This window comes from Bemisia tabaci, chromosome 2 (assembly GCF_918797505.1).
Source record: "Bemisia tabaci chromosome 2, PGI_BMITA_v3".
Lineage (NCBI taxonomy): Eukaryota > Metazoa > Arthropoda > Insecta > Hemiptera > Aleyrodidae > Bemisia > Bemisia tabaci.
In genome coordinates this window covers 63248153-63365378 of record NC_092794.1, presented here as the reverse complement: position 1 = coordinate 63365378, position 117226 = coordinate 63248153, and the positions used below count along the sequence as shown (strand labels likewise).

Here is a 117226-nt window from a genome sequence, read left to right as displayed (position 1 = left end):
CGGCCTTGCACAGCTCATTTTTTTGAATTTTTCTTCCCTTTATTCCGGCATGTCTGCTTTCGCACGTATCGAATTTGGATCTTCGGTAAGATTTTAAAAGACAACAAACTAATTGCTGATATGCTGTCCATTAAGATGAACGCATTCTATGATAATATAATCCTACGTAAGTTTTGGAGGCTGACTACATCCAGACCCCGGCTTGGAAGCTTTACGTGTTGTCAAAACGTTAGAATTTTGAGTTTTAAGTGTTATGAAAAAAAAATATCCTCTCTGGAAGCTGTAATTACGCGCCATATACACATACATTTTGTTCCGGACTTAGAGGCCGAAAGTTGCAGGTGTGGTAACCGTTCCTCCGGCGAAACTGAACCCAGAACAGTCGAAGCTACGGCTCCAGCACTCAGAACATTCGGCCTCTTAGCCAGGAACGGAGGTATCTCCATTCATTCAGCCATAACTTTTTTTTTCAGTGTATATAAGTCTTAAAAGTTTTTGAAAGTCTTATTCCATTCTTTCTCAAAACAGATTTTGCAGCATTCGAAGAAATTTCACTTCTTCGAATGAGCGTTGACACCATTGGAAGTTCGCGGTACTCATCGAGGACCCTCTTCCAGGTATATTATTAAATTCTGAAAATGATTGACGGAACCGGAATTCTCCTTCTTTCCCGTGATATTTTTGACAGTAAAAACTTAGAAAAGTGATCACAGAGGCAGTGGCGTGGCGTGCATTGCGATGTATCGATTGATCTGTCATTTAAACCTATGGAAAAGGATCGATAGATAGGGCATTCGCAACGAACTTTTCAATAATCGATCTTTTACCATAGCTTCAGATGGGGGAAAATCGATAATCGATCACTCACGCCTCACCACTGATGAGCGGGAGTGTCGAGCTCCTTCTCTCGTCTCGCGCAAACTTAGCAGGGGCACAGTGACGTTTCTCCGTACTTGCCGTGCCAGGAAAAACGCCGTATGAACATTCGAGAGTTGCCAAATTTCCCTCGGTAAAATTTGAATCATCGAGAAAAGCTATGAATATTCCTCCTTGAAATTTTCAGGAACTTCGGGTGAAATTTCGAACAAAATCATTCGAAAAATTGCACGAAAAATATTCATAAGTTTACCAGGAAATTCGTGTTTTATCGAAAGGAAATTTGGCAACGCCTGATGGCGCATACGGCGTTCTTGCTTAGCACGGCAGCGCAGTCGAGACTTAGACTGGACATAATACTGCCGTGCTAAGGAAAAACGCCGTATGAACATCCCAGAGTTGCCAAGTTTCCTTTGATATAATGTTTATATTTGAGGAAAATTATGAATATTTTTCCTTGAAATTTTCAGGAACTTTAGATCAAAATACGAACAAAATTCTCCGAAAAATTGGAAGAAAAATATTCATAAGTTTACCAGGGAATTCATGTTTTATCAAAGACGAATTTGGCAACGCCTGAAGGTTCACACGGCGTTTTTCCTCAGCACGGCAGAATAGTAAACGCTTTAAAATATGCATCGGAGGAAACGGCGGAAATCACGGGGGATGGCTGGTGAGGGATGGAGAGGGGGAGCGCGGAAAAAAGCAAACAAACTGGTAAAAATACTTATAATTTCATCAGGAAATTCGGGTTTTATCGAAGGAAATTTGGCAACGCCTGATGGCGCATACGGCGTTTTTGCTTAGCACGGCTGCGCAGCCGAGACTTAGACTGGACAAAATAGTAAACGCTTTAAAATATGCATCGGAGGAAACGACGGAAATCACGGGGGACGGGAGACGGGGGGGGCGGGGTTGGAGAGAGGGGGGGAACGGGGTTGGAGAGAGGGGGAGAGGGGGGAGCGGAAAAAAAGCAAACAAACGAGGCTCCGATGACAGGGTGTCATTGAAGACAACATAATAAAGCCCTCTCCGGAACAAATGTAAATGAAACTTTTACCAGATCCTCGATTCCATTAACAGGATGCTGGGGCGCCGCGACGCTCGGCGTCGAGGGCGTCTCCAGAGTAAACACACGGCGACGTCGTCGCCGCCGCGATCGAGATAACTCCAGTGCTAATAAGATTTACTCCTCCGGCGGCGCGGCGCACTACATAATCTTTGCATTGTTTCCGGGCGGCGGAGACGAGACGCCGGGCGGAAGACAGGAAACGAGCAGCCATCGCCTCCTTATACTTATCTATATTGATAGCTCTCATTCGGAAATGTTAATCTTTTCGGATTTATCTGCTGTTTCTGCGCTGATGAGCATCTTGTCTACCTGCCGCGGATTATTTGGAAGGGTTTCCCGCCAGCTTCCAGCAACAGCTTCCGTCGGTGTCGGCGTTCGCTCCCGTGCGTTGACGTGCTAAGGAGGAACGTCGTATGAGCCGTCAGACGTTGCCAACTTTCCTCTGATGATGAACGGTTTTCCAGAGACTTTTAAATATATTTTACTTTAAATTTTTCAGAAATTTTAGTTCGCAATTTAATCGAAAATATCTGAAATTTTGCGAAAAAGTAGGCAAAACTTCGCTCCAAGATTTATAAGTCAATTATTTCCAATGATACGAACGCCGTATGAGCCATTAAGCGTTGCCAACTTTCCTCTGATGATAAACGATTTTCCAGACACTTTTAAATGAGGGGCTTTGAGGAAAAGGCGCATAAGTGCAGTTTTTGCTATTTCAAGAAAAACGGGTTTAAAGTTTCATAATTAAACGAAACCTTATCGCAGAAAGGAAGTTCAAACTAGCTTGTTGATGCTTTAAAGTTGAATTTTAGTCCTGAATTTTTCACAGAATATACTCTCAAACTATAGTTTTAGTTGAGCTCATGAATAACTCGATTTTTTAAATAAAAAAACTGCACCTATGCGCCTTGTCCTCCGAGCCCCTCAAATATATTTTAGTTTGAATTTGTCAGAAATTTTTGTGCGCAATTCATTCTGAAGTATCTGAAAATTTTGAGGAATATACAGCGCTGCCATTTTCTGTTACCAAACATTCCGGGGTTCCCAAAATTGATTCCGATTTCCAAAAGTTCCGAGAAAAATTCCGAAATTGCCCGGATTTAGTCCCTAAGATTTTCAAATTTGATCAAATATCGGTCAAATTGACTAAAAACCCCGGAATTCTAAAAATAGCTGGAAATACCGGGAATTCTGCAGATCCTGAGAAATTGCAAAAGTTCCGAAATTCGGAATTAATACCGAGAAATGGCAGCACTGGAAAAATAGGCAAAACTTCGCTCGAAAATTAATATTCCATCGTAGGAAATGTGACTACATGTGAAGACTCTTATGCCGTTCCTTGCGTAGCAGGGCGGTGCTGGGGTGGCATCCAGCGGGGCGGATTATACTACCGTCGTTCATTGTGTCTCGCCCTGATATTCCTCTTGTGCATTTCAGTTCATGCAATTGCCAGTCGCTCTATTTATGAGCATGGCTTTACACTTTACAGCCTCCTCGCCGATGACTCCGGTGAGACTTGAACAGAGACAAATAGAGAACAACAACGCCACAAACGTGTTAACGATAGGTGGCATCATCCACCAGCACCAGCACGAGGCAGGGCTGGATTTACCTACTTGCCGCCCTTGGGCCGCCTTATTTTGCCGCCCCCTTGTAATTCATTTTGAGACATCAATAAAAACCACCAAGTGAACGTGCCGGAGGAGAAGGGGTGCATAAGACGCGTTTACTCGTGTTGAACACATTTTTTGCGAAAGCCCTGTCAACACTACTAGCAAAAGTTCACGGAACTTGGCGCAAAAATTAAGCTCTTAGAGTAGAATCAAATAAGTTTTGCTCTTGGAGCCATCGTTTTGTAAAAAAGTGACTTTAGTTATTTCAAGACTTCAGGATGTTTTCTGAAGTCCTCATACTCTTGGAAAGTCGATTTTAATAGTGGTCAATCTTCTTTTTCAACAGAAAAAATTTTTTGGCCTCTTTTATCGCTGGAAGTTAAGTTTTTTTGTCCGTACCGTAGACCAATTAAACAGGCTTGTTTTTCTATCAATACGTGCGATAATAATACCGTTTTAAGTTTTTTTGCACTCAATGAGATATATTCTTGTAGGAGAATAAAAAAAAATTTCCTTCAAAGTTTTTACTTCCAAAATTTAGCACCCAAATTGCTCTAAAGTCCGATTTATAGAATTTTGCGCCATCATTTTTCTCCCATAAAAACCGGGAAATGTAATTATACGATTAATTTTAATTAATTTCTTTAGAACTAACGTAGAAGATGTGGTAGACAACTTTTTTAAAGAATTTCTACAGGTTTGCTCTTTTTAAAGCTACAAATTGTACAATTTTTTACTGGTCTACGGTACAGGACAATAACGTTACGGTACGGACAAACGGGCTGCGGTAAGGACGAAGAGGCATTCGTAAATATTACTGTATGCAAGGGCCGAATTATGAAGAACTGAAATTCATTGGGGAATAAACTGCTAAGTTATAGCATAGCTTATAAGTGCCACTTTTATAAATAATTACAGGCAATAAAGGTAAAAAGAGTAAGTAAATCAGTTTTTCAAAAATAATGAACTGCTTTTATTTTAAATTAAACGCATTAAATAATTAGGGACAAATCGTAGAACCTGAGTTCTTAAAACAAGCTTGACAACGTTAGAACGTTTCAGGTGCACTTTTACAAAATAAGAAAGAAAACAAAAAGGTAAATTTATCGAAAATGTGGTCACAAACCACCTTAAATAAATATTTAAAGGACAATAAGAAAAAAATAAGTTAGATATTAACGAATAGCTCTGTAAACCTATCTCTGTGTGGACAATGCCTCCCATTTATGAGTAATGGACGAAAAAATTATGAAAAGAACAAACATAAATGCGGGTTAATAATTTTAATTTCCGCCGCCACGCCGCGCCGCACTGACCGCACTGTGGCGATTGGCGCAATGCGTGAAGTATTCATGCAGTCTTGTAGGCGCTAATATTATGTGTTTCATGCCGACCGCCGCGCCGATGCGATGGATTCTCCTTTTCATCTTTTCTGTAGAGCGGTAGGTATATCAAAAAATAAAAATTAATTGCGTAAAAAAACCTACACTCACTCACACAGCCACTGTATACAGTTAAAAACAACCACTAATAAAGAGGATTGATGTACTGTGATATAATTGGATGTATTTCTGCCAAACGGCATTATGTGCATTGAGACATGAGCCTTGAGACCGATAAGAATATATGAACAACAGGGCTCACGTCACAGGGGGCACATAGTTTCGTGAGGCAGAAATACGTCCAATTGTCGTATACTTATTGTCTTATTTATAATTGGGATTATTCACGTTGAAATCTTAAAAAATAAATTAATAAATAATTATTTCATTCTCTTTTTTTTGCACCCGAAAATAATATCTTCTGTCGCAAGGCAATCGCAATGTTATCTATGCTCCACAATGGTAAATAGTGGGTGACAAATCTTCTTACACTTTATTTCCTTGATTCTTTTTTTTTTTTTTTTTTTAATTTTTTTATTCTCTCGATGTTTGGTGATCAGCCAATCAAAAATCATTTTCAATCATAACCAATATTTCAGCCACTACACTGTCCTCCATTTTTACACTTGTTCGTTAACGGACCTCCAACAGGGACTCTACAACACAGAACAGCACACCTCTCTCGACCCCCCCCCCCCCCCTCCTTCCTCCGGCGCACAACGAAATAAAGTATCAATTTGGCGCGTGAGCTCATAAAGTATAAGGTCCGGTTGAGAAATTATAGCTCTGACTGTGCCCAGACCTCTGACTGTAATTTATCAGAGCATACTGCACAGCGGTCAGCGTTTCAATGACGGATTCCGTGCCACCGAGCCATTAGCTCATATGAGCATGACCGCTGTTGAAATTATTTGATACCGAATTGTAAATGAATAGAAATGTTGAATGCAGATAAAATGAAATAAGCAAGACTTACCTTCTTCTCCTTGTCTTCTTGTTTTAGGGTTTGTTTCAGGTTATTCTGAGCTGCCAGGCGGGATTGTTTCCAGGTTTAAAACAAGCGAGTATCGTCACCTTCCGGCCAAAGTATCACAAGCGCCACGTTTAAAAATTTCGGCCGCCACTTCATTTTTTACAGATACATTTTTCAACGAAGCTGTCTGAAAATTTCACTGAATTTTCTTTGTGCTGCCGATAAAATTCAAAAAAATTTTTGGACAGCTTCGTTGAACAATTTCTCTGTAAAAAATAAAATGACGGCGGAAATTTTTAAACGTGGCGCTTGTGATACTTTGGCCGGAAGGTAACGCTTTACTTTTCAGACTCCACACTAGCAATATTAAAATTGAAAGTAAAATTCATAGGTCCACGCTACTTTGGCCTATTGATGAACAGTTCGTTTAGAAAAAAATAAAATTAAATTCGCCACATGACGACTGATGATTGTCGGAGTGAGAACTTTGCTATACGAGTTTTTGAAAACTAGATTAGGATTGCTAAATCAGTAGCTTATCTCTTTGGTCATCAGTCATCATTCAGCGAATCCGAGTAATGTTTTTTGAGAGTAATTTTTACATTATAAAAGCAAGCAATGCGGGGTCTTAAAAATATATTCTCTCTGGGTACACCATGTGATGAAGCGAGTGTACTCATTTTCCACACCTGAGCATCTGTAAGAAAAAAACCATGATGTCGAAAAACTTAAAATCGACCTGTTGGTTGGTCTGCTTAGAGAGATATTTTACAAAAATATTGGCCATAAAATTAGCCAGGAAATGTTACGTTGAGTAAAAGTTATGAAGACTCGAGGCTTGCCGTTTAAACAGTATAGCTTCTAGGAAAAGACAATTCACAGTTAAAATCTGTTATGTTTTGGGCTGGAATGGTCGGATTTAAGTAGAAAATTGTGCTATTTATCAGTCGAGGTGTTTGCAATTCAATTTTTGAAATACTAGAAGATGTTCCCTGTCAAGCGTATTACGTTGAAATTTCGATTGACTGAATTTTTGCTAGTATTCTTTAAAAACCCTTTCCACCTAAATATGAAAATGAAGATATCACAGTATACTACCACGAGTTGATTTGCCACAAAGTTGACCCCATGACCCTCATAAAAACGATGCGGCCTTTAAGCGGTTACGACGTGAAAAGACGAATTAATCTGACAATGTCTTTGAAAGGTGGTGGGGTCAAGTTACCGTCAACGAGAGAATTCCACGGGGGCGCGTTATAGATTTCACAGGGGACACAAGCCCTAAGCTGCGCCCTCGGCAAGGGATGGGCAGGGGTCGTCGGCGGTCGCTGATGAAGGGGAGGAGGAGGCCACTCTAATGGAGGCAAAATGTTTAAGTATTCCGGGCAAGCAACGCTGGCCCCGAGGAGCAAAATCAAGCGAGTGTGCCCGGCGGGCGGTAGCACGTTGGGTTTGAAGGGGCCGCTGGAGGAACAGCGGTGGAGGGGCAGGAAAGGATGGCATCTCGTCTAACGCAACAGGAAATGACCAGCTTAACTCTAGTTTATGACACAGTAATACAACATTTGATGCCCCGTGCAAGACTGAGACTTCCTTGCTCAATATTCATCGTGCATACGGCTTCGAATTGAATATGATGCGTCTTAACACCGTGCCCCCTCCCCCTCCTCCCTCTTGTTCCCCTTCCAGCCCCTCCCTCTGAGGGAGGGCATGATCGTTGACCGTGTCTTACAGAATGGTGTCCCGTTTCTTGTAACTTGCCCAAAATTCGGCGCTGTCGACCAGTGTGCCGTAACGTCGGGATAAACTTCGTTTTTCAGCCTCTATAGAAGCAGCGGCCCTATCTTTTCGAGAAAGGCATGAAAGAAAATCAGGGCCGTATTCCTAGTCGTTTCTTCACCTCTAGGAGCACTAGACTTTAAAGTCTCAAGTCGGGTCAAATTATCCCGTACCTAAATACATTGATTTTAAGAGTTTTTAAAGTTTTATCTATGATTTTGAAAGTAAAAAATACTCAAGTATACTTGAAGTTTTCAATTGTTTGGTAACATACTAGCGCTTTCTCCTCATTCGTCGGATGTAACTCCTCCAGAAGAGATAGTCAGGTCAATTTGACCCAGTATGGGATTTTTGCGAGTAGTCGTCAAGAAAATTTTCCCTGATACGACACAACTTTGGCTAAAATACCAAATTTTCGATGTTGGTGTGTTGGTGGATTAACCGGCGCACTGACTTGCAATCAGCTACTTTGGTTGTTTACAGTTTTTAAAGGTGCAACGATCTTATCAAGTATGACGTTCTTTTAATTTCGACACTATAACAAGCATATCTGTGTTACAAAATATCGTTAAAAACTTCAAAATGTGATTATGTTCATGTTTCAAGATTTATAAAAGCTCTGAAGATGGCGTGAGCCGAAAAATATCTAAGTTACAACATTTTTTAACCACAACACCTTGGATCGTTTTTCACCTTCATTGTTCGTTCTTGGTGGATGGCCATGTTGCGTCCTCAAAATTGAAGGCGCGATGGCGCGAGGCGTGAGCTCTCACTGCTCCGCGTGTCGCTTCGATTTGGGAGGGAAGTTGAACAAACGAGACCGTTGAAAAACGTCTCCTACTTCTTCGGTTGAGCTGAAACTCTCTGTTTTTTCCTCCAGTTTGACGTTTGATTCTTTTATAAGAATGAATTTATGGATCTATATATCTAAAACTCGTATGAACCGGTCTCATACATCCCGAGGAGCACGTGTTTTCAGCAAGCCTTCGGTTAATTTGACCCTGGTTTGGCATCTAACAGTTAAACAGTTCCTTTCATCGGGAGGCTCAATATGATTTGCACTGTGATGAGGGGAGGAATATGGAAATCTTGTACATCGCGTTATTAGAGAGACAAATGCAAACCTCGAGTAAAATGACTATTATAACTCTAAAAATAGATCCTTACATGGTTTTACAGTTATTTACCATCACAAAAAGCACAAAATACAAAAAAGTTATGATTTTGAAAAACATTAAGGTAGGTGCGAAACTACCTTAAATTTTACAAAATTCGCAAAACATTTTCTCTCGTATTGTTTCTTTGTCGGGGCAAATAATTGTAAATCCCGGAATTTAAAAAATATCAATTTGAGAAGATAACAGGAGGAGGGGGAGGAGAGTGGAGAAAGCTGGAAAGGTTGTATTGCACTGGAAAAAAAAAAAAAAAAACACATTGGATCTAGAGTCCAACTCTTAAAAACATCGACAAGAAAAAGTACTTTTGATTCAATCAGAATCTAGCTTAAATCAAGAACCAAGCCTCTTAATTTAAGCGGATTTCGTTTTGATTCAAGCAAAAATCCGATTGAATCAAGAGTATTTTTTCTTGTCAATGTTTTCAAGAGTCTGGACTCTAGATCCAATGTGTTTTTTTTTTTCAGTGCGTGTACGAGTGGGCTGAATGTTGGGGGAGAAAGTATGCAGGTTAAAAATTAGGGATTCCCGTCGTAAAACATGTTAATTAGCGACGCGCGACGGCCGATGAGGAAGGCGCGACGATGGGCGGCGGTGTTGGTGGGCCAGGGATGGCGACCAGCCACGAGAGACCGGGGGAAGGAGGAGGGGGAGGGGGCGGATTTGTTGATAATGCAAATAGACTAATTAGAACGCATGGTTTCCAATCCGGGTAATCATATTTTATGAAGATTTGTGCCTGTATCGGAGACTTGAATATATGTCCCACCGGGAAGCTATGTTTCTATTAAGTCATCCCTCAGCCGGATCCAGCCCTTGTTCGCTCCCGTCTATCTGGTCTTTAATGAAACTCCTCGCATTATCCGCTATTTTTGACTCCATTCCGATGACCCCCAAGCCTATGCTCTCTTGGCCTCAACGCTGAATTTCGCAGAAAAGAACCAATTTCTTTTGTTTATTTCATGAATGACTCAACTGCCATTGATTTATCGTTATTCGCACACTCGAAAAAAAAAACATTGGATCTAGAGTCTAGACTCTTAAAAACATCGACAAGAAAAAATACTCTTGATTCAATCGGATTTTTGCTTAAATCAAGAACCAAGCCTCTTAATTTGAGCGGATTTCCTTTTGATTTAAGCAAAAATTTGATTGAATCAAGAGTATTTTTTCTTGTCGATGTTTTTAAGAGTCTAGACTTTAGATCCAATGTGTTTTTTTTTTTCAGTGCAGGTGTTTTTTTAAAACATGCCAATGCCATCTCTTTGGTTCCTTTCTGCAGGGTCCGGTCCGATCGGGAGAAAGTACATTTGGATGAAATTTTGCCACAAGGAACTACCATCTCTGGCTCTTTCATAAAAGCTCCTTTCTGCATAGGGAAACCAGCAGCATATATGTTGTCTCTACAATGAACCACAAATAGTGGTTCCTTATTGCAAAATGTGGTCACTTTAACTTCTCTCAAGACCCCGAAGTAGAATTGGATTGCAGGCGCTAGAAAATAATTAACTGATGTTCCATATTGAACCGATGCTCATGATAAACGCTCCGTATACTTGATCCTTTCCTTCTGAGGTCGCGATCTGTTCAGCGAGGGATTTTTCTGAAAGGATCCGGTTTCGTTGAGAAATTTATGCCCTCCGCGAATAAATAGCAGCATTCTTGCGATTCTGAAAGACACGAGTTTTTAATTTGAAGTTTTTATTGAGTTTTATGACTGAAAAATACATAAACCAATGTTGCGGGCTGAAAATACTGTTTTTATGGTCAATTGTGCTATCAAGTACCTTGGAATGAGCTTTGATTAAAATCACTAATATCCCAAGTAGCATTTTGCGACAGAAAAATCATGATATTTTGAAATTGAGTTGTGATTTTTTACGACTTTTTGGCGATGCGATTGCTAGGATCATCAACATTTAAGCGATTAGCCTCAATCTTATCGCAATTTTATCTCTTTAAAATTGCGTTGGATGAAACCGAAATTTCATCTTAAATTATCACAATTTTTTGTTCGATATTATCGCGATGTATCACCGTCGATAAAATCGCGATTTTATTGCTTTGTGCGATGAAATTGCAAATTTTTATCCGATAATTTTGCGATAAATTGACGTCGATAAAATTACGATGCATTCTCCGATCAAATCGAAATTTATCGCGATCGTTCTTACCTAGGATCGCATCAACGGCCCGATTATTGAAACCATGTCAGCCCGACGCAACAAGACACACTGGGAAAAAAAAAAAACACATTGGATCTAGTGTCCAGACTCTTGAAAACATTGACAAGAAAAAATACTCTTGAGTCAATCAGATTTAAGCTTAAATCAAAAGGAAATCCGCTCAAATTAAGGGGCTGCGTTCTTGATTTAAGCTTAAATCTGATTGAGCCAAGAGTATTTTTTCTTGTCGATGTTTTTAAGAGTCTGGACTCTAGATCCAATGAGTTTTTTTTCCAGTGCATAACCCTATCTTAACCATGCAATATATCGCAAATTCGATGTCCTATCAGACTTAAAACTTTCAATAATCGGCCCGCAGGAATTCTTTTTCATTGAGGAGGGGACAGTTTGACGATGACTCGACGTTTGAGTCGGACAACAAAAATGCCGTGCCCCACCTGAGGGATCCACTTTAAGTTGGCGGGCCGGGCTAAGGACGGCTCAGCGGATTTCTCCGAAGAGGGATTTCTCAACCGTGCGTAACAGAGCCGCCGCCGAGTGGGACGACGCGGCAGAAGATTGAAAATGAGAGAGGAATCAAGCATCGGGCTGAGCGAAAAAGGTGAGATTAAGGAGAGGAGCTTCTTTTGTGCTCTGGAGATGGCCCATTTAGCGGAATCCAACAATAATACCTGATAACACACCTCAACAGCACCAGATTGAGCCGAACCTCCATTCCGTATGATCCCCTGCACCTGCTCCACCGCCCCCTCCCCCCGTCTTCACACCATCCGCCCGCCACTTCAAGCTCAAAGTTTTCATCAACTTTATGAGCTGGAATAACATCATTTTATTTCCCGCACTTCTTTGCGATGCACGGGCATGCGTTATTGTGTACCCACAACTTTCCGATCCGTTTAAAACTTCCTGTGGTCGGGTTCGATCATACGTTAACGGAAGATGATCTTTTCTCATCGTTTTGTGACAGAAAAAAAGCGTGCATTCGAAATGTTCAGTGTAAAAGTTTCAAGTAACAAACGGACCTACTCATTACAACAAATTGTTGGTATTTTTTAATTTATAAGTTAATTTGAAATAATGCAGACACATCTTTTCCTTGTGAGTTACTTCCATTCAAAAATAGAAAAAATCTAATCACTCGGTATAAATTCTGTGATTCATGATTCACCTCTCTTTTTAACCAAAGGAAAAAACATTCGCAAGTGCAGTCAATGAACAGCGATTTTTGTATCGAGATTTTCTTCATTGGAAATGCATATAATAAATAAATAAAACTCTACCTCCTAGAAATTAAAATATTCCGAATAAACATTCATATTCACACACAGAAATACCAGAAAAAACACAAAGAATTAAAAAAATGCGTCGTCGCACCGACTAGAATCATCCCAGAGAGTGAAAAATTCGTCTAACCTAACACGCGCAACTATTTTAACACTCAGGAGCGCGAATTGCATATACAACGAGTTGAAGGCGACATGAGTTTTGCGTATAATCAACGCTGTGCTCTAGTAGAAAAGATCTATCCATGGATCTCTGTGAGGATGAGGTTCTATGTGATTTACGGTTCTCACTTTTTGGATATATTTTCGTTTGCCTTACATACCTCTTATCCTTCTCCCAAAAATATTTTTAGAGAGCTAAATTGTGACACTGTCATCTAAAGTTGCCTCATTTCTTAAAATCAAAACACTAATTCACAAGCACGGAAAGTAAGTTCGTGTCAAGAACTTTTTGACTTGAAATAAAGATAATCCGAGATACTTTGAGAGCAACGTCGAATATTTCAAGCAGGTTTTTTGCAGCTCCGTATAAAATGGACGCATTCACCCAGAACCGACACCACTGCATTTTTACGCTGCATTTCTCGTTTTAGCTAATCCTTCTTTCAAGTTTTATTTTTTTGACAGAAAATTAAAAAATTACCTCACAAAACTTTCAGCAAACCTCCAGATCACAAGGAATATATACACTCTAAACGTTTCAAGTTAGAAAATTGCTTAGTTTTATGATTTAAAACAATAAAACATGACGGAATATTTGGCAACGTCTATTGTAGTTAGGTTGATCCTGGTTGAAATTGTCCAAATATTTAAATCTTGAATTTTTCTTCGCGGCTCCATCCTGTCAAGATACCTCAAAGTTACAATCTGCATGCCTTCAAGCAGTCACAAGAACAGTGATTGGCAATGTATGATAAGCCGAAACGGAAATCGTCAGGCTTGAGTATGAGTGACTTCCTGCGGCGGATATTGAAAACGAGAGAAGCACCCGCACAGTAGAACGACTCTTTGGAAGAAGTCGGACAAAGCATTTTTGACAAAAACGGTAAATTTTTACGTTATTTTAAATTTAAAGGGGTGCTCTTCAAAGAAAATGTTTCGAGGAACCCAATGAACTACTTTTAAATCATCAACATTTTATATTGATGAAGATGTACGCTTTTAAAGTTTTTAAATCATGTCCGCAGGGCCAGATTTATCTACTTGCCGCCCATGGGCCGCTTGTATTTTGCCGCCCCCTTCTCGTTCGTATTGAAACATCAATAAAAACCATCAAGTGAACGTGCCAGCGGGGGAGGGGTGCATAAGACGCGTTTACTTGTGTTGAACACATTTTTTGGGGATGCCCTGTCAACACTACTAGTAAAAGTTAAGTTTTGTAAACCTATCTCTGTGCGGACAAGGCCTTCTATTCGTAAGAAATGAACGAAAAAATTATGAAAGAACAAACATTAATGTGGTTTAATGATTTTAACTTTCGCCGCCGCGCCACGCAGACCGCACCGTGTTTGGCGCAATGCGTAAAGTATTCACGCATTCTTCTAGGGCGCTATCCATTTCACGCTGACCGCAATGACCGCACTGTGTTTGATGCAATGCGTGAGGTATTCGTGCAGTCTTGTAGGCGCTGATATGTGTTACAGGCCGATCGCCGCGCCGATGGCTTCACCTTTTCATCTCAAGTCCTCGTCATCATTGCTCTCTGTGCCGCGCCGTTCCAGGCCAAATTGCGTGTTGTGTTTCTCTCTTAACTCGACTAATTAAAGGTGCTGTCTCTTGTATCACTAAAAGACGACAAAATTAAAAATTACTACACTCTCAGGAAATGAGAGATTCTGTCGCCTTTTCTCGTTTGCAATTTTTTATAAATTTTTTTAAAGCGATACAATTAAATGGAGCGAGTGCAGTTCATCCGTCTAAAATAGACTGTTTTAGTGACTATACGTCATTCGATACAATATCAAGATATTGGTTCAAACCAAAACAAACTAACATAATCTTATGTACGAATTCTTCATGAGTTAATTGTGTTAATTTATTACAATGCAGTCAGTGACCGGTCCTCAATAAATCAAAGACTCATTAAACACGAGAATTCTCGGTTGTAAGAAACACTTGGACGCGTTTTACCGCCATGGCCTTAAAGGTCGCGAATCAGAAACAAGGTTCCATGTTTGTTTATATTTGAACCAAGAGTTCGATCCCATATCGAATGTCGACGTAACCACTGAATCAGTCTATTGAAGTCCAGGAAGGTGAACTTACATAAACTGTCTCATAAGAGGCGACGATTCATCGAACAAGCATAGAGGTGGATCCAGCAATTTGGCAACACCGGATTCCCCTCCATTTAAAACCTATGTTAAATAATCGATTCTCGTCGGAGCACCTGGCCCCTCCAAGAATCGATACATTTTCATAGGTTTAAATGGAGAAAAACAATGTTGCCAATTTGCCGGATCCGCCAATGCAGCGGAGTCAGTTATCGCTCTTGCGTTTGCGATCGTGCGGGAGTATGTGCGAAGGAAGGGTGTGTGCGAAGGGAGGGTCGGTGAAATAATATTTCAAGCACCTATTCAAGCAAGTGCATGTTTTTCGAGGCGTGAATAAAGACGTTAATCGGAATCCAAGCTCCCCGGCCTTTTTCTTCCGCAGCAACCCTACGAGTAAGGCTGAGCTTTGACATGCAAGCTTAGGTTATTCGAAAGTTCTCAACGTTACTTCACAGTTTATTTCATCACTATGTACTATTTTAAAACTAAGAATTGATATTGAATACATTTTTTTCCTTTTTCTTTCTTGTGGATTTTTGTACAAGCATATGGATTGTGATGGAAAATTTGCATTCATTGCTTCACCTGAGATTGCTAAATGCACTATCCATGTTCGATTAAGAATCGAAAAAATTAACTTTTAATATCATATTAACTTCTTGGATGACAAATAAAAATGCACAACATTCCATTAAATTGACTTTCAATTCTGAAGCGATTGAAATACCGGTCAAAACAGCTGAATTTTTTTCGTCATTTTTTTAAAACTTTTTTCAAGGAGTTGCTTCACGTTTATCGAGTTTTCAGAGGCGCGCGTTTCCGGTTTAAGATTCGAAAGTTTTAGTTAGAAATTCGAAGACAGAAGAGGGAGATCCAGATGCTGGACTGAGTTGCAGCCATGAACAGGAAATTACTGAAGATGAGGATGGTCCAAGGCACTGAACCAAAACTGCAGCTGACGTTTGCGGTTCCCCTAAATTCGAACTTTGCGAATCGTTCAATTGTAATAATTGGAATCCGAGACATAAGATTGGGGGCAGCCCCACACTTAGTCTCTTATAAAGGGTTTATTATACGGACATGGTCTGAAGAAGTTCCCTCCGATAGGCCTTGAGTAAGAACATTCCTGCCGTGATAGCGGAGAGAGCAGTAAGTGCATGCTGGAATGAACCCCGAGACACATAAGCATGTTCTAACCATGACTTATACAGAAAGATTCACGTAAGATTTCCATAAGGTAACATTTATCATGGTTCTCAATCTCGCACCCTGCCTACACTGTTAAAAGTTTCAAATCGAAACTTGGTATTTATCTCACTCCCGAGTCACAGCACCCAAAAAAACCTGAAATATATATGAATGGAAAAAGGAATCTACCCTTTTTACGGAGTGACTTACACTTTCACGGAGTGGAATCATCTCTTCATGCGAAGCATCGCGTTGCACGCTCTTATGGAGCGAATTTCACTGTGCAATGGGTTCTATGGGCGTCATATAGACTTTGGACGGGTAAATTTTCTCGATGAGTTTTAACAGTGCAGTCGGTGGTCCATTTACTTTTTTTCATCAAAACATAGGAGAAAAAACTGGGAACAAGGTTAAAAAGTACACATAAAAATCCGAGACATTTCGGCTCAAAGCTTAGCCATTTTCAATCGGAAGAATAAAAATAAAATATAAGAATTCCAAAATTGTATTTTGATTCTTCTGACTGAAAATAACTCAGTTTTGAGCCGAAACAACTCGGATTTTTGAGTGTACTTTTTAGCCTTGTTTCCCGTTTCTTCTCATATGTTTTGATGTCACCATTGTCACGGGCTGCTGCTTCAGAAATTTTAACCTATTTACTTTTCTTTTACTTGCCTATGTGCTACCTGCTGAGATCTCTTTTGTTCCGTGTCTTCCAATCGAAATCAATCATGTTACCTATGCTCCTTTAGACTCGGGAGGGATGCAAAGCAGCGGCATTTACATAATTGATGTTCCAGGGTACTGGAGGATGTCCTGATCCTAAATGAGCGAGCAACATCTTGCTGCGAATAATTGCCAACGTGACTTGCACGACGCAACGTTCAATCTCAGCGCACGTGCATTCACAGATGAGCACTTTCATCCGTGTCTAAGCTGCTTATTCCTCCTTCCTCGACGGAGTTCTAGTTCTTCGGTTGAATAAACCAATTTGGCCAAACGGAGGAAAAATAAGGAAAAAACACTAGAGTCAATGCTCGATGTTAAATTTCAATATAAATTGAACAATTTGTTTTTTTTCTTATTGTTTAAACAGAGTTTTAAAAGGTATGTTTGCAGTGAGTGCCTTAACAATCGATCCTTTACCACAGCTTTAAATGGGGAAGGTATCGATAATCGATCATTCACGCCTCGCAACAACCCTTTATCACGATGGAAACCATGTAGAGTCTGAGAGGCTGTTTAAGGAACCACCATATATGCGGCCCATTTTGTTATTTTAAGTTTCTGGTAGATCGGGCATGTTGAGGTCAGTGATCCGATAAGGAGGGATTTATCCCTTTTTATCGGATTTATCCCTATTCTCCGGAATTTTTAGGGATCTAGGGATTTTCCGATTTTTTTTAGGATCAGGCAATCTATGATTTTTTTTTTTTTGGATGAAGTAAAAGTAAGTGAAAATTGACCCTTTACCCTTAATTTTAGCTTTGCCCCAATAGAAAATATTTTTTCATCTATATTTTGTAGACCTTATTGGCAACACTATTTTCCTCGTAAATAAGCTGGAACATGTAACGATTGTGTCAGTCGATATACTTGACAGTTCAGCAGTAAAAAAAAAAAAAAAAAAAAAAAAATAAATAAAAAAAAAAAAAAAAACCTTAACAAATATTCTCACATTTTATTTGTCTGTTTTAGCACTTAATACTACTTTTAGAGAGCGGCAAAATTCTAATGAGCAAGATGCATGTACCGATGTATGTAACACGAATGACACAATCGATGTATCAACATTTCGATGTATGGCACATCGAAGGACGTCATAACTGTACGGTTTTTTGCAAAATCTAGGGATTTTTGGAGAAATTTGAGCAAATCTGGTGATTTAGGGATTTTAAGTTCAATCAAGGATTTTTTCCTTCCCGCGGCTAAGGATTTTACTTCGGATCACCGGTTGAGGTATGCACGTAACAATTTCGATCTAGATTAGGGAGGTTGGCGGGGTGCGTTGCAGAGGAGCGCGCCGTCGTGCGCCAACACCACGACGACCCTCCTGAAGAAGGGTGGTCTCTCGAGGAACCCAAGCTCCCGCCTAGTTTCCAGCATTCAGTATCGCGGTGGACGCTCCGTCGGAAGGGTGGACTTTATCTCCTCAAACTTTGTCGGGTTACGTAATTTCTCTCGGAAAATTCAGACATTTCAGGAAAAAGAAACAGAGAGGCGGTCAACGATGCAAGTATCGCGATATTTATCGATGACGGATATTGACTCACGCAACGAAAGCGATTTCAGAAGATAAATTGACAAAATTTCCATCCCCTAAAAATTATGTCCCCACGAGTTCATACTGATTCAAATCCACGTGTTCTGGAGGGATTTGGAGACTGCATTTAATCATGCAACTTTCCAGCTCTTTGTACTCTTGCATGAGATGAGGTTTTTAAATTTCAGGTACTTTTCTTTAAATTTTGCGTTTTTTCTTTCTCTCTCCTTTGATTCAGGACTAAGTCGTCAAAGTCACCATACTTCTCGTCAAGTTTTTCCTTCAATCGAGGATGATCAGTTTTTCCAGGCAAAATTTTTCTCTGTAGTCGAGCAGATATCCTATCTCCATTTTTGATCGCAAAAAATTGTTGTTATTTGTGATAGGAAATTAGTTAAAGCGCTTGAATATACATGTATGAGCCTACTAACCATTCTTTATGGGCAGGAATCCTGGAATAACACAGAATCTAACTAGAGATTTATAAAACGCGCGTTTACAAATTTATAAATTTGTCTCCTGAAATTTAACAGCATAAAAATTTGAAATGCAAAAAAAAAAAAACTAGTTGAAAATTAGTTAGTAGTAGTTTAGGTAGGTTTAAGAAGGTTTCTTTCACGAAACAAGAAACATTTTATTACATAATTTTTTTAATAATAAAATAAAAAACGAATAAAAAATAAGTGAGTGCATTCGCAAGAAAAGTGGTGCATAATATTTATTTGGCTCGGTAGGGACTAAATAAAGTCTATCAGGCACCATAGGTTCCTCGAGAAAAAAAAGTAGAAGGTGTAAGGCTTGTCAGGAAGTTAGAACGACAGCTTAAATACTTGTGCCGCGAGCAAACTCAATTTTCAAAGGAACATTTTACATTTTTAGAAACATACCTCAAGTAAAGGGCGAGCTGTAATTCTTCATTTTCTTTTCCTCAACATGTTTGCTTAGAATATGATTAGCAGCGTTATATTTGTAACGCTATAACTTTCAATTCTCTAGGACTGAAAGGGAAAATCTGCTTATTGTATGAAGTACATTCACACAAGTATCAATTAAAGGTAGCAACTATTTTGACATTGGTGAAGGATTCTGCATAACTCTCCAAATGAAGGCAAAATACTCCTCGCATCAACTTGATTACCATTGATAATGTGTAAATGTGACATGACAGTTTTTTTTTTGCAATTAGGTGTATACATCCTAGTGTCAGAGATCGAGCGAGGTATTCTTTCATTATACCATTTAATAACTCTATAACTTTGATTCGAAAATACGTGAATAGGTAAAACTGAGTCTTCTCTTTTTATTTCATAAAGTTTTGGTCGATTTTGATCGAGAATGTCCTATATTTTCTATAATATATCATTAGTTTTCTTCAAAACTCAACTCTCAAAATCTTTTTTCGAATTTCAAATTTTCTTACCCTAAAATTTTTAGTTTTTCAAAACTAGAAGCTATAAATTTTACTAAATATGCATGTATTTTGAATCCATCCGTAATCAATAGCACAATATGCGAAAATTAATGATAAAGTTACTTAGTTTTCTGTTGGTATAAAAAAAAGCGCCTCTAAATGTTGTTAAGTGCTAAAGCGTAAAACAAATCAGTAATAAGTTCAAGTAAAATTTTGAGAACTCTTCGAAATTTCTTCTCAAATCCTATCGAATTCCCAAAGAATTTTTGCCTCTAAGTATTTTAAAGACAACGGCAGACGAATATTTGGCGCAAATCCATTGCAGAGCAGTCTGACTTTATCGCATAAATTAATTCGAATGGTGTTATTGGTACTCGCTGCTTGTCGTGATAATTGTGGCGTGGAATTTGAACTATGCACGTATGTGCTGTTGTGCGATCCATCGATTGAAAAAAAATTGCGGGCAAAGCTTCGCGTGTGTGCGCTTTTCAGAAAAATCATCAATATGTGCATTGTGAAAGTGACAAAATTAAAGATCCAGTGCATGAATAGGTACATGAAACAGTGGTTGTTGAGATTTCCAAAATTTAGAAAAAGAGAATAAAAAATTATTTAAATTTGAAAAATTACACAAGGTCTAATGACATGAGAATAATTTGAATTTGTGTTGTGAGACTAGTATTGAGCTGGAAAATTTCATTTTTCATTATCAATACCTTAATATAGACTGTCAAACTGTCACTTATTGACTCGCTCATTTGCAATGAATTTTTCAGCTATAACCCGACTCGTGATTTATCGTCTTGTAAAATAACCCCAAAAATGCTGTATAGCAGAAACGAATAATTTTAATTTGAATCGACGTTTTCCCCCGGTTTCCGATTTCTCTACCTAGATTAGGAAGTTACAATTTTCCTGTGACGCCTGACTTGTGCTTTTCTTAGAACCGGATGAAGCTCTCTTATTATGATTTTCGCAAAGAATGAAATGCAAGATTGTTCCAAAAATGTATCTGAAAAGTTAGTGGGTAAGCGGGGCTCTGTCAACATCGGGTAAAAGGAGCGGTGACTTTTCACTATCAATCGTGATAACTATTTCCAGAAAATTTTAAGTAGCCCCTTTTGGCACTGTTTTGTTTTCTTCATTCGATTTTCGCGTAAAATGCCCTATCAGCAAGGCTTATCTCAGCAAATCACTCTTGTCCTTATGTCGTTACACATATCAATCTGCTAGTTTGACGAAGTTTTCCCTCTTTTTATTTATTTTTTTTATATTCAAGATGATTTTAAAAAAGGACTAAAATAAAATAATATTCAGACTATAGATATGCTTATCAATGGTGATTGAATTGATCAGTAGACAAGGTTCAAACTAGACAAACGTCACATGTCTTCACTGCAAAATCTCACGTTGAAAACGATCCACAAACGGGAAGTTCAGAAATCGACTCCTGAATGAGAAAAAACCAGTATTTTAAATTCAGATCAGTTGAAGGTTAGATTATTTAAATTATGACATTTTTATTTTTTGTCATTTGCCACGTAACCTGCTCTTTAACCTTAACTACGCACATCTTGTTCAGGAGTTAATTTCCAGTTTTCCGTCGTGTTATTCATTTTCCACGTGAAATTTTAAAGAGATAAACGGGAAGAGAAAATTGCGTAGTGCTTAAAGTACATTGTCTAGAAAATCCTTGAATGGCTCCTTAATAATAATCCTCAAGAATAATAACAAAAATAATCAATGATCATAAAATGGGGGGGGGGGGGGTACCGACTATATAGACGTACCATTCGTCCTAGGTTCAGAGACCGAAGTTAAAAAATTGAGGAACATTGATTTTGAACACGCCTTCAATTGGAAGTGATACTTTGACGTACATGAAGGTTAAAATAGTGGTATCAAAAAATGAGATGGAATTCTTTATTTGACTACGAGACGGGATATGATATTAAGCACAACAGTATGCTTCCTCATCAAAATTTGCCGAAGATTACGGTGGTTTACATGAAAACGTTTCAAATTCAACTTCTGGGTAAGAAAATAACGGTTTTGGTTTACGTTCATTCAGGTTGCTCGCCTATTGATAAAGGTACTGGAGTTCAAGTCTACCCGACTTAAATAAAGCACAAAACTAATTTCGGTATATTTTACGAGAGAAGAATTTTTCCGTGTACGAACTTTTTATTTTGATAAGACTAAGTACCTTGTCTTAAGAAGGAAATTTACGTGAAACTAAGCTCTAATTATCTGCAAATCGTACATCGACGATCTCAAACCACGTACCTTGGGTTGCGATGTCGTAGATTTTATAAAGGAAAAACTACTCAACGCCTATTTTTAAAATCTCCCATGACTTTTTTTCTCTACGCGAAGGAAATTCTGTAAAAACTTCAAGGAATGATGTTGATTTGTGAACCTGTAATAAATTAAAATTGGAGCAGAGATTTTTAATCACTCCAAAGGAGAGAAGTGGTTTCGGAATTCCATCGTCGATATGTTGATTGCAATGCCTAATTTTGATTACGTTAATTATTGGATCTAATTTTAATCGCGAATATTTATTTCTCACTTAGGATTTAATTTTGAAACTTTTCGATATGTTCAACGTGTTCTGCGTGAAATTTTGATGGTAAATATCTACTCTTCTGCTTAATTTCTTACCCTGTTTAGTCGTCCATTTTTTGACCAAACAGCTAGTTTCCAAAGAGTTAAAATAACTAATCGTTATTGAGTGTATTCATGCTTTTAAGGAACTATATATATTGCTCGCGAGCTTTTTGTACATAGTTCCTTGTAGCATAAAGACGTCTTATCAATGCAGGCGGATTTTATATCTCATTTGAAATGGAAGGGAATCAAAGAGCATTGATTTTGAACGCGCCTTCAATTAGGAGTGATACCTACTTTGCCGTACTTGAAGTAAAATAGTGACATCAACAATTTGACGATAAATTCCGATTATTTGTACGCTGTTATTATTAGTCATACAGGAACCACAGAAGTTTCAAATATAAAATAAAATAATAAAATGTCACACAAAACTAGTTTTTTAATATAATATAATATATCTATTTTTACAAGGTTAATACAATCGCGTGATTAAAAATATCTGGTTTTTAACTCTACGTTTGAGGCTTACTACTTTCGTAAACTGATTTTTGGACGCAACATCTGTTTCAGCCGACAGTTGTGTTGTTAAACTCGTGATTACCTAGAGTGCTTTATTTGCCTCGTTGATTTCGGAGACCTTTTTTCTGGACTTTCAAGGAAAAAAATGCACTTCCGTAAAAATAAATATTTTATCAGGGGAAATTTGGGAACATTTGAATGATAATATCGCTTATTTTTCTTTAGATGCAGTGTAGTTTGCCTCCCCCCCTTCTTGTGAGTATATAGTCTTGTGACCCTTGAGTGATATTATTCCGAAGTACTGACATGGTGCTCTATCGATGTTCGGACAACAATAAACGGAACCTTACCCCAATTACCGGAAAAAAGCGACTCGATTTGAGCAGAGATATCCGTGAATATCTCGGAAGAGAAGATTTCTCTTGAATCGAGCAGAGAAAACGCTCATTCTATGAAAGAAGTGTTTTTATATTAGCAGTATGTATTTAAATGTTGCCTTTTTAACAAGTAGCATTCATAAATGAACTATTCGCAGTTAGGAAAATGTTCTTTTCAGTATTCGTTACGCCCGTAGATTGTTTTCAGTGCGGAATTATTAAATCGATCTGTTACCTGGCAATCGCATTTCACCTCCGGACGTGTCCGAGTAACTCGTTCCTCCATCAAACTCTCCGTTGATTCGACGCAAGAGGATTAAAGTATCAGCATCTAAAGTAATTTACTCTTATTTCCTTCCTGGAGATTTTTATTCGTTGAGTCCTCTTTGGACACTCAAAGCTTTTTAACTTAAACCTGCGCAGAACTTCAGGGGAAACAAGTAAATGATTTCACTTGGTTGTTCCACTTAATCGGAAAATTTTTTCTTCCCGATTTTTCCATTTGGTTAATATTCACTTATTCATTACGGCAGTTGCGAGCTGACCGATTATCGTCTGGTGTTTAAAAATTTAAAAAAACTAAAAACATAATCACGTTTCGTGATTGTGAGTCAAAGCTCGTTACACCTCGAAACGGCCATGGTGAGTATTAACCAAATAGAAAAATCGGTAAGAAAATGATTTTAAAACACACCAAGTAAATAATTGTTAGTATCAGGAGGGGAACCTTGAGACATCATATTTTAGTAATTGTGCAGTATAACTTCCTTCGAAAGCGAGCTAATTGGACAAATTTAAAAAAAAATGAAAAATGTTCACAAAAAATTTTTTTCCGAAGTAAAAATTTGGATTAAGTCTAGTCCTTCGCAAAAAATAAGGTCTTACAGGAATTATTGAACTTGGCGCAGATATTTTTTGTAATATTATCTTTTATTCAACTTCGGTTACGTTATTTACTTGGTTTTCAAATATGCGATTTCCTCTGCTGTGGTATTCTGGTCTGTGCAACTCGCGAATTGGGCGAAGGTAATTACTGGATAAGCCGAAGCTGTGGGGAGGGAACTACGGAGAATCCCACCAATGGCATCCAAGATACCTCCCACTTCTACCGTGGCTCCTAGATACGAGCAACATCCTCGCTGGAAAATAAGAAACTGCGGGGGTGGGGGGAGGGACAGGGTGGTTCCGCGTGAATCCAGGTCACACTCATTCGACTCGCAAACATTCAAGCTCATAAATAAAACGCTGGAATATTCCAGACTTCGTTCCCAGATAATTTTTGGGCAATAACCCTCTGACATCCCAAAGATTATTTCGTTCAAATATTTTTTCATAAGAAAAGAAGGTTTATAAAACGAGAATGAGAAATTATTGAAAAAGATCATATCCGAAATGAATAAAGCAGTTTAGAAACACTTCCGAATCAGAATTTTCCTGAAAATCTCCGGGCAATAATGCACCAACATTGCACAGAGCATTTGAAAAAAAAATATGTTTACGCGAAAGAGGGGGTTGAAAATGTTTTTTTCTTTCTTCCTTTTAAATTTCTCCTATGTTCACACTTCTATTGAAATTAAGAATTGAAAATTAGCTCATCTAGTAATATGAAAATTTTAGATTCTATAGTCCAAAACTTTAGTAAAGATATACTCACATTTAATCAGAAGCTGTATCTTAAAAATTTTTCAGGAAGAATTTAATTTAGCTGCCAAATTTACTATAGATAAAATTGCAAACTAAATTTTCCGAGGAATTGGAAGAAAAAAATTAATGAGTCTCTGAAAATCGCATATCATCTCATGGCAGAGTCTGACGACGTTTTCCACAGCACAGCAGCGATACTGGTTGAAGTTTCACTGTATATATTTTTCCAATGGGAGAAGGGGGGGAGCTGTTGAATTCCACGTACGTAGCTGCGGCTGAAAAAATCTGTCACTGTGCACGATCGAGATATTGGCACCAACGCATTAGAAATTCATACGAGCTTTTTCGCGAAAAACTTATGAAAAAATAATGTCAAACCAAACGAAGCTACGGTGGGTTGACGTTTCAAAAGCTTCGAGGGTATAACCACCAGAAAAAAACAACTGTTCAAAGATTTATGTAGCCAATCTATCAACAGTCCAGGTTAGGAATTATTCCTGGAAAGTGTGCTCTTTTCCTTTCCACGAAAAAGAATCTACTTGCTCAACCAGCCAAGTCCTCGAATGACGGGTGTGTAAATCACACTTGAATCCATACAATGTCATCTTTATGATCTTGAGAAAAATGCGTTATAAATGGATAAATTTCGTGGAACCTTATAGCTTAAGGCTTTGTCTCCGTGGATCATCTCATGGGAGTTGTTCCAGGGAAAAATCCCACTTACGAAGTCGGGAAAAATATTGAGTTAGGTAATCAATATTTTCCCTAGTGCCAAGTATGGTCAGGGCCGGATTTACCTACTTGCCGCCCATGGCCCGCCTGTATTTTGCCGCCCCCTTCTCATTCGTATTGAAACATCAATAAAAAACATCAAATGAACGTTTCAGCAGGGGAGGGGTGCATAAGACGCGTTTACTCGTGTTGAACACATGTTTTGGGAATGCCCTGTCAACGCTACTAGCAAAAGTTAAGTTTCGTAAACCTGTCTCTGTGTGGACAAGGCCTTCCATTCATAAGATATGAACGAAAAAATTATGAGAGAACAAACATGAATGTGATTTAATGATTTTAACTTCCGCCGCCCCGCCCCGCAGACCGCACCGTGTTTGACGCAATGCGTGAAGTATTCACGCAGTCTTGTAGGCGCCATGCGTTTCACGCTGACCGCACTGCGTTTGGCGTAATGCGTGAAGTATTCATGCATTCTTGTAGGCGCCAAGCGTTTCCCGCCGACTGCTGCTGACCGCACTGGTTTTAACGCAGTGCGTGAAGTATTCGTGCAGTCTTGTAGGCGCTGATATGTGTTACATGCTGATCGCCGCGCCGATGGCTTCACCTTTTCATCTCAAGTCCTCGTCATCATTGCTTTCTGCGCCGCGCCGTTCCAGGCCAAATTGCGTGTTTGGTTTCTCTCTTAACTCGACTAATTAAAGGTGCTGTCTCTTGTATCACTGAAAGACGAAAAAATTAAAAATTACTCTCCTCTCAGGAAATGAGAGATTTTGTCACCTTTTTTTCGTTTGTAATGTTTTTGTTCTAAATCCGATATTTTTTTATACCTCCATATAAAAAAATTGCAAAAATTTGCCGCCATGGGCCGCGGCCCATGTAGCCATCCCCTTAATCGGCCGGCCTGAGTATGGTCCTTGTACTGCCGCAACTGCCTTACTAGCTGGCTCAATTTGATCTAAACAGTTTGTGCTCAGCACTGTATCGTTTTTTCCGTGTAAGAAAATATACGCTGAGACGAGTTATACATATTTAAAATACCTAACGAATATCTCCATTTTTCGAAATGTTATAACTCCTTCACTAGTTGTATCCTCCATTAGAAAAATTCGACTATCTATAAATGAAAGTTGGTCATTCTGGGCGCGGAAGAGAGAGGAATTAAGGGCTCTCGTCCTGCAATATCCAGTCATATATGACGTCTCATTGATATTCTCAAATCCAATTTTGTTGTGGGGAGATTCCAGTTGCCCAGGAAAACAAACCGTTAAGGAAAGTTTTATAATATTAGACTCATTATAAAAGGGAAAAAGCGAATGGGAAGCGGGCGAAAGCGCTGAGGCCAAGTTTGGGAAGGATCGAGTGAAGTACTTGAAGTAGGAGCGGGACAGCCATTTGGGCGCAATTTGCCTATTTGTCGTGCTGAGAAAAAACAACATATGATCATTCAAATGGAGCCCAATTTTCTTCGATATGATAGGGATTCAATTAACATTTTGCGAATTTTTCTCCTCGAATTTTTCATAGAATCTACCTGCGATCATAGCCAACGTATTTGAAAATCCTAAAAGGAAACATTCAAGATGTCTCTTTTTACTTTTTCATTTTACGTTATTTTATTGTGAACTTATTACATGAGAATTTTACACATTTTTCTTAAGTATTAAATAAAGATGAGTATACAGGCTACAGAGAAACTTGTAACTTACTCACATGTGTGCAGGAAAAAGGTATAAATATACAAATAAGTATATTTATTGAGTCAGATCTGGGGCTGGCTAGTTCCCACGGTTTAACCCTTATGAGGCGTCTGATCTCGTTTGAGCTATCTAAAAGTTGGATTGCCTCGATATTGGGATGGGAATGGAGACGGCGCACAGTGGATCGAGTCAATAGGAGAGGTCGGACATAATTTTGAAACTTTAAACGCTTATACCTCCGTTTATACAAAAATTTGAGGTTCTCAAAGTGGTTCCATTGGTTTCTCGTGAAATTTTCTGCCTAACACACCCTTGAAATTTTAAATGTGACGGAAAAAACATCAAAATCTGCAGTTCTAGTAAAAAATTGCCATGTCCGACCGCTGTGATTGACTCGATCCACTGTGCGACGCTAGTAGTTTTTCTTAATTTTTTTTTTTTTTTTTTTACTACTTCAAGTGGCCCACAAGGGCAAATCCTGCGCTTCAGCCCCGTCCCCCCTCCGTCCCTAACAGCCAGTCCAAGGCAACCATTGTTTGAGGCCATCAAACTCGGGCCACCTGGCCGAGAATCGAACCCATGACCTCCAGATCATAGAGCTAGCGCTACAACCACTACACCACAGGAGGCCGAAAAATAAATATTTTATCGGAAGAAATTTGGCAACATCCGAATATTTATATTTTCCTTAGCGTGGCAGTAGCACCCTCGGCGTGTCTCGGCGAGGAGGCAAGTGATCCACGAGCGAGTAACAGCTGTCTCGGCGGGAAATTATTTAAAAGTATTTAAACGAATCAAAAGTTATAAACACCGCTCGCGAAGATTTTCAAAACAGCATCAATAAAATGTTGGTGGCGCGGCGTTGGGGCCCCATGCTTGACGCGACGGCGGCGACGAGGAGCGGCGGTGAAGAATTCTCGTTACCCTGCCGGAGAAGAACTCTTGGAAAGTACTTGAGTGTGCTATCATTCCGATATTGTTTTATTGCGCTAGCGTTTAATTTTAAACGGATGAGCCGAGCCCCCCGCCGTTGTCAGCTGGTTCGAACATTACAACTTCTCCTAATTTACATATCCGCAACCCTCATTTCTTATATTATCGCTTTTCCATTTCTTACTTTTCCCTTCGGAATTTTTAAGCATATGTGACGCACACTGGAAAAAAACCACATTGGATCAAGAGTCCAGACTCTTAAAAACATCGACAAGAAAAAATACTCTTGACTCAATCTGATTTAAGCTTGAATCAAGAACCAAGCCTCTTAATTTGAGCGGATTTCCTTTTGATTTAAGCTTAAATCTGATTGAATCAAGAGTCCTTTTTCTTGTCAATGTTTTCAAGAGTCTGGACTCTAGATCCAATGTGTTTTTTTTTCCAGTGCAGCAGAACTGAACAGTAGCGCAGCCAGAGGAAGGGTGTCCAACCTCCCTTCTTGACGGGAAAATTCTCTCTAAAAACGTCATTTTATGTAATTTTCAGGATTCACCGTGTGATCTTTGGACACACCCTCTTTATGATAAATTTTTGACCGAAGACCCCTTCCCCTACACTGAAAAAAAACTCCGGCCGTGGAAGCCGTAATTACGGGCTATATAGACATACCGTCCGAGTTCCGGGCTCAGAGGCCGAAAGTTTCGGGCGTAGCACCCGGAGAAATCGAAGCTACGGCTCCAGCACCCGGAAGTTTTGGTCTCTGAACGGACGGACTGTATGTCTATATAGCCCGTACTTATTTTTCCAGTGTATGAAAATTTTCTGGCTACGATACTTGCGCAAAATTTGCCCAAAGTTGGAAAAAAGAAAAATGAGAAAACTATACGCACCACTGGCCATAACTTTAGTTCTAATTATGATATCGATTTGCGGTTTGTGGCGTCCTTCCTCATATCGAGGGGGAAACTTTTTGAGGTACTTTTCAGTTCTTCACCCCCCCAGGGGGAGGGGGGGCGGGGGGCAACTCAAAAATTTCAAATGGCAACCCCCATCATGTGATACAACGTTAGAAAGAGCATGAAAAAAGAAAATTTTTGGCGCAAACCGGAAGTCGATCTGACCCCCCTGTCAAAAGTTAGGGGGGTCCAAAGGTTATTTAGGGGGTCCGTACCTTCATTTTTTAGAGTAGCTTCGGCGGCTCTTGGACATACCGTTTCTCTTTTCAAAGAGTCCTCGAATACTCCAAGTCTGATACCGAAGTCTTCATATTGCCCCCGGGCCACCACAGCCCCCCCGTAGGGGGGGATGGGCCTGTTACAATGAAACATTGCATTAAAATGCGAAAAGTCACAGAAGAGCTTCAAACTTAGCATCAAATCCGAGTGGAACTTCTTGCCAATGTTAACGCAAACGCAGCCTGCGACTTTAAAGTGAGTTTTCAAAACTCTTAGCCCCCTGCCCCCCTCATTTTTTGTTGCAGAGCGGGTAAAAACCGGGAAATTCACTACAAATAATGCCCGAAACTAATGTCCAACTTGAGGAGGACCCTTGAAACGTTGCGATCAGTCGGAGCATTGAAATACAAGGACTGCCACCCCCTTAAAGTACGGGAACATCCAAAACACACCCGCTGCCCCCCTTATTTTTCGTTGCGGAGCGGGTAAAAACCGGGAAAATCGCCAGAAATGATGCCCGAAACCACTGTAGAACTTGACGAGAACCCTTGAAACGTTGCGCTCAGTCGGAGAACTGCAACACAGGTACTGCCGCCCACTTTAAGGACGGAAACATACATAAAACTCCCGCTGCCCCCCTCTCTTTTCGTTGCAGAGCTGATAAGAACCGGGGCATCATTTCTGGCGATTTTCCCGGTTTTTACCCGCTCCGCAACGAAAAATAAGGGGGGCAGCGGGGGTGTTTTGGATGTTCCCGTACTTTAAGGGGGTGGCAGTCCTTGTATTTCAATGCTCCGACTGATCGCAACGTTTCAAGGGTCCTCCTCAAGTTGGACATTAGTTTCGGGCATTATTTGTAGTGAATTTCCCGGTTTTTACCCGCTCTGCAACAAAAAATGAGGGGGGCAGGGGGCTAAGAGTTTTGAAAACTCACTTTAAAGTCGCAGGCTGCGTTTGCGTTAACATTGGCAAGAAGTTCCACTCGGATTTGATGCTAAGTTTGAAGCTCTTCTGTGACTTTTCGCATTTTAATGCAATGTTTCATTGTAACAGGCCCATCCCCCCCTACGGGGGGGCTGTGGTGGCCCGGGGGCAATATGAAGACTTCGGTATCAGACTTGGAGTATTCGAGGACTCTTTGAAAAGAGAAACGGTATGTCCAAGAGCCGCCGAAGCTACTCTAAAAAATGAAGGTACGGACCCCCTAAATAACCTTTGGACCCCCCTAACTTTTGACAGGGGGGTCAGATCGACTTCCGGTTTGCGCCAAAAATTTTCTTTTTTCATGCTCTTTCTAACGTTGTATCACATGATGGGGGTTGCCATTTGAAATTTTTGAGTTGCCCCCCGCCCCCCCTCCCCCTGGGGGGGTGAAGAACTGAAAAGTACCTCAAAAAGTTTCCCCCTCGATATGAGGAAGGACGCCACAAACCGCAAATCGATATCATAATTAGAACTAAAGTTATGGCCAGTGGTGCGTAACTTTTGAATAACCCTTATAATAGTTTGGAATCTTCATCATTTAGTGCCAAGGACACCCAGAAATCCCAAAATTGACCTCTCCGCAGCAACTCAAGGTTCGAGGTCAAAAAGCGGGGAAGGAAAAAAATCTGGCTGACCGGGTGACCTGTAACAATTTATGACATTCACAAAATTTTGGGCTGCAATATAATTTTAAGTTTCATTTTTAGATAATATTTTTAAACGAATTTGACCGACTCTCCAAACATTCGTAAGACGATCGAAATGTATGTCTTGCCCGTGCGTGCGGTTCATAGGACTAAATTTTTTTAAAGAAAAGATATTTTAAGGACTAGGATCGTGCGTTTTGCGAAAAAAACGCCGTGTTGCGGGCACATTGAAATGTATTAAAGTGTCATTTATCAGCCGTTAATTACGTTACATACAAGGGTGGATTGCGTAAATAGCCCATTTTGTTAGAAGAGAAGACTCTATATCATTTCTGGAAAAAGATAATTTTTGGGTCACGCACGCCGAACCTACTCCACGAATGAAGGTGAAGTGCAAAAACGGTGTACGTAAACTTCCACATAAGTAACTACTTCGGTTAATTCAGCTTCCTCTGAAAACACCATGGAAACACTTACTTAATTACGGAGCTGACAATAATTAAAAACCTGAAATTAGTGCATAAGTACGCGCCGACTGAAATACCTGCATGCTCACATTAGTATCTGAACGAGACTATTTAGACGCTTAGTCTGTTAATTTAGTGGGGAGCTTAGGAAGGGGTTGGAAGGGTTGAGGAAAATAGTTTTATAAATTAATAAGCGGAATGGAGCAAGGGTGGAATGGGCATGCAGAGCCGCATTTCCTGCGGGGGTGGGGACGGGAGAGGGGGAAAGAGGGCGCGTTAGGCGATGATGACAGCCGGGGGAAAAAAGTTAAACATTTACTTTGGAGCGGGCGGTAATCAAATTCAAACACGGGACATGGTGGACGCCAATGTGCACCGGTGCACCAGCCTCTTCATCTGCGTGCCAGATTTTGCGCAGCCTCATCTTGAAAAATGCCGAAGAGGGCTCAATGGTCATCGAATCGGACCCTATGTCGTAAGGACTAGTATTTTCACAAAAATCACAAAAAGGAGAGAAAAAGTTCCGCCATTACACTATTCTATTGACTGTTAATCGTTAATGTACAGTTCGAGCATCGGGCTCATCATCAGTATGAAACACAAAACACTTGGAACAAAGAGAAAATTTCAAGGAAACCATAAAAAGGTGCCTTGATGCATAGTAAAACCGGTAAAAAAAATAAAGCAATCTAATTGCAAATCGCAATCTGAAACGTAAAATTAAAAACTAAACGTAAAATATTTTGATAGAATAGCAGAATTGGATCACATTTTGCTATAGGGAACTACTATTTATGGCTCATTTTAGAAACAACATATTTGCCATTGTTTTCCTCATGCAGAAAGGTGCTTTTATGGAAGAGCCAGAAATAGCAGTTCCTCATTGCAAAATGTAGTCCAATTATTCCTGTCATCATAACATCTTTCTGTCTGATCTCATTATCCTGTATAGATATTATAAATTCACCCATGACGTCATCGGTAACTTCATGGATTTGCCTCTTCGGGGGGAGGGGGGGCGCCACCAATGACCAAAGTCACAATAAATGTCCCCTGAGCAAAGTATACAAATTTAGAAACCTATCATCTGATGGATGAAAGCTCTACCATCAGAAATCTCAGCCAGTGGTAGTTTAATGAAGTCCTTCAGTGTACACATCGTACAATTTTTGCCGCCGAGGCAATGGATGAGCGAGAAAACCTGTCAAAGGTATTTAAATGGTGACGATTCAAAGAGAAGTTTCAAAAGTCGCAAAAGATCGGCCGCCGTCCTCATTAATAACCATGGTCTTGCACTTGTCTTTTACGCCTCAGCTTTTCTCGCCGTTAGAGCCGCCCCGCCGTCATTACTATTGAATTGTTAGAAAATTAATAAAGTCGTGCTCGTAAACTGATGAAAAGGGACAGGAGAGCTCTCACTGCGCCTTACTTCCGGGTCATCTCCTGGTCTGAATGCAGTTGCACCCTCGCATGAGAGGGAAGATGAGAGACTCTCCGGATACATAAGAAAAAACGCCGTATGAACCTTCAGGCGTTGCCAAATTTCCTCTCATAAAACGCGAATATTCTGGTAAACTTATGAATATTTTCCTCCCAATTTTTCAGATATTTTTTTTCGCGATTTCACCTGAAGATTCTGAAAATTTAAAGGAAAAATATTCACAACTTTCCTCGAAAATAAAAATTTTATCGAAGGAAATTTGGCAACTCTCGAATGTTCATACGGCGTTCTTCCTTAGCACGGCGGTACAGATGTTTGCCTATCCTCATTTCTTTTGATTATTCTTACCACGCGTAGGGTTTTAGTGATTGAGGTCGGTGCATTTTGTATCAATACGTATCGAAAGTTGAAAGATGTCTCATCTTGTATAGATTTTAATTGTGACAAATTAACTTAACTTTGCGTGAAATTTAAGTGAGTTGTCCAGCTTTTGCAAATAGACACTGACAGGAGGTTCTTTAAACTTTCACGCGCATTTAAAAATGCTATTATGTGTAGGTACCTAGGTATTCCGCTTTTCTTAACTAATCCAGTGAACATGTTTGACCATTAGATAAGAGGGTTAGGCAAAAGAAGTCACATCTACATTACAATGTTACAAAATCTCATCACCTATTTAAATTTTTGGGAAGGCAACGAAACATCATTTTGGCTTAAAATTTTGTGAATTAATCTCAATACAGGCAAAAAAAATCGAACAAATTTTCAGACGGGGATCTTAGTACGTTTTCTTGCAAAAAAGTAAATGATGAGATTTTGAAATACCTCATTGTAATGTGACTGTTTTGTTTAAGCCTATCCAATTTTGTGCAAGAAACTACAATTCTTTCCAACGGCCAAGATGTCTCAGTCAATTTTATTCAGTTTTACACTTGTGAAATTGGTTGTCATGTATTTATGGGGGAACAAAATGTTTCAACTAACTTGTTAAACCTCTGATCGGTAGAGATCAAAAGTCACGCACTTCGGTAATGATCTCTAATGACTGTGTTGCCTCCAATGGTGGAAAATTAAGTCATCACTTTTAATTTTTAACAGAAGTCTACGATTTCATATACTGCGAATCTCAACATTGACTCATTACTCCAGTAATTTGGGAATAATAGCTCCGATATTAATCAAAGGCCTGCTTAAACAGGGATCGCGTAATTGGAGTATCAAAATGTTGAGGGTTCTTTCGAAAGCATAAAATTCCTTCAAATCACTTTATTGCATGAGTGCTTGACAAGTTTGATGGTTTGCCACCCTCTGAACACAATCATCTTCACATCATTAGCTCTGAAATTAATACATAATTGAGAGTAAAATATTTGTATGATACCTTACGCTCTTTTCCCTTTATTTTTTTCTCTTAAAAAAGGCAGCATTTTATACTAACCGGAGGAATTTTTTCTGAAACGACTTTTACGGTCGGTTTTAATATGGCATTGATCCAATTTAACAGAAAATATGTCAACATCCAGCTGGAATGATAAACTTCGTAGCTCGCTGTTCCAAGATACCTCAAACCGACTGATCAGAATTTTTCGGCATTTGAAATTTTCAGAAACAAATACATGGTGTGGCAAACTAACAGCAAACAGCAACCAACAGCAAACATCAACTAAAAAAATTGCATTATAGTCAGTCAAATAGACATCAGTCATTCAATACTAGAATGTGATGTTGATGACAACGCCTGGTTACAATTATACGTGCTCGATGGCTGTCTGTGTTGCATGTCTAAAATAATGAAGGGGAACTGACTTTGTCAACGCCTAGATGTAACTATTCGTAAATAACGACAGCCCATTCTAAAAGATGAAGGCGCACTAACTGCATCACACTGATTCAGTTTCAAAGAGGTTGGCCGAATTATCTTTTAAATCTTACTAATTTTGATTTTTTTTTTCAATGCGTAAAGCCAAGAAGCACACGGGCGTTTAGATACTTTTTGCTCTGCAATAAACTTTTGGTTCTCATTGTCACCTTTAATTTTCTAGGGATGAGGTGAGTTTGACTGCCTGAGCTGTTGACCAACACAATTTATGACTTTGAATCGACAAACTTGGTAACCACCAAGATGGCAAGAGGAGAACATTTCATCATCGAATGAAGGAAATGATTTAACCAAGGAGAGGAGATTTGGGATGCCCATGAGCGTGAGTTAATTTGTAATTATTAGTCTCCAATTTTTTAACGATTTTCAAAATACGTTACCATTGTTTCGCCAATAACAAGATCGCCAGCGTGTGATAAATTATGCTAACACACGCTCTAGGTATATATTTTTGGATGAAAAAAAGAGACAAGTTGCAATTGAAACACCATGTGTTTCGATGTGTCGCATTACCATGTTTGCACACCCAGATTATCATACACAAGAACTTGTTTTTATCAAAAATTTGAAAGAAAGTGAAATTGGCTAATGACTAAACGACAATGAAATGAGTAATTATCATGCCATTGGCATTCTCTAACGGTTTGTGTTTCGCTGAGAAACGAACAAGCCTTCGAGAGTGTCAAATAACCATACTGATCGCCTGAGTTCCACAAATCACGCGATGATGTTATTTTCAAATATGATAATACCGAGGGCGGGCAATACCAATGTTTGGAGTGGAAGGGTAATGAACAATGCCGACAGATCCGAGATCCATTTTTCATCTGAGTAACAAAACAACTCACTTACTTTTAGAGTTGATTTTACAAAGAAAAGGATCGCGTGCCCTTCATTGACCCCACCTTTTCTTCTGTTGATTTAACTCTTATTTCATTACTAAAAAATAGACAAATTGATCCAGATCCAAACCAGAGCATGATTTCATCAGATGGAAGCCCCACAATATCGGCACCTTCCAGCGAAAGTATCACAAGCGCCATGCGACGTTCAAAAATTTCTGCTGTCATCTTATTTTTTTACAGACAAATTGTCCGTTAAATATATTTGTTAAAAATTTCACTGAATTTTATCGGTTGCTTGAAGAAAATTCAGTGAAATTTTCGGACAGCCTCATTGAATAATTTCTCTGTAAAAATATAAAATGGCGGCGGAAATTTTTAAACGTCGCATGACGCTTGTGATACTTTGGCCGGAAGGTGACGATATGATGTTTCGGTGTGGTTGCTCCTCGGGACATCCATGCATACAATGCGACGAATTGTACCACTTCCCGGGGAAAAACAATTCTCGGCCGAGGCACCTTTGAAAAAACGATTAAACCCTCCAAAGATAGACCAAGATGCCTACTTGCCTCCCAAATAGTACAAAATTGAAAACAAAATCGCTAAATGATTCATAAATTATCTTTGGGGTTTTTTGGGCCGATATGGCCAGACACCCTTCATTGAAAAAATCTCCGTAACAGTACCTCGGATGTATGAGTTCAACATAAATGAAATGTATTTACGCTTTCAAATCAAGGCAGTCTCAAAGAGCATTCTAAAATTCTCTCCTGAAACTATCCTCATCACAACGTGAATCTAACGGACTTCCTTGGAAAAAATTAACTTTTAATCTTTAGGGATAAGAGGCGACCACATAGACATGGCTCTTAGACTTTTCTGTACCGATACAGATATTTGAAAATTTAAAAAAAATTTAATCATGAGTTTTAAATTTTAAATTTTCGATTTTAAGAATAGAGTCGACCATTTAAAAAAAAAAAATCCGAAACGCTGTGCTGATTCCTTGCGCTTCAGTTTCTGATTAAAATCTCCTCGATAAGTTTTCTCCTCGTGCATAGAGACATTCTGACATAGATGACCAAATTATGCAAACTTGGACGTAAATAAAGAGCGTCTCTGTGTTTCCCTGTGCAGGGAAATGTCATTCAAGGACGGAGACGGCGAACAGGGGGGTGGTTTGATCGACAAAATCGAAATCCGCTTCTTGACGGGTGAGATACGCACGGAGAGTGAGCTGAGAAGACAAGATAAGAGGAGGGAAAATCCCTTGAGAGTGGGAATCTTATTTACCATTGAGAATGTAGCGGTAAACCAGAACCTCTGCCGCAGCTAATACCGAACGCAAAAAGCGATGCCTATAAGATGACTCAATATTATTCCAAACTTCTTTACAAACTATGCACTGTATTCTCATATTTGTTCGATCAAATATTGATCGCAGTCGCTTAACCCTCAGGTGCCGAAAAGCCTTTTTTACACGCTAAGTCCCGAGTCGGTTCAGATTGACCCATTTTTAAATCTGGAAAAAATTAAATTGCTCATTTAACAATTCAATCGCTGAAAACAGTGACCGCAATGTTTCAATGTAGATTTTACAACACAAAAATGTTACTTTAACCACCCACGTGGTTAAATTAGCTTACAATAGTGGTTAAAGTATCATTTTCTTTTTGTAAAATCTACGTTGAAACGTTGCAGTCACTTTTTTTAGGAATTGAATTGTTAAATCAGCACTTTAATTTTTTCCGTGATTGATTTAAATAGTTTTTGAAGTATTATCTGTGTGATTCATATGCTTTTGAAGGTGAGAAATACTTATTTTAGAGTTTTTAACCTTTTGGTGGCATATATAGTGGCGCTTTTCTAGTGCCCTCCCTCCTCATCCACCAGTTGTACATAAATCCCACAGAAAAGGTATTCGGGCCAATTTGACTTAGCGTGCCTTTTTTAAAAGTAGTCGTCAAGAAAAAATTCTCTGACACGGTGCAACTCTTACCGTATTTCTCACATAGCCCTTAAAGCACCAACACAAATAAGATAATCAGAATCGGACACACTATTGAAATACAGCGAAGGAAAGGACGCGCGTTGATGACGGCGCAGAGATACAACTATTCGTGCTTGATGGATGTCCGTGTTGCGTCTTCAAAATTGAAGGCGCGACGGCGCGAGGCGCGGCGTTAGCTCGCGTTGCTCCGTTCAATCGGCTCAGTGCTGCTATTGAGGTGTCGCTCAGATTTGAAAGGAAAGTTTAAAAAGGAGGCTCGATTGCGTCTCCCCTATTCCCAGCTATGTTGAAACTCGATTTTTTTTCCCTAAAAATAAATGTCTGATTTAGGGAGGGGAGGGGGGAATTCAAAAAGGGCTAGACATCCTCTGTCTATAAAACGTAATTTTTCGTGATTCTTAGGAATTTTTTTAGTTCTATCTTTGTCCCCCCCCCCCCATTATAATTTTGGACCGAAGGCATTATCATGAAAAATTTCTGGCCACGGCCACTGAGGAGACGAGATAGGATTCAACATTTTAAAGTGAAGAGCAACATTTTGGAAGTATGTAAGTACAATACATTGAGGCATCTATGCAGCACGCATTTCTTGAAACGCATTAGAAACGCGTGCCCCTTGTATGGAGGAAAGGAGGAAACTTTGAGGCCGCAAACTTTTTGTGCTTTTAGATTATTAGCATAACCTCAGCGTTTAAGTTTGACTCCAACTACTAACAGAGCGAGGAAACTTCACGAAAATGCCATGAATCGAATCTAGGGTGTTTGAGCTTAATGAAGAGAGCCAACTTACCAATTATCGTCTTTATCAAACATGCACATCCCTGTTGCCAAAAACGTAGCCGTATGAATCATCCATGTTTCAAACAAAGAAAAGAAGTAAAAAGTGAAAAATATCCCCCAAGACTCAGTTTGTAACCACGGCATATTGTATCTCACCGTTGACATGAAATACTTTGAAAATCGATTATTTTAAAATTTGTTTAGAAATCCTTAACTTAATTTAGAGCTAACGAGCAGAAACTAAGTTATCATTCGCTTTAACTCAGTGCGAGGGTTATCACTCAGTTAGAAAGTATTCCTTATCATCTTCATATTCCTCCACTTCTTCTTTTCACACATTTTCTCTTCATCCCCCAAGTCATTCTTGACCTTCACAAATTTTAATCTAGAATTCTAGTAAATAAAAAAAAATAATAAAGAAAATCTTTAACTCTCTCATTGGTTCTTCTGATCAGTCCACAGAAGAGCGTCTATAAATCCATTTTACTTTTCATCCCCTCCCCTTGCATCGACCGGCTCCCGCCCCCTCCCCCGCTAGGAGGGGGGATTTGCAGTTTGCGAAATGGACAACTTACATTCGCGACAGGCCCGAAGTGCAATATCACCCGGATTGCCCGATTTAACCGGTCTTATTTTTCACTGCTTGTCTGCCACAAATGTCCGCCATTTTTTGACCCAGATAGCCTTATGCTGGCCGAAGACGACCGAGTCAATTAAAATTTATACCTGGACGTATTTCTACCAAACAGAATTATGCGCTGGTAGGGAGGATGGGGTGTGCTCGTGGTGAGATGTATAAGAAACAATGTAAACGTGGACGTGATTCCCTTTTGAGAAATGGAAAAGCAGTATTTTACATTCTATCAAACGGAACTAGATGCACACATCATGAGCCATGGGCATGTGACAAGGGCGTTGTGGACAGGGCTCATGAGTTAAAGACTTGGATGGTCTTCTCCGTTGACGCCACGGGCGCTTAAAAATTCCCATTCATTCTTACAACTACGACCAACGATCACGCTCCTTCATTCCCACCTGTCTTTGCTTCCGTTTGGCAGAAATACGTCCGACTAGTTGTAGATATTTCCCTGCAAAAGGGTGCTCTTGACATGACGTGAGGTTGAATCTAGCAACATTGGCGGCTATCGTGTCGGAGTCAGGATTTAGCCGAACGAATCTACTTGGCTCCCAACTTCACTCAGCATTTCGGTCCTCGGCGTGAGCGTCTTCCCGCAGCTCAAAACTTCTCGACTAAAGTTGTTTTTCTAACAGCCCCTAAACACAAAAGGAATCCCCGGAACCTTTTTAACCCACTTAATGAGGGCCGGCGACTCCGCAAGTTAGTTTTCTCACGCCTGGATCCACCCCCGCCCACGTCCCTCCCCCACCTGCCCACTACGTGAGAACTTTAAGTAAGGTCCCGAGGCTATCACATGCCGATGGAGAGATGCTTCCAGCGCTGGACACTCGATTAATTCCACCCAACGTTTTATCAGGTGGGAGCCAACCACTGTGACCGTTCCTGTTTGTAGAGAATGGGACCGTAGTGTCGAAAAACTCAAACTTTAAATGATGGCATCATTACCCGAGTAACATTTTTCAACGGAAAAATGGCGATATTTTAAAAGAATGTTGCGATTTTTTCACAATTTTTTGGCGCTAAAATCGCAAGGATAATCTGAGCGATTAACCTCAATCTTGTCGCAATTAATGTATCTTCATATAAAATTCCGCTCGATAAAATCGAAATTTTATCTCAATTTATAACACAATTTTTTATTCGATAATATTGCAATGAATGGCAGTCGATAAAATTGCGATTTGATTGCAAATTTATGCGATAAAATCGAAATTATTCCCAATTTTTTCCCCGATAATCATGGAATAAATCGGCGTCGATAAAATTGCGATACATTCGCCGACAAAATCGCAACTTATCGCGATCACTGCTTCTTGGGTGCACTGATTCAAAACTGTGATTGGAATCGAGGCGTTGGGTGCAAAAAGAGCATTCCTCGGTGGCGGTGTCTCGGAATCTCCAGTGCTTATTCGGACCCCGTTGAGCAGAAATGACCCAAGCCACATCAGCTATTGCCACATTTAATCGGACACTTTAATGTTTTACATCAAATTAGTTGCGCGGATTTTTGTGCATACTTGCTATTTCAGTGAATTTTCTTTCTAGTGCGAGGAAAATTCCTTTAAATCTAAGGAATCCACACACACGTTCTCTCGTAAAAAATTAAATTGCCCTATTAAATTTAGCAATAGTTGATATGGCTTGGTTCTTTCCTATGCAAAACGCTGTCCGTTTATCTTTTAGAGAGGGAAATATCTGGTGAATTTTCTGAAATTTTACATTTTTTGCATCGTAAAATAATAAAGAATACTCAGTAAAAGTCACAACGAATTACATGCATTCGCTTAAATTATTATAGCGGATGAAACATCAGTGGAGATTTTGAGAAACCGCTATACCAGAAAATGCCCTTTCTGCATCCAGCGCTTCAGTTACTGTATTAGTAGTGTTTCATGCAAACCCTTGATTAATATTAATTATAATCATTAATATTGATAATTCCACCATTACGTTTACAATTTTATCACTACGGTAATGATATTATCACTTGACGGTAAAAAGCTCAGTACTATTGATTAAAATCTGAAACAGAACATGTCTATTATGGTAATTTTCATCAAAATTTTTTGTGTGCTTGGCGGAGTGCTCCCCGAAAATTTCAACGCAATATCCCCCCCCCCCCAAAAAAAAAAAAAACAAAATTGTCGTTTGATAGACGGGGAAACGTAATTCCTTCCTAAAGTTTCAAAACTGACTAAAAAATTTCAATTTTTCTCATAAAGCAATTGTTGAATGACCGTTGAAAACTCAGCTGATTTTTTCGTGTAATAAAATCAGGAACTGTTCACGTACATCAATATGCTCGAGTCCTAGACTTTTCGTGCGTGGCGTTGTAAACGATTTCAATGTCAAAGATTTTAAGGTTTCTTATGGTTTGCACTTTAGTAGTATTGTTTCTGTACTCCTACTCCAACGCTTATTTCCATCATTCTGAGAAGCAACTCGATCATTATGATTTCTTTTTTTTTAACCCCTGTTCGAATGTAAACGACGATTGTGTAAACTGTATGCGCAACCTTGATTTCCCAAACGTATTCTACCGTATTCTGCCGTCTCTTGACCTTAACTTTGCATAAATTATAACCTTATCGATTTCTCAGCTTGGAAGATTTTGGAACTTACGTGTATTAAAAATTGGTATGACTAAGGTAGGTAGAAACATGTCCAAACAGCCTCAAATATGTATACAAATACTTAATTTTATATACACGTAAAAAAGAGCATCTTTTTTGCCATTCTCTATTTTATTTTTCCCTACAAAATTGTCTTCTTCTTCTTCTTCTTCTTCTTCCAACTTCTGACTAGGGCCGTGACCCTGTTTGTCTAGCCTCCAAATTAGTATATAAATATGATAAATAAAATATGATGGCGATGAGAGAGATCACTTAATTCTCCTGGGATGAAAGGCAGCTCTGTGCCCATCTCTTGGGCGGTCGTCCGCCTATTGGCCGCCGTTTGGCTATGAGGTCGTCCTACCATACAAAATTGTAAAAATACGAAGTAGCGTTTCTACAAAAAAAAGAGCAGAAATACTTCCCGAACTCGGATATTTGACGGTTTCTTTAAGAAATATCTCATTAAAATGTTTTAACTTTCTTTGGCAACCAGTGCTACCAAGGCAGTTCCCTTTGATGTAATCCATTGCACACTTTTCCTTTAGCATAAATACGTTTACCCTCTATGACATGAATTAATTTTGGATCTTAGATTCTGGGGATACACTAATCTATTTTGCAGCTCGCATAAAAAACATAGGGGACTTAATTTTTTTTTTTCAAAATTTTAAATTTTAGGGAATCAGTTATTCACAAAAAAAAACCTAATGCAAATTTCCAAAATTATGCCTCAGAGAAAAATTTCCATTTTTAAAAACTCCAAAAATACGTTGTTACGAATTCGTAACGCTATGCCATAGAGCGTTAAGTGGTTTAAAGTGCAGTGCGCTTTGTCTTCTTTTTCTCTCATTTTCATTTGAAGAACAAGAAGTAAACGGGCTGTCAAAATCTGAAAGTGAATTATCCCGCACGATGTTGTGAGGTATCGAAGCGCGAGACCAAATTGATGCCTGTTACGGGGCGAGAAATTGCATTCATCGATGGACATTTTATGGGCAAGGCAGGAATAATTGGACTCGATGGGACGCCTTGTCCCGTCGATCTGCGAGACGATTATTGTCTACGGACTGTAATAGCGAGAAATAAGAAGAAGGTCCTCTCCCCCGAAGTTGTTACGGACACATCCACATGCTGCGCATCCAATTTCACACTCCATATACTTTCTGCCAACATTTTATTTATACCTTGAAATGTCTTTAATGGTGCTTGCCATGTTCGTTTGTCCACCCGCGCTTACCTAAGCCTTACCAATCACTACATTCCACGACACCCCCCCCCCCAGCTTCGTTCCTCTTGGCAGTTATTGAATAAAGAAAATAAGTAAAATTCCTGCTGCGATTCCTCCGCGAATAAAATCTCATCTCTGGGAAACAACTTGAAAACTTTAAAAGACATCGAAGGGTGGGGGTATTGAAAAGAAGGGGAGGAAAATAGAGTTGGTATGCACTTTTACCGTTGGTATTACAGGGATATTTGTCGTGAGAAACGAAGAAATGCTTCGCACTAAACTACTGAAGTGCAAAATCTCATTATCATAATCCGTAATTAATTAAATACTTTCCTTCGCCAAAGGGTAAAAAAAGGAAATGATCCCGAGGCTGATAGAGAATTGAACAGCAACTAAAGAAACTATTTTCCATCTAATTCTCATGTTCAATCTTCCAGTATCTTTTTCAAGTATTTAAAAATTAAAGCACGAAAGCCTCAGGCTCGGAAAAATTAATTTTTCCCCTGCAGGCAGGAAATTCAAATTCATAAATTATTATTATTTACATTTTTATTGCCGTTGACTCTATATGCTCATTGATGAGCCCATTTTGGAAACCTCCGACGCATTTACTATTAAAAACTGCCTCGTATTGTACCTGCCACTAAAATCCTTCAATGAATATTCCTTGCACCGGAGCTTATTCTTGAATAATAATCGATATGGATTTTGTGACATTCAAAATTGGAAGGATTTATCCGGGACCGTCCATCACAATCACATATCATGTTGCCTGATTTCTTGTCACGATTTATCTCGTTAATATAAAACTGAATAATATCATTTCTTAAAACTTTTCGAGAGATTCCCTTAGATAATTATATAATTACATAATTTCATTATGAAAATGTTACTTTTTCGTTAAAATAATAAAATACGAGAGAAAAGTAGGTAGCGTCTGTAGTCAGAGTGAGTCTGGACGGCAGAAAAGGTCTCATCCAATCGGAAATTCCCTCCCGAGTTCGGATCTCAGAGCCGAAGCCGCAAAAATTCCGGAGTCTAAGTTCAAAACTACCTTACGTACGGGGACGTATGGCGTGGTGCGTCTAGAACAATGCAGGGGCGGGAGGCTCATATATTCCATTATTCACGGCGGCGGATAACAGCTCGGTGGGTGCCGCACAAATTATTATTAATAAAATAATAAAGAAATGAGGGAAGAAGTGGTGAGTTCCCGAGGGATGTCGCGTCGGGGCGGGTGGGAAGGGGTTAAGTTCGGGAAGAGACGGAACACGTAGCGCGTGAAAACAAATCTGCCATCCATTATAAACATTGCGGCATGCGAACGACGCTAAACGGGCGGAAGGACCGGAGATTTTTGCGTCACCCCGATTCACTTAATTTTACGAGGGGCGCCGCGGGAGGCGTCGAGGAGGGGGCGCATGAATGGAAGCAGTTCCCGGTAACTTTGCTCCCCGATCGTCGGGAACGGAAACCCATTCTTTTTTATTCGAGCCTCCCGATCTCGACTAATCCTCTAACCTTGATTCCCTTATAAAATTACCTCTCGTCCTTCCGTTGATTCGAAATGGATCGTATTCGATAGTGGTTTGACGTGTCGTTCGGTTCTAAACAATAGAAAATAACCTCAAACAAAAATTTTTGGACTTAAGTTGGAGAAGCTAAAAATGAGAAAATTTCCAACTATTTCACTTTTCATCGCCATTTGGTACTCAAAAGAATAAAAAATCAATTACAAAAGACCCGTTCCGTAGAAATGGATCGTATTCGATAGTGGTTTGACGTGCCGTTCGGTTCAAAACAATAGAAAATAACCTCGAACAAAAATTTATCGCTATTTAGATAGGTAATGAGGAACTTGAAAAATTCTTCCCATGAATTTTGGTTTCAATCAATTCAACGAAAGAAATAGAAATTCCTATTTTCATAAAGTTTTTTTTCACTCTAGTTTCATCATTCTCTTTTTTCATTGAATTTTGATATTAATTTTGCCTTTAGGTACGTTTCTTTCTTCCATAATTGCCTTTACCCATATTTTCACATAATTCCAAAAATAGAGAGGAAAAACTGAGGTTTATCAGTGTATCTTTACTTCTGAGGCAAGTGCTTAAACAGGAGCGTTACGTATTTCGTCAGGAGGTATAGCCTTATGTAACGGGGGAAGAAGAGAGGCAAACACATCCGATTTTTAGCGTTATGCATTTCACGAACAGGTTTCTCTATCTCTAGAATGGGCCCCGAAAAACTACCCCTCGTGAAACAGTGAAGCACCGCTCTTAGGCACAGGCACCAGGCAGACACCGTGAAAATATGAGGCTGATATGAAAGCGCGGAACAGTTCGCATAGGTTGAGACTCAGGGTGAGGGATGGGCGGCGAGGGTTGACGGTTGACGGGTGGGGAAGGGCGGTTCGGGGGCTGTAAGGCAGAGGGGGTTAAGGAAGAAATATCAGAGCGTAAAAGTATGTGAAATGAAAAAATAATAAATTAACGGGCGTCGCTCCGCTAAGTCGGTGGGCGGGGCGAGTCTCGCACTCCGTCCGAGGTATTACCCTAAGTCGTGTCAACGAGCAAATTTTACTATCATTAAGTCGCGTTTCATTGAAAAATAAATTCTCCCCGCCGAAACTTGGACGCGTCTCCGGGCCCTGACAACCAGTGGCGTGGCGTGAATAATCGATTATCGATATCTCGCCATTTGAAGCTATGGTAAAGAATCGATTACCGAGGTGTTCGCTGCGAGCACCCTGATAATCGATCTTTTTTCATAGGTTTAAATGGCATAACGATCGATATATCGCAGTTCACGCCACGCCACTGCTGACAACGTGCCCAAGGTGCGCGCGTGAGCCGTGAGCCCCCGAAAGCTCCAAGTTTATAATCATGGTCGCGGCGTCGTCGGCGGCGTTATGATAAAACACTGGAGGGAAATTGCTCCTACAAATCTTTCTTGCGAGACGCTCCTCCGGCAAGTTTTGAATTCCTTCCCTCTCGACTACCCCGTCCCATCCGCAGACATCTCAACACATTGCACACGTTTTTTCCCGCCCCGACGAATAGAAGACGCGCTCTCCGATTTTCCACGTTGGTTCCCTCCGAGAAACGGTGAATCCGCGGATGGCGCCGTGTCCACGTCATAATTCCTGCGTTATCGAGTTATTTACGGCCCGCCAGGAATTTATCATCCCCGCGTTTCTTTCGCCGACCCGAGCGGCACGCGTCACCGCCCAGGACTCCCGTGTTAATCGGAGAGCGCCGTATCATTATTCAAATATTGCCAAATTCTCTCTCGGGAAATATTTATTTTTGAGAATTTTTGGGGTTAGTGGATCCTCTATGGAGAATTTGACTGGACCGCGTCAACCCTCTATGGCATGAATTATTTTGGATCTCAGATTCTAGGGGACACTAATCTATTTTGTAGCTTGCATGTAAAAAATAGAGTGTCAATTTTTTTTTCAATATTTAAAGTTAAGGGAATCAATTTTTCAAAAAAAGAAAAAATAATTAAATTTTGCAAAATCATGGACAGGGGAAAGATTCAATTTTTAAAAACCCCGAACATACGCTGTTACGAATTCGCAACGCGATGCCATAGAGGGATGAGCAGAAAGGAACCAAGCCACATCAGCTATATTGCCAAATTCAATCGGGCAATTCAATTTTTTACATAAAAACGGTTGTGTCGATTTTTGTGCAAATTTCAGTGAATTTTCTGCACAGTACGAAGTAAGTTCCATGAAGTTTTCAAAGGAATCCGCACACAAGTTCTCTTGTAAAAAAATTAGATTGCCCAGTTAAATTTGGCAATTGCTGATGTGGCTTGGTTCCTTTCTGCTAAACGCGATCCAACCGTGCAAGATAAAGAACAACTTAATCACCTGAAAAACACAGTAGAATAACAATTCAACCCGGAGAAAGGCTGCTGCGAAGTAGAAAAGATTAAGTAAAAACTCTCGGAACGTCTCAGTTTTTTTTCGGTTTATGCATTATATCTTTTTTATTTTTCAGCAGTTTTCCCCGAATTAAGTTGTTATTTTATTGGAACTATACTCGATCTCCACTTCAAAATTCCTGGTCAAAAACATCGCTTCAAGTCAACCAATCATAAAAGTTTTGTCTGCTCGTTGTTTAGCTGATCCTCAAGAACGCCTAATGCAATTTTTTAGGTTTTTTGGTGAAATTTTATGATCAACGCCAACACAACGGAATTTTTGTGCTTCAATTGGTTCGCATGGTCCAGTAAATATCGACGGTGAAACAGCAAAAACGTGAAACTTGTTTGCGTTGTTTCCAAATCTCTGGTCCCATTTTATTTCGGGAGGATGGACCAACACTACTGCGGTATTTTCACACGGCATTCTTGACACAGATAGAAATCATAAAGTTTTCAAGGAACGATTTCAAACATTGTTTCATCAAAATAATAAATTATGACAGAGGCTCGCAGCGTCAAAAACCGAAATTCGAGTTCTTACAGTTTCGTCGTCAACGTATAAAAATGTAAACGACAACTTTTAAACCGACGATTAAAGCTCGGTTCAGGGAAGATAAGGTGTTCTTTTGGAGGTGTTAAATTAGGAGCAATTCTCCCGTCTTAAGGAAAAACGTCATATAAGCCTTCTGGAATTGCCAAATTTCTCCTAATAAAACATCAATTTTTGATGAAAGCCATGAGTATATTTCCTTGAAATGTTTACACACTTCATATCAAATTTTGAATGAAATCCTCTGAAAAATTGGAAGGCAAATATCAAAAACATTTCTTGAATATTCGTGTTTTATCGAGGGAAATTTGGCAGCGCCTGAAGGCTCATAATGCGTTTTTCCTCAGTACGGTAGAATTGTTACCAGATGAAAAGTCTTAAATTTCAGTTGCAACAATGCAATTCCAAGGATTTCACCGAGATACCTCTCCACCTTCCACTCCGACGATCCGCCTTCTTCCATTCCGCTGTTTCCTCCGCTGCTCCTCCCACAAGTAACCTATTACCACAAATCAAAGATTTCCAGAAAATCCCTCGGACTCCTTGCCCAGACGGACGGACTAGGAGACCATTTTCATCAACAGCTAATGGATTTTGCTAAAGTTAACTAATGCTCCGACTAGGGCCGGGAACAACCTACCCCTGAAAATGGTTGTAAAGAGGAGATATTGTAGGATTTTAAGACCATCAACACTCTTCTTTTAGAATGCCAGCATATATGCTGAAATGTTTGTTTAAAACTAACTGCCGTGCTTAAATCACACTGACAATGAGTAAGTATACTCTGAGAAATTTGGAATTTGAGTTCCTTCACTGTGTGTAGTTGTTCGCGAAAAAAAGCACACAGGCAAATTGTCAGGACTGCAATTTCAATTTAGGTGGGTTCAATGAGCAGAATTTTAATTACCAATGGAAAATATTTTCTAGCATTCCAAAAAATATGCCGTGAATGATTTTTTTTTCTTTTTGTCAAATATTTTAATTTTAAGCTACAGAGATTATTTTTCCCCCGATGTTATTGGATGGAAACTGTAAATAAGCTTGAAACCCATTCAGAAAAATATTTTTGAAATGTAAGCTTGAAACTGTTAAAGCATCGCTTTGTCTTGACATTTCGGAGCATTTTCGGTATCAAAATCTGTGTAAAACCCTCCTAACCAGGTTACTCATATTCAATTTTTCCGGCTCCACGGGTCTCTTTCTCCAAGATGAAATAGAATAGACTACATTTTGCATTAAAAATTTTACATTGATTATCTTTATTGGAACAGTAATGACACAAACGTTGTTATTATCTGCAGCGTTAAAAAAAAAAGTAGTACCTTAACGCAAAATGGAGTTGTAATGTGCAATTTTGTCCGGGAGCACGGTGGGCTCTCTTAAACTCCAATATACTTACATTTCTCGTCGTTGACAAGAACCCTTTCATGTATCATGAAAAAAATAAAAGAGAAAATATGGAAAATATGCGACGAGATTAGAAATAAATGAAACTGAATAAATCTTTCTCCTGAAGACCACATCTGTTAGGATCTTTTTTCTATCCTCCCAGAATGATTGTGAAAAGATTACCGTGTAGATATCTCCAGAAGTTAATTAAAAAATGTAAATATTAATTTCACGAGGATCAATCCATTTATACTGGGAATATTGAAGCGTGCGTTGGTGATATTGAATATTTTATTAGAGCTGAACGTCGATCGAAAACTAAGCTCTCTAATTCTAATTTTTGAGCTAAGAATCCTTGTAGAGTAACCGAAGAGAACTATTCTCTGTCGTTTTACTTTTTCTGCAAATTTTGAATGACTAGTTCTCTCTTTGGAAGCTGCGCAGATTCTGGTTTCTAACTGAGGAGGTTTCAGCGATTTCAATTAGATGCCCAGATATTAAGAGCGATTTTCACGGATTGCGTTGCAGATCGAATTAATAGGATCTGATTCGAGACATCTTATGACGTTCGTACACTTTTAATTTTTTTGGAGGAATTATGCTGATCTCATGATTATAATAATTCAATTGCTCGATTCAACACACCCCAACATACCGACCCAAAAATTTCGAAGCTTTAAAGGATACTTTTTTATGTGGAGATAGGGAACTGGTGCAGCCAGAGACTTATGACTTGAGTTTTCCAAAATTGACTCCATAACGTGTAAAATCTACTCCAAGTGTGTTAAAGCCGCAGTGATCTGCGAAATGAATTCTAATAAAATATTTTTTCCGTCTCAATGCAATGCCTCGAAGTCATCACTGAAAGCTAGATTCTTCAAAATACATTAGTTCTTCGTAATTTCTACATTTAATAAAAGATGAAAAAAATTCCTTCTAAATAAAAGCTGTTTGAAATTTTCGCTGTACACGATGATGCGTAGAATGAAAAGAGTATCCCTGGATGCGGAGAGATGGAAAATTTAAAGACAACAAAAAAGAGCTGCAGGGACAAATGAGTAAGACGAGTTCAATTAATTTAGTGTGTTATGGTAGTGGGTATGTTCGTATGGAGAACCAGAGATAAGCCATCACAATAGCCATTCCATTCAGCTTTCCATTTCTTTGCACACAAGTCACGAGTTACCTCCTATTCTCCCAGAGGACTCTCTCAGCGCATTGCGATGTCTTTGAGAAGCTCTTGGATTACATCCCCTGCCCAACCCTTTGCTTTTTTGTGAGTGGGTTGCAGATGGTGGTCTTTTTTCACTTTCAATCATCATCACTTCCTTGACCCACCGCTTCGAGAGACCGTTCCCTTTAAGCCTTTCAAAATTCCGGGACTTTGACTTCATTCACTGGTTTTTCACTTCTCTTGCTTTCATCATCATGTTGCAAGAGGCTGAGAGCTCAGCTAATGGCGGCACAAGAAAATGTTTGCTAATTCCTCACCTCTTTGCTGAGTTGTTCTTTATGTTGTCTTATTTTGCTCAGGAAACAGAAAAATCATACAAGGAGAAAATCGGTCAGTTAAAAGTGCGTTAGCCCGCCAGCCATGGCGTAGTAGTTATGACGATAAGTGGACGAATTTCTGCCAAACGGTACTATGTGCATTTAGACATGAGCCCTGAGACCCGTAAGAATATATGCATAACAGGGCTCACGTCATAATACACATAGTTCCGTTTGACAGAAATACGTCCAAGTATGAGTTATCACCATTAACGTAACTCCATCAACTCGTTCGTTTCCCTGGTAAAAATTGGCAGTAGAATCTGTGTTCCAAAATACCATAGACCTACAGCCGGCTGTAAGATTTCCAATAGCTTCTATAGCCAGCTACACACTTTCTTATAGGTAGCCTTATACAGGGTTATCCAGAAGTCCGGGACCCCCCTTATAACTTTTGAACAAAAAATGCTAGAGATTTGAAATTTGGGGAATGTTCCTAGGTCAAAGGGAACTACTTTTTGGCGTACCCAAAATTTTGGGGGCGCCCCCCCTGAGGGGGAGCGGGCCCTAACTTTTTTTTTTCAAATGGGAACCCCTATCTTGTGATACATCATTCGAAAGGGCTTGAAAAAAGAAAACTTTTGGCGCAAACCGATTGTCGATACCTCAATTTTTAACAAAATGGCGGCTCATTCAAAAGTCTGGGCCTCCGCTCATAACTCATGAACAAAAAATGCTAGGGATTCGAAATTTGGGGAATATTCCTAGGTCAAAGGGAACTACTTTTTGGCGTACCCAAAATTTCGGGGGTGGCACCCCTGAGGGGGGGGGGGCGGACCCTAACCCTTTTTTTTCAAATAGGAACCCCTATCTTGTGATACATCATTCGAAAGGGCTTGAAAAAAGAAAACTTTTGGCGCAAACCGATTGTCGATACCTCAATTTTTAACAAAATGGCGGCCAAAAAATGGCGGAAATGCGTTTTTTGGTTATTTACCGACGTATTCGCTTGAAACTTGGTTTCCACAGGTTTTCGAGCACGAAAAAAACAAATACGATATTGGATTTGCAAAATACCCGAGCTCTTCCAAGATGGCGGCCGAAAAATGGCGGGAAAATAAGTTTAAATCGGAATGTGTCAGATTTCCTGTGCGTTGCTCTCAGCCAGTTGAAAATCGTGTTTCCTGATTTGTCTTTTCAACTACCCAGGACTCACCACGGGGAGGTGGCTACGCGTCGAGTCCCACCCGTGCCTCCCCTTCCGCCCGACCACTGAGGCACATTTTAACAGCGTTCGCGGTGTCTCAGTAAGCAAATAAATTAAAGAAACTGTTATCAAGGAGAGTTTTAATTGAAATTACTCACCGTTGCCAAAAAAATAAAGGAAAAAAATCTGCCAAATCTTTTAAGAATAAGCATGTTAAGCAATGACTTTATTGAAGGTTGACGTGAGCTCACGCCCATTAACCCTACAAAAAATCTTACTCATCAGGCTAAGGCTGTTTATTTTTGATGATATTGACCAAGCACTATTTGCTCTACGCACAATTACCTGAATTTTCTTTTCGAGAGTCCTGGATAGTTGAAATGACAAATCAGGAAACACGATTTTCAACTGGCTGAGAGCAACGCACAGGAAATCTGACACATTCCGATTTAAACTTATTTTCCCGCCATTTTTCGGCCGCCATCTTGGAAAAGCTCGGGTATTTTGCAAATCCAATATCGTTTTTGTTTTTTTCGTGCTCGAAAACCTGTGGAAACCAAGTTTCAAGCGAATACGTCGGTAAATAACCAAAAAACGCATTTCCGCCATTTTTTGGCCGCCATTTTGTTAAAAATTGAGGTATCGACAATCGGTTTGCGCCAAAAGTTTTCTTTTTTCAAGCCCTTTCGAATGATGTATCACAAGATAGGGGTTCCTATTTGAAAAAAAAGGGTTAGGGTCCGCCCCCCCCCCCTCAGGGGTGCCACCCCCCGAAATTTTGGGTACGCCAAAAAGTAGTTCCCTTTGACCTAGGAATATTCCCCAAATTTCGAATCCCTAGCATTTTTTGTTCATGAGTTATGAGCGGAGGCCCAGACTTTTGAATGAGCCGCCATTTTGTTAAAAATTGAGGTATCGACAATCGGTTTGCGCCAAAAGTTTTCTTTTTTCAAGCCCTTTCGAATGATGTATCACAAGATAGGGGTTCCCATTTGAAAAAAAAAAGTTAGGGCCCGCTCCCCCTCAGGGGGGGCGCCCCCCAAAATTTTGGGTACGCCAAAAAGTAGTTCCCTTTGACCTAGGAACATTCCCCAAATTTCAAATCTCTAGCATTTTTTGTTCAAAAGTTATAAGGGGGGTCCCGGACTTCTGGATAACCCTGTATAGCCGGTGGCGATCAAGCAACAGCCAGGCGATAAAGTGTATGCTAAACGTTACTAATTACGGATGCTAGGACTTAGTGAGTTTTTGGAATACTGCTCTCTTTTTGGGCCGTAGTATCTTCATTTATTTTCCGAGGAAAGTTCCGTACTTTTGATGGATGCCTGCCAGTTCTAATATATTAGTGCGCCTTCAGTTCCGTATGATACTGTGCAGTACCTCTGGTGTGAAATAGTTGCTTTAAGCGCCGTGGCGTGGCACGCTGCGGCGCGGCAGGCGGGCAGCGGCAGCCAGCGCGAAACGCGCATTAGCGCCTACAAACCTAACAGGGATACTTCACGCGTTGCGCAATGCGTGAAGTATCCCTGTTAGGTTTGTAGGCGCCGGTGCGTCGCCGCTCCGCTTTGTGTTAGGCTCTAATATTTAATCTGCCGGAGTCAGCGTTATTCAACTCATGAGTTTGAAATGTTTGCACATCCTGTATGGATTATTCTCATTTTAATTTGATGAAAACAAATATGTAGTAGTGGAAAATATAATGAGCGTTTTGTAAATATTATGGTGATTCCGTACAAACTTGCGGATTTACAAAGCACACGAATTTCTACACAATTCCTTATAGCCTTTTATAGCCGATGGCGAAAAAGCAACAGCCAAGCGATAAAGTGTAAAGCCCGGCGACAGGAACCATAGCCCGGCTGTTTAATTTTTTATCGCTTCGTATAGCCCGGCCGTATGATTTTCTTCGCATTCTACAGCCAGCTATATGATTTTCTGTAGCCTTCTTTAGCCGGCTATAAGAATTCCTATGGTATTTTGAAACGCAGCTCTTATAGCCAATTTTTACCAGGGTTTTCTGGTATGCTCTCTTGTTGCTCCGCAGTATTTTCCTCCACTCGTTTCTCTTGTGATTATCTGTGTTTTTATCTGTCTCCTCATTTAAACGCATTTTCATTTCCAGATAACCAATGAAATTGCGCTAGCTTTGCTGGTTGATCAGAGAGTAACCGACTGCTGTGCTACCTGAAAACTATAACAAACTATTTCTGATCATCGATGATGTGCTCCAGGTAGGTTTTTCACCGAAGTCCTCCGCTTTGTATCCGAGGGGCTTGGAGGACAAGCCGCATAAGTGCGGTTTTTGAAAAAATTGAGATATTAATGATTTCAAGTTACAGTAGTCTAGATACATATTCTGTGGAAAATTTGTTCTATAAATTCTCATGTTTAAGCATCAAAAAGTCAGTTTCAACTTTCTTACCGCCATAAGGATCCATGCAATTTCGAAACTTCAAATGCGTATTTCTCGAAACAGCAAAAACTGCACGTATGTGCCTAGTCCTCCAAATCTTCAATCGCACTTATCTTTATGTATTTATTTCATTTTAGTGTTCACCAGTTAAGTATCATACTGTGTGTCCAGAAAACACTCTGTAAAAAAAGCACGGTGGTGAAAGAGCAACAAAATACTCATTCCCTCGCAGAAATGGAATATCCCATTTAATGTGACAGCGCTGCTCCTACGGTAGTCACACGACATATTTCATTTCAAGACGGAAGAGTCTGTGATTGTTATTTTTATGGGTGTTGGAGCACGGGGCAATCTGAATGGACGGGGTTACGGCATTTGGGAAGTTGAGACTTGGGATGAGGTGAGGGATCGATTACGTCACGTGTTGGAACTAAGTGGAATTCCGCGTGACTTCGATAAAATACAAGACCAAGAGTTGAGGGGAACAGGGTTCGAGCAGCTCAGGAAAACGTACGCGCACTTCACAACGCCTTCCTTGCGCCTCGGAAAATGAAAAGAAACAAAAAGGAGGGATTTACTTGGTAAGTAACTTAAGCTATTGTCTAGGGGCGGAAAACTACAACAGATGGAAAGGAAGAGGAAGTAGTCTAAGAATTTTAATTTTTAAAATTTAAGTGACGCGGTTAAAATTTGACTAAAAATACATCAAACTTTCTCTATATTGTCAAAATTAATTGAGATTTGAGAGGGTTGAAATGACAATACTTTCCCTATGTAAGTGTTCCAACTGTTTCATTTAACGTGGTTCGTCAAGCTCAAGTGACGTGGTCGAACTGGCTTGCGATATATCGCATCGATTCGGTTAAAAATCTCGGTAGATTTTGAATTTTTCTAAACCAAAAAGTTTGCATAATGTAGGGTAATGAAGGCAGAATTCTGATTGGAAATCAACCATCGCATTCGATACGTTTATTGAATTCTGTATCGAATGCGAGATTTTTTTTCAAAGAGGATTCTGCCTTCATTTCCCTACACTATACACATTTTTTTTGGTTTAGAATGATTCTTTAGGCTCATGCGCAGGGGCCATCGACTTTTTTTGGGCTGAAAATTCAAAATCTACCGATTTTTATGACCTAATCGATGCGATATATTGCATGTCAGTTCGACCACGTCACTTGAGCATGACGAATCACTTAAAAATAGGGCCCAAATCTTCGTTTCTCTAAGAAGAGAGCGTAACTGTATTTCAATGTTGTCATATTTTCCCCCGAGAATTGCATGTTTATAAAGAGACATGTTTGGACATTTCATACTAAAAATTCCACTGATATTTGAGGGGCTCGGAGGACTAGGCGCTTGAGTGCGGTTTTTGCTATTTCGAGAAAAACGTGTTTAGAGTTTCTAAATTATATGAAGCCATATGGCGGAAAAAAGTTCAAACTCACATTTCGATGCCTAAAAATTGGATTCTGCAGGTGAATTTTTCACACACTTTACTTCAAACCTAAATTTTGTTGGAATCATTAATATCTCAATTTTTTCGTCAACTGCACTTATGCGCCTTGTCCTCCAAGCCCCTCATTTCATCTGATCTCAGTGAAAATCAGAACATTTTTCGAGTCAATACAACCTTGGAATGGAGTTACATTTCTTCGTTTGGGAAACGCCGACTTTTGAGCCGCGCTGAAGGTACCAGAGGGCGAAGATGCACTTGAAATCTCTCCGTAAACAGTGTTGTTTCCCTCGGAGGAAGCAATAAATGAGAGGCGGAAAGAAAGAGAATAAATCCAGGAGCGCGGACACGCGGACAGCCATGACAACGCAGTGAGTTAGCTCCCTTATGAGATTCCTCGGCGAGGCTCAGCCGGCTGCGGTGAAGGGAGCTAAGGAGATAATTTGACATTACCATTCCTGAGAGATGCTCCTCTACCATGTTCATGTTTCAATTAACTTTTGCTCAGCCTTTTACGAGCCACACGGTGACAGGACGTCTCCTTCCTGCCTCCGAATCATAATCCCTCGATTGAATTTCCCCCCTCTTTTAGTGCGTCGCAAAATTTTATGAACTTCATAAAAAAAAAAGACAAAAAAGTAAACCGCCCGTCGAAACAGTGTCATCAGTGCGTCCTGCCTCCTTTGATGATATATTGACCATGCTTAGGAAGGTATATTCATTGTCTCCGCACACGGTGGAGCGGTGTCTCGGAGCCAGCACTTCGTCCTGCCAATTTAGGAGCTTCAGTGTACGGCGAAGCAACGGAAATTGGAATATTACTCACTAAATATGTTTCTTTACGACGGTTACTATAGCTGAGCCTCGTCTACCTTCGTGGAAATTGAACTCTTTACCTTGCAAACTGCTCGTAACTTGATTCGCGGAAAGTATTTATTAACATGGAGCAGGTTTTTTCTACATTTTTAATTTTTTCTTCTTTTTTAATCATTTCTTTTATTTAATTTAATTTTTTTTCGTCGCAAAAAGGGATTTCAAAATCTTCGAGGAAATACCTAGATCTTCATATAATTTTTAGATAACCAACAAAACTGCATTCGGGAAAATATTAAAACAGATAAACACCAATATGTTCCAAGTTGTCTCAAAAAACATAACTGACCTCCTTTATTCGCCAGAAGCCTCAATTTCAAAATTAAATGATGCGATATTAGTCCATAGACGAAAAATATTTTTATAAGCCCCCCCCCCCCCCCAAAAAAAGGCATGGTAAAATCTCACAAAAATTGTTGGAACGAAAGCTGGCGTCAATGACAAATTTACAAAAAATGATTATAATACTATGACATGCCTCATTTTAGGGGGGAAAAAACGAGGAAGTAAAAAAGTTCTGCATCAGTGAATAATCGGTTTGAAACCGTAATCAACGAATGATTTAATGATTAAATTATATTTTCGAACATAGTTTTAATTGATTCGATCTCACAGAGTGACACTCGAGGTTTTTCAGGGCGTGGAAGGATGCGTGGATGCGTAGCCAGCATCCATCGAAGCAAAAATGGACAAACGAGGCCTATGACATTGGTCCTTGATGAGAGGGTCTACTTTATGCCGATGCCAGCTTCATCTATTCCACTTAGACTGCCCCGCAGTTCACACCGTTTGAAACCGGCGAACGTGTCGGGCAGACAAGAGAAGAGGGGGTGCTGAAGTTGCGTGCCATGTATCGGAGAAATATATATTTGCAACGGTTGTCAGATTTTGTGATGGACTAGCAGGGAGCCTCTATACATTTCTGTTCGGGTGACATCGTTATATATTACACGACTCGAATTCTAATTTCAGTGCTCTCGGCTTTTGCTTCCCTAGCCTAGCGCGACCCCCCCCCCCCCCCCCCATTCGGTGCTGCCCTCGAGTCTCCCTCATTTTAGCTCCGCGACTTTTCAGCTTTCACACCTACCTAGCCTAAGGGAGCCTGCCTTTGTTTATGATGACTCGGCAAGCGAGCGACATTGGCGGATCCAGCAAATCGGCAACATTGTTTTTCTCCATTTAAACCTACGGAAATATATCGATTCTTGGAGGGGCCAGGTGCTCCGACAAGAATCGATTAATTAACATTGGATTAAATGGAGGGAATCCGGTGTTGTCGAATTGTTGGATCCGTCTCTGGCGAGCAATGCCATCGAATTGAAAAGGGTTACAGCAGGGAGGACATTTCAATTTTAGGTGAAAGTAACATGGGGAAATACACCCTGACTTTGTGAGATGAAAAAAGTTTATCACAAGAACAATACATTTTTCAGAGAAATAAATTTTAAAGAACTGAGTTCAGTATGGTGCGAGGAATGGAGGATAGTAGAGGTGCCTGCAATTTTGTGAATTTCATGTGCGAGAACAAACTACTGAATGGACTGAGCATGAGAATATCCTTGGTTTCTAAAATGAACAATTATTAAAGGAGATTACCTCATCTGCTAACATACATGTGTTTAAATGAGAAAAGCCGCCTGATGACGTCACAAAACGGCATATTTCCTCTCTATTAAATCCTTTTTTCTACAGTTTCCCATATCGGTAAAAATCATGAAAAATACTTCAAGCGCAGCTCATTAAGCACTATCAGATGCAGCAATAAAAAAATCTCGTGCAAATTCTCCATTGTTGAGATATCAATACTCATCTTGTGCAGTTTTTAGTCTGTTGACCAATCTCGATCGTATGGAAATTGCGATTTAATTCATCCAAACAAGTCCGTCTGCGATCCACAAAATGTGTCAGATTTGCTGAGCTCAACGTGTATTTACACTCGTACTTGTCGAATTACTACCTAGTAAACAGCTAATGGACTGTGTGTAGGAATAATCTCTCTCCTGGCTTTTCTCCCCATCATCTTAGTCGCTACCAGACCACGTTCTCCATTTAATAATGTAATCACGGTGAGGAGGAGGAAAGGTTCTGATCTTGTAATTAATAATGACGTAAACATGCGAAATCTAATTAAATAATAATAAGCCATAATTACCTCGGAGTTTCAGATGAAATAAAGCAAAAATTATTCTCAATCGCGATACCTGGTTTAAGCCTTAGCGGCATCTAACAGAACATGCTTTAGGCTCTCAATGAGCCATGAAGAATTTTATCGGCTGTTTTGATACAAGAGGGTTGAGGAAGGTATCAAGTTAATTGATACGGTGTGGGGTAGCGGGGAGGGAGCTTCGGTTCAGATGTTGAGGTGACAACATTAACCCGCGTTTAAGCGCTCGGTGGATCAATTCTGGCGTGTTGTGAACATGCACGACCCCCAGACTTTAATTAATCTCATCATGCTATGAAAATAAGGTTTCTGACTCCCTAATTTTTCATTTTTTATCCAAGTCGTATCTACCGGCCTCTCCGCGCGGAGAAATCGTCACCTACCGGCAAAAGTGTCACAAGCGCCATGCGACGTTTAAAGATGTTCGCCGCCATTTTATTTTTTTACATAGAAATTGATGTTTGAATTTGTTTGAAAATCTCACTGAATTTTATCGGCAGCACAAAGAAAATTGCCAAAAAAAAAACACCAATGCGTCCTCGCGGTCGGAGAACATTATAATACACAGTGGTACAGGTACACACTAAACTAGGCACACCGATGGTGAGAGTAGAGAAACTAGATATGTGGACTAGGATATTTGGAAATTTTCACTCATATATTTCAATTTTCAAGAGAATCCATGCGCGATGCGGCATGCATTTTTTTAAAAAATTCAAAAAAAAGAAAAAAAGTCACGAATCTTATCGAAACGACGACTGGTTGTCTTCCAAGAGAGGAAATTTTGATGAAAGATGTGATGATGTTATAAAGATGCATTTTTTCTATTATCATGATGCATCGACATGTTTTTTTCAAAAGTGCATCCAAGTTCAAGCAGTAGAATTTTCAGGAATTGCTTGAACGGCTGTGATTACAATGAATTTTTATTTTCGCACTCAGGTTTGGATAGTGATTATGCAACCGTTCATGTCAGAGTTGTTCCACTGTGCGGAGGTAATCGCTTCGGTTAAGGCTTCAGGTGTCGTTTGCTTAGAACGGACGGTGGTTGCAGTCGACTTGTTGCATCTATTTGAAATTCATCGCACCCTCAAATGCTTGACCCTCTCAACATTTTGTTCGTACCTCGCTTTTTGTCTCTCGCACATAATCCTTAAACATTCTTACTGACCCTCGAACCCTCTCGTCAACACATTAGACTCTTCAAACTTCTCTTTTACTCGCGTTAACAAAATTCCTACATCGAAATTCCTTCTAAATTAACACTTTTAGCGACTTACGTCGCTTTTCATGGGCGGTAAGAGTACAATAAATTTGACTATGCGGTACCTCAGGCATAGAAATATAACGTGAGGTGGAACCGTATTAAGTTCTAAGATGCAGGCACCAGCATGTTTTATTCTTGTTTTTCGCCTTTCTTTACATTTTTCAAACTTTTCATTCTTTGCGGACAGAAACGAGGTGCAGAAAAATGTTTGAGGCTCCCAGAAACAGGGCCGGATTTACCTACTTGCCGCCCATGGGCCGCCTGTATTTTGCCGCCCCCTTCTCATTCGTATTGAACATCAATAAAAACCATCAAGTGAACGTGCCAGCGGGGGAGGGGTGCATAAGACGCGTTTACTCGTGTTGACCACATTTTTTGGGGATGCCCTGTCAACTTCACTAGCACAGCTTAAGTTTTGTAAACCTATCTCTGTGTGGACAAGGCCTTCCATTCATTAGGAATGAACGAAAAAATTATGAAAGAACAAACGTGAATGTGGTTTAATGATTTTTACTTCCGCCGCCGTGCCGTGCAGACCGCACCGTGTTTGGTGCAATGCGTGAAGTATTCATGCACTCTTGTGGGCGCTATCCGTTTCGCGCTGACCGCAATGACCGCACTGTGTTTGATGCAATGCGTGAAGTATTCGTGCAGTCTTGTAGGCGCTGATATGTGTCACATGCCGATCGCCGCGCCGATGGCTTCTCCTTTTCATCTCAAGTCCTCGTCATCTTTGCTCTCTGCGCCGTGCCGTTCCAGGCCAAATTGCGTGTTTGGTTTCTCTCTCTAACTCGACTAATTAAAGGTGCTGTCTCTTGTATCACTGAAAGACGACAAAATTAAAAATTACTACACTCTCAGGAAATGAGAGATTTTGTCGCTTTTTCTCGTTTGTAATTTTTTTTCTAAATCCGATATTTTTTTATACCTACTTTTAAAAAAATTGCAAAATTTGCCGCCCTCTAGATTTGCCACCATGGGCCGCGGCCCATGTGACCACCCCCTTAATCCGGCCCTGTCCAGAAAATTTCATTTGTAAAAGTGTGTTTCATATCGTGACATGGTTTAAAGAAAAATTTTAACAAAAGTTATTGTTAAGATATGCTTCCTCAGGATTGCTACTACACGGATAAATAAAATCACGGTTATTCGACGGTTACCACGGTTATAATGTCACACGGGATTCCACGGTAATAGAACCGTGGATTTTGGTAATATTATTGATGAGCACAGTAGCATAACCATGCTCATAATAGTGTGTCTGTGCCCACAGTAATATTACGGTGAACACGGTCAAATCACCGTGCTCATTGTTACAAGAATCAAAATTCACGGTTTTCTACCGTGAATCCCGTGTGACATTACTACCGTTGTAACGGTAGAATAATTGTGTGCATCTTTGCTTTGTTATTTGTTTCTTTTTTTGCTCGGTGTACTAGATGATATCTAAAAATTCAGGAGACCTGGTCTAATTCTGATCATATGTTGGTAGCTACCCTGATTAAGGTATTTACCCACTTATAAAGAGAGGGCAGTTATTACATTGTTTAAAACAAATAGCAAATGAAAAAAATTTAAAGGTGTGCACTGCAGCTGCTGCACAGTATGTTTCAGATAATTATGAATATCAGATCATGTTAATCCGCGTTATGTCTTATGATATTTTATTTGGTTTTATTTCATTAAAAAAAATAGCTTCGTAAACATTATGAAATTCCTCGCTGAAAAGGGGACTGCTAGATGGCCTGTAACTAAAAGTGAATCAGTGAACCGGTGGTTGGTATCCTTCATGAAACATTCGAAATACCTACGCTTTATGTAAATGAAGAAATGACGGTGGAGGGTGAATGTATGTTCTTACTTTCTCGTTCGTGCCATGGTGGTGCACCGATAAACACGGAACTACCGGAGCCAGGATTAAAGGAAAACGCAGCGCCCGCTCTCTAAACGAAAATAAGACGTTCGGGTCGACAAAAGAGGAGAGCGAAACATCTCCCGCTGTTATTGAAACAAAGTCCCCTCAAGACGCTCGAAAAAAGGGCAAGAGGAGTTGTGAAAAAAAGAGAGAGAAAACTGCGAAGGAGCAGTTTGTTTCATCTTCGATGAAGGTAAGGCAACCGGCCCGTCCACTGTTGTCCCTCCTTACAAAAAAGTGGAGGAAGAAGAAGAAGAAGAAGAAGAAGAGAGGAGGAGGAAAAGAAGGAGAAGGAGGATGAGAAGGAGAAGAAAATTAAAAAGGAGGAGAGGAAGACAAAATTTTTAGATTTTCATCGCTTGTTTCGGAGGGAACTCCGGAAAAAATCTGGGATATGAAAACAACTGAATTCCACCTAAATTTCTTGGTGAATGGAAACTTTTTTTGGTGCATACTACTCAGTTTCCGTAATGAGCCCTGTGACCAATAACATGAAACTTTCCGGTAATTGGACGTATTTCTGTCAAACGGAACTAAGCGCCAATTTGAGTTCCTTTTGAGGAATTTAGAATGCCGGATAGCGCATTCTGTCTAACGGACCTAAGCGCCATGGAAAAGCATCGCGAGTATAGGACGGAATAAGCTTTACGCCTGGATCCGCCGCCAATACAAGTCCCTCTCTACCTTCCTCCCCCTATGGTTCTTAGTTCCGTTTGACAGAAATACGTCCAATTGTTCAAAATGAACGTTCTTAAACCTTGGAGTTGAGGTATTTTTCAACTCGAACAAACGAAATTCGCGCTATCCTTTTCAATGTGAAATGAAAAAAGAGAAGTCCGGAATAAATATGAAAGGTGGCTTTAAAAATCATTTCTCGACAGAACATGAAATTTTCATTTTCTCGGGTTTTGCAGTTTTCGAGGCGAGACATTTTGTAGTAATTTCTGAAGCTTCCTTTTTGAGTTTTTTCGAGACGTATATGGCTGAAGTGATGTTCATTACGATATCTAAAGAAGATTCTGTGCCAGATTTTTAAATAAAATAATAACCTATTTAGCATAAATTCGATGGTCAAATGGGCAAATGGCACGCGAGGGTACACATTTATTTAAAATATATGAATACCGGCGATTTTTAGTGAAGTTTATTTCAACAAAAAATGACATATGGTCCCTAATACAAAATTCAGATAGTTTTTATAAAGAAAATCGTCCATCGCCTAGACAAAACTCCTCTTTTCAGGCTGCCTACGACGAGGTCTCTCACTTATCAAGGCAAATGTGTGGAGTTCATTGTTTCCTCTCGTTGAAGTTTTTCTCATCTCGCTCATTTTATTTGCGAAAAAAAACGAAGGATGAAAACTAAGTTGCCCACCTAGTTAATTAATATTAAAGGCGCAGCCTTGAATACCAAAGTGTCCGTTCCAAAACTCAAGACATTTTTAATTACATTTTCCTGAACCGTGATTAGCATATAATAGGGTTTTTTGCATTCTTACAGATTTGATTCTTTTTCTACGTGGTCTTTGAGGTAAATTCAAAAAGTAATAATTTGACTGGGGTCTGGAAGATATCTTTTAAAATGTATATTTTAGCACAGTCCGGCTACGTCCGGCGAGTCTTTTAGGGGTTCCTCGCCCTGACCGCGTTCCTTGTCTAAATACTTTTGATCTCATCCGCGAGTCTAGGAGGCCGGGCTTTTTTTGTTTGCCTCCAACTTTTTAGCATGCATGCGAAACCAAGTTTTGAAAATTTAATAACGAGGATTCAAGAATGCGCGTCCAAAGGATGTGCCGAACGATTTAATAAAAGTGCAGCACCGCTCCTGTGCACACCCTTGGCCTGCGGCCTTCTCCTTGAAACAGTTTCCTACCGATTCATTGAAGGTATCCTCGGTCACTTTTAAAAGACACAACCTCACCGTCATGCTAACGAAAAGAGTACACTAAAAATAAAGTTACGGGCTGTATTAACATACCGTCCGTTCCGAACTCAGAGGCCGAAAGTTCCGGGTGCTGGAGCTGTAGCTTGGATTTCTCCGGGCGCTACCCCGGAACTTCCGGCTTCAGAGCCCGGAACTCGGACGGTATGTCTAAATAGCCCGTAAGTATGGCGCCCATGGCCGGAGTTTTTTTTTCAGTGTAAGATGTTTAGAAATAAAGTTTGTGAAATTTGACTTTTTTAAGTCATTCAACTTAGCGCACAGTAATGAAAGCATGGGGCATGGGGTCATCGTAGCCAGGAGGCCAGTGAAGTTGGGAAGGGGAGGGTGTCTACATCTACCCACCTCCATGACTAGAAATTATTCCTCTCCTGCCTGAAAAAGGTGATATCTCGTTAATGTCAAGAATTTTTTCGGCTTTCTATGTAATCCGATGGTGAGACGAAAACTTTGAGCCTCGTTTGCGTTTCTTCAAAACCCCACCACTTAATTTTTCCAAAAGAAGACAACCTAGTACTTTTGCATGTGCAGACGTGTTTGTCAATAACATTTTCGAAAATGAACTTCAAGAAATGATTGGCAAGAATCTTTTTCCTCCCTAAGACGCCTGTTGCTGTTTTGTAGTAGGAAGCTAAAAATAAACGCAATTTTCTTAAGCAGATTGTGACGTTAGGGGTGCATTTCAGGGTTTGCCGATGCGCTCATCGTGATTTTAGAGACATTTTCTATAAGGAACATTTCTTATTTTTGCTCTAGCAAAAGTTTGCAACAAGCCCATTCATGGCCGGACGTTCCGTCCGCGGTAAGACGATAGTTTACTTAATAAGGGTGAAGTGATTTCATTTTAAATACAATATACCATGCATATCATGTTCGAGCCAACGCCTTCCGTCTGCCTTCAGTAAATAAAGACAGATGGGGATTTGATCGAGGTCTTCTCTTTTTTCAGCGGATGAAGCGCGGAGACAAATTAATTTAACTTCTAATTACAGAGCTTTGAATAATACATGAGAGGGAGCCGCATTTGAATATTCCGCTGAAGCCTGCGGGAGGATCGATGTATACGGGTTACTAAGTTTAAGCGGAATGTCGCGGCTGGTAAGCTACATCGTCATTAACACGACCAACGTACCAATTATTCGCATTCAAACCGCGCGCGGCGGTAGCGCGTCGTGTAACGGCTGCCGCAAGGTATGGCCAACCGCGAAGAGAACTCTCCTTTTCATTGAGCCGATCATACACGACAACGGGAAAAAATTCTTGGATCGACCAAATGGATCACATTTAGCAAAAAGGAACCAGTATGATTACAGTGTTTTAAATATGTTGCTTCTTCATACTTTTCTGAAAGAATATCCCAGAATAGCGGAAAGTTTTTTCTTCCTACCAAAAAATTGTTAATTTTAAAGGAAAATGACCATGTAAATTTTAATACTGTACACTTATTAAGTATTTTTAAAAGAGAAGAAAATGTTGCACAATTTTTAAAACACTGTAATTGAGCTGGTTCCTTTTTGGTCAATGTGATCCAAATGACTTTCACAAATTTAAAAAAAAAAAAAAAAAAAAAAAAAAAAAAAAAAAAAAAAAAAAATCTAGTTGTAATTGGACCGAGTTCATCAGAAAGGAACCAACCCCATATTAGTTTAATTTGAGAAAAAGAGGTTTGAAGTTTTATTCGTGTCTAAGGCTCAATGTAGAAAATAAACTTTCACCCCTTTTTTCCCCGACTAATTTTTGTTTTTCGACTTTCAATTTTTGGCAGGAGAAAATATACGGCTAGTGGAACTCAAAAACATTCTTAACTCGATTTTTTCGAAAATTTGGGCTGGTTCCTTTCTGATGAACTCGGTAGCAACTCGAGAAGCATTGATTTTGAAGGCGCCTTCAACTGGAAGTGATACTTTGCCGTACACGAAGGTTAATATAGTGGTATCACCAATCGGATGTCATTCTTCAATAGACCATAAAATTGGGCACGTAATTAAACATCACAACATATGTAACCTTACCTAAATTTTACGTAGATAACGATGGAAGACATTAAAATGTTCTAAATTCGATTAATATAAGGCGAGAATACGGTTTTGGTCTACTCTAATTCACTCTTGAGAAGTGGCGAAATGAGGAACTGAGGCGAAATTGAGCACTAAGCTAAGTTCGATATGATTAAACGTATTTTGTATCAGAGGAGGAAGGAAATTTATGGGAGTTCAGGCTCTGGTTATTTTCTTAACGTATATGTTGATTACGATCCCTAATTTTTCTTGCGTTGATTGTGGTTTTTTCGCGAGCGGGAAGTTTGAATTAACTGCTTCAAATGTTGATTAATTTTGAAAGTTTTCAATATGTTCAACATGTTTTGCGTGAGATTTCAAGAAAGAAAAAATCTTGCTCTGAGCTACTGGTAAAGCTCCTCCAAGATCTTCAAAACTGTGACTTGATGATTCAATAAATACGCACCCTCCAGTTTACTTTAGCGTGTAGCCGACACGCTTAAACAGTCTTGATAACAAGTTGAAAAATCACCTATTGGACAAGAATGACGAAAAAAGCACGGCCGGATGTTACGATAAATATCCTTAAAATGAAATGCATGAGGTAGAAAAGAAACAACTGTTGAGTTCACGGCACGACCGCGTGATCGATCATCGTTAAAATTCTGATAAAAACTTACAAACGGAAGGGGAACTTTATCTGTATTGAATCAGCTGTAAATTTTTACACGAACCTTCACTGATGGGCTCCATAATAGGTAACTAAACGAAGCTGAACATGTTCGATAGTTAGATTTATTTAAACAGAAGTTAGTATACTGTAATGGCAAACAATAAGCCGCCAGAATTCTGGCTCTCTAACATATCGACGGTGTAAGTCGACAATCACATAACTCGGTTTGCGACGTCGCAGACTTCCTATCATACTTTATTTTTTAAACAGAAAACTACTCAACGGCAATTCTTTAAAACTGCTGTGATTTTCCTTCTCTGTGCGAAGAAAATTCTGCAAAAACTTCAAGGAATGATGCCAATTCGTTCTCCTTTAACAAAACAACATAGAGGCGGAGATTTTCAGACACCGCAAACGAGTTATGTGATTGCCGACTTACACCGTCGATATGTATCAGTTCTCTCTGGGGAACTGATCGCAACTGATGAACAGTCTGAATCGCAATATTTGAAATTCTGCATCTCATAACCGGCGTAAGATAGGGCCACTAAATTTTCCAAACACTAACTCTCGATTTTTTGAAAAATTTAAGTTTTCGGTACCTTTTGACTCTGGGTTAGTCAGGGCCGGATTAAGAGGGTGGCCACATGGGCCGCGGCCCATGGCGGCAAATAGGGGGCGGCATATTTTGCAATTTTTTTAAATGTAGGTATAAAAAAAATCGAATTCAGAAAAAAAAATTATCAACAAGAAAAGGAAACAAAATCTCTTTTTCCTGAGAGTATAGTAATTTCTAATTTTGTCGTTTTTCGGTGATACAAGAGACAGCGTCTTTAATTAGTCGAGTTAAGAGAGGAACTAAACACGCAATTTGGCCTGGAGCTCATGCAGCGCAGAGAGGAATGATGACGAGGACTTGAGATGAAAAGGACAAGCCCTCGGCGCGGCGGCGGTCAGCATGTAACACATATTAGCGCCTACAAGACTGCATGAATACTTCACCCATTGCGTCAAACACAGTGCGGTCACGCGGTCAGGAGCGGTTGGCGTGGAACGCATAGCGCCTACAAGACTGCAGGAATACTTCACGCATTGCGCCAAACACAGTGCGATCAGCGCGGCGCGGCGCAGCGCGGCGGAAGTTAAAATTAATAAACCACATTTATGTTTGTTCTTTCATAATTTTTTTGTTCATTTCTTATAAATGGAGGATCTTGTCCACACAGAGATAGGTTTACGGAACTTAACTTTCGCGTCAAGTTCCGTGAAATTTTGCTAGTAGTGTTGACAGGGCTTTCGCAAAAAAATGTATCCAACACGAGTAGGTAAACGCGTCTTATGCATCCCTCCCCCTCCGGCACGTTCACTCGATGGTTTTTATTGATGTTTCAAAACGAATGAGAAGGGGGCGGCAAAATACAGGCGGCACATGGGCGGCAAGTAGATAAATCCGGCCCTGGAGGTAGTGATATCTTCACCTTCCGGCCAAAGTTTCACAAGTGCCATACGAAGTTTCAAAATTTTCGCCGCCATTTTATTTTGTTACAGAGAAACTGTAGGTTGAGTCAGTTTGAAAATTTCACTGAATTGTATCGGTAGAACAAAGAAAAATTCAGTGAACTTTTCAAACAGCTTCGTTGAACAATTTCTCTGCAGAAAAATAAAATGACGGCGGAAAATTTGGAACGTCGCATGGCGCTTGTGATATTTTGGCCGGAAAGTGACGATATATTTATTGACAATATCTATAGATTTTCAAAATTACAGATTGTAACTTGATTTGCTTTTCTACTCGTAACTTCACCACCAATTCTTGTACAACGATTCAGTTCTACTTCGACGTAACGGCACATGCAAAGAAGGAGTGGGAAAAAAGGGATCAATAATGAAACGCAACAGCCGAAAGTTTGGGCCTTGTTGAGGGGATGAATAATGCCGCGACGATAAATTGAGAATTGATTGAAAAATGAAGTTGTGCGAACGGAGGAAACTGGGAAACATAATTTCTCAATTTGCAGCAGGTTTGCCGCGTTCATGTAGGTGAGGAGGAACAGTAGTCGAGAGGTAGAAAGGGGAAGCTGAGGGAGTGAGGGTTCCCTTGCTCTCGCGACAGCCATTGCAGGGGAGCAACACCAAGGGACAAACTGACATTGTTGTCAATTAACTCGAGAGATCTTTCCTCTTCTTCTTTCTTTACAAAGCTGTATGATTCTTTGTGATCTGATGACTAATCGAGAGATGACATGTTTTTCGACCTAATCTAGTGGTCGGGAGTTTGACAAACACTGGGAACAAAATTGAAGGAATTCGATCATTTGCTCGATATTTGAGATTGTGATAAGAATCTAGTCAATTTTTGATCAGGACTCGGGGAGAAGATCAAAATCGCATACAATTGTAAAAAAGTTACAGTATGGTTTTGATACAAAAATTACCACGAATCCAGCGCAATTTCAAAATTTACTGAATTATAATTTTAATTAATGGTTTCAACTCTGTTTGAGTATGCACACGTATTTTATTTTTTTTTATTTTTTTTTTAATTTTTTTTTTTAAATATTTTTTGTTAAGAAAATTTTATATAATATTTAACCGCCGGAAAACCTAATACATCTCGTCCGGAAGTTGATTATTGGATGAACTTCCTGCTGTGTGAATAGTTTTCTAAGTAAAATTTTGAAGAGAAAACATGTAACGCTTTCTTTCGGTTCAGACCGTGTCTAGTCGCCCATTGCATTTCGATAAGCTGAACCGAAAAAGTTCGATGTTCAACACGAACCGAACTTTTTCCCCCCGTGTAGAGCGCGCAACTTGGCCGCACTGCGAGGGAGGCAAAGTGAAATCACGCAAGTTCTTTCATACTTAATGACAATGCAAAAGCTCGAAAGCTCACTTTCAGATGGTGAGAACACGTGTTTCGAGCGACTAATGGTCTCTGAACGACGCGGCTGCGGGCATTCACGAACCGCAGCTCCGCAGACCGCACGAGGCTCCGACTCGGGCACGGCAACCAACAGCAACAGCACAACACTCCTCACGGTGAAAACGGAATGCGAAAACGAGTACGTCTTCTAAAAACTTTCGTCCTCCTCTCCACGCCGCCGTCACCATCGACGAATGTGGCCAAGTTACGGGAGGGAGTTCAAAGTATGCACTGAGAAAAAATCTCGGTGTATTTACTAAGAAAAGGCTAAAATTACCAAGAATTCAGGGTTCTATTTGATCCCAGTTTTTTCTTGGTAAAATTACCATTTATGGAGTTTATAATTTTACCGAGAAAGCTCGGTACAATTATTGGACTTTCTCGGTAATTTTACTGGACCTTGGTAAAAACGCCAATATTTTTTATCGACTGTGGTAGAATTACCGAGATAAAATGGCAAAGTTACCGGGAATTGATTACCAATAGAAGTGGTATTCTTACCTGAAAAAAACAGTAAAAATACCGGTTTTTAGGTAAGCTTACCAGTCTGTCTTGGTAAAATTACCAATAATTGGTAAAGAAAGTGAGATGGTGAAGGTACCAACGGACCTTGGTAAAAACGCCGAGAATTTTTTTTCAGTGTGGGGCTCAGGGTCGTATTCATACTGCCGCGATAGCAAAGGGAGCAGTAAGTGCAAAAATAAAGTTTTGAGAAAACGGGCTCAATATAACTTCTGACGGAAAAATTTATCGAAGGAAGCCGCCTTTCTTTGTGAAATTGCCACAAATCATCCGAAAGACTCCTATAAATCGTTTGGATGATTATATAATCATTAATGCAGGCAAATTTTATACCCGATTTGAAATAGATGGGCAGTTAACAAATCGAAGAGCATTGATTTTGAACGCGCCTTCAATTAGGAGTGATACTTTGCCTTACACGAAGGTTAAAATAGTGGTATCACCGATTGAACCACGTTCTTCCCTTGATTTCCTAATTCAGTTAGGTCATCTTATGAATGAGCCAGGAAAAAGTTATGGTTTCTCTATCTGCGTAATGTCTGGTCAAGCATAAGTCAGAATAACGTCGAATATGAATGACTGCAAGGAATGCCAATAATATGCTACCGTATAAAATACAAAACATGCTAAAATGTTAACAAACTTTAAAATTAGGCCTGGTCTTTCCGTAATATTTGCAAACGTCTCAATAATCTTTTCCTCTACAGTTGGTAATTTTTACAGCGGCAAATTTTTTTCACTCAATTGAAGAATCCAATTTCAAAGTTATAGCCTTGAATTTTACTTCAGGTTTGGAAAAATTGTCTTTTTTATGACGCAATGTTCCAGGTTTCCTTTAAACGTCCCTTAATCCTAATGTAAACCATATGCGACCTTTGTGAGGAAAAGGTCTGTTCAAGGAGCGATTGTGAATATGGCCAAAGCTCAAGCCAGGAAAGTTCCCAGCTCTGCCATGTTAAGGAAGAACACTGTTTGAACATTCGAGAGTTGCAAAATTTCCTTTGATAAAACATAATTTTTGACGCAATTCAAGCGTATTTTCCCTTGAAAGTTTCAGTCATTTCAGATTATACATTGCGTGCAAAATTGTCTGAAAATTTTGGAAAAAAATTATTTAAAATTTTCACATTGAAGTCTGTTTTTATCGAAGGCAATTCGGTTACGCCTGAAGGCACTTACGGCGTTCTTCCTCAGCACGGCAGCGACAGTGCTGGAGCCTGGAAAGGAGAATCCGGCACACAATGCAAATCAAGAGGTAAACACATGGATTATGAAAATATAAAAATGAGCGTTTAGTTTTCAGGGGGTGGAATTTATCTCGCAGCGATGACGCGATGAGAAGGGACGGTGGTGGAGGGGGAGGGGGTGGATCGGGTGGGTGCATGGCACATTATCCGCGCGCCGATCTAGGTTCCAGACTCCTCGTGAATACTGTACAAAAATTACACGCTTGGTCACGTACACGGAACAAATCACGCAAGTTCGGGGCGCCATCTGAAGGGAAAAACTTGCCGCTCTGGCCTCCGGATCGTGCGAGTGCCGACTGTGCCGAGTCCCGATGATTCGTAGCCTACAGTCAGGAGCACCTGTTGTCGCTCCGCCATCCCCGGTGACGACACCAGTGTCACAGCACGCGCTCCCCGCCCAAAAAACTCCCGACACCCTAAACTGTCCCCCTGATGAATCCCCTTCTCATGCTATGATTCACCTCACTTCACTGCTCCCGTTTCCCGGAACTAGTTCCCAATTCCGGAACTTTTGAAATTTTCCTGAATTTTTCCCGGAACTTTTGAAATTCCTTTTGAAATGTTCCGGGCCTTTTGAATTTTCTGGAACGTTTGAAAACATCTAAAAGGAATCCCGGAACTTTATAATCATAACAGTAACGCGTGAAGCATAACATATAAGCGCGAAGCGCTTTGGGGGTTGGACCGTGAAGCGGTCAAGAGGCGTAGCCCTGAGTTACTATAAGTAAAGGGGGGGGGAATATTTGAACACCCCCCCCCCATTCCACTGCTAAGGTGCCGCTTGCCTCCCCAGGATCATCTTTCTTTCAATAGAGACATTCCCAAAGTTTTATTCGTGCAGTTTTAACCGTTCAACACGGAGAAAAAAACTTCGTGCGTGGGACCCAAAGTTTATGTCATATGGATCTCTGAAGTTTTCGGATCGAGCATCCGAACACTTAAGGTCCAGCTGCTGAGGTTTGGATCACACATCTGAAACTTCAGTTCTTACATCTGAAGTACGTCGGTTTTCACATCCGAAAAATTTCGGTTCTCACATCCGAAAAACTTCGTTTCTCACATCTGAATTATTTCAGATGTAAGAGTTTCAGATGTGTAATCCGAACCTCGACAGCTAGACCTAAAGTGTTCAGATGCTCAATCCGAAAACTTCAAAGATCCATATGACCTATACTTCGGATCCCACGCACGAGGTTTTTTTCTACGTGAAAAGTCTGCTGGGATGAAAGGGCTATTGAAAGGAGAGTCCGAATGGAAGTGGGAAAGCGGCTTTGGATATATGTGCAGAAAAGATCGGATAAACTGTTCTTGCTTCTATTTAGTTTGTCTCCCTCCCATTTGCTTCCTTCTTTTTTCTCCAGAGGAGTTCGACCGCTTCCCGCAGCGCTGCACGCACAAAAATCGCCTTCAAAACATTTACATGCAACCCCACGACCCAAGAGTTCGAATAGTTATCGCTCCGGCCCCTGAGGCATTGCGATGAGTGCTAGAGCTCGTGTCCCTCTCGAATTACTCTGAAATTGAAAATACTGGTAGTAGTATTTCAATGACTGTATTCAGTCATCAAGTATTACAATCAACATCTATTAGTAAACATCTATTTTAGAATTTTGTCTCATCGTCAATAAGTATGCATTTCCTGTATTAAAAGTTAGAGTTACTAGTCGATCCCTCAATCTGTATTCACATTATTTACAGCTTACGGGCACTCTTGACGGAGACAGAAATTTGGCAAAAATTCCTGATGTATACGATGCAAAAATAATTTTAAATACTACAGCGTTAATAATAACTAATGAAACAGTAATTGGAAATAGCTGGTTTGTATTAGAGAATAGGATATCGACGGTGAAACACCTAAAACACAAATCTGATTCACGGTGTTTAAAAATTTAATTTTTCTTAAAGGAGAAACAAATTAACATCATTCTTTGAAGTTTTCACACAATTTTCTTCGCACGGGGAGGAAAAATCGCGGAAGTTTTTAAGTATTGACGTTGAGTACTATTAAATACAAAAAAATATAACAAGAAGTCTGCAACGTCGTAAACCAAGATAGGCGATTTGGAAGTTTTCCCATCGATATTTATCACATAAATACGCTTTAGAGTACCTATCAAAAAACCACAATTTTATATCAGTTTAAAAACTACAAATACTCTATAAATAATAGACACGCAAAAAAGCGCATCGCATATCGAGATTGAGATGACCTGCTGCGCTGAGTTAATACACGTGTGTCCAGGTAGCTGTAGCTGTGCTAAGCGCATATTATACCGTGCTGAGCTACCGTGCTATTATACCGTGTCCGTGCTAAGGAAGAACGCCGTATGAGCCTTCAGGCGTTGCCGAATCTCCGTCGGCGAATCACGAAAATTTTTTAATATTTTCCTCTGATTTTACAGAATTTTGTTCGTGATTTGATCTAAAGTTTCTGAAAATTTCAAAGAAAAATATTCATAAAATTTTTCAATAAAAAATATTTTCCGAGAGGAAATTTGGCAACATTCGAATGCTCGCAAGGCGTTTTTCCTTAGCACGGCAGTTTAGGTAGATCTAAGTGAACCCGCGAGAGAAACAAAGCCACCTGGACGAGTGACATTGGTAACCTAGACTCGTAACTTTGCGGAGCATGTCATCTCATTGGACGTATTTCTGTCAAACGGAACTATGTGGATCAAGACATGAGCCCTGAGACCCATAAGAATATATGCATAACAGAGCTCATGTCATAATGCACATAGTTCTGTTTGGAAGAAATATGTACAATTTTAACGACCGCGGAGAACGAGGAGGCTTTTTTCGCATGTATTTATACTTTATTTTAATGAGTTTTGCAACTAGGCCAAAATCAAGTGGGCCTATTCTCCCGTGCTAAGGAAGAACGCCGTATGAACATTCGAGAGTTGCCAAATTTTCCTTCCTAAATCATGTATTTTGGACGCCACTTACTCATATTTTTCCCTGAAATTTGCAGATATTCCAGATTAAATTACGTACAAAATTTTCTGAAAATTTTGGGGGAAAATATCTACAAATTTCCCTGTAAATTCTATTTTTATCGAGGGAAATTCGGCATCATCTGAAGGCTCATACGGCGTTCTTCCTTAGCACAACAGTATTCACCATCCTCAGCAACGGTTTATTTCAAGCATTGTCTTACTGACCTATTGGGAGGGGAAGAAGGGAAGGTATCATAACTAGATGGTGTTAATAGCCAAGCGCGCGGTTTTTTGATTTACCAGATGAATTGGGTAAACTTGGGGAACGTAAATAAGTTATTCTCGGATGCGGTGCAGAAGTGGGGGACTCGGCCACAAGAAGTCGGGCTTAAAATAGTGCCGCGGGCCCGTTCACACGTTTTCGTAACGACTCTGCAAGACCCTCCGCATCCCAACAGTAGTTCCCAGCGGAGTTTCTGTAACTCGCGCGTTTTTTATTGTCGCATCTTTTATTGTTTTCATCCTTTCATTTTTTTCTATCGTTCGAAATTTTCGCGAAAGTTTTTTTGCTCAATAGAGTCGACCATATTTCTAAAAAATTCAGTCATTCGAATTTTAAAATTTTCCACAGAAAGCAATAGCTTGCTGAAAGTTAAAAATAAAATATACAAATTGATAAATAAATAATTTCCAAATCTGATAATTGTTACTCTGAATGTGGTGGTCTGGAGAATAGTGAACTTTGCTAGATTTACAGTAACTAATTGCTTTCCTATGTATGGACTTTTCTGACGATTTGTCCCACAAAAAAAAAAAAAAAAGCATTAGTGCAGTACGAAAGTCTGATATTGCATATGATAGCACGGAAAATGTTGGTTCGATAAGTGGCTCAAATTCGTGATTGTTCCTACAAACGTTACAACTCGTTGGTGTTTGAAATATCAGAGAGGCTAAGATTATACGATGTGCTTTGTATACCGGGAGAGTTCTTAGTTTGAATCTAAAAACGATAATGGCGAGGTGAAGCTTACGTAACATATTCCTAGGTGTGTGAAATCATACCCTGATGTCACGCACAAATGATGAGGTGAGCTGATATCCTCCACTGCTTGATAGAATTCTGGGAGGATTATGATTGGTATATATAATTGATAGTATATATTCATGTACTGGTCACATAATGTAGTGTTTACAGGTTCACTCCTGAGTACTTTAATTAGCGTTTTATGTCTCGTGGGTTAGGTGAAATTTTCGCATCGTAATCTGATGTTTATATTGTGAGAATGGTTGGCGATTGCTTATTACAACGCTAATTTATAAACCGTAGATCTATATTTTTGTCTTATGTCTAAGTGCCATTAGATGGTATACTTCCGCTGTTTGTTCTACTTTTTGTTTTTTGTATAAATCTTAATAAGAACACGTTAGAAAGCCTGAAGGCAGCTTTTATTTATCTCAAGGATCGGATAGTAATGATGAAAAATGATAAAAAAGTTTGATCTACATAAATCACCTGGAAACACAATGTGCTGGTGGCCATGTGGTTTAAGTACATTTCAGTATTGAATCTAGACCCATACAACCGCTCTATTCTGTATGGAAGTAGGTGGAGATCCAACACATGCGCTTTGAGATCCTTTTATTATAAATATGAAAATTCAAGCAGAATGAAATATGAGATTTTTTTTTAAAAAAAAAAAAAAAAAAGGAATTTAAGGGACTGGAAGGACAAGGCACACAAGTGCATATTTTTGAAAAAAAAAGATACTAATGATTCCAAGTAAACCAATGATAATGCATATTTTGTGTAAAATGCGCTCTCAAATTCCAATTTTTAAGCATCAAAAAGTCAGTTTGAACTTTCTTTTTGCCATAAAGATCCATCTAATTTCAAAACTTCAAACACGTATTTCTCGAAATAGAAAAAACTGCACTTATGCGCTTTGCCCTCAAAGCCTCTTATTTAGTTTCTTTATTAAGTTTTTAAATGTTTCTCGTGTATCCTCACTTTTTCCCTTCATGTTTCAGATCAATCGCAAGGATTAAAAACTAAAGGTGCACTGCAAGAATATGAACAGGTAAATGATACATTATTTCATGCTACGCCTAACGAAATAAATTTTTTACCACAGAAAAATTGGGTATTTGGCAAAAAATTTCGAAATAAGTCCCTTAATTTTTAAAAGAAAAATTCTGATTGTAGTGCGTTTTGAATTAAGTCTCAGACAAAACCTCTGCGTAACCTATTGAGCATAGTGATAATACATATCATTATTGCAGAATTTCAATGATTTATTTATATTAAATACACAAGGAGACCGGGGAGGCTTAAGAAACGAAAAACAAGGCAGCCCAACGAACACCATAAATTTGAAAGTAGTGGGAGGTGGCTTCGTTTCAATTGCTTTTAGGAGGAACACATATTTTTAAGCGTGTCTTCTTAATTGCTGTTCACCCTTCCCCACAGAAACCTAGGTGCCGGGTTACCGAAGAGAACAGTCCCTTCAGAAATGAAATAAGAAATGCATCTTGTTATCAGGGCCGGATATACCTATACTTGCCGCCCATAGGCTGCCTGTATTTTGCCGCCCCCTCTCATTCGTTTTGAAACATCAATAAAAACCATCAAGCGAACGTGCCGGAGGAGGAGGGGTGCATAAGACGCGTTTACTCATAAATACTTCTATGCGGAAGCCCTTTTAATACTACTAGCAAAAGTTAAGTTCCGTAAACCTATCTCTGTGTGGATAAGGCCCTCCACTTATAAGAAATGAACGTAAAAATTATGAAAGGACAAACATAAATGTGGTATAATACTTTTAACTTCCGCCGCCGCGCCGCGCTGACCGCACTGTTTGATGCAATGCGTGAAGTATTTATGTAGTCTTGTAGGCGCTTTGCGTTTCCCGCCGACTGCTGCTGACCGCACTGTGTTTGACGCAATGCGTGAAGTATTCATGCAGTCTTGTAGGTGCTATCTGTTTCCCGCCGACCGCTGCTGACCGCGCTGTGTTTTGACGCAATGCGTGAAGTATTCATGCAGTCTTGTAGGCACTAATATGTGTTACATGCCGACCGCCGCGCCGATGGCTTCTCCTTTTCATCTCTAGTCCCCGTCATTATTACTCTCAGCACTGCGCCGCTCCAGGCCAAACTGCCTGTTTGGTTTCTCTCTTAACTCGACTAATTAAAGGTGCTGTCTCTTGTATCGCCGAAAGACGAAAACACTAGAAATGACAATACTCTCAGGAAATGAGAGATTTTGTCGCTTTTTGTCGTTTATGATTTTTTAAAAAATTGCAAAATTTGCCACCCCCTAAATTTACTGCCATGGACCGCGGCCCATGTGGCCTTCCCTAAATCCGGCCCTGCTTTTAATGTTTGTGCGGATAATTTTCCTGAACGAATGAAACTTTCGTACCGCGTAAAATTTTTAATAACCTTTCAAGAGACTCGTAATAATTGATCAGATGATTAAAAATCAACGAATTTTACCCTCTACTACGATTGAAGCAATGTATGCAGAAAGGGCAATTCTTGGTTGCGGTGTCTAGATAGTTTTCTTTTAAAATATAAATCAGCAGAGAAGATTCCAAAACACCGCAACCCAGAAATGCCCTTTTTGCATACAACTCCTCAATTTAGTCATAAAAGTGCCAGTTTCATATAAAACTGGCATTTTTCATTGTGTAACAAACAAGACAGCAGAACGTGCCATGTTCTGTACGTTTTCATGAATCTTGCGTTTTGACATATATTGAACAATTAGTCAGCTAAAAAATTATCGGAAAATGGTCCCATTTGACTCAAGACACCAGCTAGTTCGTGGCAAAATCTGCCGTGCGAGGGAAGAACGCCGTATTATATATATTGCCTTCAGGCGTTGCCAAATTTCCTTCGGCAAATCACAATTTGGGAAAGTTTGTAAATATTTCTTCCGATTTTTTTAAAAAAATTTTGTTCGTGATTTCATCTGAAGTGTCTGAAAATTTCAAGAAAAACAATTCATGAAGTTTTTCGAAAACAAATATTTTCTCAGTTTCAACTCGGCAACATTCGAATGCTTATACGGCGTTTTTCCTAAGCACGGCAGTGATGGCTTGCAGGATGGATAAACAAACTAATCCAAGTTTACTGTATGAAAATGTACTCCTTCTGTGTTTTTGCGATGAAAAAGACTAATGATGATGTTGTTGTGGCTGCAGCGGTGAAGCTGAAGACCGGGAATGGGCACAGAGAGAGGGCACGACTTGGTCTTCAGCGAGCCAGGACGCGCGCTCATCGGGGGCCGGCACCGGCGCACGGGGTCGCCTCGGGGCCCATTTGGGCATCTACGGCTGGCGAAGGAGGGCCCTCTACTGCTTCATGTTCCTCCTCCTCGTCATCGTCATCATCAATATTACACTCACACTATGGATCTTCAAAGTCATGCAGTTCTCAACCGTAAGTAACCTTATACTCGATAAATCACATCATAGGCCTATACAAAAAAAAAAAAAAAAAAAAAAAAAAAAAAAAAAAAAAAAAACCCATTGAAGGTGCCATTGTGGTGCCATTGTGGTGCCAATGAAGGTTCCAACATTCCCATCCAAGGAAACATTGAAAATCTCGATTTTCCGTAACATGTGAGGGAAAAACCGAGGTCATTTTCAGACTCAGCGCTAAAACTTCCTACTTATTGACATTTGAAGATGAAGATTTAATGAGTGGTTTTTTTTTTTTTTTTTTTTTTTTTTTTTTTTTTTTTTTAACTTCTTATTGACATGTCGACTAAAAAATGCTGAAGATTTGGACCGCGTTAAATAGAAGGGAACCAAGCCACAACAGCGATTGCCAAATTTAATCGGGCAATTTAATTTTTTCCATGAAAATGATTATGCGGATTTTCGTGCAAGTTTCAGTGAATTTTCTCCAAAGTACGAAGCAAATTTCATACAATGTTCAAAGAAATCCGCACAAAGATTCCCTTGTGAAAAATTAATTCGCCCAAATAAATTTGGCAATAGATGATATGGCTTGATTCCTTTCTGTTTAACGCGGTCCAAATCTTCAGCGCATTTTTCGACTTTAGCCATCGAATTAAATAACATTCAAAAAATTTGAGACATCGGGATGGTGTGAAACACTATAAATTTTGCCGTCAATACCTCTGTTCATTATAAAAAACCAGTTTTGGCCTCAAAAATATCAGGGTAGCCTATCAAATTACGAGCGAGAACTGCAACGGCCAAAAAGAGAGAGTCATTTAGAACTTGGAGTTCAGGGTCTTTTCCTGAGTTTCATCGAAATTTTGCATAGAACTACGTGCTCAAATTGCAATTTCCAACCGCGTGAAGGAGCTCCATTCCAAACGAAATATCCCGAGGGATAATTCGTTGCTCCATTGAGGTAAAGGCGTATCTAAATGTCCACATGAGCCCTGTTTTACATATGAATCCATGCTTCCTAGGGCTCACGAGGAAATCGAAATACACCCTCCAGTCAAAGGGGCGACGAATTGTTTCATTAAATACGATTAAAGGCGTCATAACCACGATGAGGATTCGACGCGTAAGCTGTAGGCACCCCATGATTGAGGCTCGATTTCGTTTGAACTTGAGCATTCAGTTGCTTCATTTTGGAGATTGTCTTCGCTGATTTTGGTTCGAGGACAAGGTACCCAGCACGATTACCCTTGAATGATTTTTTAAAAAATATATCTCAAAACAATGAAATTTTTCACGGATTTTTTTTTTTTTTTTAAACTGGGAAAAAACTAGTTTTAAATAAACTATAAAAAAAGCTATGCAACTTCAAGCAGTTTCTTCCGTAACAACAGGACACGGACACATTGACTAGACCTAGAACCCTTTAATTTCAAATTAAAGGGTTAGTAAATTCTTAACAAATTAATAATTTGTGACGCAGGAAGTTCCCATCATGCCATCATTCTCAGAATAAAAAACTGCTGAAATAAATCTCTCGAAAATTTTTCCCTTGACTTTTTCCGTCCTCCTGTTATTTTGGAAAAAAAACATTCGTGAATATCGATTCGCACGCTGAAAATGTCTTATTGAATTGATTCCTAAAGCTGTGAAGTTGAATCATTTAATAGAATTATTCGAAAATTATAATTTCACCAGATTATCATCTGTTCTTATTTTTTCAGTTCCTTCCTCTCTAAGAAATATATTTTTGTGTTCCCGTTCCTTACCGAATCTTAAAAAAAAAAGAAAAAAAAAAAAAAAAAAAAGAGAGAAATGGGCGTATCTTAGGACCGGGATACTTCATGCCGGTGCAAATAAAATCGCAGAATTGGCGATGTGAGGAGGGGTCAAAATCAGACCAGGATTTCCCGCTTTTTTGCTCCTATTTCCTTTTCCTTAGTACTGGACAGAATGTGATAAGTCAGAAGTGTACACGGATAAAAAATACGCATGTTTCTTCCGAGTCGCAATTTTTCCGCTCTCACTAATCTCAGGGAAAATAATTCAAGGCTTGTAACTCCGCGGTTGACATTTCAATCCGTGCGACCGGTGAGGGTTAACAAAGTGGAGGACAAAAATGTATAAATAACGGGGGACCTCCAGTCTTTCATCGCATTCGGGGTCGGGGGTGAAGAAGAGGCCGAAAAGAAGACCGCCGTACTAAGGAAGAACGCCGTATGAATATTCGAGAGTTGCCAAACTTCCTCGACTAAAACGTGTATTTGTGAGGGAGGTTTTGTATAATTTCCCTTGAAAGTTTCAGATACGTTAGATGAAATCGCGAGAAAAATTGTCTGAAAATTTGGGGGAAAAATATTCACGACTTTCCCGATAAATTTGAATTTATTGAGGGAAATGTGGCATCGTCTGAAGGTTCAAACGGCGGTTTTCCTTAGCACGGCAGGAGAGGCGGGGGAGCTTAAGGACATCCGCGGCGAGGGGATGCCTCCTGCTCTCTCACCTACAAGAATTCGATAAGGGACTTTGAAAACTAAAATCCGCAATATGAAGAATTCGCCATTGTTTCATTAATAATTTTTCATTAGATCGGCCGGTATTTCGTGGCCGGGTGAAAGGGATGTCTGCTGCTCCCGGTGTTGAATAAAAAGAGCAATATCCTCCAGGTGGATATTCTCGGAAGAATGTCTGAGTTCGGGGCGGAGGGGTGGTTTTTCGGTGTCGCTCGAGAGAAGTGAGCCTTACACGCGCCCGCCTCAGGAATGCTCATACATCACCCCGTCTAAAGAAGCCCTTCCCGCTGCCCCCTGGTGGCGGGGGAGGGGGGGGGGCATGGGCCACAGCCGAACATCTCCGACTTGAATTCCATGCGGCTTCAACACTTGATATTTTAATAAAACTGCGGATATGATTTATAACCTCCATGCTAATGCCGTGGGCTCAGCTCCTCCGACGGCTCAAGCTCACTCGACCGATACAAAGTGATTTTTATGTTCCGGATCAGAGGAAAGAAGTCCCGGATTTCCTGAGAGACGGTTCCTTCCTTGTGCAACAAACGACGAAACCTTGCGAAACAATGACGTCAGGGTGGCCTGGCGTGGTTTATTGCAAGTTAAGCTGGTTGCATCGTGCAACTATGCAGGGGATTTTGTTCTTCATCGGTAAACACAGAAAAAAAATGTTGTTGCTGGTTTTACAATTTTGTTGTTAAATAAGTGTCCGCCATGTTTCAATCTAGATTTTACAATAAAATATTGTTAATTTAACCACCGTCGTGGTTTAATAGGATTGCATTTTGCAAAAAGGAACCACTAGCATTGCAATGATGCTAAGATTGTCCAACTTCATCTTTTGCAATAAAATTGCGGAAATCGTGAAAAACTATGAAATTTAGATGGTAATTTTTGTCTTAAATTTACAGTTTTTAGCGAGTAAAATAGATGCTATTGATGGATAATCGGGTTTTTCCTCCAAGACAAAAGAAGTTGCACAATCTTAGCAACATTGCTATGCTAGTGGTTCCTTTTTGCAAAATGCAATCCAATTAGCTTTTCACTGTCGTAAAATGTAAATTTGAAACATGTAAGACATATTTTTTTAACAATTTAATTGTTAAATCAGCAATCCATTTTTTCCGTGAACTTGGTGCAGCAGGACAAACTGTGCCTTGAGGTAAAAACTCAAATTGTTAAGAACGGCCAAAAAACTGAATGAAGGACAAAAATTTCCGGTCAATCAAAATAGTTTTCCAGAATTATCCCAGGGTTTTCGGTTGAATTAACCAAACGCTTCGGTTGATTTAACCGAGTACAAATTGATCCAAAGTAATCAAAGACACGACCAAGTTTACCTATGTTCCACGAGAAAAATAAACAGAACCGAAAAAAAACAACAGAAGTTACACGCAAGAGAAGGCGTAGGCGTACATAGAAAACAGGCGCGCGTGTGTGTGTGTGGAGGGGGGGGGGGGCTATTTATCCTTCACGGGGTGCACTGGTATTGAGCAAATAAATATGATTACTTTTTTTTCGGAGAATGACCGTGAGGGCATGACATTTATATGATTAAACATGTATCAAATTAAAGCAGTAGATATAACATTTTCATGACGTGGAGGAAATGGTTTAAATGTAGCGTAAAAACGACATTTAATGGTATGGCTTACGAAATATTTAACCTAATTTTTGGAACAAAAAATTGAGTTTTCAAGGTAGTTTTTTCGTTAAGTTTCCACTTGTGCAAGTTTTTTTTTCAACATTAAAGAAAAACATTTATCTCCCTAATCAGCCAAGAGACTTTAAATTCAATTTACGGTGGATGTATAATGTTCTGAATTCATTTTCGTAACAACCTGGTAGAAGAGTTTGTAAAATGACTTATATGTTGAAAAGTTTTACGAAAACATTCTCACGATATTTCCTTTTGGGTCTACTTCACCTATTCTTTTTCACGAGGTTTTTTAACGATTGATATTTTTTGTGTAGATTTTACGTGGTTTACTGCTAGGACACCATCTCTAAATCAACTGTGTTAGTTTGTGTAGAAGTTTCCGTTCACTATAAATATCTTAGAAGAGTGGCGTTGAAATGCAGCAATATTTTGTTTCCTTTCTGATGATTTAACTAAACATCGGATGCAAAATCCAACCGAAGGAAGCTGTGACGAAGTTTTTCGCCACTATCCCCTGGTAAAAATTGGCGATAGGAGCTGCGTTTCAAAATACCATAGGAGTTCTTATAGCCGACTGAAGAAGGCGATAGAAAATCATATAGCTTGCTGTAGAAAGTGGAAAAAATTACACGGCCGGGCTACACGAAGCGATAAAAAATTAAACAGCCGTACTATAGTTCCTGTCGCTGGGCTTTACACTTTATCGCCTGGCTGTTGCTTTTTCGCCATCGGCTATAAAAGGCTATAAGAAATTGTGTAGAAATTCGTGTGCTTTGTAAATCCGCAAGTTTGTACGGAATGACCATAATATTTACAAAACGCACATTATATTTTCCTTTACGACATATTTGTTTTCATCAATTAAAATGAGAATAATCCATACAGAGTGTGCAAACATTTCAAAGTCATTAGTTGAACAACGCTGACTCCACGAGATTAAATAATAGAGCCTAATACAAAGCGGAGCGGCGGCGCACCGGCGCCTACAAACCTAACAGGGATACTTCACGCATTGCGCAATGCGTGAAGTATCCCTGTTAGGTTTGTAGGCGCCAATGCGCGTTCCGCGCTGGCTGCCCGCCCGCCGCGCTGCGCCGCAGCGTACCACGGCGCTTGAAGCAACTATTTCACACCAGAGGTATTGCACAATATCGTACGAAATTGAAGGCGCTCCAACATATTAGGAATGGCACTATGGCAGGCATCATTCAAAAGCACGGAGCATCCCTCGCAAAATAAATCAAGATGCTACGGCCCAAAAAGAGAGCGGCAGTCCAAAAACTCACTATGTCCTAGCATCCGTAATTAGTAACGTTCAGCATACACTTTATCGTCAGGCTGTTGCTTACGCCATCGGCTATAAAAGGCTATAAGAAATTGTGTTGCCGGCTATAGAAGCTATTGGAAATCTTACAGTCGGCTGTAGGTCTATGGTATTTTGGAACACAGATTCTACTGCCAATTTTTACCAGGGTCTCAGAATCTAAGGTTCCTTTGAAGGTATCTCAGATAAGACGAGGCCAGTGGCGAGGCGCGAATGATCGATTTATCGATATTTCCCCATTTGAAGCTATGGTAAAAGATCGATTACTAAGGCGTTCGCTGCGAACACCCTGCTTATCGATCTTTTTCCAAGGTTTAAATGGCAGATCAATCGATATATCGCAAAGCGCGCCACGCCGCCGGACGAGGCCCGATCATCAATCACGCGAGGCTCGGAATTATTATTCCGGCTTAAAGACTAATAATATTAGTCGGTTATAGATGAGGTTGCAAGGAGTGACGGAGCCTCTAAAAGGCTCGCAGAACAAGGCACCAGATACGCAACCCACTCAAACGCTCAAAAGCTTTCCTCACAATGAAAGCTGCCCGCCGAGGTACACACTGAATGGGAACATGCTCGGTGAATAGACCGGCCGCCCAATATTTAACATTTTTCCTTCCTTCCTCAGAGGAGTTTCAGCTTTTTTCCCGAAGCACCTATCCATCAAGCGATTGGTTTTGCGAGATTTCCTCTTTTCTTACTCCGCCGGTGGGGAATAAGTAGATTTAACGGAGCGAATTGTGAGCGCTCGGTGCTCTGACGGAGTGAAAGCAGGCCGGCCGGCCACGACGATCGCGGTGCACCGCACCAAATTCGTCGCTCGGCTGACATAAAGGCGTAACTACACATTGAGATGAGCCCGGAAAAGCATTGGGTTGTATGGACGACAGGGTTCATTGCAGAGTGTAGTTAGGCCCCTACGTCAGGAGGGCGACGAATTGTTGCACCGCTGCTAAACGGCGTAAAGAAAACTTTGATGAACCTTGTTTCCTGTATGACTCCATGTCATTCAAGGCTCATGTGATAACTCCGTTATGATCTTTACGTTCGTGGAGGGAAGTGTACAAGGTCCACGCATGAATGATAAGAGACGACTCTTTGAGAAGCTTCATTTATGCCACTACAAAGCTTTTGGTCCTCTAGAGCCTCTGCCTCCACCCATGACTAGTTTTTTGGAGGTCAGTTTTGATGGGACTTCCAATGCTGTCTTGACCGATTGTAATGAGGAGCCGCTTAAGTATTACCTAAGCTCCAGTGGCGTGGCGTGCTTTGCGATACATCGATTGATCTGTAATTGAAACCTATGGAAAAGAAATCGATGAACAGGTTGTTCGCAGAACGGACGCCCCAATAATCGATTCTTTACCATAGCTGCAAATGGGGAAATGTCGATAGTCGATCATTCACGCGTCATCACCGGTAAGCTACTCAAGGGAAACAGACCTGAGCTTGCCTTATGGGGTCTTACAAGGGGTGGGGGGGGGGGGGCTCAAGGCTTCCGAAAAGATGAGCCCCTCATTTTCAAAAAAGAATAATACTGTCAAATTAAAACAATTTTGTCAGTCATTTTTCAGGCATCGCAGCTATTCTACATATGAAAACTTGAGGGAAAAGGGGTCAAATCAGTTTTACGTAATTCGTTTACGTAAGAGGGAGTTTGAGAGATTGTCTTACGGGTACCTCACATGTGAGCCGTGAGGGGGTCTAAAAGTCAGTCAAAATACCTCTCGTGATACTTGAACGGCCCCTAAAACATCGGAGAAAGGTTTATTAAAAACAAATGTTGCGAGTTTCCAAAAAACAATGTCCTTGCCTTTGGTTACTATGCTTGCGGTTCGATCTACTGAAACAAGATCAACAGACACATCTCCAGGCACGCAATTAAGAAAGTTTCTCGCCGACTTAATGCTGTTAGTCTCTCCGCTTGACCATTCTTTCGGTTGAGACTTGCGAGTGGTCAGCGTATTGAATCGTGTATTGCGAGACTCGGGTTCAATCCGGGGTATCGTCGCGCGTCGCCCAGTTTTAGGGGTTCGGAGTTTTACAGCCAAAGATTTAGTTAATTTGACCAAATTGTTTAGTCACTTTCACCGAGAGAAAAACTTATCAAAAGGCCTTAACCAAAACTTTGTGTTACTTCATGTTCTACTCCTTATCTTTAAACACAATTTTGGTTACTTTTTCTTACTAAGAACTTGGGTTTGTAAGTTATTTGTAACTTCGCCGAAAAAAGTGAAGTTGATTTAACATTCGAGATGTTAAAAAAGTGTGCGAGAACTTATAAAATTCTGAATTACCCGTAGCAGTTGTTAGTTTAGCAATGCTAAGATGTAAAACTAACTGCTGTGGCCGGTAATTCAGCATGTTATAAGTTCCCGTGCACTTTTTTTACATCCAGAATGTTAAATCAACTTCAATTTTTTTACGGTGTTCATACGATGATCATTTTTTGGACATATAAGCGCGAGCATGAAACATGTTGGGACCTACCCAACGGAAGCATACGTAAGAATGATGGGGCACACACAGAGAGGTCGGAGGGTACGGAGTATTTGCACAGCATGTTTGCATACAATTAAGGGGTTTGTGAGCTCATAGGCGGGATTTCAAGGGGGCCGGAATGGGGGGGGGGGGGTGGAAACACACGCATAACGCTAACTTGTTTATAATCGGCTCATTATAACAGTTGTCACAAATCCAGTGAACAGCTCTTGTGAAACTTATAAAGTTGGTTCGTATGATTGCCTTCCTCGTTAAAAATGTGGGCGTTTTGTGGGGCTCGACAAGAGTGGATTCGATAAAAACCGGAAAGAAATAAACTTTGTCTTTGCGGCTTCGATCTGGGCTCTGGTTTATTCAGAGCTCGTGAAAAGCGTCTGAAAAGCGGCCTGAAAGTTGAGCCTCTCAAAGCTCCTCCTCGATGGGGCGGCGACGAGATAATGGGGGAAAAGTCACCGGGGGAGGGGGGTGTGGGGGGTTACTCTCTCTACTTCTACCTACTCCATGCGCTCACTGCTCCCAGCCTCCAAACAACTTTACTTGTAGATCTACAACACCGGAAACTTATAAAACTTTGCCTCCACTTGATTTAAACGTTTATTTAACTGAAAAAAGAACGAACGTTACCAACAGACACACGCATAATGAAATCTCCGTAAACGCTCACCCGTTCAAACGCTGTTATTTTCCGCCAAGGAAATTTTTATTCATACCCCGACGCTTGGATTTCATTTATTCATTCGTTTATTTTATTTTTTCATTTTTTTTTTCAACCCCGTTTGAACCTGTGAATTCATTTAAAGTCTCGAAAACTTTCACAAGTTGGAGCAGTTTTTTTTTTCTGTTACTCAAAACATCGGCCTCGGCGTAACGGGGATTTTTGTGCTTGTTTTTCGCGATCGTTGAGTCGCGAATGTATTTCAGAAAAAAATTATATTAATTTCACGAGGATTAGGTCTTGAGCACCAATAATGTTTGCCAATCCATCCCGTGACGTGAATCAAAGCTGTGTGATACCCATAGATGACTGACCTTCAAATTCCTATCGCTCATCTCTTTTTCATGCTCTTTTCACTATCCTCCTCGCTCTTATTTTCTCCTTGTACCTCCTTTCTCTTCTTCTCTTTTCCTATCCCATATCCCATGTGGTCCAACCTATGATACAACACCTGGCTCACACGCTGAATATGAAAGTTAAAAGCGGGAGTCATCAGTCATTGCCCAGTAATTATAACCTCGTAAAATTCGTTTTCCCCCTTTTTCATACTTTGCACTCGATTCATTCGAATATTTCAGACAAAGTGATAATTTTTAAGCATCCAATTCTAATCGATCGCTATAATTTCCATGACTCGCGTAATTCAATGCACTAATCAACAATGCACCGATACGATGTTACCCTCTATTCTCACTTCTCAGCTCCTTTCACTCAGCGTGTGAATGAGCCATAAAAACCACATTGGCTAATCCTAAAAGCTCCGCCATCAGCTGATTTGGTTTGACACAGTGGGCATGAACCAGGCAAATTTCCCACAACCATACACTAATAAACCAAACTTCGGTTGAGGGGACTGAATTTCGGCATATTTTGAACACCAAATTTTTCGGTCACTGGAACCAAATTTCAGTTAGTTGAACCAAAGTTGGCTTTCTATAACGAAAAACTTTGGTTACTTGCACCAAATTTGTTCGTTGTTCAATTTTGGACGTGTTTCTGTCAAAGGGAACTATAGACGAGTGGGAAAGATGGGGTGTGCTCTAGAAAGCTTCATGAAACAATGATAAAGAGGGCTCCATTCCCTTTGGAGAAATGGAAAGGCGGGATTTTACATTCTCTCAAACGGAAGTATGTGCCAACTGAATGCGGCACTCATGGGCCGTGGACATTGCAAATGAGCTTTGTGGAAAGGGTTCATGAATTAATGCCGGCCAAGAGCGCCAACGAAGACGGTTTTGTTGCCGCTGACATTATTGGTGCTGTATAATGGAGAATTTTCAAGCTAATTTTATATTGCTTCATCTGAAAGTGCTTAAAGAGCTGGCTTCACAATATTTTTTAAAATTTTTTTCTGATATGGAAAATAATGTTAAAATATATTTAAAAGTGAGAAATTGCACCGCCCAGTGACGTCATCTGGCGGTATTTCCCATTTAAACACAATTATTTTAGCAGATTAGATAATTTTGTCATATCTTCTTCAATAATTGTTCAATTCATGAACCAAGGGTATCCTTGTGTTCAGTTACTTCACTGGAAAAAAAACACATTGGCCCTAGAGTGTAGACTCTTGAAAACATTGACAAGAAAACATATTCTTGATTCAATCAGATTTTTTCTTAAATCAAAAGGAAATCCGCTCAAATTAAAAGGCTCGGTTCTTGATTTAAGCAAGAATCCGATTGAATCAAGAGAATTTTTTCTTGTCGATGTTTTTCAGAGTCTGCACTCTAGATACAATGTTTTTGTTCCAGTGTTCAGTAGTTCCCATTTCAACACGAAATTCATCAAATTTCAGACACCTGCAAATTCTCTATTCCCGTTCCTTCTTACACCTCTCGACCAACAAGCATACCCTTTCATTACCACCTGTCTCTCGTTTGGCAGAAATACGTTTATTCGTCGAACGTTTTTTTCTCAATTTATGAAAATAAATCAGGCTTATCGAGATAATTTAATTAATCTTTATTCATAATTCAATTCTCTAGCTGTGGATGACAGGGTGGTTTTAGGCGTACTTTTCGTAGACTGGAGCAGCGTGGTAGGCGGGCGACGGGGACGGGGCGAAGTAGACGGGGGCGGAGACGGGGTGGTGACCACCCTCTTTGTGGACGGTAGCCTCGAATCCGTGTCCGTTGTCGGCGTAGTGGACGACGCGCTTGCTGCCATCGGCCTCGTAGAGGGAGTAGAAGCCCTTGACGTGGTGTCCGTCGCGGGTCTCTTCCTGGGCCTTCACGTCATGGGTGTGCGGGTCGTGGACGTTGTAGGCGAACTTGTAGGCGGGGTGCGTGTTGGGGTAAGACTCGTGGCCGTAACTTCCGTAAGACAACGCTGCGGGGCCGTGCGATGGAGAGGACGTCACGTAAGCTGAGGAGCTGGCGTAGCCGCAGCTAGCTACGGTCGCGAGGGCAGCCAGGATGCAGAGCTGTGACAAAGTTAACAAGAGTAAAATGATTGAAAAAATAATCGAGCAACAAGCGAAAAATAAAATGAAACAAATAATATTTCAAACTACATATAAATGAGAAATAATAAAAAAAACTTACAGAAAACAAAACAAAATATAGGTAGCATCATAAGATGGACAATTTTTACGAGCTTTTGAATGTAAAGTCCAAAAGTTTAGCTTTGGAAAATGGTATAGTGCTGTGCTGCCATAAAAACTAAAAAATGTGACAGAAAAAATTCTATGATCTTGACAAAATAAAGTAGGCACAGACCTATCATAGAATTACTAAGAATAGCGTTATTTTTCCTAAATGATAGCTGATAGGTTGTATTGTTCTGTTAAGTAGATTCAAATGAAGTATAGTCTACTAGATGGCCTCTAAAATAATCCGGCTAATATCGAAGAATCCTTAAAAAATTATTCATTTAATTTACTATTTTAAAACTTAGGAACTGCCGCCGCATGCCGTGAATTAGCAAATTGCAAGCTTACCTTGAAAACCATTTTGATGGATTAGATTTAGTGGGAGACTGTTTCGAAGCACAGATAGAACTGATGACTGAGTAGAGCATCGCCGCGAATTTTATACTCAGATTTCTGGCCAGTGAAAGACACCTTGAGGGCAAGTGGAAAGGACGCTGGAGTGAGTCGAATGGACGAATTTACGCTGAAAGGTACTATGTGAAAATCCATAGACTCAAAATGAACCACATAGCACGCAAACCCTATTCACATAGTTCCTTTTGATTTGATTCATTTTTGCATAGTTCCTTTTAGCGAGAATACGTCCAAATGTGAGCAATAAGCATGTGAAAAGTAATGAGCGTGAAAGGAAGACCTATGATCGCAAGTTGGTAACGTAGTTCATCTTCCTTTTAAATCCATTATAAATAATCGATTCTAAGCGACACTGCCTGTCTCGATAGATATCGATTTTTTGTATTTATTTAAATGGACGACTAGTGTTGCGAACTTGCGAGAATCGCAACTGGGGAAGACGAGTCGAATTCATGTCGCGTGTCGGTTGCAACTTGCGAACCAGAGGCAGCGGTCCATGCATTGTTACATCATTGAAATCAGTGATTTTGATGCCTTCGTGCTTAATTTAACCGAGAGCCCAATTTTCTCTCCCAATACTTTTGCGAATTCAAATGTTCAAGACTTCACGACCTAAGTAGTTTATATTTTTATAATTACCAATTGTGCTGCAAGTACAAATAGGTTTTCAAGTACATCAGAGAAATAAATCAGCCCACATATACATACAGGGTTATTCAAAAGTCACGCACCACTGGCCATAAGGGGGGGGGGGGCGGCCATTTGAAATTTTTGAGTTTCCCCCGCCGCCCTCCCCCGAAGAGATAAAAAACTGGAAAGTACCTAAGAAAAGTTTCCCCCTCGATATGAGGAAAAACGTCTTAAACTCCAATTCGATATCACAATTAGAACTGAAGTTATGGCCAGTGGTGCGCGACTTTTGAATAACGCTGTATAATACTTTTCTGAGTGTTATGAATATGATGATCCCTGGAGCATGCGAATTGCACATGTAGGCATCGGTTGTATTTTTGACTTCATTTTTAATAAATAGTATTCCTTTTATCATAATAAGAGTCATGAATCATAGATATGATCGTGATATTAAGATATTGGTCAACCTACTTCCTGTCAATCCGATTTTTTTACGGTGGATCTAACACGAGAACTAAGAGGGTGATATCCACTTTGGAGAACGATTCGACATCCGATTCGATCGATTAGTAACATCTGTTTTTGGACTGCGTAAAGCAGAAAGGAACCAAGCCACATCAACTTTTGCCAAATTTAACTGAGCAGTTTAATTTTTTTCAAGAGAACGTTTGTGCGAAATCTTTTCAAAAGTTTAAGGGGTTTGGTTAGTGCTACGCAAAAAATTCACCGAAACTTGCTCGAAAATCTGCACAACCGTTTTCATGTAAAAAATTAAAATACCCAATTGAATTTGTTAATAGCTGACATGGCTTGGTTCCTTTCTGCCTAACGAGGTACATTTTAAGTGTTTCTTCGTCAAATTTTGTGTACAAATACCTGACAAAGGTACGACAGCACGATGTGTTGCCCGGGAACTCCTGAGAAATGTCCTAAAATCTAGAATTGATCGACTATCGAATAAGGAATCTGAAGTACTGACCACCTTAACTTCCTTTGGAGAAAGTTTACAAGATAATCACCATTTCTTAAGTTTACAGTTTACTCTTTTTCGAAGAAAAGACCTTCCGCACCTTCCGTTGGGAAGCGGGCAGTCGGAAAGGAACTCGGGGGGGGGGGGGGGGGGGCAGTGATGGCAAGAGGTGAGAGGTCGGTGAGAAATGATAATGTCGGTGAGTAATTTATTCGATGATAGGTTAGCTCGACTCCTCCGTTTGCCCGAGCCTGAAATGGACGTATTTCTACCAAACGGAACTATGTGCATTATGACGTGAACCCTGTTATACTTATATTCTTATGGGTCTCAGGGCTCATGTCTTGATGCACATAGTTCCGTTTGGCGGAAATACGTCCAAATCAACTTTTGAATCGGAGCACGCAAAAGTGAAAAGTCGAACGGTGGCCGGGCCGCGAGAGCATTATTCAAATTTTGAGTGTTCTCCGATTTACGAAACGCACTGTTGCCCCTGGTGCACGGAAACTCCCCCGATTCCCCCTCGATCCGATGGGATACTCGAGCTGACGCGGCAACCTCACCCAAAGAGCATAATATGCCATGTACCCTCTTTGAATAAAGTAATGTTTAACTGCTCTCCGGAGAGCTATTTTCAATATAGTTGGAATTTATCGCGCCCGCTCAGTTAATCAACAACTTTTTGGCGCCAACTCTTCGCTATTCCGGTATGGTAAGAGTTGAAAAGACATCCGGAAGAGCGAATAATTGCTGTAATTCAGCCGTTAGACAACTGAGAAATATCGGATCTGCGATCGCGAGGAAATCATTTACTTTGGCAGTTCATGTCACTTCACGGAACGCAAAACACGATGAAAGAAGCAAACCAAATGTTTGAATTTGGCACATTATTTTTTTAAAAGTTTTCCTGATTTTTCTTTATCCTCCTAAAAATGTTTTGAAAATTTTGAAAAATAATGTTTTTTTAGTTCAAAAAGAATGTGAGAAAACTGTAAAGCTGCAATAATAAATTTTGATTTACTGCAAAATAGCTGCAGAAAATAACATACCTAACTGAAAGAATGTAGAAGTCTCGAAAACGCCGACCCTAAATAGGTTCAGTTGGACCACTATACAAAATTATTTCAAAAATAGTTATAGACACTCCTTTTTTAAATAGTTTAACTTTGTTATTATCAGGATTTTTGGTTACGTGATCATAATATGAGTGAGCCATAAATAATTTCGAAAAAACAAAAAATTGAATAATCTATTTTATCCGACTTTTTGCCTTACGGTCATATTTCCGATTTTCCCTAACGCCTAGGGTCTGATGTTATAGTGAAATGCCGAAGTTTACCGTAAAATCTGCATTCTGCCCATCTCACCCCAAAAAAGTCGCCGCGATCATAGAGGTGCATGCATCAAGAGTTGCCTGCCTGCACTATTCTTGAATGATTTTTTTCCTTTTCTCCATCTATTTTATCTGTTCTTTCACATATCTTCCTTGGTATTCTTATACAAAATTCTGTTGGTCTGGACCATGTTGGTAAGTACCACTTTGACGCCGACATGGTGCCATTATAGTATGGTTCGTATCAAACCATGCTAGCAACAATATGGTCTCAACGTGTTATCAAAATGGTTGTCTTCAGCAAGACTGCTTGCAAGAAAGTTCTGTGAAGACAAAACCTAACACTGTCAACAAAACTTGTTTAGAAACTCAGAGATAGACTTGCAATTTTCAGTACGAGCTCTGATATTTTATCTTTGTAGCCAAATTTTAACGGAGAGTATTTTATGTTTCAGGACGGCATGGGCAATTTGAAAATTGTCAAAGGTGGAATCCAACTTGAAGGAAGAAGTATGGTCATGGGAAGTCTATTTGCGTCTCTCATCCGATCCAGGGAGGGGAGGCCTTTAACTTTAGAGTCTTTCCACAATTTTACTGTGAATATTAGAAATGAAAATGGTGTTGTTACTAATAGTTTATTTTTACGTAAGTAATCTACAAACTATCATTCATCCGAAAATTTTCTTCATAGAATTAATGCTCTCACAATGATCATAGTCGGTGCCAGGTTTCACTCTCTAAAAAAAGACGACTATCATTTAAAAATTTCAGAATGCAATGGTGATGGTCGGCCGTCCTTCAATGTAATAAGTGAAGAGTAAAATTAAAGCTTGTTAAAGCTACATCGTGATAAATTGTGTGTTCCTCTAATTTCATAAATCCACTTATCAAGTCCTGCACCGAGGTCTTCGGTTGCTCTGAAAAAAGCGTAAGTCCTCCGTTTCAAAACATGCTGGACGGAAGTAAAAATACCGATGATTAAATTTAGGAATCTATCGCACATTTTCGCATCGTCAAAAGCAACTTTTGGATATAACTATTCGTGCTACGTAACTGCGCAAGTTGCATGCATAAAAACTGAAGGCGCACAACTTTTTGCTCTTGTGTGTGCTCAAAGTAATAATATAAGACTCGCCGCAACGTTTTAAGTCCCTTCAATTAACTGCTATATAATATAGATGCAACTATTAAGGCTCCATAGATGTGCATATTGCATACATGGAACATTGAAGGGGGACTGACTTTTTTCTGTGCGCAAAGCAGTAATGTGCGCGTCTTGTGCCGAGAAAGTTCCTAATAACCGTTTTGTTATCAAATTCAGTTAGTTCTCGGGTTCAATTTTTACATCATCCGATGACATCATAGAGATAGGGCATGAAACATTCAAATTTATAAAGAGAGAGAGAGAGTATGCATGGTGCGACAAAGGAATATGATATTTAAATCCACAAGGATGTAGTATGGTCACCAATTCACCAACTACTGGGAACTGACAATGTCTGGCTGGATAGGCTCTTGATGTTTTCTGACACTATTTCCCAAATGTTCATTTTTTATCGTAGCTATGTCTAGAGTCCTCCTGGGCCAATTTTCATGACTTTTCGGCTATTGGTTAGTGAAAATCTCTTATAAAACTAGTTTTCTTCAAATTTTAGAATACCTTTATCGAGGTTTTTACTGTCTTAAAAACGTCGTCAGGTACGCTTAATTTTAACCTTCACGTCTGTTATCTCACAGCTCCATTCACCTCTTCCTTCCCTTCGCGAAAATACGATCGAATTTTCGTATTTGATTCCCTCATCGGAAAATACAAGGACATCCGTAGAAGATAAACAAGATTCCCGGACTCCACTCCTTGAGAAAACAAAAGGATTACATCTCCATCAAAAAATAAAATTTAATTTCCGGAATTTTCAACTGAACTGATATTAAATTTGTATTGAGGACTCGAGCGTCGCGGGATTATATGTATTGTCTACGTGAGACAAACGCGCTCCGGAAAAACTTGGAGTCGGGCGGTGTTCCTTGCGATTAAAGGCTTCCCCACGCGATGGCTCTATGTTATTAATTTTGAGCCGTGAATATTTAATTTAAGTTGCCAAGAACTGCGTTGAATATTGATAAGGAAAGTGTCTGAATTAATACCTCCGACTAAACATGCCCATGCATGATGTTCCAGAATTCGGAAATATTTTGTTTCGCTGTTAAGCGCGCAATATAATTACAATGGCACCCAAAATAAAGCCTTCATAAAAAATATTCGCCATGTTCATAATTGCACGAGTCTCCTCTTAAGCGTTTTTAAAGAAATTTAAGTCAAGTGGATTTTTAAAAGGTCGCCTTATTTTAGGTTTCCCACACTGAAAAAAAATGTTTAGCTCAAGCATGATGATTCTTGAATTTGCCGCCAAGAATTTTTTTATATCTTGATTTAAGCTGAATTTTTCTTGGTACAAGGAAGAAGTGCTCGGATTAAGCAGCAAAATTCTTAATTCAAAGAAGAACACTTCTTGGCGGCAAATTTAAGATTCCTTTTTTTCAGCGCATATAAAGTAGCATTTTACACAAAAAACAGCAAAAAAAAACTTAACTTCAACACGAAGATGAGGCTGAAAATTTAAATGTAAAGACATACGTGCGTCAATCAATGACTCACGGTGATTTGAAGCAAGTTAATGTGCTTTTCATCGAGAGTGAAATGAATGTTCTGATTTTGATTTTTTACTTTCAGAAAAAGATAAAATGGAGTGCAAAGCGCCATCCTTCACGGTCAGTAATCCGCGTGGAGAAACTTTGTTTTCGGTCAATAAAGATGAACTAACCGTTGGCGCTGAGGTTCTGAAAGTAACCGGTAAGTGACATTTGTGTCGAATACAAACTGATGTAAAAAAATTACTTTGCCATTTCGCTCCTCTCTTTAGAATCAGCAAAATTATATGTCGAAGATAACGGTATAAATGTTACTGAAGTAGGTGAGGTAAGTTTTGACATGAAGAGGCGGAAATGAGATTCATTCCAAGGTTTGACACAAATTTCGTCCGTGCAGCCGATTGATGCTACAAGCTCAACTTTCTCCCTCTTCAAATGTCATTTTATTTTTGAAATAAAAATCAATTTAACAGTCTTTGCTCACCCGAATATCAAGTATAGGATGTCTAGAAAGTATAAGTGGTCCCCGATTTTGGGTTTTTCCTCTTATAATTTAAATGGGCCGGTTTAGTGATATTTTAGCCGTCATACATTTCGACGCCGAAACTCCCAAACATATTTTGTTTGCGGTATTTAAAAATCTCCACTCTTATTTTATTATTTTAAAGGAGAACAAATCGGCATCATTCCCTCAGGTTTCTTTCAGAATTTACCACGCACTAAGAGAAAATATCGCAGAAGTTGTTGAGAATTGGCTTTGAGTAGTTTTTCATTTAAAAAAATTAAGTATAGCAGGAGGTCTACAAAGTCGAAAACCGAGATAGGTACGTAGTATGGGAGCTTCGCCGTCGATATTTAAAATCATCAACCAAAATTACCGCAATATATGTTTCAATTAGGTATGCGTTCATGAGATTTCGCACTTAAATTATTTTTCTATGCATGGATAAGATAAAGATTAGAATGTCTTGTAGTGTAATTTTCATTTGTTGAGAATCCTATGATGGATATAGAAAAATACGCACTTTCACTGTAGGTACTGTATTCAGAATTTCCTCTGGTATTTAATCTTCCTCAGTAATCGGACATTTTTTTCATGGCCGTTTTGCGAAGATTCTTAAAAAAAAGTTAAAATGAAACGAAATTTCTCGCTATAAAAAACCATCCCCTTAAAAAAAGAATAGTAAATTACAGGAAATTTGCAATGTTACTATAACTAACATACGCTGACACAACATATCTCAGAATTTGCCTCGCGCCAATCTTATTCTATTAATTGGACGCATTTAAATCAAAAGTAACTATATCCATTGTTACATGAACCCTGTCACGTATGTATTCTTATGGATTTAAGGAGCTATTTTTGATCGTTTCAGTTGCTCCAATTGTCATTTCCTTATTTTTCAGGGACTGGTGGTGCTGTATTTGACGGCAGTATTCAAACACCCCTCGTGAGGGCAGATTCTAGGAATGAACTCAGGTAAAAGTTACTGTTATGCCGTATCATAATCATTAAAAAATCTTGGCAATTTTAATTCAACTCTTGCGGGTTGATTGTTGAATCTTTATCGAATGGCCCCATTAATCGATAAATCCCTATCGATATGGCTCAATGTCATTCGAGAGCGATTCAACAATCGAGACGTAAGAATTTTTTTTGATCACACGAAACTCGTCGCGATCTATGACATGTTTTGAGTTTTACTTTACTGTTTCAATATATGTGATCGGAAGAAAATCAGGGCGTACTTGTTTTTTTTTCCATTTCATCTCTTTCTGTGGATCCGATTTGTGAAAATAGTAAAAAAAACTTTCGTCTGGTCACACATCGAAGGTGTAGAGGTGCTTGGATTAATCTTAAACTTCATTCAGAATGTCTCGCCGTTCCTACCTGAAATTTCTGCGAAAGGTCGGAGGAGGTGAATTTCTCTTAAATGTTTACCATATATTTTTAAATGCCGAATTTTGCTTCTATGCCGAACCTCCAAGTGCTTCGGTGCTCGAGTGCCTCAGTGACCTCTGCGCAGAGAAAAATAAAAGAATTTTGGAATGCTTCCGCCTTCATTGTTTGGCAATGATTTCACTGTAACATGACATATGCACTAAAATTTTAATATTGAAATACTCGCAGGCTGGAGTCGCCGACAAGGTATCTGGAAGTATTGGGACCTTTAGGAGTTGCAATCGAATCCAGGGCAGGCGATATAAGTGCTTCTAGTCTCTCAGATCTCAAATTGCAGTCCGTGACGGGAGCGGTGAGTAACTAAAACTAAAGGCAATAACCGTTACTGCCGTGCTAAGGAAAAACACCGAACTTTCGAGAGTTGCAAAATTTCCTTAGGTAAAAAGATCATTTTTTGAGGAAAGTCATGAATATTTTCCTCGATAGTTCAGGAACTTTAAGTGAAATTGCGAACAAAATTATCTGAGAAATTGGAAAAAACATATTCATAAGTGTGCCAGGGAATTCGTGTTTTATCAAAGGAAATTCGGCAACGTCTGAGGGTTGATACGGCGCTTTTCCTTAATTCGGCAGCTTTGATACCCAAGACTTTTTTAATACGCAAATTTCCATGTTGGGTGAAATCAACCCGTATGTAAATACACTAATTTTGATAATTTTTGGAGTTAAATTCATGTTATTTCAATGCCTCCGAAGGTAAAGAAATACTTTTTCCACCTTTTTGGCGATATACTGTCGCTTTCTCACTTTCCCCTCATCTGCCATATGTAATTCCCCTAAAGGATTCAATTCGACCCAGCTCGGGATTCCTGTAGGGATAGTCGTAAAAAAAAGCCCCTGACCCGACACAGCTCTTATCCAAAATACCATTTTTTAGACGTCACCTCATACAGCGCTTAAGAGAACTCTAGACATTTTTTTTTTTTTTTTTTCAAAATGATCATTGATTTGGACACATTGCAGCATGCATTAATTAAACTTGACCATAACTTTTATCAGAAAAGACACCGTGCCGCGCGATGATGACGGCGAAGAGATACAACTATTCGTGCTTGATGGATGTCTGTGTTGCATCTGCAAAATTGAAGGCGCGATGGCGCGAGGCGTTAATTCGTAGCTCCGTTCGGTGCTGCCAATGAAGTGTCGCTCAGATTCGGAAGAAAATTTAAAAACTAGGCCCAAAAACGTCTCTCTTACTGAGTTAAAATTTGATTTTTTTTTCTCTCTCTTTTTCCCAATTTTATGTCTGGTTCTCTTTTAGGATGTGTTTATAGATCTATATTTATGCTCGTATGCACCGACTACATACAACCCGCGTGTTTTCAGCAAGCCTCTGGTTAATTTGATCCAGTTTGGGAAGGGTTAATATCACTAATTAATTGTGATGATCGATTGATCTACCATGTAAACCTACGGAAAAAGATCGATTTTCAGGGTGTTCAGTGTTCACAATTGAACTTCTTATTAACAGATTCTTTGCACCTTTACGTTGCAAATTGGACAATTTCCTGATAAGAAATCCGTAGATAAAGAATCGTCTATTTTACGATACTCATAGTAGATTCGTAGTCCCACCTACTTTTTCATTCGTGGGCTCATTGTTACCTCTGCGATAACAATTCTTTCGCTCCTGGTAAAAATGCTCCGGTAAATTGATACCGAGACCAAGGTACCTGTTACCGCTAAAGTGGAAATTCGCCCCCAGAAAACAGGAAAAAAATGATATTCCGGTCGCCAAAGGGTGCGTAGCTAATAAAATGCTTATTTTCGGTATTTACATATTCCTCAAAAATCAGGAGATAAATAAAAGCGCTTTATGATTAAACAAAGACAACAATCAAAAACGAAAATGAAAAAATAACGAAAACAAAAATAAAATAAAAAAATTAAAAAATAATCCCTGCGAGACGTCTGATAAGATATTCAACAAGTTCCTCTTTTTTTTACACAGTTATGTAAAAGTTGCGCAACCCATTTCTGGGTAGAAAAGTAGACGTTAATCAATGACATTATTCTTCAAAACGGTGCGTCTACAAATGGTTCCTTGTTTGTTTAAGGACATCACTCACCAACTCTCAGGAGAACAATTTTTGACGAACAACCTGAAAATGATCCATCAAGTACCCGTTGAGGGCCACACTAAGTTGTCGTTAATTTTTCCGCTATTTTCTCTGTTTCAGATACGCCTTGATGCCAGTAAAATATTAATGCCAGAGCTTCCAACAGCCAGTCCGGAACCATTTGGAACTCCACGCCGAAGAGAAAATTTAGGCAAAGTGTCTGAAGTTTACCAATTATGCATTTGTGGGAATGGAAAACTGTTCCTTGCTCCTTCTGATGGTCAATGTTCCGTAGAGTTGGATAATTTAGTGTGCTTGTGAATGTAAACTAAAAAATCTACTCAAGTATTTGACGCCTAAAGCAATATTATGTTTCCTCGCTGAAACTTATTCTGTCCGTTTCAATTATATAAAATTAAATTTTCTAAGAGTATACCAGGCGATCGTAATCTGTAATGCCAGTGATCTATGCACATGGAGGAAAAGAGGGTTATGTTATTTTGTTAATTCTTATATTGTTAATGTTAATCTCAGAATTAAAAAGAAATAAGTACCAAAAGTAATTTAGTGCTTCCTCAATTTTTTTTTAAAAAATTCAGGAAAAAATTAAATTATAGAAAATTATTAGTCTCATCAAAAATCAATTGCAAAAATTTGAAAAAGGAAAGGTATTAACCTTGAAAAGCTCAATGTAAATTCCTAACAAGCTTCTTATTTGTATTATTTATTGCAGGCGAACACGAGGATATTCTAGGTTTAATCTACATTCGCCCATCAAAATACTTTTCCCTTAAGATTGGCAGGTTTTGCGATAAAATGAGGATTTTTACATGGGTTTAAATGAGGGAAAGTGTTGATGTTTCACCACTATCTAGTATCAATGTTCCTCCTCAACGTGAGAGTGTCAAAGTTGCTCAAATCGACTGAATTAAACAGGAAGGAACCAATTCATATGTATGTAATTTTATGTAAGAATGAACTGGACTACATTTGGCACTTAGGAATTACTAGGACTCATTTTAGAAATAACATATAGGTCAATAGTTTCCCTATACATGTAGGTGGTTTTCCGAATGAACCAGAAATAGTAGTTTCTTCTTGCAAAATGAAGGCAGGAGTAATTTCATGCTTTGCTTGTCGAGCATTTTTTTCAGTCAAAAGTGCAAAGTTAAGGAAGTAAATGATGAATGTGAAAATTGGTGTTGCATTTTATCCATATCATCAGCCGCGTGCACTGAAAGAAAAAATCTCGGTGTATATTACTAAGATTACAGAAGGTAAAATTACCAAGAATTCAGGGTTCTATTTGATCCCAGTTTTTTCTTGGTAAAATTACCATTTATGGAATTGGTAATTTTCCGAGAAACCTCGGTAAAATTATTGAACTTTCTCGGTAATTTTACTGGACCTTGGTAACAACGCCAATATTTGTTATGAACTGTGGTAGAATTACTGAGATAAAATGGCCTAGTTACCGGGAATTGATTACCAATAAAAGTGGTATTCTTACCTGAAAATCAGTAAAAATACCGGTTTTTAGGTAAGCTTACCAGTCTGTCTTGATTAAATTACCAATAATGGGTAAAAAAATTGAGATAGTAAAGGTACCAATGGACCTTGATAAAAACGCCGAGAATTTTTTTTCAGTGTATGTTGTGCAATTGATCTGCTATTTAAACCTATGGAAAAGGGATTGATACACAGGGTGTTCTCAACGAATCGATTCTTGTCGATTCTTTACCACAAGTTCAAATGGGAAACATCGATAATCGATCATTCACCCTCGCCCTTGATGAAAACTGAACCCTCATAAAAGGAGAGTTACCTAAGCTGAAAATTAGTGATGCTCAGGAAAAATAATACAGAAAACCTATTTTTCTCGGGTCACGCCTCTATATGAGGTGCAAATTGCAGTAAAACAGAAAAATGAAGGAAGGGGAGAGTAGAAATAAACAGAAAATTCTGCTGTAACTCTTTACTTGTTGTCTCTTGTACCTACCGCTTTTATAAACTTTTGAGCTTGTTAATACTTTTGTTACGTAATTTTTTTTCACCTCCCATTATAAATGAATGAAAAAAATAATGGATAAATAAATCAACAATTAAAAACTAAGAGGAGCGCACACACATTTGTTTTCACATTGAAAAAATCAAAGTTGAGCGAGCATCCTTCAAACATTATGGACTTAATGGAGCCAAAATTTTAGTGTGCATTGAGAATAAAATGTTGGTCTTATCGGAACCGTCAGTAAGGTGTTCAATATCAACTACATCATTCGGTTTGTTTGATCGTGTTCTCGGTTCATGCAACCGAAATTTTAAACCAAACCGAGGTATAAAAAAGCTCGGTTGCAGGAACCAAGGATAAGCTTCCTAAAACTGAAAGTTCGGTTAAACCAAGTAACATACTCACAATTCACATGACTGATCTTTTTTTCGAAAGAAAAATTGCCCAAAGTTCTAATTAATAACAATTGTCGTCATCCTCGAGTAAAATAAAATGGACTGAAAATTTACGCCCCGCTCTAGGAATCATATCCTACCTTGGTTCGTGCAACCGAGTTTTTTTTTTTATACCTCGGTTTGATTTGAAATTTGCAAATCGAAATGTACGTTATGTCCCAATCCCACCATCCTGATTGTATAAAAAACTTAACTTATGACAAGAAAACTCTTGTTTGCGAGGGTGTTTCTTTATCTTTCTTTTTTTTAAAAAAAAAGAAGAAAAAAGTGAACATCATAATTTTTAAGAGCAATATTTGCAAAAGTGCCGCCGAACTTACATTTGGGTAACTCGCAGTGGTCTACGAAATTCAATTTTGGCAACATTGCACTCTCGTTTTTTGTCCTCTGTCCTTATAAACGGTCAAATTCCGCGAGCACGATTGCAATGTTTCAAGATTTCCGCTCCCGTCTCTACTCTACCTTTTTTAAAGAGAGTATGTTGCCAAATTTACAGAAAATATAGTAATAGAACAGAAAAAAATGAACGATTCACCGGACAATAACGGGGTCGGGATTTTTGGGAATCTCTTTTTGGCTATTTTTTAAAGTAAAATTTATATCTGATAAAATTCACGTAAGAAAGTATCAAAAAAATTATTACTTCCCTGGTAAAAATTGACAGTAGAATCTGTGTTCCAAAATACCATAGACCTACGGCCGGCTGTAAGATTTCCAATAGCTTCTATAGCCGGCTACACAATTTCTTATAGCCTTTTATAGCCGATGGCGATTAAGCAACTCACAGCCAGGCAATAAAGTGTATGCTAATTACGGATGCTAGGACTTAGTGAGTTTTTGAACCAATGCTCTCTTTTTGGGCCGTAGTATCTTGATTTATTTTGCGAGGGAAGCTCCGTACTTCTGATGGATGCCTGCCATTCCTAATATATTAGAGCGCCTTCAGTTTCGTATGATACTGTTCAATACCTCTGGTGTGAAATAGTTGCTTCAAGCGCCGTGGCACGCTGCGGTGCGGCAGGCGGGCAGCCAGCGCGAAACGCGCATTGGCGCCTACAAACCTAACAGGGATACTTCACGCGTTGCGCAATGCGTGAAGTATCCCTGTTAGGTTTGTAGGCGCCAGTGCGTCGCCGCTCCGCTTTGTGTTAGGCTCTAATATTTAATCTGGCGGAGTCAGCGTTATTCAACTCATGATTTTGAAATGTTTGCACAACCTGTATGGATTAATCTCGTTTTAATTGATGAAAAAAATATGTATTAAAGGAAAATATAACGTGTGTTTTGTAAATATTGAGGTGGTTCCGTATCAAACTTAATGATTTCCAAAGCACACGAATTTCTACACAATTTCTTATATCCTTTTATAATCGATGGCGAAAAAGCAACAGCCAGGCGATAAAGTGTAAAGCCCGACTATAGGAACTATAGCCCGGCTGCATAATTTTTTATCGCTTCGTATAGCCCCGCCGTAAGATTTTCTCCGCATTCTACAGCCAGCTATATGATTTTCTGTAGCCTTCTTCAGCCGGCTATAAGAAATCCTATGGTATTTTGAAACGCAGCTCTTATCGTCAATTTTTACCAGGGTTAACATTAACAATTTCAACATTTTTTTCAAACATTTTAAGTATCAAAATAATACAGTAAAGCTCCTTGAAAAAATATCACCACTTTTTAACACACTTTACCTTTCGTAAATTTTAATTAAAAAGGTACCCGAAAAGAGTTTCCCAAAACATAAATTTCAGCACTCTTTTTGAGAGCTGTCTCTTTAAAATTTTACGGAATTTGATTTGTATTTATTCATTTATTTATTATTTCAGCAGCTGTTATTACCATGTAGTTTCGTAGTTTCACCAGGGACATGCTACTTAGTTGCGTTTGATTTGGCAACCTTATCGTGAGGAGTAGTTGGAGGCGAATTTCGAGTGTAACACCGCGGTAACTCTAATAAATGGACGGAATTGAGCAATAAGAACCTATCTAAATTTTTACAAGAACCCCGTTGCGCATACATTCTTACAATCTCAAGGCTCATGTGAAAACGCAGATATATCATCTCGCTTTTAATTCCATCCAAATGGAGTGAGGTGTCTGCAACGGGCCGATAGCGACCCGGTAGCGGGCAGCCAGTCCAGATCTCGAGTCCTCATTTTGCCCAGGAACTCCTCCGTAGCTTAGATACTTAATCTCTCCTTTTTCTGTGCAACATTAACCTTAGTCTGTACGGTTGGAAAGTAACTCCTCTAGCAAACCTGATCGTTCCTCGGCAAAGACTTGAGACAATATATTTTTGAGACCCCGCACTATCAATCTAACGAGAAATGTAATCGGGTCATGCGAACTAATGCCGGAATCACACGCTGAATATGGGAGGCAACAGTCATCGCTCAACGGCTAAAATTTCGCAAATTCGAATTATTTTCATCCAAATTTGTATCAAATCTATTCGAATAGTTCAGACAAATCCGACATTATCCGATGGCCACTAAGCCTCGTTAGCTGAATTTGACGCGACACACGCAAAATTCAGGCATCGGGCCGATGACTTCCACATTCAAGCCACATTCTGCTTCCACATTCAGCCTGTGATTCCGGCATTACGTTCAGAGGTCAACGCTACTATTCGCCTATCAACTATGATTGGTGAACTTCTAGTTAAGCATAAAATTAGCTAAATGGTGACTGATTAGTGTCCGGGTGGGCATTTTGATAGACCCCTCATGAAAATTTTTTGGCATGGATAAAAATTTTCATGGGAAAATTTTTATGACATTTTTGGAGAGAAAACACTCATGAAACTTCTGGAAAATATTTGTATTATATTATTTATGAGAAAATTTTCATACAATTTCTGAAGAGAAATGTATATGAATTTCTGCGGAAAATTTTCACGGAGTTTCTGGAGACTGAAAAATTGACGGTGTAAGTCGGTAATCACATATCTCGGTTTGCGACGTCGCAGACTTCCTGTCATACTTTATTTTTAAATGGAAAACTACTCTTAACGGCAATTCTTTAAAACTGCCGTGATTTTTCTTCTCTGTGCGAAGAAAACTCTGCAAAAACTTCAAGGAATGATGTCAATTTGTTCTCCTTTAAAAAAGTAACATAGTGGCGGAGATTTTCAGACACCGCAAACGAGATATGTGATTGCAGACTTACGCCGTCGAAATGGTAACTGATTAGTGTACAGATGGGCACATTGCTAGACCCCTCATGAAAATTTTTTGGCGTGAATAAAGCTTTTCATGGGACAATTTGTATGACATTTTTGAGGAAAACACACATGAAACTTCTGAAAAAATTCGTATTTTTTTAGGAGAAAATTTTCATAAAATTTCTGAAGAGAAATTTTTTTCCTGCGGAAAATTTTCACGAAGTTTCTGGAGACTGAATAATGTCTGATTCCGTCAAACTTCTCCCTGATTTCCGGCACGATGAGAATTCCTGGCCAAGGTTCAGTAGGAATGGCGCTGCTAAAAAGAAAAGAGAAATCAGAGATTAGGTGTTCAAGGAGCCGGGGCTCTGAGAATGGGAGAGTTTTATAAACATTTTCCGAGCTTACAAGTTTAAGCCGCGAAACATGCTCAAACGCTCATGCGGAGGCTTTACATATCAAATCAAATAAATCGCTCGCATTTTTCTTCTCGGTGCGGTGAAACGACCGAGGACAAACGCTGCCTCGATTCCTCTCCTCATTCCCGCTCTCTCATTCATTTGAATATGCGCGTCGATGCCTTGTCGTGGCCGTAGACCACCCTCCTCTGTTTCAAGACCAACGCTCTCTCAGACCTTGAAAGAAGGCGATTCAGAGACAGCCCCCCCCCCCCCTCCCCCGGTCCCCTCGCCTCACCTCTATGCGTCCTGCGAAATGACAACATTTTGACGATTTCAACCAGTGTTCGAAACTCACCTTGAGTTTCAGGAACCATGTCGACGGTGAAACTACCAAACCACGTATCTCGTTTGCGGTGTTTAAAAATCTACGCTCACAATTTATTTTTTCGAAGTAGACCAAATCAATATCATTCCTTGAAATTTTCACAGAATTTTCTCCGCACAAAGAGGAAAAATCACAGAAATTTTCAAGACTGGACGTTAAGTAGTTTTTCATTTAAAAAATAAAAGTATGACAGGAAGTCTGCGACGTCGCAAACCGAGATACGTGGTTTGGTAGTTTCACCGTCGATATGCCGCATCAAGCTCGATTTTTAGGGGCAGTAAGATTTTTTAGAGGCAAAATGACTTTTTCCCTATATATCACGGCGCATTTAGTGTAATGTTAGGCGCTAATACTGAGTGTCCAACGCTAAAACGCCGTAAACGCTATTTTACATTTTTTGGAAACAATCTGTCATAGCAGATAAACTTGTGTACCTTCGGACAATGTTTTTACAGAATTCTTTCGCAAATACTATCAAGAACTTAACCAGAAAATTTGAGGTGCATGGGTAAAACAGTTTTTATTTTATAAAGTGTTAAGTTCCAAAAAAACAAGGGAAAATCTTGATGGGTTTACGGCGTTCTTGCTTAGCACGACAGAATATGCGTCTCACGTTTCACGCCAACTGACCGACTGCCGACTGCACTGCACTTGGCGCAATGCGAGAAGTATTCATCCAGTCTTGAAGGCGCTAATATGCGTTAAACGACTTAAACGCCGCGTCGCCGCCGCGCCGGCCGCACTGTGTTCGGCGCGATTAGTCGAACTCGCGTTAGAATAATCGCGGCATCGAATAATGGGGCTTAAAAGGCCAATGTTGTGTTTCGACAGCGCGCCGTATGAGCATTCCAACGTTGCCTCGTTTCTTCCGATAAACTATTTTTTTCCGAGAAAAGTTAGGTAAGATAGTTCTCCACATTCACTTTTTTAGATTGAATGGATCATTTACCAAGGTACGAATTTAAGCACTCTGATTCATGATTCTTCACCAGAATTTCACGCAAAACACGATTCGCGCAATGAAAACGACTGAAATCAACTCCTAGCTAAAATATTAACGTTTTTATTGTGCATTGGGAACTGGTAATTTTAATTAACACGAGAAGATGAAAAAACAAAGAATTCACGAGAAAAATCAATACCCTACCCGAGTCAAATCGTGCACCACAACGGCTTCATCAGACTACTCAATCGAGCATTGTAAAATTGTGTGCAGCTTGCTATACTGCCGTGCTAAGGAAAAACACCGTATGAATCTTCATGCGTTACCAAATTTCCTTTAATAAAACACTAATTTCCTGGTAAACTTACGAATATTTTCCTACCAATTTATCAGATGATTTTGTTCGTAATTTTACCTGAAGTTCCAGAAAATTTCAAGGAAAAATATTCATAACCTTCCGTAAAAATAAACGTTTTATCGAAGGAAAGGCAACTCTCGAATGTTCATACGGCGCATCATGATACGCGCATTTTTGCAAAACTATTTTAAAACCATTGTCGGCGGATTTTGATCATTTAAGACTGAAAAAAGAGTTTCACGCTTACAATTTCTCATCAGATGCTTTAGTTTGATCTCATACGGCCGGATCAAGCATTGTATGATTGGAAAATGACATTTGATCACGAGATACGCATTTCTGCAATTAGCGTTTTGAACCTGCTCTTGATCATGAAGGTCAAAAATAGAGTTTATTCATACTTAAAACTTGTTTTAGAAGCTTTAGTTGATTCAATACTGTAGATGAAGCATTGTATGACTCGATTAACTCTAATACAACTGACCGTTGTGATGAACCGTCAGTTCATGATTGCATTGGCCCAGAGTGAATAATAGACATGGACGCCGCGCGCCGCTAGTATAATAGGTACCTATGAAGAAATGATACTGAAGGGCCCTGGAGTGATAAACATTTAGCACCTTTTCAAAACCAGGAATTCTGAAAATAAAAACACATAACAGCTAATCAGCTGATGTATGCTGTTGGCGGAAAACGCTGAGGAGCGCGCGTTGTGCGTATGGCGCGCCGGATCAAATGAAGGGGCCAGAACGAGCTACGAGTTACGTATTTCTGCACTTAGGCCTGAGATACGCGAGAAAAGTTCTACGGTTTTAGGTGACTTCCCGATTTTTTTTCGATTATAATCTCTTGCCGGCAGATAGACACATCTTCAATAACACGTTCATGCAGCCAACTCAAAACTGTCAAAAATCGAGGTACGCACTACGCACTTCTGCACTTTCACCATCGTTACACAACCTGTTTAGGTAGTGCTTAAGGTACTTTTTTCCTCCGGGCGAGTATTATAGGGTTTACATTTTGCAATAAGGAACCACTATTTCTGGCCCATTGCAGAAACAACATACATACCATTGGTTTCCCTATGCAGATAAGTGCTTTTATGGGAGAGCCAAAGATAGTGGTTCCTTTTTGCAAAATGCAGTCCATGCATCCTCATGTTTCAGACCTTATGTACACTTTCTCTGTCAACCACTCAATTTTTCATCAAATATCTAAAAATATTTTGCCACTGCCAATATATCAGTATCAGGGAGGAAAATAAAATAAATCAATTCAATATCAAATTATCACAGTCACATCTGAAGGCGAACTTCCTCCGATGTCTCAAGTAATCCCGAATTTATACTTAAGACATCAATAATAGCAACTCCAATGTTTTACTTCTTGCTGGCTTTGCGGAGAATACAGTTGAGATATTCTGTTAAGATAGGAGTCTTGAAAATTGAGGCATTTTTCAGTAAAAGAGCGTATGAGGCTTGCAATGCTGCTAAGATTGTGCAATTTTTTATAACGTTTGAGCAGATGAAATTCATTCACATCACAGTCAACTTACTTTCTTACAAGAGTGAGGAAAAACTCGCAGCAAATTCAGGGAACAATTCGTAGCAGAGCTATCGAATAAGTTACAACTAGAGAGCTACACTGCACAATCTTAGCAACATTGGGAGTCTCATGCGCTCTTTTTCCGAAAAATGTCTCAATTACAAAGCATCAAAATTTTGGAAATTTTCGCCTTCAACCATACGAGACCATGTATAAACAGCTAAGTTCTGATTTTTAAGTTTTGAGAAAATCGCCTTTAAAATCCTTGAAGGGTTTGGTCAGGGAATTTATTGTGAGGCAAACCCTCCTCTAAAAACTAAGCTCATCTATAAATGTCGAAAAATGATTCAAAAACGTTAAAACTATATGAACCACACCTCCTCTTGACTCTTAGGATCAGGCAAAAAAGTCTTAATAGATTATTTTCTCTGACGCGACCAAGTATTTACTTTTTCTGGAAAGCATTAGTACGAGAGTAGGTACTTTGCCATGCCCTCTCTATTGGGTAAATATAGACTTCAAACATGGCTGGTATATTTTTAACTGTCAGTATGTTTTTAATTGGGGTATTTAACCACGGAAGGAATTTAAGATAGATCATTTGCATCCACCCACAAGTTCATAACTGACGGTTTTGGAAAAATCAAGTTATAAGCATTCTCAATAAGTTCAGAAGCTTCATAGTGTGAAAAAATTTAATACTGATACCTAATGCTGGAAGCTGGATGAAATACTTTAAAAGTTGCCTTAAAAATTACATTTTAAGCATTTAGGCAGCTGGACAGTTTTCTGGTGATATCTCGAAACAGAAAAATTTTAGTTACAATCCTCTTGCTCTAGACCACTGATATTTCGTCATCAGGCTTTGGAGCTGAACATTGAGCACTATTTTTGAGTCCTCTGAGGGAACTTACAATGAGAGAGATCAGTAAATAGGTTTAAGGGTCAATTATTCCAGACATCTTGATTTTGGAAACTTGATAGCAACCCAAGCCCTACGAATGATGGGAAATAAATGAATTCATAGGTTCTGCAGATTATCAGAGTCAGATTTTGCGAAGATGGCCTTACTTCGTTGATATACAAGGATTTACACACAGTTAAATGTTTCTGTGGGCAATAATTAGAGTGGAACTTTTCATGAGAACATCAGCACAATGAGAAAAACTTAAGTCAAAATTAACACCTTGTGCAGACTTAGGTGATTCCCTTAAAGGGACAAAGATGAAAAAATAATTAAGGGACAAGGAAAGCGTTAGTTCATCACTCATGAATTAGAATCAGAAAATTCAATATGCTTTTCATGCTCCACAAAAGGTAAAGATCCAGTTAGTGCTTAGTTCTGACCCAATCTAGTAGTCCTCTCTCTCCAATCCATGATGATTGGAGAGCGTTAGGGCAGCAGTTATCTATAGTAATGCTTGTCTTCATTAGATAACTGGATAGATAACCAAGTATGAGTAATAACTTTCGAAGATGAAAGGGTCTATGACAGTGCAACAAAAAACCAAGAGATATGAGAAAAAACACTCTAGTTTAATATAAATAAACGGAGTACAAAATTTAAGAGTAAATCTTTTAAGAAACTATTCTCTTAGACAGGAGAAAGAAATGTAAAGTTCAATACATAACGGAAATAGGGAGAGAAAAAATTATTAGATAAAATAATAATTGTAAAACAGCTAATTGCATTGATATTGTTTCAACTATTATTTAATTTAAATTGCTCAAATCATTGCACTAACTATAGGTATTTAAAATTAAACTAAATAAGTAAAATAGATTGAAGGACAATTATACTTAATAAAATGTATGCAAGAATAAATAATTTAACTATACATATCACAGTCAAAATTTTATCTATAATGAATGAAAGAAACAAGAGGAAACCTTACTATTTATGTACACAAAATAGTTGAAAGAATAGTTTGGTGAAATGAGCCAAGGAAAGATTTCCGTGTTTTCTTACAGCACCCAGCAAGAGAGGAAATTTGGATGATTTAATGTGTCCCTTAACATTTGATGAGAAGGACTGAGCAACCATGGTTTACTCTTTCTTACTTTATTCAGTGACACATGAACCAGTAGAGAGAAAGAGGTAAAATTTCTACAATCTCTCAGCTCTTAAAGACTGAATGTTGACAGTAGCAAGAAAGTAAACTCAGGTGCAAGGAAGCTTGGCTAATTGCATCAAACTTTCATTTCAAAGACCTAGAGAATGAATTTAACTATAAAATGACAAAATTACCTTCCCGAAGAAGGTAAAAGATTTAACAACTCCAAAAGAAAAAGGTTTATCAATGATAGTTCTTAAAAGATGAAATAATGAATATAATCAGTACACACACGATAAAAACAGACATGATTACAAACATGTTCTTTCTTTAAAAAAAAATCCAAAATTTTCTATTTTTATGGATACGGAGGTGATAATACAAGTTATCTAGCAGGAGAAAATACTCAGTATCAAGAGATGAGCCTCCTTAACTAAATATAATATTGATTGCAGTGCATAGTCTTCAGTATGCAAATGGTTAGATAGACTTGCTCTGAAAACAGCACTTGCAAAATAGAAGAATTTAATTAAGATTTGGCATCTCCCTGCCAAGACTTCTAGATATATATTTTTTTTTTTCCTTTTTTTTTTTTTAGACAAACAAGAGAAGTGACTGATGAAGATTGAAAAACATGATTAGGAATACAAAAACAATAAAATACAACATACAACGGTAACTTTCTTTGCTTGATAAACAATTCGACGTACAAATTGAAGAGGAAACTGTATAGAACGAGTTCACTGCAAAGTGGTTATTAGGTAGTATTTTCTCTTACAATTCGGTATATCATTGGGTACCATATCTTTAAAACTAGGTTAACTTCTATCTGTAGACTTAACTTCCTGCAAGGAAAACTTTTGAATAACAATTAGTGAGTTGTGGAGCTGCATAAGAGAAAGATTGGATGTAGAAATTACTGCACCGTTGTTTGAAAACAACGTCAAATATTTTCTCACTATTTTGAGGTAGAGACATAGGAAACCTACGTTCGAGGACTGAAAATTGATTAGCAGTAGATATGTTACTCGAACTTTTTTGAAGCAGATAGTTAGAAGTCGCAGCTTGGCAAAAAATGCTGGTGAGAATTTTCTGATAGAAGAGACGAAAAAATTAGTTGAAAAGTGAGGAAAAATTTAAAAAATTCTTTTGAAGAATCAGAACACAGTACAAAAGAACGAATATTGAAAATTGTATGATATTAGATCGAAAAAACTACAAATATTTTCAAATCTCACTTTGAGAGGACTTTCAAATTCAGAGAGTTGATTAAATCCATGGGTGATTTCCTTCACAACTGAAAGTTACAGATTTCAGTGAAATTTTCTGACGTCAGTCTATTATTTGTAGGGAGAAAAAACTTTAAGAACTGTTTTAAAAACTCTATAAGCCTAGAGTAATTCAATAAGACAGAATCCACTTTAGTGAGGATTATGGTGACTTTCAAAACTCAACTTTGGGGACGCTTTTTAAAATACGCAAGTTAAAATGGACCTTTGAAGAGGAGAAATTAAAAGTTGAAACATATTTTTAACAAATTCATTACATGAATGATAATGATGGAGGTCAATGCTGGTTAATATATGAGAGAGAGAAAGAGAGAGAGAGCTTGAACATCATTTGAACACTAAAAGTACAAATTAGAGGATCCACATTAAAATGCAATCTTGCAAAATACTGGGGCTTTGCCATGAATTTTACACATGCTATAAAATTTCTACATTAAACTACATCAGAATGCAAAATCAATCCTACAATCAAAGATTCTAAGAACAATGGGGGAGGAAATACAGGTAGTAACAAATCTGATTAGTCTGAAAAGACACCTAAGATAAATTCCTTTAGAATGCTGAATGTATTGAAACATCGACTACCAGTTTTCCTATACATAAAATACAGCTGAATAACTGCTTATGGGTGTCTTTATAGGGACTTGAATCGGTAGTAAAGTTTAGCGGAAATTTACTTACAGAATTTCGAGCATTTTTGATGACTGACTGTGAATGGCATCTCATTACCTAGGGATAGAATTGGTGCTATCCGATTCTATGGGTCATGAAAAACTCAACAAAACTGCCTTCACTATTCTCTAACACTCACATAATACTCCAATGATTTTCACGAAAGTTGGGGTCTTAGTTACAACAGATTAACAGTCACATAGAATAGAATAATACCAAGATAATTTCCAAGTTATAGGCGCCTCAAGGCTGCTGTGTTGACAATTTGTTAACATCCCTTCTAGAAGAGCATTCATAATATGCCCTTGTAAGAGCAAATCATTACTGCTTTTCATTATGATTCTAGAGTAACTTTAATAATTTTATCTACGGGTATTACAAATTTAGCACTTAATGTCTTGGCAGTTGTAATTTTAGCAATTATCAATTTAATGAGGTAAAACACACTAAAAATCAACGATGAAGCTGATAAAAGACATGTATATAGAGAATTATTTAAAATTGATAAGAAATAAGGTGCTTAAAAAATTATTGATTAACACTTTTCAATTCTAGCGCAAGACCTCTATGAGCTTTAAGTCCAGTCTTACATTTAGAGTGAATACAATAGTGCTTACTTCAATGTGAAGATTACTAAAAAATTAGTGATCAATGGACATACCACTGATAATGGAACTAAATACCTCAAAATCAGTCATTTGGATCTGTAGCAAACTCAGTTATCCGCACTGAGAAATCGCCAGCAAGATGAAAAAGCACAAAAATCATAAAATTTCTGCTGCCACATTTACGTTCATAAAATTCTTTTACAAGAGGATAACAGAAAGTACTCTCAATTTCAAGCCATTGGAATTCAGGTAATTGGATTTTTTTCTCAGAAAATGAGTTAATGTATCAGGAGACCTTATAATAAAGATAGATAAAACACAAGCCCTTCTGCACTCTCCTTTCTCCCTTTTTATTCCCTTCTAACGGGTCACTAGAAGACGTCTGAATTAGACGAAAACATTGGATGGTTTCCCTTCAAAATCTTACATAGAAAACGATTAACACAAAGGGAAGATGGGAAATCAACTTCTGAATAGTAATACTAACAAGTATTTTTAACACAGATTAAATGAAAATTAGAATATATACAAATGATGTTATTAGAATTTTTGCCGTTTAACCAAAGCTAATTTGAAACACTTATACCTTGTTTAGGAGTTAATTCCCAGATTTCACAATGTTCGATCAAGCTTCCACCTGAGACTTTGAAGGGGAAATATATTGAGTGGTACTCATACCTCATCTAAAGACCTATTCTGAAAGATAATCTTTGAATTTTTAAGTCTGACTGAGAGCTAAGTATCATGGAAAGGTTTAAAGAAATCTTTCTTAAAATTTCTGGGATGTGATTCACAATCTCTTTAAAAATCCATGAACAAAAATATTACTCGATATTTACTATGTTACACTAAAACTTCTAAAACTGATTACAGAGGGAACTTTCAATTCTTGGATAAAAACTTTTTCAAGATCTAATTGAGTTTTGATTCAGCATTGACCTGATGCTATTGTCCAGAAAAGTTATGGGCAAAATCAGTATCAACTTTCAAATTTAAAGTAAATGACGAACAGTTTTGCTAGGGTGTTCCAAAAAAAAAAATAAATCTGTTAGTCTCGTGTCAAAAAAGAACAGACGTAGGGAAATATGTTAATTGTTTTTACCGGTAATATTTCGAAGTCTTGAGAGCAAATGATAGGAGAAGTCTTTAATTAGAAGCTTCAAAGAACTGCGTAGAGACAGAATTTAGAAATTTAACGATCCCTTTAAAAATTTTAAGTTTAAATGTGACTAAATGACTGCTAACAAAAATCGTTAAAATTAAGACACTTATTCAGACTCAGTCAGCAAAAATGTCCATAAAATGTACACCAAGTCATGTGAAATGCTAATCTAAAAATTTTGATAACCAAGACATCATAAAAATCACAACAACATTCTCTAATAAGCATTGGGCGATTCCATGCAATTATGGCTTCATGCCATATTAAAACGATGTTACTAAAACTGTGCAACATTGTAACACTTTGCAAAACATGTACACTGTAAGATGTACTCTGTCATTCACTGTCTCGGAAACAATGTTCTGCAAAGAGTATTCAATGGCAGTCAGCCCCTTAACTCTCATACTTTTAAAAAGTGTCCCAACAAACGATGTGCTACATTTTTAAACTTTGTTTAGTCAGCACCACTGTAAGATTCAGATTTAGCTATCGCAAGAATTATTAGCTCATGTTTAAATCACACAATATTAATTTCACACACTAAAAGGGGCAATTAAAAAAACAACCTCACAGCAATTTTAAGCTACAATGAAAAAGAAAAATTGTGAGGATAAGCATACAATATTTGAAAACTGAATACATAAAAAAGAAAACCTAGTAAAAGCCGAGACAATTTCAATGCGAAAGAAATACAATTTAGAAACAACCAATTGCTCGAACAACCTCCAAAAAGCGCATAATCATACAAATGCAATTGAATAATTTAGTGTTAACGATTGGGCTGTTACAATAATCTAGATACACTCCTCATTTTTGTGGGGTACAGCATTTTTTCAAATTTTATAGCTACAGGATGCTACTGGCTGAAGAGAATCTTAGAATAATTTATTACTCAGATAAATAATGAAAAAGTTGCTGAGACAAATTGTTAATTTAACCATACGGACAGGCAGGAAATTTGCAGAACAGTCCTACTGGTTCCATTATGCAAAAATAGTCATTCCTGACTGAAAAGTTTAGAATTTACAGATTAATGGAGTTAAAGTTTCGTACAACCAGACGAGTCATTTGAAGGATTCATATAAAACATCATGAAAAAACAAAACAAACAAAACAACAAACAAGGACTTGAAGTTACTATCCATTAACAGTAGAATTGTACTACGAATTTAAACTAGCTTGAGACACAATTTTTACTCTCAAATGAACTAATTGACATGTAAAAAATACATTAACAGAAAACAGATAATCAGATATAAAACAATCATGAAGAGATCAGAATGAATTTCATTAAAACGATTCCCAATAATTATTTTACACAGTTTTTCTTTTCTTGAATCGTTTTGAAAGAAAAACAGGATGATAAATTATTACGATAAAAACTCAATAAAAATTTACTACAGCTTCTGAGGAGGCTACGAATAAATAGTGGTTATGTAGGTAGATTATTGTATGTGTTGACCCTAACTTCCTCGATAACTTTACACCATTCTAAGGCGTACCCTTGTGGGTCTTCCAAATAGTAGGTGCGATTGGGCTGCAAAAGAAAAAAAAATTAACATTAGACGATACATATAAATCAACTTTCTATTTCTTGGGAGGTTAAAGTGATACAGGACATCGAATAACTAATGGGGTAGCGAATCGACCTCTATAACTTAACACGGGTAAGCACAATCAAACAAGAAAAAAAGCAGAATTTTTGACAAGACGTGCGCTAAAAAGAGCAGAAATTCAAATTCACCCTTTGAATCCCTAACTTCCCACCTCATTTTTCGATAATTGATAGTATTCTCCAGCTAAAATTTTTGTCTACTTGTGTCATCATATGCTTTAATTTTTACCACATTTGAATGAAATCTACGGAGGCCTTTACTTCAAAGAAGGAAAAGGGTCCTTATGCTTCGTAATGATTAGTTCTCAAATTAAAAAAAAAAAAAAAAAAATTATAGGGCGATATGCAATCTGCAAAATTGAAAACAGAGATTCATGCTCTTTTGGTCTAGTTTCTCTATGAACAGATCAAGCCAATACATTTTCTACAATATGAAGGAATGAACCATGGCTACCTGCCATGGAAGTTTTTTAAACAAAATATTTCGTTGAAGTAGTGATACAGACGTTACTATGGAACTCAAGATTTTCAACCCAAAAACACAATTAAAAAAATAACTGCGCTTAAAAATTTCTTATCAACCTGACAATCGACATGAAACATACTTTGGTAATCAATATTTGGGGTCGTCACGATAGAACTTTTTGGATCTATGAAAATTTCTCTGAAAACGCTTTCATGAAGCTTTAAAACCATTGAAGTTGTGGATTGTTTTCCAATATTTGTCTGTTACTCTTTTCCAAAACTTTAGATGTTAGTAAAAATTCAGTATTGGGTAGACGGAGGAATCTTCAGTGTATTTTTCATTTTGCATGATTTCAAAGAGCTTCACTCTCATGGAAAGGTCTCATGGTAAGTAAGATCTCTACATTAAAAATGAATGTAACTTTTTAAGAGTAGAGATCTTGCCCACCGCCTTTGCTACAAGTTGAAGACCTATAAAACCACAAAAAACGAAGGAATGCAAAAAACTACTCCCTGATGTTTTACTGATATTTCAGACTTTGAAAAAGAGTCATGGACTTCTGGAGGGAAATATCCACAACTATGAGGGGCAGCTCTGCCCCCCCCCCCCCTTTAAAAAAAAACATTTTCTAAGAAACTTTCCTGATACAAAAAAAGACTTCCTTTGACCCCAAAAATTGATTCCCAAACAATGGCCCAGTGACTTCTAAGCACCTGTAGACAGAAGTATTTTGAATCATGCATAT

At 39.1% G+C, this 117226-nt stretch overlaps 3 protein-coding genes across 5 annotated transcripts in view; 1 reads left to right on the top strand and 2 right to left on the bottom strand.

The window, feature by feature from the left end:
* Nucleotides 1-17879: 17879 nt before the first annotated feature.
* Scgdelta (sarcoglycan delta) lies at nucleotides 17880-99918 on the top strand. 2 transcript variants are annotated; one of them, XM_072296026.1, is made up of 10 exons: nucleotides 17880-18251; nucleotides 34746-34904; nucleotides 53397-53505; nucleotides 75636-75685; nucleotides 77813-78050; nucleotides 93141-93330; nucleotides 95417-95536; nucleotides 96742-96814; nucleotides 97466-97589; nucleotides 99478-99918. In XM_072296026.1, the coding sequence occupies exons 4-10, from the start codon at nucleotides 75678-75680 to the stop codon at nucleotides 99676-99678; spliced, it is 954 nt and encodes a 317-aa protein (XP_072152127.1). In that variant the 5' UTR covers nucleotides 17880-18251; nucleotides 34746-34904; nucleotides 53397-53505; nucleotides 75636-75677; the 3' UTR covers nucleotides 99679-99918. The 2 variants fall into 2 exon arrangements, with proteins under 2 accessions (XP_072152127.1, XP_072152126.1); XM_072296025.1 differs by lacking the exons at nucleotides 17880-18251; nucleotides 34746-34904; nucleotides 53397-53505 and adding an exon at nucleotides 74018-74694.
* LOC109039655 (cuticle protein 7) lies at nucleotides 88461-90338 on the bottom strand. The gene is made up of 2 exons (XM_019055245.2): nucleotides 89684-90338; nucleotides 88461-89167 (listed from the first exon to the last, which is right to left on the bottom strand). The coding sequence occupies exons 1-2, from the start codon at nucleotides 89693-89695 to the stop codon at nucleotides 88751-88753; spliced, it is 429 nt and encodes a 142-aa protein (XP_018910790.1). The 5' UTR covers nucleotides 89696-90338; the 3' UTR covers nucleotides 88461-88750.
* Nucleotides 99919-110130: 10212 nt separating the features above from the next.
* The window catches only part of Pdk1 (Phosphoinositide-dependent kinase 1), a 19275-nt gene continuing 12179 nt past the window's right edge, over nucleotides 110131-117226 (bottom strand). For both annotated transcript variants that reach the window (XM_019055147.2, XM_072296024.1), the window contains exon 11: nucleotides 110131-115937. In XM_019055147.2, the coding sequence (XP_018910692.2) occupies nucleotides 115833-115937 (105 nt within the window). In that variant the 3' untranslated portion in view covers nucleotides 110131-115832. The remainder of the gene's footprint in view (nucleotides 115938-117226) is intronic.

Coding starts and splice junctions, on each gene's coding strand:
- Scgdelta (XM_072296026.1), top strand. Junction 78,051..93,140: donor AAGTCATGCAGTTCTCAACC/GTAAGTAACCTT, acceptor TTTATGTTTCAG/GACGGCATGGGCAATTTGAA. Junction 93,331..95,416: donor TACTAATAGTTTATTTTTAC/GTAAGTAATCTA, acceptor TTTTACTTTCAG/AAAAAGATAAAATGGAGTGC.